Source organism: Gopherus evgoodei, chromosome 10, assembly GCF_007399415.2.
Source record: "Gopherus evgoodei ecotype Sinaloan lineage chromosome 10, rGopEvg1_v1.p, whole genome shotgun sequence".
Lineage (NCBI taxonomy): Eukaryota > Metazoa > Chordata > Testudines > Testudinidae > Gopherus > Gopherus evgoodei.
The window spans coordinates 32,107,159-32,251,337 of NC_044331.1; positions in this window are offsets into that span (position 1 = coordinate 32,107,159).

Below are 144,179 nucleotides of genomic sequence, written 5' to 3' on the forward strand. Positions count from 1 at the left end.
AGTAAAACATCAAATATTGTGAGACTTGCAATACAAATCACAAGAGCTGGCAATTCTGGGGTTGTTTTTCTTCTAAAATCAATGTCTTAGTGATAATGGGCACAGAGAGCAGGCAGCAGAGGTGGTGACAAGCTCCTAAAGCTGAGGTAGGTTAATGACATTAAACCTGACAATCTTAGACCTGATCCATGCTAGAAACTTTAGCCAGTAGAACAATTAGGTCAGGTTTTATTCCACATTCTATACTGGCAAGTGCAGGTGCAGTTATACAGGCAGGAAAGTGCTTCTCTGGTATAGCTTGGGGAACGAATATAAACTATACTGGCAAAAGATACGTCTCCACTAGAAGGGTTTGCCTATAGCTGTATAGCTATAACAGCAAACCTTCTCTAGTACAGAGCTGGCCTTGAGGGCAGGAATCACATAGGTGGGTGCAAGCAATCATTTGCAGACAGCATGAGTAATAACAGGCCAGTGAAGGATTCTCAAGGTAGGCTTTGCTCAGCCTGTTCTGAATCAGATACAGTGAGATTGAACACATCCCATCCCCATTCCACCCCCAGCAGGCAGAAAGTAGGGCTGGAGAAAGGGCTCAGAAACTTCTGTTCTGCCAGGGTATGGTCAGAACTGGACAACACAGCCTGGAAAGTGAGTACGGCCCACCAAGGAGAGGGCAGAACCAGACCACGGAGGAAATTAACTTATTCACTGCATCAGCATCCTAGGGAGACCTGGATGGGTATAAAGCATCCCTTCTCCTCCTCCAACAACCCTACCCGAGAAGCAGTATTACCCCCCATCTGCTGTCCCGGGGGGTGAATCCCTCCAGTGGCACAGCTGTCTTGCTGAACTTTGCATCTGTGGGGGTTGAATGAAGGCCAATAGCTGTTGACTGCATTGCTTGTAAGTTGTTTTAGGATATTGAAAATCCCACTGCCGTATATTTGTTTTGATCAGGCATGCCTTTATGTATCCATTTTGTCTAGATATATTCACGTCACCAGGCTCTGCTGCCGCAGCCCTGCATTTAAGGATTCGTTTTTTTAAAGCCAGAAAACATCCACTATCTTTGCTTGTGTTTTACTAAATCTGTCAGACCCAAGTTACTCTGAAATTCTTCCATGAACTTGAGATCAGTCACCACAGAGGAATCACCAAAGGCACTTACTGAATGTTCAGATAGAGGCACTCTCGGAAACAGGGCTGGATTAAGGCATAAGATAACTAAACTACATCTGAACACCTCGCAATATGAGGGGCCCCCGAAAAAAGAAAAACGGACTCCGATTTTGACAAAATTTGAAATGGTTGATAAAGGAGATATGGGAAAAAAGATTCTCTCTAAATATAGACATTTTCGTTCAAATATGAAAAAATATACATATCTGGCTTCAGAAATACCTTTACGCTACCTTACCCTTCACTAATTATTCATTATTGACAGGTAGGAGGTCAGGGCTGAGAAAAAAAGATAACTGAACTTGTAAAATTAGTATTCCTATGAGTAAGTCTGCTATCAGTCTCCTAATGCAGCATTTTGTTGGCCAGCCACTACTGGTAAAATTCTGACTGTGCCTTCATACCTTATTTAAATAAATAATCTCACTGCTGATAAAACTTGGGAAAAATGTAGGTCAGAGATGGCAGCGTTGTGAAGTAATCCTTCCAAGCTCATACTCGTATCGGACTCGTGCTACAAGTGACGTCATGTATAGTGTCCCCCTTGGCTGGTAATAGCTGGAAGGCCGCCATCTTTTGTTTATAGTCCAGCACACTCAGCAGTTGTATAGTGCCTTCGTTCCTGTTTTTCTTCATTTTCTTGTGTGTTAGTGTGTTCTTCTTCTTTTGATCTGTACATACATACAATTGTGTATTTTAGCGCGCACACCGCTTTCTGGTTCATGTGCTAGCCATGCTTCAATGATTGAGTTTGCAGGTGATTGTCTTATGGACTTGGGTCAAGTGGATCTTGAGGAGGATAAATTTGTGTTGCCTTCCCTCCGTCAGTTTCGGGAACCTTCACAGTAAATATCAGAGAGTGCTGATGAAAAGATAAATGGAGGGTATTTAGAGAAGTGAAGGAAGATATACATATATATCGAAATATTCTGAGTACTTGGTGAGCAAGTTATTTCAAACTATGTGCATATATGATGTTTAGGCTATTAAAGCCTATAACATTCATTATATTTGTTTGAATATAGGCTAGTTTTTCTCACTTTCTCAATGCCTGAATAGAGATTACCAGACTTTTTTCTGGTAAATTCTCTTTTGCACATATTGCCTGTTGTCACTCTGTGTCTAAGGTGTTTACTCGGGATTTATCAGTGGTCCTGGGGGAGACAGAGTGAACACAAAGAGAGATATCTACCTAGAAAATGCTGCAAGAAAAGCTATCTACCCTAAGCATTCTGTGCACTGAAAGTGTTAAACTCTGCAGCTTATCATTTGAGGACATTATCAATGACTTTGCTCTCCAAAAATCACGAAAGAAAATGTTTTAAATCTCAGTGTTAAAATTAATGTGATGTGCAAACAGACATACTGTGGGTTGTACTGCTTCCATTAAGTAAACTGGTCTGTGTAACTAACTGCTTTTGTGTTGCTGTAGATATGAAGTTTTCATATCTACTAATTAAGAAATCATAGATGAACATGTTAATTTGAAACTATTTTAGAATGCAAACAGGCATATTACAAGACATGTTTTAGTTAGATGATTATTCTACTTTCAGAACTTTGCCTTTCTATATATGTAAATATAAAGTTTTTGTGTTTATATATTCAATATCCTTTCTGTGAAAATAATAAATTATTTTTTTTTATGCTTTGGGGCCTCTTGACATAGCTTAGGGCCTCAGAATGTCATAATCCAGCCCTGCTCAGAAAGCAAAATCAGTTCCACCTGTGGCAGTCAAACCATGGTCAGCTTTCTCCAGCTGTGATTTAAGTCTCTGAATTGCACAACAGTGTTTTCTTCCTAAGTGGTCTCAGATATGAATTATAAAACAAAATACATATCAAAAGTGAAAAAGAACTGGTCTGAGCTCTCAGACTAACTGAACTGTCAGATCACAGTGCCCTCCCCAAAACATTACTACAGAAAAAAAAAAACCAGGAGATATACGTGCCTCTTGATTTTTGTGTTAAGGGCCATACATGGGTCTTAAAGAGCTGTTTTCTTGTTCTCAAAATATTAGAAATCTGAGGTTCTCTTTTTTTCTGTAAAATCCTATAACATAAATAGTCCAGAAAATAAGAGACTGTTTCACAGTCAGGCTTGGATTTTCTTTTTTAAAGCAAAGAAACACCTCTCAAGAGAATAGTCTTGGGTTAGTGCCAGTAGGTATTCCTCCATTCCTCAGTCCAAATCAGCTCCTCTGATCCCATTGTATTGGAGCAGGGTGTTGTACTTATGGAGGGGTCATGGCTGAGCAGAGGGCACCAACAGAAGGAGATGAGCACTATCTGCTGCACAATTTCCACTCCAAGCTTTTGAGGATACAGAAATACATGCTAACATTTCTCCTGTCCAAAGGCTTCCTCTTCTGCTTTGGGATCACCCTAAAGGTTGTTAGGGGGTCCTACTGAGATGTGCAAAAGCCCCAGCCCCATGACGGTGACTGAGACCTGTGGGATTTCCCTGGCAATCTCAGGACACCTGAGGTCAAAGTCCCCAACCCCTTATCTGGAAGGGGAGGGGCAAACTATGCAACCGCACCTCTTCCAATAGGAAGACTGGAAGGTAATTGACCTGAAACTTGTTTCCTATAAAGAATACATAAGGATGAGGAAACTAATTAGGGCCATAGAGCACTCTCCACTGTTCATGTCACCTTCTGCCATACTATCTACACTACATATAGTTTCTCGCTTTCTGTTGTAGAATGAGGAATCCTTGCTCCTAATGAATCTTCTTTCATTCTTCCTGAACTGACTCACCCTCCAAAAGGTCCACATGGTCAGAGCTGTCTGTTGCTGACCCACATTAATTGTGTGGAGGCGACTCCCCAATATAGCCATTTTGACCAGAAATAGATGGGTTAAGCAAACAGTAAACTGCTTAGCAAAACATTCAAGTCCTTCATAAGCTCCTACCTAGACCAAGAGAATGTGGGCTTGTTTCAAGTCATGCAGGACAAGACTGTCAAACAGAGGTGCATGTATACTGTTGCATGCTGTGAAATTACACATGCAAATATCCAATACATGCATACAAAGTGGCATGCACATAACTTAGTCACAATCAACTGGGCTTGAAAAATGTGGCCTTAAAATGTATCCTTTTTTTGCTTGTTTGTTTTCCAAATAAACTTGCACTTCTGAGTCCCCTTAGATGATTCTGATCTCTAGGCAAGGGTGACATCTACCTACTTGTATTTTGGAAGTCTCCAAGCTATTGCCAATACAAAGTTGTCAACTGTAGACATGTCTTGATTGTGTAAAACAAATGACAGAGACTTATCCTTGGCTGCTGTAACCTCATCTTTTGCTTGTTAAATTCACTGTGTAATGGTTTATACCCAGTGTTGGAAATCAACTCACAATATTGCTGTAAAGGTTCTTTTCAAAGTACTGCAGCTGAAGTCTGACATACTGAAGACATCAAATTCTGTTAGCATGAGATCTCTCATTGTCTTCAGTGGGAACAGTATGAGGCCTTAATTTTACAAGTTCAAAGGTTCCATTAACGGAGATAAAGTTAGATGAGCATCTCCGGTGAGATCTTCAAAACTGTTCAACATTGTTCTGACTCTGCACTCTCATTTAAGTTAATGGTAAAACTCCCACTGATTTCAGTGAGAGCAGAGTTAGCTAACAAGGAGAACTACTGACCAACCCCACTCCAACTTTTTAGTGGTTTAATTCAAATAAACATTCAAACTTTCTAACATCTGGCTATTACCAAGTCTAAGGCTTGCCTAGCACATATTCAAACTGAGCCCAGGGAGGTTTCTCAATCTCATTGCTACCTTTAAGCCATTCTTGTAAACCTATGCTTAGGAAAAATAGACTTTTTGGCCGGGGATGGATCTCAGTGGTGTGGGTTTTTTAAAATGTTTTGTTTCTTTGGCTCATTCTTTGTCATAACTTCTTTGGATTCTCTATTTTAATAATAGCACATTAATAATACATCTCACAAGGAAGCACAAAATGAATTTTCATTAGTGCTAATAACTTGGCTATGGTCTTACAATGTGAAAATACTGCAAGTGATACAAAGTGAAGGTTGACTTTGATGCCAAATCTTGGACTTACTACATATGAAATCATTTTGTTCAAAGACACCGTCAAAGTTCCATTTGTTAGTGATTAATCAAACATACTAAAATGATGCAGCAAATCATCTCCTTCCTTTTAGTGTACATGCAATCTCTTTGGGACTGGCCTATTTACAACTGCTATGATGTTTCACAGGCTTTGAGAAGAACATGGAATTCCCCTCCCACCCCCCAAAAAACCCCAAGTCTTCAGGGCTTTTTTTGGGGGGGGTGTTATGTTTTAATTACTCTTTGCCAACATTTTTCATCTCAAGCTCTTCATCTATTTTTCTTTTTATCTAAATTTAGACAGAGCTCTTCAAGATCTAGCTGGTAACAAAGAAACAGCTTTAACTCCTGTAAGATTCCTCATGGGTTATGGCAACCCATTTAACATGAATCTGGGCTTCTGTGTAAAACCAAGTCCTTATCACGCCCCCTCCACACCCCATCATCCTATCTTTGCACGTCCACAGCTATTGCGGACTTTGTAAGGCCAACAGACTATAGCTTCACCCACACTCCTAAATTCCCTCATTTGGAGGAAAGTCACTCGTTTTAATCCCACACAAATTTGCTGTCAACTCACTTTTATAACTGAAAATGGTTTATATTAGAGAGAGCCATGAAACTGAGAGCTTGTCTATATGAGTTATTGTACCGCAAGCCAGGGTGTCCACCTACAGCATACTAGCTGGCCGCACAGTAGCATCCCATGTGGATAGTGCTGCAGCACAGCAAAAGTCCTGGAAGCCACACTTTGGGACTTTGGCAGTGTCCACACTGTCTGTTCCTGTGCCACAAGCTGGTGCACTGTAGTTTCATACCCCTGGCTTGCAACACAATAACTTGTGGTGTTGATAGGTCCCGAGTGTCACAGGGTAAGGTGCCCTTTAAGAGAGTTGGGCTCAGCTCTCATCTATGACTAATTAGCTGCCTCCTATCTGGTCAGATAAAGGCCAACAACACTTATGGGGGAGAGACTACAGGGTATCAGAGACTCTCCCAAGAGGCCCTGGCTTTTTCCAAGGGGTGCAGTTACTGTTCAAACACAAACACAGCTCAAAATCAATCAAGACAAGTAAGCCAGGATAAAGCCTTTCCCTCAGAAGATTTGGCTGGAGATACATGCTGTGTAGGCAGCAGAAGCCCTCTGGAGCTTACCTGTCTTGATCAATGTTGAACCATGTGTGTGTTAGAACACTAAATGTATCCGTTGGAGAAAGGAAAGCAATAGTGACACAATGACTTGGCCAGCTGGCTTACACAAGGGGGATAACCTACAGCAGAGGAAGGGTCTGAGGAGATCTTATTACATTGCAGTTACAGAAAGTGTTATTTATACAAGAGGAATGAATCCCACAGCAGTTTAAGATTCCTATGTGATTTTTTCTTGTCTCCCTCATTTTGGGTCTTTGTCACACAGGCCTTGTCTACAGTACTGCGGTAAGTCGACCTAAGTTAAGCTTCTCCAGCTACGTGAATAATGTAACTGGAGTCGATGTAGCTTAGGTTGACTTACTGAGCTGTCTACACCATGCTGTGTCAATGGGATATGCTCTCCCATCAACTTAACTTGCTGTAAGGCTGTATTTTAAAGAAGACTTATTGACGGCACAAGAACAAACTATCCCGATGTGCAGAAAGAATAGCAAATATGGCAGGCGAACAGCTTGGCTTAACAGTGAAATCTTCAGTGAGTTTAAACTCAAAAAGGAAGCTTACAAGAAGTGGAAATTTGGACAGACGACTAGGGAGAAGTATAAAATTATTGCTAGGCCATGCAGCAGTGTAATCAGGAAGGCCAAGGCACAATTGGAGTTGCAGCTAGCAAGGGATGTGTAAAGAAATAAGAAGCGTTTTTACAGGTATGTTAGCAACAAGAAGAAGGTCGGGGAAAGTGTGGGACCCTTACTGAATGGGGAAGGCAACCTAGTGACAGATGATGTGGAAAAAGCTGAAGTACTTAATGCTTTTTTTGCCCCGGTCTTCACACACAAGGTCAGCTCCCAGGCTACTGCCCTGGGCAACACAGTATGGGGAGGAGGTAAGCAGCCCTCAGTAGTGAAAGAGCAGGTTAAGGACTATTTAGAAAAGCTGGACATATACAAGTCCATGGGTCCAGATCTAATACATCCAAGGGTGCTGAGGGAGTTGGCTGATGTGATTGCAGAGCCATTGGCCATTATCTTTGAAAATTCGTGGCAATCAGGGGAGGTCCCAGATGATTGGAAAAAGGCAAATATAGTGCCCATATTTTAAAAAAAGGGAAGAAAGAGAACCTGGGGAGCTACAGACCGGTCAGCCTCACTTCAGTGCCCAGAAAAATCATGGAGGAAGTCCTGAAGGAAACCATTTTGAAGCACTTGGAGGAAAGGAAGGTGATCAGGAACAGTCAACATGGATTCACCAAGGGCAAGTCATGCCTGACCAACCTGATTGCCTTCTATGATGAGATAACTGACTCTGTGGATATGGGGAAAGTGGTGGATGTGATATATCTTGACTTTAGCAAAGCTTTTGATATGGTCTCCACAATATTCTTGCCAGCAAGTTAAAGACGTATGGATTGGATGAACGGACTGTAAGGTGGATAGAAAGCTGGCTAGATTGTCGGGCTCAATGGGTAGTGACCAATGGCTCAATGTCTAGTTCTCAGCCCATATCAAGTGAAGTGTCCCAGGGGTCAGTCCTAGGGCTGGTTTTGTTCAACATCTTTATTAATGATCTGGATGATGGGATTGATTGCACCCTCAGCAAGTTCACAAATGACATTAAGCTATGAGGAGAGGTAGATAGCTAGAGGGTAGGGATAGGATCCAGAGTGATCTAGACAAATTGGAGGATTGGGCCAAAAGAAATCTGATGAGGTTCCATGTATCACTACAGGCTAGGGAAATCTGATGAGAATCCCATGCACTGTAACAGGCTGGGGACCGACTGGCTAAGTGGCAGTTCTGCAGAAAAGGACCTGGGGATTACAATGGACGAGAAGCTGGATCTAAGTAAGCAGTGTGCCCTTGTTGCCAAGAGGGCCAATGGCATACTGCGCTGTATAAGTAGGAACATTGCCAGCAGATTGAGCGAAGTGATTATTCCCCTCTATTCAGCACTGTTGAGGCCACACCTGGAGTACTGTGTCCAGTTTTGGTTCCCCCACTACAAAAGGGATGTGGACAAATTGGAGAGAGTCCAGCAGAGGGCAATGAAAATGATTAGGGGGCTGGGGCACATGACTTATGAGGAGAGGCTGAGGGAACTGGGCTTATTTAGTCTGCAGAAGAGAAGAGTGAGGGGGGATTTGATAGCAGCCTTCAACTACCTTAAGAGGCGCTCCAAAGAGGATGGAGCTAGGCTGTTCTCAGTGGTGGCAGATGACAGAACAAGGAGTAATGGTCTCAAATTGCAGTGGGGGAGATCTAGGTTGGTTATTAGAAAACACTATTTCACTAGGTGGGTGGTGAAACACTTGAATGGGTTATCTAGGGAGGTGGTGGAATCTCCATCCTTTATTGGTTTTTAAGGCCTGGCTTGACAAAGCCCTGGCTGGGATGATTTCATTCAGGGGTTCTCAAACTGGGGGTCAGGACCCCTCAGGGGGTCGTGAGGTTATTACATGGTGGAGTCGCAAGCTGTCAGCCTCCACCCCAAACCCTGCTTTGCATCCAGCATTTATAATGGTATTAAATATATTAAAAAGTGTTTTTGATTTATAAAGGGGAGTCACACTCAGAGGCTTGCTATTTGAAAGAGGTCACCAGTACAAAAGTTTGAGAACCACTGATTTAGTTGGCGTTGGTTCTGCTTTGAGCAGGGGATTGGACTAGAGTCTCCTGAGTCTCTTCCAACCCTAATATTCTATGATTCTTCTCATTCTGGTGGAGTACTGGAGCCAACCGAAGAGCACTCTGCAGTCTATTTAGTGGGTCTTCATCAAACTCACTAAATCGACCCCTGCTGCATTGATCACAGCAACACTGATCTCCAGTAAGTGTAGACATGGCCATAGAGTGTCCTACATTTGGCCCTTGGAAAGCTGAGAATATTCAGATAAACAGGAGAGAAATGTGAGCTTAACAACTGGTGCGCAAGTAACCCCCTAGTCAGTGTGTGTTACACCTCCCCCTCTGCACCTGATCCACAAAGGATAGGACTCTGTTGCAGCTCCCAGCTACAGAGGCTAGCTCTTTAGTTCAAGCTGTATAGACTTGTGCTTTTAGTTCAGGAGGTCCCGAGTTCCATGCCAGGTACTAGCCAACTGGCAGCCACCACACAGGGATTCCCTGTGGTCACAATGAATCACATGATAAATAGGAATGAACTTTGCACGGGTGCACAGGAAGATGGGTGATTGTTCCGCATCCATGTAAAATACACTATGGGACATGTTTATCAAGCAGTCAGAAAAAGAGGTTTCAAAAGATTAAACCTGCCTGCAAAACTAGGTGGATTTTTCACAAAGGAAAGTGTAGAGGGAAATCCTCTTCAACTGGTTCAATGTGATATAAGAAACTAAATAAGAGAATCATAGCCAAAGTCTTTGGAATGGATTCTAAAGTGTCTAAGACACAAATGTTCTGAATATTTATGACACCAAATATTAGTTATATTTGATGTCTAACGAAGACTTGAGTGTTTCAGTGGAAATAGCTTTCTTATTTTGTCATGAATCTAGATCTAACCTTATTAATAAAACAAAATATCACAAAGGAAAACAAAATAGAGACAGAATGTCCTGCCATTTCTTTCAGGGTTTGTGTTCTGCCATCTTTTGTACTTATTATTGATGCTCTTCCCTTAAATTATGAGTTTTGGGAAAGAGAAGGAAAAAAACTTGAGTGTCAAGTTTAAACCAATACAAATAAGAGATATTTGAAGCTGGATTGCCTGGTTTTAGTACTTCTATGGATATGAAAAAAAAATCCCAACAAATTAAGCTACTATACAACACATTTTAAGGTCATACATACTTGATTCATGTGTACAACTTCCAGGGTATCACTCTTAATAAGGATGGATCCTGTTTATTCCATGATGTGTGGTTGAGGAATTTCAAATGGCATCTGCCACTTGGCAACCCTTTGCCACAGAACTATGCTCCAGAATCTAAGATTTCTCTCCTTTCTCCCACCCCCAACCAACTTATGTTTCTAGAGATGACGGTTACAAAAAAGGATGGTGCAGAAGGTAAGGTACCACAGACCTCCTGTGTGACCTTGTGCCTTAGTTCCCCATCTGAAAAATAGTAGTACTTTCCTACCTCACATGGGTGTTGTGAGGATAGAAGATTAAAGACTGTGAAGTGCTCAGACACTACAGTAACATGGGCCGTACAAATACATACAATTACAAAGGTAACTTCTGCAAGCAGCCTGAAACAATAGCATAGAATCATAGGATTGGAAGGGACATTGAGAGGTCATCTAGTCCACTCCCCTGCACTCAAGGTAGGTCTAAGTATTATCTAGACCATCCCTGGTGTTTGTCTAACCTGCTCTTAAAAATATTCAATGACAGAAATTGCACAGCCTCCCAATTTATTCCAGTGCTTAACTACTCTGACAGGAAGTTTTTCCTAATGTCCAACTTAAACCTTCCTTGCTGCAACTTAAGTCCAGTGCTTCCTGTCCTATCCTCAGGAGTTAATGAAAATAATTTGTCCCCCTCCTTCTTGTAACAACCTTTTACATACTTGAAAACTGTGATGTCCCCTCTCAGTCTTCTCTTCTCCAGACTAAACAAACTCATTTGTTTCAATCTTCCCTCACAGGTCATGTTTTCTAGACCTTTAATCAGGTTTGTTGCTCTCCTCTGGACTTTCTCCAATTTGTCCACGTCTTTTTGGAAATATGGAACCGAGAACTAGGCAAAATACTCCAGTAGAGGTTTAAACAGCACAGAGTAGAGCAGAAGAATTCTTTCACATCTTGCTTACAACACTCCTGTTATATCTCAGAATGATGTTTGCTTTTTCTGCAACATTGTTACACTGTTGACTCATATTTAGCTTGTGGTCCACTATGACCCCCAGATCCCTTCCTGCAGTACTCCTTCCTAGGCAGTCATTTCCCATTTTGTATGTGTGCAACTGATTGTTTCTTACTAAGTGGAGTACTTTGCGTTTGTCCTTATTGAATTTTATCCTATTTACTTTACTTCAGACCATTTGTCCAGATTATTTTGAATTTTAATTCTAACCTCCAAAGCACTTGCAACCCAGCCCAGCTTCATATTGCCCACAAACTTGATAAAATGTACTCTTTATGCCATTGTCTAAACCATTGATGAAGACATTGAACAGAACCAGAACTGATCACTGCTAGACCCCACTTGATATGCCCTTCCAGCTTGACTGTGAACCACTGATAACTACTCCCTGGGAACGGCTTTCCAACCAGTTATGCACCCAACGTATAGTAGCTCCATCTAGGTTATATTTCCCTAGTTTGTTTATGAGAAGGCCATGGCAAGACAGTATTAAAAACCTTACTAAAGTCAAGATATACCACATCCACTGCTTCCCCCATCTACAAGGTTTGTTACCATGTCAAAGAAAGCTATTAGGTTGGTTTGATGCTATTTTTTCTTGACAAATCCATGCTGACTGTTACTTATCACCTTATTATCTTCAAGATGTTTGCAAATTGATTGCTTAATTATTTGCTCCATTATCTTTCTGGATACAAAGTTAAGCTGACTGGTCTGTAAACTCCCTGGATTGTCCTTATTTCCCCTTTTTATAGATTGGCATTATATTTTCCCCTTTTCCAGTCCTCTGGAATCTCTCTCACTTCCATCACTTTTCAAAGATAATCGCTAATGGCTCAGATAGCACCTCAGTCAGTTCCTTGAGTATTCTAGGATTTATTTAATCAGACCCTGGTGAAATAAAGGATGTGGACTGCTCTATGCATCTTAATGTGATCTCAACACGGAAACCTAAACACGAATATTTAAATGTTAACTCTTTCATGACTGAAATATCAGAAACATGCATGATTGTTTGGGGAATCTTTCTACATACAATGTATGAATGCTGATTGACTTACTTGACAGATAACTGTAACCCTCAGCATGTACTGAATCAACTAGTTGCTAACAGAGACTGTGTCACATATCACACACCCTATTTCTGGGAGAAGCTATAGGACAATCAAGGAAGCAGTTAACACGGAATGACTTTGCCCTCGTAGACCAATGAATAGTTTAGGACTCCATCCACTTTTAAAGGGACTGGGCATATTAGTTGGATGTCTGGGCTGTCTTTGGGCCATGCTGGATAGATATATATACCTACATAAAATGGTCCAGGTATGCCTAGATTGTAGGGGAATGTTAGTGATTCATTAGGGCTGCAGTTCATTTTCTCTTCTGTGTCTCTCTCTCAAGCGCCATTTCCTCCATTCCCCTTAAACACTCTCTAAAATACCCTTGTATCTGAAAATTGTAATTAGTTCCTACTAGCAAGGGAAGATCATTATTATTTATCTGTATTAGCATAGCACCTACCAGCCCTAGATTAGGACTCCACTTTGCTAGGCATTGTACAAACAGAGAACAACAAACAAACAAACAATCCCTGCCTCAAAGAGCTTACATTTTAAGTATAAGACAAGAAACAGATGGCTACAGAGAGAATAGGGAGAACAAGGGAACAATGAGACAATATTGATTTGTGTGTGTGCATGAAGAACATGTGAGGCTGTGATCAGACACATGGGACTTCAAAATCAAAGATCTTTTCCACTTCTAGAAAAGTCTAAGGAAAAAAGAAAATGAAGCCATAAAGGCAGAGGTGCTTGTGATTCCCATAAGCTAAGAAATGCCTGTTTACAGAACTTACAAACATTTAGAGGAAATCCACTGCAGTGCAGAGGGCCTGAGCAAGGATCTATGTACCACATAAGCCCAAGAAAAGGCTCAGTTCTCACCTTGAGTCAAACCCGGAGAGATGAGCTAAAACGGGGGAGGATGGGAAGGCACTATGCTCATGGAGCAGTTCTGCAGAGGTTATTTCAGAAGAGTAGCCTTGTGCTCCCCTACTACAACCTCACCACTGAAGGTTAAACCAGGAAGATCCTCTAGTACCAATCACACTGGATCCACCACTGTATATCATCATCTTAGGAACCCACCCAGCACCAGGCTCTCTGCTGCACAGTTGGTATATTATTATTCATGTATTATTAGTATTACAGTAGTTCCTAAAGGTCCCCAAATGAGATCAAGGCTTCTTGTGCAAACACAGAGTAAGAGAAGATTGCAGGTGGAGCTGGGAAAAATACCCTTGTGCAGCCTTCTCCCATCCAGAACAGTTATTTCTGTGCTATGACTGAGGCATAGAATTATTATTGCACGTATTTTATATCTTTTTACTGTGTGTGCAGAGATTTTTTTTATAGGCACACTTATTTATTTACTCCAATTTACATAGAGAGCTTATTTAATTATCCAGGCACAAAAGAAGCATGACAGTTGTTTTATAAGTCATTTTATGAATGAAGAGAAATTCCGGTAACAAAATGTCACACTTGCCATCTACTTACAGTACACTTAGGCTGATGACTTCACTAAGAGTTTATTATCCATTATCTATATTATAGTCCTTAAAACATACATAACTGGCCAGTTACATAATGATGGCCCAGTTGTACAAACAGAACACATCTAGCTCCTGAGGCCAAATGACAATTTGTTGAGGCAGAGAATGGTATGTTATAGGCCACCCTTTTGTACCTGAATTTTCTGTGCATTTTCATAACTATGGGCTTGATTCTGACACATTGGGCAAAATTCACTCCCTTGGGCAGAGGCCACAAAGGCCTATGTGCCACTTAAGAATTCTTTTGAGGGTTCATGAGGAACTTCAGTGAGGCACAGCCTTGCGTAGATTCTCTGCCTGGGAGTAAATTTCACCCTGTAGAAATAAGATGAGGTTGGAGGTGGGAAGAATCAGGTACTATTGTTTTTAATGATTACAGATTATGGGCATGACAATGTAGTTTCATCCCAAAACTCTTCCCATTTTGTTTGTGAGAATTTACAGGAAATCCTGTGGTATTTCCTCCCGTTGCAGAAACCCCTGCGGAAATCTGCTGTTAAGTATAACTGATTGGCAGGAATCATTAGAAGATACCCTAATGTATATGAAACTCTACATGTACTAACAGAGCTACAGAGTAATATTCAGTATGAATATGGTAAATTTCTTTAATGTAATGTCTGTTTTCATCTTTGGACTGCTAGAGTTATCTGGGAAGTTATGATTTATTTATTTATTAGAGGACTGATCTAAAACAACTTGCTGGGTTTCTTGATTTTGACAGTGCAGAATTCTTACCCCCACAAACACACACAAAGAGAAGAAAATCACAGAGAAGAGATTAAGGCCAGATTTTAGTCAGAAGATTCTGAACCCCCATTGCTCCTACTGACCTCAAAAGGAGATTCTAGTGCAGACCACATCTGAAAATTGAGCCCCTAATAGCCTGACCTTACATTCCTGGCACACCAAAAACTCCACTCACTGGGAGGGTTCACAGATACAGCCAAGATAAATGGAGCAAACCCAAGCAATCTACATAATCAATAGTATGCAGGGCTACAGACAAGGACTCAGTTGTCAGAACTAGCTGCAGAAGCCTACTGTCTGAGACATGAGCCACAAGAGAGTTGGAGCTTTGAGGTTTGCAGGGGAACAAGCCTGTGTAGCTCAGGCCCAGCAGGTGGTTCCTACAAGCATTCGCAAGCCTTCCTCCCTTGATGATGGTTCAGTACACTCGCATCTCACTTTGATCATTAAAAGAAAAAAACAAAACACATTTTCAGTACAAATCAGAACAAATTTATCACAAATACAGAATTAAAGCAGGAGAATGTTTGTCAAATGGAAGTGGTCACTGGGATAAGTTACACTAAGGGGTTTTTATTGTGAAAATTAGTTCTCTAACCGAGGAGAAAGAGCTTTGGGTCATGTTGTGGACATGCATATCATAATGATGCCAGTGATGGGGAAATCAGAAGCTGCTCCAGTGATGTCTTAAGCACCTCTAGTACTAGAAAATGCACAGGACTAAGTCCTACTTTGTGATGTTCTGTACCTCACGGGAACACCCAGCACCCCCATGTTCATCCTTATAATATGATTGTGTGGTATCTAATGCAAAGTTTGTCATGTCAGGTGTCTTTGGAAGGCTCATGATGCACTGAGCATTGTTGTTATAGCTTTTTTATAGTACTGTTATAGGTTGTAATTTCATGTATTTAGTTATGAGGCTGAAAATGTGTCCTCCTGGCCTAAAGCAAGCCCAGGCAAAAACTCTCTAGAAGCAGAGGGACAGTTCACACCTCATCAGGGCATGTATGGGATAAACCCAGCTCATCCTCACATGAACTGGCCTAGGCAACAACAAAGGATCTGTTGGACTCTCGAGTGAGTCACCTTCCTTTGGTCAGTTTGGGACTGTGATGAGGTAATGCTCACCTGACTATAAAGGGTGGGGGGGGAGCCAAGAGGGAAGAGAGGACATGATAAAAAGAAGAGACATTTGCCATGCTCTTCCTCTCTCTTCCACTTCTATCTACAGACATCACCACCAAGCAACTGAAGTGCTGATCAAAGGGGAGAGCCTGGCTGAAGGGAAACCAGCCAATCTGTGGTGAGTAGCACTAAGTTTGTAAGGGCACTGAAAGTGTTAAGATCAGCTTAGAATGTGTTTTGCTTTTATTTCATTTGACAAAATCCGACTTGCTGTGCTTTGACTTTAATCACTTAAAATCTATCTTTGTAGTTAATAAATCTGTTTTTTTATTCTACCTGAAGCAGTGTGTTCAGTTTGAAGCATGCCAGAGACTCCCCTTGGGATAACAAGCCTGGTACATATCAATTTCTTTGTTAAATTGATGAACTCATATAAGATTGCAGCAACCAGTGGGCATAACTGGACACTGCCAGGCAGAGGTTCCTAAGGTTGTGTCTGGGACCAGAGAGATTGGCTAGTGCCATTCAGTTGCAAAATCCAAGGAGCATCTTACATGCCAGATGCTGTGTGTGAACAGCCCAGGAGAGGTGGTTCTCACAGCAGAGCAGGGTAAGGCAGGCTCCCAGAGTCAGGGATTGGAGTGACCTAGCAGATCACCGGTCCTGATAACAGCAGAGGAGAACATCATATACTCCCAACAAAATCAATGGGAATTTTTCATTAACTTTGATGGTGCTATTATTTGTTGCTGTCATGGTATAATTCCCCACTCTGAACCTTAGCGTCTAAAAGATGGGGTACCAGCATGAATTCCTCTAAGCTCAATTACAGGCTTAGTACTTGTAGCGCTGCCACCAACCAGGAATTCCAGTGCCTGGTACACTCTGGTCCCCCCAAAACCTTGCCCGGGGACCCCCAAGACCCAGACCCTCTGGATCTTAACACAAGGAAAGTAAACCCTTTCCCCCACCGTTGCCTCTCCCAGGCTTCCCCTCCCTGGGTTACCTTGGAAGATCACTGTGATTCAAACTCCTTGAATCTTTAAACAGAGAGGAAAATTCACCATCCCCCTCCTTCTCTCTCCCCCTCCCAGATTCTCCCTAAGAGAGAAAGTAATCCTGACACAGAGAGAAATTAACCTTTCTCCCCACCAATTCCCTGGTGAATCCAGACCCCGTCCCCTGGGGTCTCACACCAGAATAAAAAAACAATCAGGTTCTTAAACAAGAAAAGCTTTTAATTAAAGAAAGAGAAAACAGTAAAAATTATCTTTGTAAATTTAAGATGGAATATGTTACAGGGTCTTTCAGCTATAGACACTTGGAATACCCTCCCAGCCTAAGTATACAAGTACAAATTAAAACCCTTTCAGCAAAATATAAATTTGAACTCCTTCCAGCCAAATACACATTTGCAAATAAAGAAAACAAACATAAGCTTAGCTCGCCTTATCTACCCAGTACTCACTATTTTAAACTTATAAGAGCCTGTATCGGAGAGATTGGAGATAAACCTGGTTGCATGTCCGGTCCCTTTGAGCCCCCAGAGTGAACCACCACCAAAAACTAATAGCACACACACAAACTTCCCTCCCTCAAGATTTGAAAGTATCCTGTCCCCTGATTGGTCCTCTGGTCAGGTGACAGCCAGGCTCACTGTTCTTGTTAACCCTTTCCAGGCAAAAGAGATATGAAGCACTTTTGTTCTATTAACTCTTACTTATCTATTTATGACAGTTGCACAGGAAATAAGCTGCGCCTAAAGCTGTGTCAGAGCTAAGAAGAGTTAACTAGTATTTGTCTACCTAGATCAGAGTAGCTAGGACTGAGGTTTCTTTTAATTATGCATTCAAGAGGAAATTCGCTCCTCCTCACAATAACCTCTGGCACTGGGCACAGTGAATTTGGAAGGTCCTCAGCACAACAGCCACATCTACACATGGAGCTTTTGTGAGCCTTCTGCATCTGAGTGAACCGCTCCATCACGGCTGAAGACATGGACTGAAAGGTACCACAAATGGACCTGATCCTACCTTTGCTGGGATGAAGACAGTCTTGAGCAATGCCCGTAGGATGCAAAATAAAATCAGAATTAGGCACTTGCAATTTGTTTTGGTTTTATACTGGAAAAATAACTCCCACACTGAATCAATTTAAAATAGAACACTGGATGTGACTGTATCTTTCTTGTGCATTTGACCAATCAAAACGATAATGTAGACAAACTGTGGACTGCAAACTGCAGTATCCAGCAATATCTTATTACTATGCAAAAAATCATATTCACAGCAACTGTCTCATCTATTTATTGTTTGGTTACTCATCTGGAAATTTTAATACTTTCTTCAGGGGCAGGATCTGGCAATAAAAAAAATGGACCTATATATCAAACCTTTAACTTCCAGCCATTATTGTGTGCCATAATACAGATGGAGTAGCTATCAGCTCTCTTTACTGTGTTGGTTTATTTACTTCAACAGAGGATATAGATTTAAAGAGGATAAAGTACCAAAGTCTACTTTAAAGCTACAGTTTCCCATTCCAAAGTCCAATTTATTGCAAAAATGGATGGCACATACTGATAAGTGTGTCTAATATATAACTAGTTAATTCACAAAGATTAAAACACAGTATTACCAATCAAGTGTAAAGATATTTTACTCTCTGATCCAGCAAAGCACTTAAGCAGTGTAGTCCCATGGAAGTTTTCAATAGGAAAACGTGTGTGGTTAAAGTTAGACATGTGGTTATGTGGATTGATGCCTCAATGTTGTGACTAGGATGAGTTTGATATCTAGGAATGTGAAATATTTTAGTTCTGTCTACATCCAACTTTATTCTCATCATTGCTGCCATGAGCTTCAGCTCTTCACTGGTGACAATAATGGTAAGGCGGCAAGTGTAGACAGGCCTCCGAGCAGCCACTGGCATTTTAACCACCGTCATCTGCCTGTTTTATGTACCAGGTGCTGCTGGATAATAAATAACATAAGAGGAGGACTCCATGTTTCTAAAACTAAATAGTCTCTTTATTAAGAGAACTATTGACAGCAATACTGCAGCTAGCATTCCAGTCACGTGCACAAACACTGACTTCCTGGTGCCTACTCCTAATTCTTCCCTCCTGCAACCTTAGCTCCTCCCTCCAAGTTCCAAACAGGTTGCTACGGATACTGAGACTTACACAAAGCATGGAGCAGGTCCCCAGAGCCCTCAGCACAGTAACTGTGTGCCATACAATGATACACAGGGACTGAAGAGCTCCTATGGATGTCTTGACTCTCAAGGCACCTGCACCTCATTTTTCATGGTGCAGCTAAATCAGATGTGCACACATAGATGTGTAATTTTCCTTAGTTGCACACTTTATGCACATATGGCCCCAATCCTGCAAACAGCTCAATACAGACAGATCCCTGCATTCAAACAGAGGCAGACTGACTTCAGTAGGCCTCTATGCAGTCTCAGAGAGTTTCCCCTGCATGGAGCTCTTTGCAGGATTGGAGTCTTAGTGAGAAACTAAACGCAGTATCCACTGCCCGAGCACTGCACACAATTTCCGAAGGCTCCTAAGGCAGCAAAATCAAAATATTTTTACCAGCACACACAATCACTTTTCCTTGGTGAGGGCTAATTCTTGGCAGGGTGACCAGGCAGCAAGTGTGAAAAATAGGGACAAGGAATGGGGGGTAATAGGCGCCTATAGAAGAAAGAGCCCCAGATATCGGGACTCTCCCTATAAAATAGGGACACCTGGTCACCCTAGTTCCCGCATACAGATCAACTTTCTATGCTAAAGCCAATCTGACAACAGAGATGTTAAAAAATAAAGTTACGAGAATGCTTTTTTTTACAATGGGCAGTGAGAATATTTTCCCCCAGATCAGCTCATACTCTAACGCAGCTTAAACATTTTGACTCAAATTTTCAGAAAACAAAAAACAAACACAAACAATCACGTTTTGGCAAAAATAAAGCATGGAAAGTTCAAATGTGAAAAGCAAACATTTCAGAAAGTCATAAGCAAATGAAGATAGAGAGTTACAATGGAAACTGTTATGCAGCCTTAACTTCAGAAGATGCTACTGCTCATTTAGCTGCAGCGGTAGAGGCCTGTATGTAAGAAACACAAGGCCCTATGTTCTGTTCCCCAAGCTACACATGTATGGTTTAAAATGAACACTGTGTAGTGTTTGCATAGATGCTACCACAAGTCTTCACAACCCTCAGAAACACTCACTCTAATTTTATTGCAGTAGCATTTTAGAATGGCCACGTGACCAATGGATAATTTGAAATTTTATAAGCAGTCTTGGAAGATTTCATTTTTTTTACATGACATTCAACAGATAGGAATGTAGTTTCACATAATTCATTTATCAGATTAAATTTTTCTACAAATATAAAACAAGAAAAGAAGCTCCTAATTGTTATCTACTCAAAAGTTACTGACTGTAGAAATTGAAATTTGTATAAGATTCAGAAATAAAATCAAATTCACAGCATTTTATAAAATTAAGTGCTTGATCCAGGCACCTGCAAGTTATGCCATATAAGATTATTCCTGTGTCCACACAGAGCCCCAGTGACATGAACAAGACTCCATGCAGGTACAAGTGTTTGCTGGCATAGAGTAACTTGCAGGACTGGGGCCATAGTTTTTAAACTCTGAAGCAGGGTCCATGTCCTCCTCTGTAGTTGGAAGATAGCTAGCACATTTTGGATGCTACTGCAATGTAAATCAGTAATAATTTCTAGGCATAATTAGCAGCACAGAATATTAAATTCCTTGCTAGAGAGTCTCTCTCTCTCTCTGTCTCTCACACACACATACTACCTCCAAGCAATTAAGAAAAAAAACTTTCACTTTCTGCAATATCCATTAATAATAAACCAGACAATCACTACACTCTCAAATGAACTTACACAGAAAAATGATAAAAGAGAAAAACATTCTATCACCCATGGGTGAACACTTTTCACAAAATGATCACTCCACATTGACTTCTCTGTCCTTGATCAGCACAACACCTTCATGAGATGAGCCTGAGAGCTTAAATTCATAACTTTGCTAGAAACTAAAAATCATGGTCTCAATAGAGATACTGGTTTTATGTCTCATTATGACAATTTAAAACACACTAACCCTTCTTTGTCCTATGACTACAGAGGTGTTAATTGCCCACTTCAATTTAATTGGTCTCTTGCAATATGTGGTAACCATTTTGACTTAATCTGTTCCACCTTGTATTGATCTGTGACACTCTGGCTATGTCTGCGCTACAGCATAATTTATGTTGGTTAGAGATGTGACTAAACCACACCCGGGCGATGTAAGTTACACTGACATAAGTGCCAGCATGGACAGCATTATGTTGTCAGAAGAGCTTCTCCTACCAATAAAGCTACTGCCACTCACGCAGATGATTTTATTATTGCCAACAGGAGAGCTGAAGTGCTGTATGTGTAGACATGCCCTCTGAGTACCTTTCCCAGACCTGAAGAGGAGTTCCGTGGAGCTCAAACGCTTGTCTCTCTCACTGACAGAAGTTGGTTCAATAAAAAAAGGTATTACCTCATCCACCTTCTCTCTCAATTAATAATAAAGGTACTTTCAGTTTTTAGATGGAGACAAGTCAATGATTACTGATATTTATTAATTAAAATCAAATGCCTTTCAAGCCCATGTGCATATATCCTGCTTATATATTCTGGATGCTGTACTCTAAGAGTAATAGAAGGAAAAAAGAAACCTGCCTTGAGTGAGTCATCCAGGCTGGTGGCTTGGGGTCTGGAAAAGTAGTTGTGTCTCTTTAAAAGAAATGAGATGGCACTGGTTGAGGATCACCAAGTGATTGATTGGGTTATCATCTTGTGCCACTTCTGTTTACCCCCAAATTCATCTCAGGTGTAGTTATTTTGAAATTAATTGTTGATATTCATTACCCTTTATCCCTATGGATGTATCTGGAGAACAAGAACAGCTCCTTTAGTTCAGATTCCAGTGAAAGATATTAATTTCCTGATTTTCTGCTCCTAATTACTCCCCAATGCATCCCACCTGTACAGGTTAATTCAACATGCCCAGGAAGTGTTAATTTTTACAGAAAGGAAAGAATGGACTCCATACAAATGTGCCATATTACCCAGTGTAAATTCCCCTCATCAGGAACCCTTACTATTCCAATGCAATATTCAGACCATGAAGATAATTTAGACCCTTATTGAGTAAAGTACCTAAGCATTCCTATTCAGCAAAGCACATAAAACAAGTGCTTACATGCTTTACTGAATCAGGGCTTTAACCAGGAGCCAGTTTGACTATCAAGTGGTACTTCCAATACCAGCATGAGGAGTAGAAAGAGAACTGAAGTTATATAGTTCTCCTCATCTCAGAGTCCTAGCTTTTATACATATCCATGTCAATTGGGGTCATTATACTTGATATTCTGGTAAATATTGAATGCATGTTATATTCTTAGATTTGAGTGTGGGTTTTTTTGGCTTAATAAGTTTAAAAATAACTAAGGTGCTTGTATGTGAGAAGAATGGGAACAGAGGTCTTAAGTTGTCCACACATTTTTAAATTTTGCTGATGGATGACTATTGAGCTATTACTCTTATGCGATTTTCATGTGGAACTTTCTACAAGCTGGTGACATGTCATCAAGACCTTTCCATCTAGATAAGACTATGCCACCTTCCTCAAAAGTGGTCTCATAAGTCCACTTTTTGATTATTTTTGGGGCAGCGGGGGATCAGCCTTACAGACTCTGGGGTATGTAAAATACTGGATATTTTGTAAGTTGTTGATTTAAATAGGACTTCCCCAAAATTGGCATTGGCTAAGGATGACCTTATTCGAACCTGACTGGACCAAGTTGCATGGCTCCAAGATAAGCCTCACACCTGGCTTCTCAGAAGATCCCAGAGGGAGGCATTGCAAGTTTGAATAAGCTAGTTCACAAACCATAAGAATCAAGGATAAAGCCAAGAAGCCTTTGCTTCTTGGGTCCAGAAGCCACTGTGGGGAAGACTGACATTCTGGATTCTCCAAGACCTGGTCACTTTGGGGAGAAGAGATCAGTCAAGACACCAACAAAACAGGCTACACCACCAGCCTTTGACCAGTTTCACTCCACCTGAAGAAGATCCCCTGGCGAGAAGGAATGGGCCAGAACATCACAATCATCTGGCGCCTCAACTACAGTTCCAGCTCCTATTCCACTAGACTCAGAGCTCACGAGTTCACAAATTCCCCATTATCTTATTTTTCCTTTTATCTATTTTTGTCTTTTGCTTTGTATTAGCTGGGATACATCCCAGTCTTTTCATATTCTCTCATTTGGGGGTGTGTAGTGGGGTGGTCACCCGCTACTGCCTTAAAAGGCTTAAAACAGCCTGGGGAGAGGGCTATGGCAAGGAAGGAAAAGCGGGGCTGACTGGGGAAAGCAGTCTCAGCTGGGGGCCATGCCCCAATCAGGCCGAGGCTGCCTTAATGAGGGCCCAGCTGACCCTTATAAGTGGTTTGGGGCCAGAGATGGAGTCTCTCTCTAGTGGTAGAGAGGGAAGGGCCTGGCTGCCTGGAAGCTGAGAGGGTACCAAGACTGGAGCTGGGCTGGGGAAAGGCCCGAGGAGCTGGGGAGCTCCAACCTAGAAACCCCCAAGGCTGCAGACCTTGCTAAAGGCCAGAAGAAGGTACTATGGGGCAGGGCTGGGGGAAGGCCTAAGGAGCTGGGGAGCTCCAGCCTAGAAACCCCAAGGCCAAAGAAGGTACTGGGGTTGCAGAGGGGAGCCCAAGGGTAGGCAGAGGCAGCAGGTCCAAAACTTCCCTTGCCGGTGATGAGTGGCACTTCATTGCAGTCTGCCCCAGGGAACGGGGGCTAGGTGATGACTGGCAGTGGTGATAGACTGAGGCAAGTTGGAGATAGAGGGTGGGGATTCCCCAGGGAGGGGAGACCCAGATCTGTGGGGGTACTGCCAGGGGGCAGCACCCCAACCTTAAAGGGGCACTGGGGTCCAGGAGGGACTCGGGCCCAGCGGCAAGCAGGATACCGGAGAGCACTCCGGAGCTGGAAATGCTAATTCCCTAGATGATCAGCAGGAGGCGCCACAGAAGTGAGTCCCGCACTGTTACAGGGTGTCAACATGTGGCTGTGCACATGCCTGCATGTGAGAGCACCCATAAAGTCCACACAGGGAAGGCACCAGAAAAAGTTCCTTAGATTTAAACAACCGTAAATATTGTCTCACAAGGATATTAATTCAAGTGTGTTCTGTTTTTAAAAGCACCGAGATTTGAAACTGTCACCAGCAGGTCCTGGGAGTGGGAGACTTCTGCTTGCCATGAATGTTCTGTTCACATCTGTATAAATCTATGTTGAAGGTGAGGGGAAAGGAAAGGATTAGCCATCACACAAGAAAGATTTATAATTGGCTCTGAAGTTGTGGTTCAGATACCAGAAAGTAATTTGGTTTTGGTACTAAAATATTTAATCAGCTCCAAATTATAGATTTGGTTGACTTTGGTACAATTCTTTAGCGGGATTTATAGCCAAGTGGACAGCCACCTCCTTGTCTCGCTTCTTAGAATTTATACGGATCAACATTTTTTGGTGTTAATCTGATGATTTAAGTAATTTGATTATTTAACAATGGACTCTAAGGGTTAATAGAGCCCTAAGGAGGCTGCACAGGAGGCAGCCAATCAAAGAAGGACTGAAGGGAGCAGTCAATCAGGGCCAAGTAGGCCCATATAAAAAAGGAGCCGTAGGGCAGAGGAAGGCAGTTATCTGCTGTGAGCCCAGGGAGGAAGGACTGTGTCTCTGGAGGGCTGAGAGAACTGCCAGCACCCTGGACAGAGCAGTGCTGCTAGCGGGAACTACGGTGAGGGGCGGAGGAGGGGGTGAGACACCTCCTGGCTGGCGCTGGGGTTTGTAGGCTGAGGCCCTGAGACCAGGGCAAAGAGGATGCTGGGGCCACGAGGAAACGGTCAGACAATTCCCTGCAGTAGCCACTAAGGGAAGTGGCTGAACAGCAGACTGCAGGTCCCCTAGAATGGGGGGAGCACAGTTTGTGGCACAGCTGGAGGACACTGAAGAGGACACTGCGGTCCTTTTAGAGCCATGGGTCCTAGAGCAGGAGTGATGGCGGCAAGACACCACCTGAAGAGGATGCACGAACATGCAGAGCCAATTCCCCCCGACAGCCAGCATGAGGTGCCAAAGTGGTGAGTTAGAAACGCCGATCTAATATTGAGACTAACTTGTTGATTTATTGATTTGATCTTGCTTTGATTGTTGTATCGCTTTACTTTTAGTAATATTAGTTTTGGCTGTATGTTAGCTAATAGCTATATTGACGAATGGCTAATGGCCATATTAGCTAAGATGATCTGTAGTCTTGATTTTTTTTTTAAATAATTGTAATACAATTTACAAGGAAAAAAATACTGAGTCACATTTATTTCAATGTGAGTTCAGAATCCGTAAGATCTGGGGTAAATACCAGCCCATCAACTGAAAGAGCCTGAGAAGGTCCCCTTAATTAGGGCATAAGAACGACCATACTGGGTCTGACAAATGGTCCATTTAGCCCATCACTCTGTCTTCGGACAGCAGCCAATGCCAGGTGCTTCAGAAGGAATTAACAGAAAAGAGTAATTTATCAAGTGATCCATCCTATTGTCCAGTCTCAGCTTCTAGGAGTCAGAGGTCCACCCAAAGTATGGGGTTGCAGCCTTATCTTGGCTTATAGCCATTAACGGATCTATCCCCCCCATGTACTTATCTAGTTCTTTTGTGAACCCAGTAATATTTGTGGCCTTCACAACATGCTCTGGCAATGAGTTCCACAGGCTGACTGAGCATTGTATGAAGTAGTACTTCCTTTTGTGTGTTTTAAACCTGCTGCCTATTAATTTTATTGGGTGACCCCTGGTATGTGTGTTATGTGAAGGTGTAAAATAACACTTCGCTATTCACTTTCTCCACACCATTCATGATTTTATAAACCTCTTTTATATCCCTTCTTAGTTGTCCCTCTTCCAAGCTTAACTGTCTCAGTCTTTTTAACCTCTCCTCAAATGGAAGCTGTTCCATACCCCTAATCATCTTTGTAGCTCTTCTTTGTATTTTTTCCAATTCTAATCTATCTTTTTTGAGATTGAGTGACCAGAACTGTACATGGTATTCAAGGTGTAGACATACCATGGATTTATATAGAGGCATTATGATATTTTTTGTCTGATTTTTCTACCCATTCCCTAATGGTTCCTAACATTCTCTTAGTTTTTTGACTGCTGCTGCACACTGAGTGGATGTTTTTCAGAGAACTATTCATGATGACTCCACAATCTTTTTCTTGAATGGTAACATTTAATTTAGACCTCACCATTTTGTATGTATAGTTGGAATTATGTTTTCCAATGTGCAGCACTTCGCATTTGTCAACACTGAATTTCATCTGCCATTTTCTTGCCCAGTCACCCAGTTTTGCGAGAATTACCCTTTGGCTCTCACACATGCCACCATATCCTTGTATTTCATAGCATTATTATTCCAAGGACACGTGGACACACGTTCTACCACATCTCGCATTAGCCTCTTGTAAAGTCTGCTTAGCACCAGTGAACACAGCACCACCAGTAGGCTGACTGCACATGGTCAAACTATGTCCTGGCATTTCTTCTCCTTCTACCACAGAGATGCTCATCCACATCCATGTCTATGAAGAAGGGGTAGCAGCAGAAGCAACAGAAAGCCATCTGCACACTCATATTTGGCGTTCAGTGGCCACATGTGAATATTTCCTCAGCTGACAAATGTGCCAGAGCCACAATAACAGAACCAGAGGGCTGCTCTCTGGACACATGGAGCTAGACATTGATCAGTGCTATAACAAAGTGCATCAGGTTTGGTTGAACAAAATCCTATTCTCTATTTCACTTGGGTAAATGTGGAGTAACTATTGAGGCCAGTGGAGTTGCTCTGTCTTTACCCAGGCAACTGGCAGAATGGCTTCCATTTGTAAAACAAGACAGGTTCTCTCAGATCCCTCATGTGTGTTCCCATGCACATGCTAATTAGAAGGCTTGGGGGAGTGTGTGTGTATGTGCGTGTATTCTTGTTTTCATTTTTCGCTAGCTAGTGATTTCAGTAAGTTGAAAGAAGAGAACTGCAGAGTCTGAGCTATGGAATAAGCATGCTGTGAATTAGAAATTCTGCTCCCAGATGCACATGTGTAACTGTCATGGAAGCTATAGGGCCAAATTCAGATGTGGGCCGTTTGTAGGGTGGTGGAAGTTACATGCTGAGAAGGAAGTCCAAGCTGGTGTAACTTACGCACAGAAGAGAGGGAAGAAGTGGAGGGGACTATTTCAAACCACACACTCACTCACCTTCCTATGAGCTGCTCTTCCTGCTACACACTTCCCGTCTGCCCCTTCAATCTGTAAATTACACCAGCCTAGTCCAATTTACACTCATTTACTGACAGGCAACTTCCACTGCCTCGTATCACATTTGACCATGGCTCACAGGAACAGCACACAACTGTTTGAGCGGTGTCTCTTCAGGCACAGGCCGCAGCCCTGCCAAGCCCTGTGCCTGACTGAGGCCACAGCCGCTACACTTTCTGCAGTCTTCTTGGGATTCAGGAGGGTGATAGGGCTGGAGAAATGGGGCCATTGTCTTACCCCCACCTTGCCACCTCTGGGGAAACTTTGAATGTTATTTAATAGATTCCAGCTGTGTCTGAGTCCACCAAAGGGTGGGGGAAAGTCTCTCATAGCCTATTCCCCTGACTTCATTCACACTCCTGAAGACATAGGCAGTGCTGGATACCACTGCACTCCAACTCTTTCTTCATTTTATATAGTCTGTCAGGTTTTATTTTTCTTTAAAATGCATTTCTAAAAATACATCCCTTCCTTTGAACAGACCAGTCCTTTTCCTTCTGTTACTGATTACAGAATCCTATCTCTGGGATCTTAGCACCTATTTTGTCAACTTTTAGACAATTTTCTTAGCCATATCTGCCAGGCCTTCTAAAGAGAGCAAAAAAGGGGAAAAAGAACAGGAGTACTTGTGGCATCTTAGAGACTAACACATTTATTTCAGCATGAGCTTTCATGAGCTGCATTCAAAGAAGTGGGCTGTAGCTCATGAAAGCTCATGCTGAAATAAATTTGTTAGTCTCTAAGGTGCCACAAGTACTCCTGTTCTTTTTGCGGATACAGACTAACACAGCTGCTACTCTGAAACCTGTCAAAAAGGGGGAGTCTCTCTAGCATCATCTGGCTCTTCACCTTCCTAATCCCAGGACTTTCTTTTGGGAATAGTAACTGTGACATACCCCTTTCACCATTAGATGTGTAAGCACAAGACTCTGAGTTGTTTCCATATTCCCTGCTGACAGTCTTGTCTCCAAATAGCTTTGATGTTCATACCGTGTATTGATTCTTGGCTGCCTCACTCAGACCCTTATGTTAGCATGGCATCATGCCCAGTCAGGAGGGACTAAGCCAGTTTCACTTGGTCCCATGTACCAAATGGGCACCAACATCATATGTACTGAACACTTCAGCAGGAAGTCCCCCTCCTCTGACAGTTATGGCACATTGGGTCCACATGCTTCTTTACACTTAATCACACCTGTTAACACCCATCCACTACAACAAGAATCCCTGACCCAGAGAGAAAGACAGAAAAAGGGTTTGAGGGCACTTGTAGCTGCCAGAAAGGTAGGTTGTAATGCAGCAGCCACTTGGGAAACCTATTAAGACCAGATGGTGTGTCAAAACATATGTTACATAAGAGCATAGCCTGAAGACACTCTGTGTAAAGCAAGCCCACAGCAGACAATGGGAATAAGGAACCAGCTCAGATCACAGAGGAATCAAAGTGATGCAGCCCAAAACATAAGTTGTGGATTCACCAAGGGAACATGCATATTTGATTAACATGCAAATAGGAAATATACATACATGCAATATTTACATGCCTACAAAACATATTTTGTTCTATTCCAATCTGGCTTTCTCTGTATGGGATGACACTAATTATATTTTTTAAATTAAATCACTTCAGCTCCTTTCACAGTACCATAGGACCTAATTCTGTTGTCTCTCTCAATTGCGCTACTCAGTGGAAGTGCACAGGGAAAACTAAGGACAGAATTTGGCCCTTAAAAGTAGTTTGATGCTAAATCCATATTATATTGAACCAATTTTGTTTATGGTATTTACAGGATTTAAGAGTGTATTTTACATATCTGTATAACCTAGTTGGAAAAATACATGGGAACATTCTTGTTTCCTTATTGCATGGTCTTTCACAGCGGTAGTTCTCTATGCAATTACTGTAGAAGTTGTATTGTGGAAGAATTTGAAAGAGAAGGGAGTGCATTGGGGACTTATTTGGGGAGAGTGTTCCATTATAAGCAGTGACGTTGAAGAAATCACAAAGGTGTTTGTGGGAGAAGCAGACAAACTGACGGCGGAGTGGAGGACATATGTGGTGATGGTGCACAATGTAAACACTCCCAATGACTTAAATGGACTTTGGATCAGGCTCCAACTGCAGAAAAGTAAGGGGGTGCCAAGCTGTGAATGGCTTTGGAGATAAGCACAAGAAGTCTGTATTTGGTTTAGTGGAGAAAGGTTTCAGGTGTGGTAACCTGGCCAGAACAATTGACCAGGAAGATGGTCCCAGCAGTAGTTTTTGCATGGGCCTAAGGGGCAGGTGAGGTGGGCATCAAGAAAGTCAGAGAAGGCAGCATCAGAACTCAGGATGGGAAACAACAAAATACTTGGTTTAATAAATACTGTAAAATCTATCCATAGGAATCTACGCTGCTCTCCAACTGAGCGACCAACTTGCATGTCAATCTCCAGCTCATGCAATGATTTCAGTTTTTAAAAACTAAAATAATGGGAAACCACAAATGACCTGAAGCTGAAGACAAAAAGGTAGATAAACAGTACAGCAAACTACAGTTGGGCAGTGGGGGTGGGGGAGGAGGAAGTTGAAGAGGATATATTTCCTGGCTGGATGACTGGGGACAGAGATCAGATAGTTGGAAAAAAAGAGAAATTCCACGTCTTTCCTTTATAAAAAGAAAAAAAATCACTGGATCTGTGCTGGTGTTCTGAACTGCAAGTTGTCAATGTTGTTCATAAGGACAGAACCACACCAGTTACAACTGACTTTGATGCATTTGATTTCATGGCCTGATCATTTTTATGGGGACTAAAATCACTTTAAAACATTTATATATTTTAGGAGCCAATTTGTCTACAGTGAAATGTAGAGCAAGCTGCACATCAGATGAGAGGATCCATTTGTATTTGTTTTGAAAATTGACAATATTAAACCATTCTCTAATTTCATCCCTTCTCTAATTTCATCCCCTGCCTCCTCCCTCCCTTTTTCTATGCATTGCCCTTTGCTTTCCTGGCAGAATCATAACTTTTCATTGAAACATCTCATTTCTTAGAGTTGCAACAGAACAGAAACATTTTTCAAATTTCCCAGTGATAGCGAAGGAGGGCTGCTCTATGTATATACTTAAATGAATTAAACCAAGTTGAATGTGTGATCTCCCCAGACAAAGATGAAGGTTAACATAGTTTATGGATGAAATATAGACCATCCTGTGCAAAACCACTGTGTTGCAGTTTAATTAAAAGAATTCATTAAAGTGGTGCCCCATCCAAGGTAATTAGTATGCGTAATTTATGCTTTGCCTAATACACAAGGGCAGTAGCCTGAATAATAAACTCAAGTTAACCTTAAGTGGAAGAGATTGAATGGTCAGATGTTTATTTAGCTCAGGTTTGCTCAAGAGCTAAGGTTAAAGAGGTGAAATTCAGTTACAGTTAATTAATTTCTTTTTTCTTCATAGAAGTGCTGCCTGCTCAATGGGGTAAAAGACTTTTTGAAGATACAAATCTCTCTCTTTTCCCCTTATTGGTTTATCAGGAGACAGTCCACGGTGATGCATGTGCAGTTTGCAGTGAGTAAATACGGGTTTGATTTAAAGGGGGTGACGGTTTCTTTGTGGGGGGAGGGGGCATGTGGCAAACATATAAGAGGTTCTACAAGAACATTCAGTTCAATCCATTCCACCAAGCAAGCAGCCCGAACAAACATGTCTAGCTCAAAAGAGCTAACAGAACCAGCTTTTAAAAAACAACCAGTCAGATTACGAAGCTGGAGCTACCCTTTTGCACATCTTCTGCAGTACCAGCCCCTCCCCGGCCTCGTGGGACTTCCTGCATGACACCTTCTCAGTGATATTCATGTATCAAAGCAGAATTTGTAATGCCAGGGTCAGTCCTACGGTTGTGGGTGCTGTGAAAAAACATGTGCATGGATGTCAGGCAGACTTGCACTAAGAGGACCTCAGTTGCATTTGTGTGGAGTGGCAGGAGGAGAATTTGATACCTGGTGGAGGAGAATCTTTGGAGGGATGTGTTACCTGGGAGGGGGAATCATTATGTAGACAGGGTGAGAAGGCCAAAGAGCTTCAGGGAGGATTTGGTTATCAAGGAAAGGGGCAGTTGGAACCCAGGATCAGTGTGTTTGCGTCTGCAATAGGCTGGATCCTGAGTTACTCTTTAAGGTATAGAGCAGGAGTTCTCAAACTTTTTTTCTGCGGACCACTTGAAAATTGCTGAGTCTCAGTGGATCACTTAATGATCTTTCCAAATGTTGTTTATACCATTAGCTAACTATTGTAAAGCACTTTGGATAAAATCTATTAAAAAAAACCTTAATAATTAACATTTTTTGTTCTACAAATAAATGCACACAACTCATATTTTAATATCAGTAGTCTTACCTTTCTAATGCAATGGATGCGCCTTCTCTCTGCCACCGCAGCAGCCCCTGAACTACGGCTAGGAAGGAGGGGGGTGTCTCTCTCCCACCACAGCAGCCACAGAGCTGAGGCTGGGAACGAGGGTCATCTCTCCCCCAGGGCCAGCTCCAGGCACCAGCATTCCAAGCTGGTGCTTGGGGTGGCAATCTGTAAGGGGCGGCAGTCCCTGTTGTTTTGCCTCCAAGCAGCGCGCTGAATTGCCGCCGCGGACGGCGGGGGCAGTCTGTGTGCTCTTAGGGCAGCACGCACGTTTCCACGGTGGCGGCAATTCGGCGGCAGCTTCTACGTTTAGCTGTCAGCGGCAGCTTCAGCTAAATATAGAAGCTGCTGCCACCGCGGAAACACACCTGCCACCCTAAGGGCACATGGACTGCCCCCGCTGTCCGCGGAGGCAATTGGTGCGCTGCTTGGGGCAATGAAAACTGTAGAGCCGGCCCTGCTCTCCCCAGCAGCCACAGCCCTGGAGCTGGGGAAAGTCACCTCTTTCTCTGGCCGCCACAGCCCTGCACATCTCAAATTCCCCCATCCCCCTTCTCACCCTACTGCCCCCTCCCACCTATCCCCCCCCCAAGGTCACCACCTCACCTTACATGTGTCTTCTCCAGGGTCCAGGCACCTAATTAATGGAGCTAACCCTGATTCAAGTCCTGGGCTGGTTTTTCCCCCCTCATGGCTTTATTTCTAAGTGTAAGACAGGCATGTTGGCTACAGCTCCATCATCAACCCCCCCACAAACCTAGCACTATGCCTCTACATCACAGAACACCACAGACAGCAGTAGGACCCACAGGCAAGAATGGAGATTTCACATAGGAACACTGGGTCCCCCTTTCATCACCACTTGTTACTTGCTGCCATATGGGACCATTACCTCACAGCTTTTTGTCCTAGTGGATGTGCCCCTCCTAACAGCTGCATGACTCCTTGATTCCCCAGCCCTCCACCAAGGCTCCAAAGTCTCCTTCATTCCCATTCTAGGAACGTGCTGTGGGTTACTTTATTACCGCAGCTAAGGGCTGATCTCAAGCCAATTGAAGTCAATGGAAAGACTCTCTCTGAATTTTGTGGGCTTTGGATCAGGCCTTAATGCAGGATGTTGGACTGTCCGCCATCTTTTGTCTTTGTCCACACTTGAAACACTGCGGCAGTGCTGCTGTAGTGCTTCAGCAAAGACACTACCTATGTCAATGGGAGAGTTTCTGCCATCGACATACGTAATCCACCATCCGAAGAGGTAGTAGCTAGGTCGATGTGTGATTCTCCTGTTGACCTAGTGCTGTCTACACCGAGAGTTAAGTCCATTTAATTGCGTCATTCAAGGGTGTGGATTTTTCCTGCATGATGCAGTTAATATGGACCTAATTTCCTAGTGTAGACCAGGTCTCAAATTTCTTTTCTTACTGTTTTCTCTTTTCTGAAACCTCTGTTGCCATTGCTCTACATGCTTACATGGCCTCTGTCACCATAGTATCCGAACACCTCACAAACATTATTTAACCCTCAAACCCCTGTGAGACAGGCAAGTTTTGCTATCTCCATTTTACAGAATGGGCACAGAAAAAGTAAATGACTTATCCACAGTCACACAGGGAGTCTGTGGCAGAGCTAGGAAGTGAATCCCAGTCTCCTGAGTCCCAGGCCAGTGTCTTAACCACACACCATCCTTCCTCTCAAATATACATATGTGAAAACTCAATTCAGTATTCTTAACACACTGATGGCAGCACACACAGCTCTGTACCATTTCTTTCTGGCATGCAACATATAAAGCTACTCTGAGGCATTATATTCAGGGACATCTTCCCTCTCCCGCTTCTGCACAGAAGATCCACAGAAAAGCTGTCAAATGCAGTGAGAGTATTCAATTAAATGCACTGTATCAAGCCTATGACTCTTTAGTCACTTGTCTTACTAGAGCATCTTTACCATTTTCTGTTTTATTTAAACATCACACCAAATAAGCCATCTTCCTCTAAAAAGTGAGTTAACTATTGTTCAGGGAACCCAGCTCTAAATGACAATCCAAATGTAAAATCAATTAACTTCAGCTTCTGCATTCACACTGGGAAGGAGATGAATTAATAAGACACAATTTGTAGAACTAATTGATGTAATATAGAAGGCCAGGGCTCAATCTTACTGAAAGGCTATATTTTGCTCTTAAAGAAATTGAATCTATGTTGATTGAAGTGAGTTCATTAGAGCCAAGAAAAATCTCTTGCCTGCTTTTGGATCTGAATACCCAGTTTACATGGGAGTCATCCAGCTTCTGCTAATATCACTCAGCATCAGCCAGTGTTTGGTCGAATAATCCTCAAGCAGAGAAGAGCTCAGAGCTCTGTGGGTCTATAGGCTCTTTATATTCCTTTGGATATTAGTGCAAGAGAAAACTGCTACCTACTAAAGCATAGCAAATAAATAAAAAAAAAGCTTGCCATGTTCATTGTCTTGCCCTTTTATGTGTGGTAACAGAGTTTGGTCCCATGAATGTTAGCATCATGTGACTTGTAACCAATCAACTACTTGATATTAGAAACACAGGATGAATACTTGGGTATTACTTCATGAAGTTAAAATAATGCTGGGGGGAAAACTGTTACATGATTTGAACAAGTACATTCATAGAAATATTCCATGACAAAGAAAAGTAGCTACAGGTTATTGAACAAATTATTCATAGTGAACTCTTCACTCATCTATACTACTAACATTAAACTGAAATCCTGCTCAGTATTTCAGAAGCTACAGAGATCGGTGCATTAGAGATAAAAATTTATCTCACTAGGCTTAATAAATAGTTTCTGCTAGACTGTTTTGTAAGCCACAAATGTCTCAATTCCATAAAAGATCTGTTATCAGTGCAAGTTGAATAATTCAAATAATTTTGCCTCTTCTTTTCACAAAATATTAAATGAAAGTAAACGTTGACTTGCATATTCAATAGTAATAGCTGACATTCAACATTTGCACTATGGTCCTGATAAAAAACCCACTGATTTCAACGGGCTTTGCAGCAGGCCCTAAATTGTTAGTTGCAAAAACCATTTGACCAGTGCAGCATGGAGTTCATAGTTTTCATATTGAATCTTCACAACTGTTTGCAAAAGCAGCAAAGAGTCCTGTGGCACCTTATAGACTAACAGACGTATTGGAGCATGCGCTTTTATGGGTGAATACAAGTAAATCTGATGCATCCGACGAAGTGAGTATTCACCCACGAAAGCTCATATTCCAATACATCTGTTAGTCTATAAGGTGCCACAGGACTCTTTGCTGCTTTTACAGATCCAGACTACCCCTCTGATACTTGAACTGTTTGCAAGATACTTACATGGGAGAAAGGAAATGCTGTAAAAGATAAAAATCAAACCTTTGTATAATAAATAGATTTTACAATTTTGTGCTCTGCCCTTGATCATTTGAGCTTACATTTTGTGTGAGAGAGTAAAGATAATTCAAGCACAGTGAACTCACAAGGAGCTCAAGTATGACTGCATGGTGAATAATTTTTTAAATTAAAGGACTATTTGCAGAATCTCTCCTTGTGCCCCCTTTCCCTCACTATTAAGCTCCATTAGTTACTGTTTCTTGATCATAAAGACCAAAATTGGATTAGGAAGTGGTCATCCAAACATACTTACTATGCTCATGTTTATTTGTATGACTCATATAACTTTTTGTCCATGAAATGTCCATATTGTTCAACTGGCTGGCAAAAGCAGATGCATGCTTATTACAACACAAGGCACTCTTAATAATGTTTCTGGACTTGGGGTGGGGACAGATTTACTTGTGTAAACCAGCACACTCTCACTGCCTTCAATGGAGCTATGCCAATTTACAACAGCTGAAAATCTAGCCCCTTCCTCTTTTTTTACTTTTAAATGCATTCTTAAAAACATTTTTCAGCTGTATTAACTCAAAAAACCCTGGCCCTTGCGAAGCGCTGAGCTTCTCGTCTCTAGCAGTCCCCTAGCAATGACATCTAGTTCATTATTTTTAATAATGTGGCATGTGTCCAAAGCTTTTATCAGTGTCACTTCACTGGGCTTTAGTGTGTCAGAAGGTGCTCAGTGTATTAAGCCATATATTTCTACCTCTTTCTTGGAATCTATTTTTAAGTTTAATTAAAAAGGATGCACAAATAGAGGTCTCTATGTATATTCTGTTTAACCAACACATTAATTGTTTCGAGGTAATGAAATAGTAACTGATACAGCTTCATTAACATTGTAGAAGTGTACTTCATCCTCTAAGCACAATCCATAGTATCAAACAAACCTCATCCTGAAAACACCTATGCACATGCTTAACCTCAAGCATGTGAGCAGTCTCACTGAATTCAATATTTAGAGACAAGCACACATGTATGTTTTTCCAGGATCAGGGCCAAATTTATTTACAAACCCTGCACAATGTGAATACGGGAGAAATTCACAACAATTCCATTCACACTAGATAGTGTCATATTTACCCATATATTTAGCATTCAGTAATATAGAGTTGAGCTGATTTGAGAAACTTTAGAATAAATATTGATATATTATAGCAGTCTATTACTCATTTTCTAAGTAAACCATGGATTTTAATTTACTTACAATTTTGCAGTAGCTTCAGTCCACAGAGAAAATTAGATTTTTATACATCATAGCAAATCACAAAGCCAAAATGTCAACTTCATATGTCAGGCAATTACTTGTACTGTTTATTTTGGGGGGAAATTTCTACATATATTTACTCAGAAAACCACCCAGGTCCCACCAAAATAAATAGGGGCTATAATTCTTGCCAAAAAAATCCACAGTTCCAGAGATCTGCTCATCAATTTCCTGCAGCATTAATGAGGAAAGGCGCTGAGATAGTCATTCATACTGTCTTTATGATAAGACTAACCTACAGGGCAGATCAAGATTAAGGACAAAGGGAAGACAAATGGACGGGAAGCATATCTAGTTCTGTTTTAATCCATCACTTGAAATTTTTATTTAGCATCTTAAGTTTGAATGCTATGCTCAAAGTACATATAGAAATTAGATAAGCTCTTCAGGCAAGAAGCTATATAAAAAGGATTGTGGAAAGTTTTTGCAGTCCCAGGATTTTTAGATCTTTAACATACAGATTTTATTTGGTCTGCACAAAGGAAGTTTACTGGGCAGTCAAAAATAATGATTCTCATTTTATCTGATTTACAATGAAGGTTCTCAGGGAAATCTTCTGAATTTGTAAATACAAAGTAATTGGATCAACTGTTGGACTTGTTAGTTGTTAATACACTTTTACATGATTAGGATGGGACTTCATCCCCAGGCAGTGTGGTCATGAGGGGACAGAGATACCTCCAGATAGGGAAAGATTTCCCTTGTTTTGAGTAAGGTATGGATTTTGCTACTAAGCCATGATTTACAGTCATTTCTAAAAATACGTTGCCATTTATGACTTGCAAGTAATTAATGTTACTAAGTATAGAGAATATCAGACTAACAGTAATTGCGTCACAGCAGTAAATAGCAACATTTTAATGGTGAAACCTGAACATATGTAATATCCTGGAAAAATCCTTCACAAGTTTCTGACTAGAACTTCTGAGAGACCAAAGAAGAGATCACTCCCAACTAATACATCTGAGGTTTTACCCAGGACATGCTGAATAAAAATGAGAGTATTCTAACATCCATATTTGGATGATACTTATACTCAGAGGTCTATTATTTAGAAATTTGGATCTGAAGAGAAAAAGTATGGTGCTAAGAGGAATAAAATGCAGGTTGTGATGGATAGGGCCACGAGGACGCAGCAGCACAGCTCTCTATGTACGCATTATATGGCCCCAACCTCCTGTACCTGAGCATGCCTCAAGACTTGGAAATCTCCCTCTAAGCAAATATCTGCACACATACCCCCGACTATATGACAACCTAAACATCTTCTGTTGGATATTCTGTTGACTGACCAACATACATGCTTTTTGGGAAATTTATTATCCGGCTCACCTATCCCTAATGTACATGCAGGTCTTGGGGAGTAGACATGCTTAATAAAGCTGACTGATATTTATCTTGGTCTCAGTTCTGCTCAATACAACCCTGTTGGCATTAAGGTTTGGGTAAAATTTAGCCCTTTATTATACTCTCTCTCTGCTATTTCTGAGATAGTCATCACCCTGGTACCTAGGCATGACTCTACTAAGTCTCATGAAATTTGAGATGTCACAATTTGTCCTTTACCCCACTGGGTGCCTTCACCCAGACAAATAGCTTCCCCATTCCTAGAGAAGATGTTTCAACATTAGACAAATACCTTTTTGCTGGACATACAGTGTAGCTTCCAATCTCATCCCCACTAAGAGGAGCTACTTCTAGATGCAAGGTTGACTGGTGTTTGCTGACAGATGTTCCCGAGATTATACAGGTAGACTGATATTACACACTGCTCTATGCTTGGGGTTTGTTTTCTGTGGCAATACCAGTAATGATACTTTTTACTTCTATTATAATAACACACTTTACAAACCCTAAGGAATTAATCTAACTTTCTGGTAAGGCAGGTAATTATTTTCCATATAATAAATATATGGAAGCTGAGGCATGGAGAGGTTATGTGAATTACCCAAGGTAACATAGGATGTCTGTGGGAAGACTGGGAATAAACCCCATCTAGCATCTACATCCCAGTCCTGTATTTTAACCACAAGACAATCCATTCCCTCTTTAAGAGGGAATTACCCTGCTTAAGTGCCTTGTCAGTGGTTTCTTTTGCCTTCTGCCTCCTCTGCTCCATTGTCAAATAGCTCTCATCCTGTCTACCTGGCAGTACAGTGGAAATTTCTAGCAAATAATAAAATTAGTCACTAAGCCCCTCTAAATGTAGTATTAAGCCCTTCAAGTCCTTACTGATTTAACAGATTGGCCCAACTGATAACATTTCCTAATCCACACATTGCACATTTGACTCAATGGAATAATCACCATTGAAAAACATTTAGAACATACTTAATTTGATTTTCAGGTTTCACTTGCTCTAACCCTGTTCCCAGGATAGATGTCTTGACTCTTTCTCTTGTGCGCGTGCCCACACAAGACACCAGTACGAGACTTTACACCACTTTACAGAAAAGCCGCCTGCTGAGCTATCCACTTGTGCCAACTCAGCAATATAGCAACACTGCATTTAAAAAATAAATAAATAAAACAATACTCTCCTTTCTTAGTATTCCTTATTCCAAACAGGTGGAAATCCTTTAATTACAACCACTTTGGGTTTTTATTTTTATTTATTTATTTACTCATTTATTTAATTTCAGGTTCTGAAACCTCACTGCTAATTATTTTGGTTGCAGTTTGGTGATCCACCTGCCAGCACTGAGAGCTACACAGCAGATTGCCAACTGATGTAAGGCTTCTATGAGCGATGCTAGCCCTCTAGCTCAATCATCCCTCTGCCAGCTTCTCATTATCCAAAAACAAAAAGCAAAACAAAAAAAATCTTCCTTCCAGCCCTCTTCAACTTCTGGCCTAACCAGATGGCAAAGGAAGGGAGGGGGACGGGAAGGGAGACAGAGAAGCAAAAGCAAAAACCTGCCTGTTCTTGCTTAGTAAAATGAGAATAAAATTTACTGCCACTAAGAGAGTGGGAAGGAGAGTCTAGATATATGGTAACATTTTATACCTGCCAACTTTGAGACACAGAAATATGAGGTATACCATTAATCCAGCCCAGGCTCCTGGAGTTCTGCCTGTGGATGGTAGGGAAGGCTCCTTGGATATTCTGAGTGCAATCAGGGGGAGGGATTTTTTGTTTCCTTGGGTGAAGGAAGGCCTAAGGGCAACCTGGGAGCCTTTCCAAAACACATGGGAGCCCAGGAGAAACAGGAAAGTTGACATCTGCATCATTCTGCAGCATAATAGTAGCAAACAGGAACTTCGTTTACTTCCTCCAGATAAAGTTCACGTGGGGGTTGGATGTACTTATAGCCTGACTATTGATCCTCCTGATTATGCTGTATCACTGGCAGACGAGGTGCTAGCTCACAGCAAGGCCCCTTGGCCTCACTGAACACTGACAACTGCACAGCCGGGAACGAGTCTGGTTCACCTGTGTGTTAACATTGTTACAATAGATGTGTTACAAAAAATGTGTTTCGGGTTTATGAAATGCTTGTAAGTTGCTGCATGCAGCTCTTTCATTTATGATATCTGTATCCCAGGTTATAAGGTAATATTTAAGTGCTTGTTTTGAAATTGGAAGCCCCCACAGTCAAGAGAGAAGCATTACCAACTTTGAAATACAAATTTATCACAGAAGATGTAAAAGAAAGTCCATAGATACCAGACAAATCATTGCAGAACATCAGAGGACAAAAGACTTTTGATTTATCCCCCTACACCCATGAAGAGGAGACATGCATGGGGATTTGACCCATCAGCTTGAACTCTGGGAGAAGGGAATAAAAATCCCCAACAGGAAGAAACCATATCTCTATGCTGCTTAGACTTGGAGACCAAGATTTCTAGGTATAAGCAAGAGATCTCCAGCTCCTTAGCCTGGGTTAGTCCTAAGAGGACATATAGAGCTTGCATATTACAGCAACCTCTATTACCGTTTGGAACTGAACTCATTTATGTATGTATGTTTACCTGCTTTAACCTTGTAAATAACTCATTTCTTTTCTTAGTTAATAAATCTTTAGTTCATTTATTATAGGATTGGCTCCAAGCCTTGTCTTTGGTGTAGGATCTAAGGTGCAATTGACCTAGGGTAAGTGACTGTCCTTTGGGACTGGGAGTAACCTGAATATTATTGTGATTTTTGGAGTAAGGGAGCACCTATCACAAAGGCAAGCTTATGGGGGTGGCAAAATAGATTGGAGTACCCAAGCAGACTGTCTGTGACTCCATGTTTAGGCTGTTATAGTGCCTGAGGAGTTAACACTTGATACTTGGCTGGTAAAGTTTATATATAGCGCTCACAGCCAATTTGGGGTATGTGCCCTGCATCTTAATCGTCTGCCCTGAGGGTAAAACTCATGCTCCTGAGCCACTCCAGATGCTTGGCAGATGCATGAGGCAGAATAGAATTCAGCTCTTATGCCCAAAGTTGTGCAGCATTAACAAACAGAACCATGGCTTGGCCATTAAAGTAAGCTAGCAGATATCATCCACCCCGACTGTCCCATTCAGAGGACCCACCCTAGTTTTTGGGCACATCACTTCCCATTTTTCCACTCTGGAAAGTTCTCTTTACTCAGTGTATTTCAATGACTCAATAGGTTAAAACCTATTTGTCTTGCTTATTTAAAGCAGACCAACCCTGGCAGTTGTGGCTCAAACACACAAGGACCTACATTTTCAAAAGAGATTTGTGAGTTTGGGTGCCTCAGTTGAGACACTTTAAGGTGCAGGGCAGATTTTCAGAGGGCAGGTGCTCAGCACTTTTTGGGGAAAAGATGTTTAAGCTGTTTCAAGCTGGGCTCCCCAAAAATGGAGGTAACCCAAAGACCAGTTCCTTTTCTAAACAGAGGTCAAGGAGCATGTATGTTAAGTAAGAAGATGCCTTTCTTTGTTTTTAGACATAATTCCTTTTGTGAGATCCACACTAAGGATTATACATAACTGTGCAGCAGTCAAGCAGTCTCACATCAAGCCAGCAAAATCCATAGGAACCCCAGTAGTGGCAGCTGCTATCAGGAGTTAAATCAGTGCAGCCCCCCCAGTCACTCTGACCGTGCCACTCTCTAGCTACCCAATTTTTGCACCGTATTGGTTTCTCTGGCCTTTTGTGAGGGGTAACGCCATTTTTGAGGAGCCCAACTTGAAACAGTTTAAAAGTGTCTGTGTTTCCCCAAAAGTGCTGAGCACTTGCCCTCTGAAAACCTGCTCCCACCTTAAACATGGGTATAGTTTGGGGAGGAGGTGGCATTGCCTGCTCAAACTGCAAGCCTCAGGCAGGCATGGAATTTGCCCTCCCCATGTGACCCCATTGGCTTGACTGGAGCTGCCCTCCGCCCCCAAGTATAGAAGTCAAACTAAGCCTATGCCCTTAAAAGGATTTTTGTTACTTTTCGTGGAAACAAAAAAAAGACAGCCTCCAAGGAAACCTGCCATTTCACTCTGAAAGGGTGTTCTGCAAGTGAAAATGAAGATCTTTCTGGGAAAAATGGTAAAAATTTGTGTTTGGCTAAAGTCAGAGAAATCCATGGTTTGGTGCTCTGCAAGATTTTAACAATGTTCATAATGAAAAGCTGGGTTTTACTGATGGAAATATTCCTTTATCTAGTATATACTCAAGAAAGCCTCAGGATTACATGTGAGTATTTTGCAAAATGAGAAGTAGTAGTTTGACTGAGATTTATTAATAAGATGAAAGTAGCTGTGGGCCAAACTTTGAACTACTTAAGAAAGACAGGTTACTGTAAAATGAAGCCAGGAAAACTGGACTGCTAATGGAATGGAAAGCCTACACATCTTGAAAGTTGCCCAGGTGAATAATGACCATGTATCATTCCACCATCTGATGGCAGTTTGGTAGCCTTTACTTAAGTCTAATGGCCCCTCTCCAGTTCCTGGCAGACGGGTGTCCACATAACAAGTCTATAAGCTATTGTTTGCAGTAGTTGGTTTCAGCAGAGTGGTCCAAGACTGGATGGACACGGATACCGAACTGTCATTTCACCATTTGAGGTGGTTGCTTTGGGTCAGAGCTGAGGTGCATTAGTGAGGCAGAATAAGATATTTTCACTAATGTTATCCAGGCTGTATTTGTTATATAGATAAATAGAAGTCTTTAGTTTCTAGGACCAGAGCCAAAACAACTAATCCAGCCCTAATTTCACTGTAAAACATTTTTATAGAAATGCTCAGATAAAAAGTATTAAAACAGTTTTGAAAGCAAGACTATTCTGTGCAGTGATTAACAAAAAAATCTTGAGGTAAAGTTGTCTCTAGAAACCACATTTATGCTGCCTCAGAAACAGTCTTTTTAAATACTTTTCTTCCAGCACTTCAATTTAGCTCAATGGTACAGCCACTTCTGGGATTTATGATTTGCTAGGGGGAAAATAAAGGGCAGTATACCTTTAAATAGTCCCAAGTACTCTTGAAAGAAGGTAGCAACTTCCTCTTTAGGCTGTTGTGAAAACGCCTTGTCTCCCTGATTTACACAGGTACGGAGTGAATGGTTCAGAAGCTGAGGCCTGCTCAGCCAAACACCCATGTGTGCATGAAATTAGAATGTCAACATTTGATTCATGCTGCCAGGCTGTGACTGTGAAACAAATTATGTCAGTGGGTGGCAATTGCAATATTAGTCTAAGCAGATAACATTTAGCTAAAAGGAGGAGCTCGGTCTGCAGTCTTCTCCCTACCAATATGTCAACATCATTAGACCTAGAAGGCTGGGAATATTCTCAAAATGGATAAAATACAGAGGCAAACAAAGATGTTATAGGTTAAGAAAAGGTTTACCATAAAGCACAAAACAGTGCAATTCTAATAAAGGCCAGGACTTTCATTACAATTCCTTCTCCCCACTGCACTCTCTGCACACACTAGAAAGTCTCTACACTTCTTCAAAACAAAATGAAGGTGTTGTTTTTAAAAAAATTCTTGATTTAACACACACTTGAGTGTAAACTTACAACAGTATCACCTCTAGAAGTAAAAAAAATGTCTGCAGGGCAGGAAAAGTGCAATTTACTAATTAAATTTTTATAAAGAAAGCCGTGGAAATGTTTGGCTTGAGATATCAAACTTTTTAAATAGAAAGAAAAAGCTAAATTTGGCTTCTTTTCAATGAAAAAGATACAAATTAATCTTTGGAAGAGAGAGAAAAAACAAAGTTTTCACAAGTTGCTTCTGGCATTTTCAGCCCAAGTCATTTCACTCCCCAGAGATCAACAGTGATGTCTGAAAGACATGAAGTCAATATTTTCTAATAAGTTAAATCTTAAAAACCCAGCCACATTTGAAACTAGTTTTGGAGATATAATACTAGTTGTTCATTTTCCTGGTTTAAAACAACAACAACAAAAAACGGAAAAACTCCACTCTGAGAAGCCAAGCCAGAGTTTCACATGAAACAAAGGTCATTTTCTTCCAACTTTCTCAATTAATCCATAACAGGCCTTTAATTATAAATGAGAATTTTACCATGAAATCGGTCATATATCTAGCTCCATTTTATTGTCTCACTTCTTTTAACTAGCAATATGGCAAAACATCAATTTAAAGTTTTATTCCATTCCAAACACTCATGTTGTTAAAGTTAATGCTGTGAAAAATCTAACTTGTAACAGTGAAATGTTTATGGAAGCAGCCATTCATTTAGCTGTAGAACTAGGCAACAGCCATCAGCCACATAGTTAATGTTCAGAAAGACAGTATTTTTAGATGATTCTGCTGAAACCTAAATCTATCAGTTTTACCTTCCAGAGTATAAAAAAATTAGCTTTACTTTAGGATATGTGAAAGCCCCTTGAAGGGAAATGGCTTGCATGCTCCTCCCCTGCTTGTTAGCCAATACTGTAGATAACACAGGTATTTATACACCTTCACCAGCACTCTTCTTCACTTTATTTTGATAGTAACCTTTATTCCTATTTGGGGAACACTTAAGGCTCAATGTTGCTCCTGCTAAAGACAATGAGTTTTATCACTGGATCAAATGCTAATCACCCTTACTCACTTGAGACATTCCATTGACCTTAACAGGCTAAATTAATCACTTGTGTAACTTGAGTAAGGATGAATTTGGTCGAATGGGAGAATAGGGCTGGGTGCGCTCACTTTGATGGGGAAAGATAGAGAACGTAAAGATAAATTCAAATTATTTACTCTTTATGCTTTGCAAGGATTGATTTCATTTGATTTCAGAACACACATTGTAGTTAGGCAGGCAGGTAGGTAGGGGTGTGTGCGGTCGGGGGCCTAACTTCCAGGGCACAACCCAAACATACTTAAGTTGGGCTGCAAATGTAGCGATGACATGTTGTTATAAAGTGCCCTTTAAAGCTTCAGGGTCAAATCTTGCTTGCCTTACTCATGTGAGTAACCCTTCTGAAATCAATGGGCTTGTTCATGTGTATGTAGTGTGCAAGATTTGGCCTTCAGGATCCTGCTGAATATAAATAGCTCTAATAGCTCTCATAGTATGGCTTAGATTTGCCACTTAGTTGAGACAGGTGATTCAATATGGCCTTTAGAAATAAAGATAATCTCCAAAATATTCAGATGTAAAAAATTCAGGATAGCAGATTGCAATACTTTACCTTCTGCAGGGTAGGCTTTTTTGGAATCTTTTCAAACTAAAGGGTTTTTTTCCTTCCAACTCTCTCAGATGGAGTAAAAAGAATTTAAAAAAACCCCACAAGACTATTAAAATACTCTATTAAATTTCCAAAGCTCTAGCAAAAACACTAATTCACATAGAGAATTAAAAGTTACAGATTTGTCAGAAGTTAATGAAAAGGTCTTTCTTCAGCTCTATGAAACCACCACCACAAACATATGAGAAGCAAAAATTGTGATTTAGAACATAATTTTCTTGTATTTGGACAACTCTATTAATAGCCCAAAAAAAAAAGCAACAAAAAACCACACCCTCTTGGGAGAATCCCACAGCTTAAAGAACTTTATTCAAATGTTTTAAAAGCTCAACTTTTTAACACTCCATAAAAAATAATTGTATAAGCCATCTAAAGCTTTTCAGAAGGTTATTTGGTGATATTGTTTACAAAGAGGAAAGGGGAAAAAAGACTGTGCTAAGACTGCACTAAGACTGCAGGAAAGGTTCTTCCTTTATGGAGTAGTGACAGCCTTGTAACTTCTTCATTATGATGAAAACCATAGCATAAAGATTGCATTATCATCTATGGTTAACTGTCAAATGCATTTTAATGCTTTATCTGGGAGAGCTAAGTTTAAAAAAAAAAAAGCAACCCTCTTCCTCCTAATCTACCTACCTTTGAGAAAGTAAATACAGCTCATACTTGTGGGTCAGAATGTTGGGAGTTAACTGTACTCTTTCAGCTTCATGTAAATTCCTGAAGATCAGAGAGCTAAGTAAACAATATTTTGATGTAAACAGATTATCAACATGAGAGGAATGACCGTCTGGTCACCCGTAGGGGTTTATTCACTTAACACTTCCACCCCATAAAGACAATTGTGTGCAATCAATGCATATAGGGCCTTTCATGGAGTTGCTAAGTGACATGTAGTGTCAACAGAAAAATGCATGATGTACAGAGAGACTGCTCAAGAGCCAAGAGAAAACAACACACATAGATGATATTTTAAACTTAATTCAGTTCGTTATGAAGATTGTGACAGGCACAGTGGCTGACCAGAAAGCCATTCGCACTTCAAAAATTTGACTTTATAAAGTTCGATTTCCCATGTGTGTAAAGAGTTTAATTTGGTAACAAGTGAATCATGGTACAGAACAGGAGCTGGTTCAAATAGGAAAAGCCAACTCAGCAGGGAAGCACTGAATATTCATTCAATGGAAGGCACAGCAGTCATTTTACAATCCAGGCTTCAATATATGAGCAGCTCATTTATCTAGATTGTATATGCATTCTCTTATTTTCCTCATCTCTGGAAACTATTTTAGTAAAAGACAAGAAGCTGTTTTCAACAGTTGCTTCAGAATTTCTAAAGAAAGGAAAGAAACTTGAAGGGCATCACATTGCCCCATACAACCATGAAAACCCATTTTGTGGGACATTCTTGAAACCAACCCAGAAAGAAACCCTTAAGAGGTTTTGTATTTATTTACCCATTCTTTCCCCAACAACCACTTGATGGGCTTTATATTCAAATGCAAAATATTTCTGCCCTTGTTCTAAGGATTCACTGTGATTTTTGTTAGATTCACAGAATAATCTTGAGAAATCCAACCTGTTGCCAAATTTTATTTTAAAATAACTTCATGCAAAATACAGAGAAGCTACAATCCCTAAAGCCCCCCCGACCACTTTCGGCTCTATTTCCACTTAGTACTATATTCTTTGATTTCTAAAAGCCTATGCGGGCTTGATCAAATATATTGCTCATTGGTCAACCATAGTATTTTCTAGAGACCAAACTTCCTAAACTTGTAAAATGTTTTCCCCTAACACGATGCTGCCCTGTTCTGCATTCCCCAAAGGTTGCTCTTGACAATTTATGGGCATGCAAGGCTTTGTAGTAGCACACTAGGCAGGATGAGACTGAGTGTCTTGACCACAAACTTAGTCAATTGTATCAGACAAGCTTAGCTAAGGTTGCAAAACCCCCAAGACTCAATGGGGCAGATTTTTATTGCATCATTTTTAAATGGTTGTTTTTAAAAGCATCTTGCAATTTGATATTGTATAACCAGGATTTTAAATGAGAATTAGATTTAGATGAAGGGGTGGGGGAAAACTGTTTGAAGGCTTAATTCCCGGCCACTGGATTCATGGATTCAATTTTATGGGGCTGTTATTATGGTTTCTAAATTACAGGTAGTCAAACTCTGAGCTGTGTGGGAGACAAAGCTTCGTAACAGGATTTGTAGGCCCAGAGCCTGCAAACATATATGAGTTTAACTTTAAGCATGCAAGGTAGTTCTACTAAATTAAATGGGACAAGGTGAGTCGATTATCATTCTGATGATGCTTAGCGGCCAACCAAGAATGGGATGCGATTCTACTAGACACTACAAACACAAGATAAGACTGTCTCTGTCTCAAGGAGCTTACAATCTAAATAGACAAGACAGACAAAAAGGATAGGAGAGAAGGATACAATAAGCAGTGAGCTCTCAGGATCAGGGAATCTGTCACCATTTCCTTAATAAAACAAAGGTAAGTCTTTCCTTAAGGTGTCATAAAAATATTGACACGAAAATAAAGACTCAAACTATTGAGCAAAGATAGATAATTAGGTCTGGGACCTTTACACTCAGTTGGCCGACAATAGTTATATACTGAATTTCTGCAAATCTGAACCACGAAGAGTCAATTTGGAACTGTTTGCAAAAGGTATCCGGACACTTCTGTGTTTTGAAGGTGGTAAAATCCAGGTTCCCAAACCTTTGACCTGCACTGATACTAGACGTATTACCAAATGTCTAAATAGGTGCCATGGATATCTTTGGATTAATAGGTCAGATCTGATCCCTGACTGAATTTTATTCTCATCCCTGAAGTGAGCTCAAAATGAATACTCTGCGCTAATAACCTGTAGGGGACAGGTAATCCTACTTGTAAGAATTGACTGCAGGAGTCACGGCTGGTCATTTATCAAAAAGCATCAGAGGAGAGGTTTGGTTTCCACACAGGGATCTCCTAGTGATGTCAAAGGGAGTTTTGTGTGAAGAGTGAGGTTAGAATATCCTTCATGTATTTTTTAAACAATATGCTTTGCTGGTTTTCTACAACAATAAATATGAACAGCTAACAGAAAAAAATGACAGACACAATAGTGCGAGCTCCAAAGCCCCTGAGGACTTGCCCTCCCTCAGTCAGTTTTATTCACATTTCTACTGATAAAGTTACATATATGCAAACACTTCACAGGCTGACAGCTACAGAAGTTCTTCTAAAGAGACTTTAAATACATACTTATTTTAGAGATGACTGAACAGTGTAAAATATTAGGCTAGATTTTCCCTGTTCCATCCCTCTTTCGCTGCTTGGTTTGGGGCGCACGTCAGGGAAGGGGATCTCAAAGGGCATATCATCCCTTATAAGCAATAAACAGTTGTCCTAAATTGGAGTCTGCTCTAGATTACATTAGGGCAAGGGCAGTTTGAATTTGAGGGAGATATAACCCAACTCTCTGTTGGTCCCTGCACCCCACCTCCTGCTCCAAACATATCTGCAGGGATAAGGTTGTTTTCCTCAAGTAAATAAAGTTCCTTCTCAGTATTAAAAGACAGCAACTTTCTGTGCTTCTTTAGTATGGTCACACAACACCTGTCAGTCATTCAGAGTATCTGAGCTTGGGAAAGGTTGTATCTAGGGACTGGTGACTGGGCAAATATTCAGTTGCCTGGTAGCACTCTGAACTTCAATATTGAACTTTCGATATTTTAAAGGGACAATCTATCCCAGGAGTAGGCAACCTATGGCATGTGTGCCGAAGGTGGCCCGCAAGCTGATTTTCAGCGGCACTCACACTGCCCGGGTCCTGGCCACCGATCCGGGGGGGCTCTGCATTTTCATTTAATTTTAAATGAAACTTCTTAAACATTTTAAAAACCTAATTTACTTTACATACAACAATAGTCTAGACTTATAGAAAGAGACCTTCTAAAAACGTTAGAATGTATTACTGCCGCATGAAACCTTAAATTAGAGTGAATAAATGAAGACTCGGCACAGCACTTCTGAAAGGTTGCTGACCCCTGATCTAACCAAAATGTAGTCAGCTTATAATAAAAAAAAACAGTTATAGGCAGTTTCAGGCTCTACTTATGCCTATGTATCTAAGTTCCCAGTTCATTTTGGCAGTTTAATAACCATATCTTCCAGTCCTTAAAAATATTTTTCTCCTCCTTCTTACCATGTGAAAGATCCATTCAAACAACAGGTGGAAATGTTCAATTCGGCACTGGGATCCAGAGCCCTTCAGCTCCCTGACAGCATGACTCCTACACAACTGTGCTCTGACGTTACCTCTGTGATGCCCCAGAACCCCTAATAAGTGACTCTAACCAGTGCAGGGGGGAGGCAGATAACCTATCTCCAATAGGGCATGGTGATTGGAGGGAAAGGGGAAATATGTTTATATAACGTGTTCACCTAGTCTCAGACTCACAGCCCAAACCTCATGGTCAGAGAGGTTCTAGGTAACCAGCAGAAGGGGTAAAAGATACTATGGAGGTGGCACTTGTCAGTCAGAACTAGGGCTGGTCAATAGTTTTTGTTTGAAATGTTTTTGATGACAAAATTCAGGGTGGGGTTCAAAAAATGAAAGCAATATACACACAAAAACTATTTTAACTGAAAAATATATATTTTTTAAATCAAAACCCAAACATTTTTCAGTTTTTATTTCTTCTGCCATTTCCACCTTTTTACTCCAAGCAAAGGGAAGAGTGGAGGGGGGGAGGGAGGGAAAGAGAGTGCGTGCATAGACCCGAAACAGAAAAACTTTCAGCAGAAAAACTTTTGAAAAAAATATTTTTGAAATTTTTCATGAAATATATTGGCCATTTTTCATTCAGCTATAACCAGAGCCACAAGGCAACAGCTGCTTTGCACACAGGATTGGTTTCAATTGTGAGACTACATGGTATTATCCAAGGTAATCTTTGCAACACATTATATTCTTCATTTAAAATATCAGTATTGAAGAAAACAAAAGAAAAGCATTTAGATATTCTCTTTAGAGGCTCAACATAAGTAGCCTGTTGAACTTTGATATGGTCTCAGCGATTCAAGACAAAGAGCAAAACTTAATCCACTGTGACTGCCAAAGGACTTGCTTTCCTGAAAACATTGACAGGACCAGCAATTTGACACTGCAGCAACTCCTGCTCCACATTCTATACGTGAAGAAGGCCAGACTGGCAGCAGGATCCACTGTGGTTTCACTTCATTTCAGAGGCATTCGTTACCAAAAGCCCAGGTAAGAGATCTCCTTGTTCTATGGAGTACAATTTTGTGGAAATTCTCAGCACCACTGTGCTAAGGGAAGTTCCAAGTGCAGATGGCACTGTAAGGCTACAGTACAACACCATCCCTTCCCATTGCTTCTCTGTCATCCCGCCCTACACACACACACACACACACACACACACACACACAGTACAGGATGTAGGGAAGAAAGTTACTGAAGCTCTGAGGATCAGCTCTTCTGCCCAGCAAATGATTCTGTTCCACAACCCTATGGACCTTTCCTGCCCACATAGTCAGGCTGTGCACTGTCTCCCTTTAGTCATGTCTAGAGAAGACTTGCCTGAACAAGGGCTGGAGGATTTGACCCACTTATCTAAAGGGGACTTAGCAATAAAATAATACTGAGAGTAAAAATCACCAGTGGAATTAAATTCAGGCTGAATGAAATACCTGACTGAATCCAAAGGCCATCCCACAAATACAGAGCAATGTATTCTAATCTGAAATACACCTGGGTGTACTTTGAAAAACCCACCTATAGCAGAGTTTGGAAGCATTAACTCCCGGATGCCATGCACCTAGGGTGACCATACATCCCATTTTGGCCAGGACAGATAGTGCCCTTTTTAAGTCCTGTCCCAGACATCCTGTCTTTTATTGTTTTTGTTTGTTTGTTTTTGGCAAAAATGGGCATTTGTGATCATCAGTTGGCAAGAGCAAACGGAACAAATGACTAGTTTTGAAAAAAAGGGGGTGTGCTCTCCTGGGGGAGACAGAGAGGAAAGTTTGGGGGGGCAGGTGGCAACACTAGGTGTGGAGCGGCACGGGGCTCGGGTGGTCAGTCCCGGGCAGCACCGGGCTCAGGTGAGCTGCAATGCCAGGTGACTTGGGCCAGCCCCTCACACCGGGCAGTGGGGAGGGAGGGTGCTGATGAAGGAGTAGGCTCAGGCGAGCAGCAACACCAAGTGGTGTCCTGTTTTTACTTTGGGAAGTATGGTGACCCAACACTGCCACTCAGAATCTGGCCATTACAGCCCAACTCTGCCCATTTCATAGGGGTCAGTTCCAACAAGACTGCAGACAGTGGTGCCCAAGTCATTTACTCCTCTGTCCTAGGATGCACTACAGAAGATGTTAAATCAACAGGAAACAAAAGAAAGGTGGAAGTTTTTAGCAAACCTATGTCTACAGATGGGGGGGGGGCACCACAAGCATAGGCGCCACCTCTACTTAAGAGCTTTAAAAGTGTAAAAAGTAGCCAATTTACTGTTATGGTTACACTTAAGTCAATTAAAATGTTTTATTAGCAAGAATCGGAATCTCTTACCTTCATTAACATTTAACAGTATATGAGAGAAAAAAGGTAAATAAAATATTATCTGGCTTTTTAAAGGTCATTCCAGACTGAGCATTATAAAAAGCTAGCAGGGAACACAGAATATGGCCCTTTGTATAGGTATTACACCACTAGCCAGTGCAAAATATTAGTAGGAGAAAGACAGCAAATGAACATTCAGTGGCAGGTGAGTCTAAACTGCTAGCGTTTAGAATATGCTTTATTGTGGCCATCTTTTTTTTTTAATCTGACTTGGGATAAGATCCCCTCCCCCTTGCAGTTAAATCTTACATTATAAATCATTCTGGCCATACAGCACTTTAACTGATGCTCCTGTTCTCAGCACCTGCTTTTAAACAACCCTAGGCTAATTTCATCAGTTTGGATTACTACAGACCTAATAGTTTGCATGCCTTTACCAAAGGAATATTTAGGCTCTTTCTGGAATCTGCGCCCTAGCTAGGCTAGAGGGTGCTTCAGGGGCAACCTCCCACTTATAATTAGAAAGCTATTTCTGGTTGCCGCATAAAGCCTACTAGCACCACTATAGTTAAGGGTTTGTCAACATTTCTATTTATAAAAATAAAAACATTAAAGGATACCAATACAAATAATTCTGAGATGAATTTCATTTTACAAGAATTTTGATTAGACATTTTTATTTTTAAGTGATTTTATTTCAAAAAGTAGCCATAAAACTGAAGATGGAAGTCTACAAAGTGGTTTTAATTTAGAATTCACCATGGCCTAAAGAAATATAGAATGTTTCATATTAATGTATATTAAAATATTAAGTTTATATTTAAAATACAGCTTTCCTTTACCCCTTTAAAATAGTGCTTTCCTAGCTTCTAAGATTAAAGGGATAATTAAAAAATAAAATGTGAACCACAGAATTACCATAGCAAAATTACATATAATAAACCATCAATCAGCCCCCTCATACATATAAAAGTACTTAGTACACCATCCTCTGCATTATAAACCTATGAATAAAAGCACAGAGTAAATCAGTTCTTCATCAAACTCAAAGCTTCACATACTATACATTGCAAAACTACATTATCAAAGGGCATGGAAAACCAACTTCAGTAGAGAGGAGGGATAGCTTGGTGGTTTGAGCATTGGCCTGATAAACCCAGCGTTGTGAGTTCAATCCTTGAGGGTGCCATTTGGGGAACTGGGGTAAAAATCTGGCGATTGGTCCTGCTTTGAGCAGGGGGTTGGACTAGATGACCTCCTGAGGTCCCTTCCAACCCTGATATTCTATGATTCTATGAAAAGAGATAGCTTGGGAACCTTACAGGTATGAAATTTGATTGAGATAAGCATTCACATAACATGTTATGTGAATATGTGTCACACGTGACCCAAATCATGTGATGTAATCTAAAGAACTGCTTGAAGCTAAAACACAAACTAAACTAACCATTTTAAACTAATACACAAAATTGTGTTCTGAAATTTCCATGGCCATTCAGATTGGGCAGTTAGTTTTCTTCCCATAAATTTTCACTGCTACAAACCCTTTAATAGAAATTGCAACATTTTCATGGAAGCTCAAACCCAGAAAATTTGAAGAGTTTTCAAATTTGCAATGGATATTTCATGCAGCTCTTCCCCTAGCTATGCAAGCTTTATAATATATCTACATATTGCTTGAATGTGTATAACCATCTTTAAAAAATAATTAAAATAATAAGAAAGTTTTCAGTATTTTACCATTTGTTTATTTCTCATCATTTTAATAGAACCTGGTATTTATGGTAAGGATATATAAGCTAATGCACCAGCAAAGTGAATGATATATGTTTTCATTGACTAGTAAAGCACTATAGTGGCATCAATAAAAGTGATGAACCTAGAAACAGTGGCTTTATTTTAAAGATGCTGGTATTCTAACAGTGGCTTATATTATCAAGCACTCTGTAAAATAAAGCTACTATTTCTCAGTTCATCACTTTCAGTGATGAAACAGAAGTACTATGGGATAAATATTTCTATACTGACTAGCTGGATGTCTTGGTCAAGTGAGTTGTTACAAAGGGCACCCCTATGAGTTCTGTGCTCTCGCTCTGTTGCTACAGGTAACTAGGAAAGGCTCCACTCCTGTAAACTAAGAGGGATCAATGCGGATGCTCCAGTCCACTCATGTTCATTTCCTTTCAAGAACAGGGACAGAGTCGGTAAGTAAATACCATAAAGCTAATGCTCTCCAACGCATTTTAATGAGAAATCTGGAGTTTTCTATTGGCTTAAGTTTTGAAGGGGAGGGCAGGTACTGTGATCTGACAGTCCATTAGACAAATTTCTAATGTAGTGGTTCTTTGCATACAACAGTTTTATTATGCTTGAAATCAGTGCTAAGTTTTCAGTTTTTCAAAATTGTTTGGTTATGTTTCTATTAAGTAAATAATTGCATGCATTGTACAAGTGCATTGAACTCTCCAGTCTTGCAAAGCAAATGCTTCTCTCACACAGATTCAGTAAAATAAATTAAATATAAATAAATATGGTTAATCAGCAGCATTTGCATAGTGGCTAAAAAGTACAGCTATGTAAATATGAAAACCAAGATAAGGGAAAAAATAGGTATTTCCACATAGATCTAGAAACTATACATCTAGGATGAAATTCTGGCCTCACTGAACCCTATAGGGCTAGGATTTCACTGCCAGTGTATGTTCTGAAGAAAAAGAAAGTATTCTATTGCTTTAAATATTAGGAGGCACTACTCAGGGAGCCCCCGGTACCACACCAATTAGCAGCTGCAGAACAAGCTCTACCATTTTGTCCATTTCTTAAAATCTACTGACAGCTACCTTTTTTTGGATTTTTTTTAAACGGTTTTTTCCAGCCGAAACAATCTGATGAATTTGTGAAATGTTTCAGTCAGCACGAATCTACATTTTGTGGTTGGGAAAAAGTTTTGGCCAAAAAATTTTGACCAGCTCTACTCAGAACACCTGTAGAGATGGAGAGGTGGGTAAATATTATCCACATTTTACAGATGGGGAGACAGAGGGAGAAAGGTGCAGTGACTCGTGGAAGACCACAGAGTAAGTCATTGGCAGAGCCAGGATCAGGATGGAGGAGATCTGTGCAATCCCTTAACCCTTCAGTCAAACCTGAAGTCTTCCTATCATTCTTAGCTGTTAGTGCTAGTGCTAGTCCATTAGTAGTGGTAATACAAATAATCTGTATTGTTCCGTAAATGTAGAGCGCAAAATACATATACTATAGGATTTAAATCACCATTACTATATCTAGGCAAGAGGCTGAAACACCCATGTTTTCAGACTCATCTCCTGAACAGTGGCCAATGCCTCAGAAGATATATCTGGGGTAATTAAATGAAAATTCTATCACAACTCACTGGCTGTCGGTTGAAACATACAGGATTAGTTCTCACTATGTTTCAAAGGACAGGGGCACAGAATATGTAAGGAAACAGCAAAGCAGGGAAAGAGAATGCTGCATAATTTTAAGAGCAGATGTTCTAGGCAGAACGAAATTAATATGAAACACCAGTTTCTACATCAGATGACCTCATTTTGAATTTCATAATTATGTTACATTGCAGCTCCTTAATTGCTGCGAGAAAAAGCCTCATGCAGTAGTTTCTGCCTGCTGAGACAGCATGACAGAGTGGCCGACTCTCATGAAAAATGGGCACCTGCAGAAGGAACCCGTCAGCATGCATGTATAACTGGTATCAAGTGCTAGGTTAGAGACAAACCACAAAGGATTTGCCTCAATGTAATTAGAAGGTTTTAACAGAGCAGGAGCTGACCTGAACATCTCAGTAATTTCATTTCTTCCCCCCTAAAAACTAGTATAAAATGCAATAAGTAGGCAAAATAAAAAATGAATACCTTATCAGCTGGCTAACAAGTTAGGGGTATTAAAGATTTTATCTGGTTCAACATATTCAGTGCACATATGTATGTACCTGCACCCCACCACAGCAAGTACTCTAATGAACAAATATGCAACTTTGAGGGCAAATGAGTTTACTGGCCAATAAACAACACTCAGAAGCAGGTCATACTAAATGTTATTTACCCAACAATAGGCTAGAAAATTTTGGAGCCAAGCACCCTCTTACAACTGCTTTCTCAGATTGTGGCTTATCTCAGATACAATGAATCCTTTGCAAGTGAGATCACAGGTAAAATTACTGCAGTTGCATCCTGTCGCTTATGATCACAGTATAAAAAAACAGATCTTAAATCTGAGAGCAAGAATTTAATAGGAGGTTTAGGAAAGCTGATTAATATGGCCAAAATAAAATAGAAGTAGCATAAAACAGAGTGCTGGACTTGGATCATTCTCAATGGCAATACCAGATTAGCAGAAGCAGGTAATTAAAAAATATATATATATTATTATTGGTAGTGCCTAGAAGTCCTAGTCATGGCCCAGGACCCCAAAGAGCTTACACTGTCACTGTAAGACTAGAGACAACAAATGAATACAGACAGAGAGGGAGCACAGGGAAACTGCAGCTTGCTTCAATGGGAGTTCCATGCCCATCATGGCAGAAAATAGGATCCTGTAATAGGAGAGCTCTTGGCTACGGGAGGAAAAAAATATATTTAGAGCAAAGTTTGGGTATATTCTACTTTCACCTCCAAACAAATGCTGGCTGTTGCTACTTTCACACCATTAATTTACCCTTATGTTCTGACCAACCACAAGCCCCGTCACAGCTACCTGAAAGAAACTGAATATGAGATGCATGCGCTGTAGCTTCAGGTGGGCTTTAAGGCCCATGAGCACCTCACAGTGCGACATCTGATAAAGCTCCCCTTAGCTCAATTTGTAGAGGGCCTCTGGTGTATCAGTTCTGTGGGCCTGGGTGTGTGTGTGCTGGAAGGGGAGTCAGGATCATGGTACAAGAAATGAATCTTACAGGTATTTTTCCCTGTTCTGTAGAGTGGAAAAGCCAGACAGAATTTGGCCCAATATGAAGTTTACATTGTTTAACAATGTTATTCTTCTAATAATCTCATAAAGAGACAGAGAGAGAGAGAGAGAGAGATGCAGCCCTGGATTATACCAGCTTCTTATGGCAAGCTCCTCCCCTCCATGAAGGGGTGGGGGGGTTCTTAGCCAGTCAGTACAGGCCTTAAAATTTGGGCAAGCCCTGGCCAGGGATTTCAGCCCAACCCCGCAGCTGTTTCCACCAGTGGAGCTCTCCAGTAGTGTCTTCCCTCAGCATAATGCCAGAGACAGGGCAGCACTGAAAATATCGTTGCAGACCCCTGGGGGTGAAGAAAATAGTGAGTCATCCAATCAAGAATCAGAATCAATAGCACATGACTGACTTGGCCAATTGGACAGCATATATATCAAATTCTTGACGCACCAATGACAGCAAATAGTTTGCAAGCAATCCATAGGCTGGAGTGTTAGCCTAGGACAGTCAAGTAATCTTGAGTATCCAGCAAATTAGTAAAAATTGCACCCCATTGGTCGATAAATGGCAAATAGAAAGAAAGGTTAAAATAGATGGATTCCGTATTCACTACAAAGAGTTCACCTAGCTCTACACTCTACTGTACTGAATTGGTCCCCCAATCCCATTACATGCCACGAACTTACAGGACTGACAGACCTCAGGCCCTCCACAAATGGACCTAAGAGGAGCTTTATTAGATATACATTTTCCATTTAGCAGCATTTTTATATGCAGCTTGTAGAAGCAGGAAGAATAGACAGGACACCAGACTGGGACACAAGAGTTCTGGATTCACTTTCTGGCTCAGTCACAGACTTCCTGTGTGACCTTGAGCCAGTCATTTGATCTACTCTATGTCTCATCTATAAAATGGGGTAGTACTACTTCTCCACCTTACTGAAGTGTTGTTAGGATAAAAATCTATTAATGATTGGATACTACAGCAATGAGGGCCTTATAGGGAGATAGCTCATTCCTCTAGATTTCTCAGTAATTCAAAGTCTATAGATATTTGGTCTATTTACATTGAACCCATCACCACAGTATGCGAACACTTAGTTTTGTACCATATAGTAAGACTATGTGGATTGATCCACTGCCTGTTATCTCTCTGTACATTATGTTTCCATAGAGAAGACACTGGTTCTCTCAGGTATTAGTAAGGAACTTACTATCTTTGGAAACAAGGTCTCTTTATGACCCTGTATCTAGGCAGCAGGAAGACTGACAGCCTTAAACTAACATCTTGGAGATATGATACTCAAACCCTCCCTTCATGGGGAGGAAGAACTAAGAGGACTAGTCCTCCATGTTTAATATTCCAGTATAAGCATATTTATATCTAATATAAGACAGCCTTTGGACCCAGTTCAGTCCAGTTTCATAAATGAATGACATTATTAATGAGTGAAAATGGGAGTTGCACTAGGTTACACCACACTTTAATTTGGGTCCTATTGTGCATTGGTAAGCTCTTGAATACACAAAGAAATTTGGGTAGAAGAACTATTTAAAAAGTATTATTTGAGTCACACCTATATTCACCAGCCATCAGTGGTCCACTCAAATGTTGTCATAAAGACAAACTTATAGCTGGATACAAACTTTCTAGGTCTGTTTGAACAGCCAGGACCATCCTGAGACTGAGAGTTCAAACCATACATACTGGGGTAAAGACTCCAGGGGTCAACCTGCAGGATGTTTTTCTGTTACTGCCGTTAGTCCTATTTTCCATTCTAATAAACCCTCAGAAATGAAAATGTGACATCCCCATATGTGAACCCAAACAGAGGTGTGCAAACCTGAATCTTACTTAGGGGTTTGTGGCGAGAGCTAAACCATTAGAAAACCAGCCTCATCTGAGCCCAAATCTTTCTGAACCTCAGGCTCTACAGAAGTTCAAGAAAAACAATTCCGGCTTAGAGAGATTTGCAAGCCTGTTTCACACTCAGCTTCGGAGGGTTTCTACTCTAATTTGAGGGAACTCATTCTCAGGAGCTCAGGTGTTATAGGAACCAATTCCTCACTCTCATGTGTGATGTCTTTAACAAGCTGGACCTAATCAAGTCTTCAAAAACACATGAAAGTTCAAAGACTAAACCTGGATTAAACCAAGGTTCACCAAACCACGCAATAAGTGTCTGGCATGTACTGACCTGGCTATTTTGCTTCAGTAGCTCAGTAGTTTCATTATTACTAACATTTATCATGCAAATAGCTGGACGGAATGATAGGACTCCTCTACTTTTTAACAAAAATATTGACAAACAGCAACACCACCTGACCTGACCTCAGTTTTACCTTCTGAATACCTGCAGCAATCAGCAAGATCAAAGAGAGTAGCAGCAATTTCTTTCAAAATTAAACCTATCATTAGTGCACAGTAAATGTGATGGAGAACAATTTTAGGTTAAAAACCTCTAACAGGTCGCTGACAATTTAACACAATTTAGCAGAGCCATATGGCTCCCTTGATGAAATCAGCTTTAAAGTGCTTTACGAACATTCATTAAGCCTTTCAGTATTCCTCTAGGTTTGTTTTGTTATTGGGCCCACTTCATTGATAGTTATGCCCAAACCTGTGTCTAAGAAAGGTTAAATGAATTGAAAAGAAAGTTGGAGGCCTGATTCACAAGTTTCTGCTCTAACTAGTAGACTACCCTATTTCCCCCCCAAAAAGTGACTTTTCATAATCTGATATAGTTTAAATATACTACACATTTTTCTTTATTCTATCATTTCTGTGTCTGTGTTTAAGAAGCAGTTCCAAAGGATTGATGGTACACAGACTATATATAATTATCGTTTTACTTCTATTTAAAGAAAAAAACAACAACAAATGATCACATTAAACCTGAGGTGAAATAATCCCAGAGACACAATACAGAATCCCAGCTGATATCTTGACTAGGGAGGAATATTTCACTATGAGGAACTGTCAGAGCTTTGTACTTCTCCATCATATTACAGTTTTGTTTGCAAGACTGAAATCTATTTTTCTCTCATACCTACTGCACCTCTTGCAAATAACACTAAGTCCATCTCATCAGTTTTCAAAAGAGGACTTCAGTTGAGCTTCATTTTTTTCACACCTTTACAATTCATCACCATAGAACATCAATGTTTCATTGTGAATATGGGATTTTATTAAGAAATCCTCTACCGTTTGCCGTGGCACCCCAACCTTAATACAATGCAAGAAACACAATTTTCCTTTGTCCTGCTTATCTGTATTACATACGTCCTCAGCCAGATTTCCAGGGAAGTTCACAAACTATCTCACTATTTTGGTTTGAAATATGACCAGTTATATTCATATATATGCAGGAACTCCACTGGACTAGCATGCTTGTCTCAGGGTTTTGAAGTGGTATTCAATGGAATTACTAAAGCATAGTGGAACAGGTTCTCCTGTCATACTGGTGTAAATAAGGAGTAATTCTAGTACAGTCAGTGGAGGAAAAAAGCAGTGCAAGTGAAAGGAGAATCAGACCTGTGTTCTTGATATCCTTCTGTATGCTACATAATCAGGAACTCTCTTGAACCTTCTTTTTACTATGATGGCTGTTTGTAGAGGGTCCTCACAAGAACACAGGTAAGTTTTTGTTGTTATTGTTTTTAAATAAAGTAAAAGTTCTTCTGAGGCTTGGCTATCACACACAATGGATGAAATGTACACCATCAGATTCTAGTATTAATAGTTCTCTATTATTTATCTCTGTGAAAAGATCATTGATTTAACATAGTTACAAAACATGGATCCAGATGGGACACCCCAAAATTCATAGTCTGGGGCTTTGATTCTGCCCATTGTACTCATCACAGTCAACTGCAAAATTTGTATCTAGAATTGCTACACTTACATCTGGGGTTGTGTGTCAGGGTCCATTATGCAGGTCAGTCAAGAAGGACAGACTTTCCCGGAGGCCCTTATGGGAAACAAGATGTAATCTTCTACTGATCTAATAAAAACCAAGATCTGTTTCATTTGAGAAATGTAGTGTGGAAAATAGAATGATCTAATTCACTTTAACAGAACAGCCATGCCATAGGACCCACAGTAAAGCACAGGGAGGAAAGAGAACTTTTTACATCTGCAACATCCTATCCCTGTTTCTACAAGGAGATGAAGCATCGAGAGTTATATGGAGTTGAAGAGCTGCTCTCCTGGCTAAGCTAGATAGCTGGACCAATTGGGTCTCATTAGCTCTCAGAGATAAAAGGTTGATAATCTCTTGGAAGAGAAAATCTAGAGGCAGAAGCAAAAGCTTCTGTTGATTCAAGAGTTAACAAAACAATTTACTGGGTTTTTCAGCTTCATCTCTTATCTCTCCCATCTAAGCCAGGCTATATAGTATGTATTAGGTAGTTCTCTCTCCCACTTAGATTATGAGCTTCTAACAGAGTTCAGGCTACTCAAGGCAAGGATTGCACTTTTTTCTATATTTTGTACATCACTGACGACAACCTGAGTGATCAGCAATTTAATAAGATAAAGAGTGTTTTGTTTAAGCAAAATGCATTCGAGACAAAGACCACCACAAAAAAGAAGTGTGACAGCAAATGATTTGGCAACCCCATTCATAGCTCTTTTCAGGACCTTGTGAGCCTTCCCAGGAGGAAACAAGCATTTCAATATGTGCCTCATTAATGTCTTTTGTATTTTGTTTACACCGCCCCAGTCTAACCCCCTCTAATGATACAGGGTCCCATGACGCTCTAAAATAGTTTGTCTTTCTGCAGATAAAACAAAGTTACCACTTCATCCCACATGCTGAACTATACAATTGCATAACCATTTGTTAGGTCCTGCCTTAAAGCAATTTTCAAACCTTTTCTATGATCTCTTTTCAGAAGTGTCAAAATCCTAGCAGTCGAACTTTTCCAATTTCTTTTAACAATGTATTCTGCCATCTATAGCAAACTCCACTATAACTATCCACAGGTTATAAGATCCTATGCTCCTCAAATGTACTGTACCTGACCTGCTAATTATCTGTCAAAATATGGATAAAGCACAAATCAAACTGGCAAAGAGAATTTGATCTAATCTTTTATTTTTCAATTTCTCAGTGTGTGTGTGACATACATCAAGATGTATCTCGTTCTGGGACATCACAGCATGTTGGCACATAGCAGCAATTCAAGGCAATGCATCAGAAAGGCTTTAAAAGGCTTTTTATACTGGACAGCCGCCCACTAGCCAAAGAGTAAAAATAATTCAGTCTCAGTTTATCGGTGCAGATGTACACAGTGTTTTCACAGATTGCCTGGTATGCCTGGGCTGGTGATTATCCAGCTATCTCTCAGGTTCAACATTTTTCATTCCAACTTTTTCTCTTAATTTCTCTTAAGATTTATTAGAAAGATTCAAAATATTATTCATTGCAGCAGTGCCAGAGGCCTCCATGAGAATGGAGCTGCATTATATAGACATATAGCAACTGATTCAAAGGGAGTTAGGTGTCTAGGTGCTTTTGAAAATCCCATTAGGTGCTCATGTGCATTTTTAGGTGCCTTAATACCTTTACAAATCTGACTTTGTCTCAAGGGAGGAATTGTCTCCACTACAGCCACCAGTAGAGTTGCTCCAATCTAACCCCTAGCATAGACAAAGATGTAGCAATACCAATGGCTATAATTTGGGGCAAATCCCCAGTTTAAACCAGGCCTAAGAATAACAATTTACAGCTCATCAGAAAATGCACCTCCCCCACAGAAAAAGTTTCTGTTTTTTAGCAAAAAAAATCAAAAGCCAAGACTATTTCATACAAAAGCTTCCAACTGAAAACTTCAATTTGGAAGTGCCACTGTCGTGCTTTACAGGCAGGGCCGGCTCTGGCATTTGGGCCGGCTCTGGCATTTTTGCCACCCCAAGCAATGAAAAAAAAAAAAAGCTGCAGTCGGCGGCAGCTCTACCACTGCCGCTTCATTCTTCAGCAGCAATTCGGTGGCAGGTCCTTCCATCTGAGCAGGACTGAGGAACCCGCTGCTGAATTGCTGCCAAAGAGTCGGATGTGCTGCCCCAAGCAGCTGCTTGCTGCACTGGTGCCTGGAGCTGGCCCTGTTTATGGGAGTTCTAATTTGGGCGACTCATGCTCTCATTCTCCAGTATATGTTGGACTCCCTGACCAGACTACATATCCTCTGAAGCATCCCGGTTTACCCTCTTGCTGAAGAACAGTGGTGCACCATGACAGTTCCTGGTCAATCACGGTGTATCATGTGAGATGTAGTCTGGCTGAGGAATCTGGTTCATAGAGAAGACAGGGTACGAGGCAACTGAACGGCAACTCCCACGAGCTGCAGCATTTCCGAAAGTTTCTGGTGTTTGGTTTTTTCTGAATGGAAGTCAATCTTTTCCAAGGAAAGCAGACACTTTTCAAGGAAATCTGTCTTTATTTGAAAACCAAAATTTCCCTCAAAACCCAGTGTTGGTGGAACAAACCTCACCACTTTCCTGTCCAAATGCAGGACTCACTTTTCAACCCTTTCCCCCGCACACCAACAGTATTAAGAGAGTGAATTTGATTTTATAATAGGAACCTTATTTTTGTGAAATCCTGAAGTCTCCCTGAGAACCCCACTCCAACTGTGAAGCAGCTCTGTCCCATTTCTTCACTGAGCCAAATAATCCTCAGGATATGTTGAATTTATGCAGAGCCAAGACATACCCTTACTCTCCTGTTCTATTTCGCCTCCAAACCGCTTACTGCTGTGTATGAGGGTTTGGCCTCTGGCATTTTCACAAACACTAAAGCTTATCTTTAAAAAGAAGGAACTAAAAAGGATTTAGATGTTATAGAAAACAACTACATTCTCTCATTTCCTGTGGCTTCAAAATATGAATTACCATCTGGATCTGTTACTATGTGCATTTCTACACCAGTGCTGAGAATTTACTACAGCTCCACTTCATATTATGTTCCCAGGAGAGAGTATGCACAAGGAATTTTAAACCCTAACCTATTTCATGCTGCCATCAAGGAATCTGCTAATGTATAATTTTGGCCAATTATTTGCCATGCTAGAAATGTGTTAGGATAATCACACACTGAAGGATTTCAATGCATTACAATTTACCCAGAAGCCTTTGTCTAACAAGGTAATTTATGACCTGCTCTGGAATCCAGTCTTTACAAAACAATAAATTCACACTTGTACTCAACTTCAAAGCAACCATTATCAGGAAAGGTGGCAGAAGGCATCAGGCTGCTGAGAGCTAGATCAACAGATAAGTGAGACTTTAATGATTTTCTCCTCTAGGTCTGCTAACAGGACAAAGGCACCTCAGCTGCAGCTGCAGTTCAGCATTTGGCCCTGTTAATTGCAAAAGTTCACTACTGAATGTGCTACATCCCCTTTTGTGATGTGATGAAGGCTTTACTCACTCCGCTGCAAAAAATCACAGCATTAACCAAGCTTTGAAAGCTATATCAACAACATATCAATGCCCATTAAACGGCTAACACTTTTCTCTGGAAACACTGATATGTAAAAAACGATTGGTATCTGTGTCCCAGAAAAGAAATCCAGCAGAGCAGCAACTGTTTCAATTTTAAAAGCAGTTCACCACTGTAAAATTTATCTAGATTTTTGTATTTGTCACCCATCACTGCTGCATTCGAATGAACAAAAAGTAAGCTTGACCATCAACCAAATTCTGCCTAACTCCTTCCCCCTGGGTGTAAAAAGGCAGCCAGATTTATTCCTGCTGCCTTTCAAATAAAATCCTTGATATTTGATTTGAAATATTGATTCTGGCCACCATGGGAATTCGCAGCCTGGCATGATTGGCATTTTTCAAATGATGGCAATTTACTGGAGCAATAGGGGGGAGGGGAGAAGCAGGAAGCTGTCCTAGGGTGATTAACGGTTTTGGATATCACCAATCTACCTGATTAGCCACCCGGACAGCCTGGGTTAGATCAGTAGCTGCTGACAAAGGGCAGTTCCTCAGACGTGCTCCCTTGATGACAGTTAAGAGCTCCCTACCAAGCCTTCCATCTCCTTTGGATTAATTAGTTAATGTTTGCACAGTGCTTTGAAGATTTAAAGTGCTGAGTGTGATCATGGCTGCAATGGGCGTGGCCTAGATTTTGTGAATATTTCCATTTAGGACATACATGGCACTAGTATGGAAGGATGAGAGTACAGTTGAGTTTATAAAGTGATCATGTCCCACCTTTCCATCAGCAGTAATGCCTCATAGCAGAGGAATGGGGGCGAGTTTCAAAACTGGTCAAGGTCTTGGAAAGAGATTAGGAAAAAGACAGGTGCTCCTGGACGCAGGTATGTGCACTGGAGGGCAGAGCACCATGTTGGTTCATTAGACTCTGAATGTTATTGTGGACATCCTATGTTGAGGCTGTGGTAGAAGTAAAGAAAGGTCTTGTCTCTTGCATCAAAACATCTGCATAACCTCAACTAGCAGGTGATTTGAAACATTTAGGCTGCTTTAACTCAGGAGCAGTATTGAATGTTTTCCCTTGTGAGGAACTGACAATCTGCTTTGCAGACAAAATCAATCGGATTCATATCAGACTGACTTCCTCCATAATGGCAGAACCACCATCTAGGGGAGAAATACAATTCTCTTCTAGGTTGAGTTTTGAGGAGTCTTGCTCCCTGAAGTTCTCTTTGTGTGAAGGGAAATGTAGACTGCTAGCAGCATATTGGACTCCTAGCCCCAGTGGACAATAAAATCCAGCAGAAGATATTGAGTCTGTCTTCTGAAATTATTGATGAGTCCCTCATTGACAGGCTGGGTGTCAGGTTCAACCATATGAGCATTTGTTATATCCCTGCTCAAGAAATCATCTCTTGACACTCAATTATTGCCCTCATTGCAACCTTCCCTTTTGGGGTAAGGATCTAAGGTAGTTTTTAGTAGAAATGAATGAATAATGGATGTTTTGTTCCAGGGGCCAAACTGAAAAAAAGTTTCCATTTGCACCAAAACTGATTAATTTTTCATTTCAGTGAAAACAAACAAACAATATTGTTTCAAGTTGAACTAAATGTTTGGTTTGACTAACCAAAATTTGTTCCATTTTGTTTGTTTGTTGGGGGGGAGGGGTTGTTTTCCCCTTTTAAAAATATTTTTGCAACAAAATTTTGAAACAATTAAATTTCTAAAAAAATACTTGTTTTGTTTTGGAAATGTCAAAATGTTTCAATATTTCCAATTTTTCTCTCTTTCCATCTGAAACGATTTGCTAAATTCAACCCAAATTAATGAGTAGTTTCAGTGACCCAAAAAATGCATTTTTCTGGGAACTTGCTATTTACTAGAATTTCTTTGTCTAGTTCTAATTTGCAGCAAAGCAATTCTGGTGTCACTTGGAGACCTCAAACATCCTTCATGGCCTGGGTAGGTGAGAGAACTTCATGGTCTTTGTTCATGGATGAAGTCTAGAGGTAGAATCCTGGCCTTGTGGAAGTCAATGGGAGTTTTGCCATTGACTTCAGTGAGGCTAGGACTTTACCTTATGTGTCTATGCTAATTCTTCATGAAAAACATCTCCTGTTTTTCAGAGTTGCTCTGCCTGTGCTGGAAAGAAATCAAAATACCACAAGAAAGGAGAGATGCCAACATCATGACTCTCTATAAAAACAAAGATGACAGGAGTGACTGTAACAACTATTGTGGTATTACCCTTCCAAGTATTATGGGAAAAGCCTTTGCACGAGTTGTCCTGAACAGACTTGAGATCCTTGCAGACAGAATCTATCTTGAATCACAGTGCAGCTTCAGAGCTGAAAGGTCTATTATTGACATGATATTGTAGCTGAGACAACTAAAAGAGAAATTAAGAGAACAAATAAAAGACCCTTTACATAGCCTTTGTCGATCTCCCAAAGGCTTTTGACTTTGTCAGTGCGCAAGAGATTGGACGTTCCTCCAAGCTCTTAAGCATGGTTTGATCCTCCCATGAAAACATGTACAGCACAGTTCAATACAATGGCTCAGTCTCTTAGGCTTTCCAGATTCGTAGCAGAGTTAAGCAAGGTTATATACTTGCCCCAACTCTGTGATCTTCTTCTCCCTGCTACTGAAACAAACTTTGGTTCCTAACTATGGGAATCTACTTGCATACAAGATGGAAAGCTATTCAATCTTGCAAGACTCAGATCTAAAACCAAGACTCCGGAAGCCCTTATCCAACAGCCCTTATTCTTTGCCAATGATGCAGCAGTGACAACCCACACAGAAGCTCATCTTCAAAGCCTAATGGACAGTTTTTCCAAAGCCTGCCAAGGCTTCGGGCTTACCATAAGCCTAAAAAAGACCAACAATTTGCCAACAAGTTGAGGAAGCACCCTCCATCATGATCAACAACTATGAACTTGAATGGCGAACGAGTTAATATAACTGGGGTCCACTATCACAGTCAATCTTTCACTTGAAACGGAACTCAACATCCACATTGGAAAAGCTGCCACAATAATGTCTAGACTGAGCAAGAGAGTATGGCAAAACAACAAACTGACAGAACACACAAAGATCTGTGTGTATCGTGCATGTATTATCAGCACACTTTTCTATGGGAGCGAGACATGGACCTTATAACTCTCATCAGGAAAAGAGGCTCAACAGCTTTCATATGCTTTGCCTTCATCAAATCTTTGGAATATCCTGGAGGGACAGAGTCAACGACACTGAGGTGCACAAGCAGGCCAGTATACCCAGCATGCAAACACTCCTCAATCAAAGACGCCTCCGCTGGCTTGGGCATGTGTGCTGAATGAATGATGGATGCATCCCAAAGACATCCTGTATGGTGAATTGGCATCTGGAAAAAAACCCCAAAGGATGCACAAAATTGCATTTGAAGAATGTGTGCAAGCAAGACCTCAAAGAAATGGGCATGGATATGGACAACTGGCAAGATCACACTCAAGACCACAGCCTTTGTAAACAAGAGCTTAACAAAGGTCTCTGAAGTTACGAGAGGAAGCCACCCAGCCTAGCAGAGGAGAAAAGAACTCACAGGAGGCAGAGCCCAGGGGTCAAAACATCACCTTTAAATGTGACAGATGCGGCAGAGATTGTCTCTCTCTCTCTCAAATGGTTCTCTTCAGCCACAGACGCGGCTGCCATAAAACCAACTGAATCAATTCTTTACCTCTCAGGGCAGATACCGCTGGTCTCTCAAGACTGAAGGATGCCTACTATGCGAATTCTGTAGATCTGTCACCACCTTTCATACCACTAAGCACAACGTTTTGTTCATTCACCTGAGACCCTGGTAAGGGCTACTAATACTGAATGTCACAAGGGATACTGTACTTCACGGAGTGACATCACATAACCAGTTAGTGGTAAATGACTGCTTGCAGTGATATCATTAAATGAAATATGATGCCACATGAAAAAATGATGGCTCCAATGTCTGATATCACTCTTAGGTGAGAAGTACACTGGAAAAATGCACAGGTGCAGCAAGTAGGTGGGGGTCTGGCATTTCAGTCACAGCTCATCTCATAGAGCACAGCTGTATGTGAAGTTAAGGCTTAAAACGGCGCATCAGCACAGCTATACAATGCAGCTGTGCCACTGTAGTGCTTAAGTGAAGACACTCCTACACCAACATGAGAGTTTCTCCCATCAGTGTAGTAAACCCATCTTCCTGAGAGGCAGTGGCCTTGTGAACGGGAGAAGTTCTCCCGCTGATATAGCACTGTCTACATGAGGGGTGAGGTCTGTATAACTACGTCACACAGAAGTGTGGATTTTTTACACCTCTGAGCAAAGTAATTATACCAGTATAGGTCTATAGTGTAGATCTGGCCTTACTCTTTCCCACAACTTAGTTGCAGTTTTTCCTTTTTATAGTTTAATAAATAAATAATAAATAATGCAGGTGTGCTGTAAGTGACCTAGGCACCCTATGCCCCTAGGAAAAATACAAGGCATGGCCAGATGTGAATAATAGAGAGCACCAGTAATCCACCAATAACAAACAGCTTTCTGCATCACAAATGCCTTTTAGTTTGAGTAGCTCCCTTTGCTTCTACCCATGGCTAAATGACATACAATTCAAGAGGAAATGGCTGCTGTGATTTGGAACAAAACCTGCAGCAAGCAAGAGGCTGCAACACTTGCTAGAGTGCTGAAACAGACATGCCAAGGTGATTTGGCCAATGATCTCCACTTTGCAAGAGTCAGCTCTGCTACATTCAAGTCGGGAATAATTGTTTTTTATATCCAAACAACAAAAAGACCACGATGAGATGCAACAAGTCAGGCTCAAAAATCACAGACCAGTTGGTTGTTCCTTGGGCGTCATTCGGACTATTTAGGCCCAAGAGATAAGATATGCTGCTATTATTTACACTCATCATGGCCTAATAACAATGTAACTTAGAATAAGACTATGGAATCACAGAAGTTACAGACTGGACAGAGCTACTTGATCATAATACCAACAAATACAAGCCAGCAGATGATTATTCCCTATATCATATTTCTCCGGTTTGATTCAATTGATTCGCTTCACATCACCTATGCCCTCCCATTTTTAAAGTTTTTGTTTTCTTTTGTATACTATTTTGACACAAAGATTTGAGCTGGTCAAAACGGGAAGAATTTCATTAAATTAAAAAAATCTCTTATTTGAAATTAATATTTTGACTAGTTGGATGAAAAGGGGAACTTGGGGAAAGGGGAGGATATTTGATTTAAAAAATTGAAATTTGTACCTTTTATTGAATTATTAATTTTTTCACCAGCTTTAATAAGTACATTTCACAATTAGCTTCATACACTGAAGACCACATGCTATCTCATTTTGAAACAGGTGACAAAGCTAATTCCCATGATCATCCCCATAAAGGTCATAGTTCAGTTCTCTTTCGACTGGCAGAAAGTTGTTTGAACTTCTTAAAATCCACTTTTTTCCTAGCCTTTGTAAAATAGTTGGATCAGTTTCACACCAGGCCTAGAACATGTTTCAGTATCTTCTCTTATCAGCTCTTTTACAAAATATTACATTTAGTTTAGACAAAGTATTAATTATCAGACAGAAAAGGTTAGGCCCTGTCCTAGCAACAGCAAAATTCTCATTGATTTCCGTGGGAGCAGTATTGAACCCAACGTTCATAAGTTACAATGTGAATTTTAACTATTCACCAAGTCTGTCTCTATTAGTGCCCCTTGCCACAGTTTTAGAAGAGTACGCACCATAGATTTTTTTTGGGGGGAGGGGTGGCGGAGCTTAGAAAAGAAGCCATTATAACTAACAATGTTGCTGCAACTTTCACAATCTTCATTTGTTTTCCTTTGGATAATGTGTACATTGCAATGACTTACACCTATCTTATTTACAGACTTTCAAATCTGTATTTACCATACTCTATCACATATCTTGTTTTTCTTACTGTTGTGCTTTGCTTATTAGGGTGGGGAGAGGAAAGGCAGCAGATAGGGAACAGAAGAAGCTGAGGTTTTTGATCTCTTCATGAGAGTTCAATGGGGGCCGAGGGCCAGGTCCTGTAAGTTTTGTATATAATTATACTACACTTTTAAATATGCAACTACTGCCTTATCCAAAGCACAATTTTCCCATTGACTTCAGTGCACTTGGATTAGGCCCATACATTAGAGATGGGCCAAAAAATGGAAGGCCAAACCCCCTCCCCCACAAACTTTGGGAGAGTTCAATCTGGAACCAGATCCAGTCTGGGTAGGTTAGGGCCAGTAATGATGCACGGATGCATTTACCATATGAGTGGAGATTTTGGTCCCTGTGGCTATCCCCTTTTTCCCCTCATAAATTTTTTTTTTAATATTTGTATATTTGACATGTTCACAGATTTGTAGGTTATAAGGCCACAAGGGACAATTATGATCGTCCGGCCTCCTGCATGACGCAGGTCATAGAACTACACCTATAAGCTGTCCTCAAAGTGCTAAGTTAGCGAAAGCTGGGGGGCGGGGGGGAGAAAACTGTCCAGCTACCGGTCCATTTTGAACTATTACAGCCCTCTTCAGCATAAAAAGCCCTCCCCAGACTCTGTCCTGCGCAAACCTGCTGCACATGCTGTTTTATTTATTTACTTTGCTGAACTGGGACCCTGATGCTGTCTCCAAGCTGCCCCTCTGCACATCCTGTCAGTTTCTGAAGTCTTTCAGGAGAAGGAAACAGCAGTGTTAACACTCATAAAATGAATGAATGAGTAAGCGAGTAGGCCTGAAAATTGCGAAGCAACATAAAAATCACAGGAACTGATAATTTATTGTTTGTCATTTTCCAGTGGCCCAGGCATGTGATATGAATATAATTAATTTTACTAAGCTTGCATTTCAAAATGAAACTCCCGCTGTAGGCAATCCACTTTCAAGGGTGTTCTAAGGATAGGTGGAGGGGATAAGCCGTATATTCCTACCAAGGCTACCATAGTTCTAGAAGAACCATGAACTGTAGTCTAGCTAAATACTATAAATGTCATAATAAAAGGGAATGTTGTCTAGTTAAATTCAGTTAAACGCATATATATTTTTCCCCATCCCTTGTAGTTTTATATCAAAGGCTTCTTTTTATTTTCATTCCTGCACTGTTTGTGCCTGAAGTCTCAAGCTGGGATCGAAGTTTATTGGCAGTTTTAAAACATGATTTTCTATTTATAGAAATAAAAAGACATTTTACCAGTTTTGGTTTTTTGTATTTGTGAAACCCAAACAACAGTGTTATAAATAGCTCTTGATGTGCAAATTTTTGTTTGGTTTGGTTGGTTTTTTTGGTGGAGGGAATCACTCGGAGATTTTAGCCTTTACTAAACCGCAGTTTTACAAATGATCCTGTCCAGTCCTGCCCTTCTCAATGAGGCAAAACTTCCTTTTCATGTCAACTGGAGTTTTGCTTGTGTCAAGGATGGAAGACTAAGACCATAGGGAGTAACTATTTGCCACAAGGGCTGCCAGGCGTAATTTTTTGTTAGAATAATGCACAGACAATAGGAACATAGGAACTGCCAGACTGAATCAGATCCTTTGGTTCATTTAGTCCAGTATCTTGTCTCTGACAGTGGCCAGTCCAGACACTTCAGAGAAAAGTGCAAGAAACCAGGCAACAGGTAGAAGTGGGAAAATCTGGTCCTGTCAAAAAGGTCTCATCCTAACCCTTAATAGGCTATGTCTACATATGGAGCTAGGGGTGTGATTCCCAGCTCATGTAGATTTACTCATGCTACCGCTCATCTGACCTTGCACCCTAAAAATCATGTAACCATAGTAGGATGAGCAGCAGTGGCACTGTGCTAGCCACCCCGAATACAAATTCGCCTGAACCCACAGCTACAGTGGCTGCACTTCTGTTCTTAATGTGCTACATCAGATGAGAGCTAGCAAAAGTGTGCCTATGTGAGCTGGAAATCACACCTCTAGCCCATAGTGTCGATGTAGGCTTAGTCAGACATTGATTTAAGTCCTGAAGCATGGAGGAGATTTTTTGTTTGGTTGATTTTACCATTAACAGTATATGCAGATTTGTTCTAGTTAAAGTGTGTCAAGTTACATACAAGTATAAGTGTGTTCAGGGGTCTATAGGCCCAAACCTGCAAATTCATACAAATGGGCAAAACCCCATGCCCAGGCAAAGCTGGCTGAAATCAATTGGCTTCTGTGCAGGAACAGGGATCCTAAACTTGTACTTATTACACAAAAGTATCTCACTAACAAGCCTTTGGAAAATCTATGTAGACATTCACCCACAAAAGTAGAATGGCTCCACAAAAGCTATTGTCATATGGCACTACATATTTTAAAAAAAAAAAAAAAAAAAAGAAAGAAATCTGTGAACCCAAATTTATCCAAGTCATAAGATTAACCACCCTTGAAACATTTCCTGTCCTCATAAAATAATGCACATTTTACCCTCATTCAGGAAAAAGGATTCTTTTTTTAAAAAGAAAAAGGCCCGTAAATTGTTTTTAACGTTGAAATAAGTGAGCAAATCCCAGAACAATTCAATTGCAACAAAACTTCAGACAACTTTAAGCCATTGTGCCCTTTCTTTTCACAAAGCCACGAGTTAAGGTATGGAAGAGCTGTCACCCTTAATATGACATTTCCTTTGGCTGGTTTCACATTTTAAAAAAATCATTTAAATGATACTGAAATTTAGTGATATAATTATTTCATCCTGGTCTGCACAAAGCAAAATGTATTAATAAAACGTAATAGCGGTAACTGCCTGGAATTTTTTTTTAAATCCCCTTTAAAAATAACCAATTTTACTCTAAAAACTGCCAAGGATGTAAGAGGGAAACAGATTATCAAAAATTCCCAGGCTATGGGTTCGTGTCCAGCTATAGCACATAGAGCAAAAAACGTAATATACAAAGCTATACAAACTCACAAAGTGTAAGTTCTAAATGCCAAGAGCCGGCATTCAAAGGGTATTAATGAGAAAAAAGGACCCGAGTAGCGCTGTTCTCCTAAAAGAAGTGGGGAAGTTAAGTCTGTTTTTCATGGTTAAAGAGAAAGAAGTTAGGCCTTTCCTCTGGGAGCAGCTGTGATCTGATCACCACCAACAGTTATAATACCAACATCCACAGAATCCCCATTAACATGCCAATGCATCAGTGCTTCCCACATCTTGTCTGTTAGCTTACTGAGACAGGGGATGCACGTTAAGTGCGTGAGTGCCACAAATCACAAGCTAAAATAGTCTTGCCTCTTCAAAGGGGAAGGAAGAAGATGATGGGGGTAGAGGGGGTAAGAGGGAGGAGAAATGCTTGAAGTGATTTACGACCCCCCTTTGAGAACAAGCCAGACATGGGCAAAGCTTTTTGCACCTGGGCCATTATGAGGCAACAAGGATGATCTCTCAAGGAGCAAAAGACGATTCAAATGTACAAGTGGAAGATTAGGATGATTCAATCTTCCCTGGGATCAGTCAAGTTTTAATCAAAGAGAGAGAGAAAAAAAATTGTGTGTGTGTGAGAGAGAGAGATCTCTATTTCAAAAGAGCGAAAGGGAATGAAGATTAGAAAAAAAGATCTTGTGTATTCAAAGTGCTAATTCAGAACTTTTCTCTCTAATACACTCATTAAACATTTTAATTGTCTGACTTGCATTCAAAAGCCTTGTTTGCAACTCTTAATTGCAGGCAGCTTTGAACAAATAATTGAAATGCATGACTTGTGGGGCCTGCTTAAACAATTATAATGTGCTTTGCCAATAGATGCTGGGTCCCACTACCCTATCCTCCTCTTTTTCATAATGAAAAGGAGCTAGCATGATATTTGGAGCCGAGTTAAAACCTTGCTAATTTGCAGTGCTGAGATCTGGGACTGTGACAGTGGCCTTACCTATATTACTGCTTGCATCAGCAAAACATGGCTGTAATAGTTCATCTGAATGTTAAGAAGACCTTTTCATTTTCTGCTGAGAGCATCCCTCTGGGAGATTCTTTTCTAAATACAAATCCTTCATATGTCTGTTAGTTTTGCATCTGCATAAGATTTATGGAGCTGTTTTCCTGTAAATTTCCTTTGTATGATTTTAACAGAGTCTTTCATTAATATATACACTCTTCCCCAGTACACTTGGAATAAGAATTTCAATGAAACGATATAATTTTCAAACACACTAAAGAAGTCTCTGTGTTGACAAAAATCTAGTGGGCAACGTACTCTATTTTTAAATTGGTAGTAATCTGCGAAGATGTGAGGTCTGTTTTTGGTAAGGAGGGACTGGGGGGAGGGACTAGGACCAAATTGGCAAACTCACGTAAGTGTGCACATGCATATGCCTAATGTTTACAGTATACTAGTAAGCCAAGCAGATTAATTCAGGTTCCCTTTGTTACGAGGCACAACTAGAATAATTGCTATGTTTGACAGTATCTTTTCCATTTATTGCTGGATGTGAGATAGGAGTTACATTTTGACCCTGACTACACTGAGCCCTAAAGTTTAAACCATGTTTAAGAACAGAGGCTAAACTCATTTTAAATATTGCTCTACATAAACTGCTTTTTGATGATCAGTCTAGACTGGGCCAAATCATTTACAAAAAAATCTGTGCTTAGATTCCTACTTCTGCTGCAACACTAGGCAATATCACAGTTAGCAGTACAGGCCACTTCATTCACGGCAAAAAGCAAAAAGATTTGGAAACCTTTAGTTTTCGGGAAATATTCATCTTTAAGAGCCTCGAATCTAATGTTATACGAATTAGAACTGGCCTTTCTATCTGAACACCTGCAACAGTGAAAGTTGTAATGAATGCCAGAGTTTTAAAAGCTATGCAGATATGTAGCATCCAGCCCTCTGCCATTCCCAAGCTACTGCAAGATAAAGACAAAACTTCGAGGCCATCCTACTAAGAACTTTGGCAAGATGTTCCTTATGAGCCCAATTCTGATTTCCTTTCTCTAGGCTTGATTCTGCAAGATTCAGACTGTCCTCATTTCCCATGAGCTTTGACAGGGATCCACCATCTTGCAGGAATGAACCCTTAAACTATTTACACATGCAAATCTCACTGACTTCAACAAAAGGGCTACCTTGGTCAGGGCATTAGTACTGGGATCACTGTATGCCCAATGTGAGATGCTGAGAACCTTTACACGTCTAGCTTAGTATATTTTCATGCCAAACTCACATGGTTGAGCTAGCCAGGAACTTATCTCTAGTAAGATCACCCAGAAGTTCTGTATTTAGACTGGAACATCTTGGTGTAGGGAACTTGTGCTATCTATGGAAAACAGATGTAACTTTATTCACGTGAATAGTCTCTTCGACTGCAATGGGACTACTCACACAAGGAAAGTTAGACACAAGTATTTCAGGATTGGGGCCTCAGTTTGTAACTCATCATGTACATTTATGAAGCTGCATAAAGATTTTATAATAAATGCAATCACGGTCAGGAGATTAATAACTTGTTCTGAAAATATTGCCCATATTCACTATACGCTTCAGTGACTACTCCCATTAGTGACCTCCTGTTACCTAAGAACAAGGACAGCCAAGCAACCAAGATACTTGAAAGGCTGTTGAGATGATCAAACTATTAAATCAGATTAGTGTCTGAGAATGAAAACAGAAAATTACACACCTGGAACCCTTTCTCATAACAAAGAGGGTAACAGAACAAAACTACACCACAGTTACTCACTTCTGAGGTTCTTTCAATGTGTCATGCAGTATGTGCCTGTCAGGGTTGCATTTCATTTGTGGCTTAATCAGCCAACATGGAGCACTCTCAGAACAAAGTGGCTATCATCTCCCTCCCCAATAAGTATTGTAATTGCATCATTTCCATAACAAACTCATCCTTCACCAGCAGGGAACCTGGGAACTTGAGTTCACTCTCAAATTCAGAGCCAGATCTTTGAGCCAGCTATGTTTAATGCAAAACCTTGCAGTGGGTTGAAAAGGGACACTTTCATGAGATTTTGGGATTATTCACTGGACAAAGGACTATAAATATTAATTTGAAAATTTTTGCAATGTAACTCACATCAGTCAGTGAAATTTACCATTCAGAACTGAAAACTCAAAACTTAATAAATAAGATGTAACACATTCTTTAGCATAGAAACTGGGGGTCAAATTCTCAGCTGGCATAACTCTAATGAGGTAAATGGAGTTAATGCCAGCAGACATCTTATCTGTCTCTTTAGTTACAAACAGCTCACTTTCTTTCTATACCGTCTATATTTTAATACATCACACTAGGGTAATCTTCAGTGGCAAAATAAAACTGGGATGTTCTGGCATCTAAACCCCATGACACTAACACATGAGAATATCTGTGTTACAAAACTGTAGCAGTGAACAGGAGAAAGAGATATCATATACGTGTGACGGAGAACTACTGTGTTGGAATATTCTATATAGATGCAAGCAATTACCTCCTAGTCAATATTCTCATGTTGCTTTCAGAGTTCAGTTCATGGCCCTCTTGGTGGCTTCCTACACCCTAATACACACATCTGCTCTAGCTGTAGATTCAGAATTATACACAAGCAGTTGGGGGGTTTCACTTAAAAACTTTTTTTTTTCCAAATTTTAGGCTGGCTAAATTTATTAAGATGAAAGCATTAAAGGATTACCATATGAATTACTTGGTATATACTCAAATTTTCAGAATTGTTTGCACCCAATTTCATGTGAAATTACATGTCTGAACATAGTTCATTTACCGCATGCAGTTATGTCCATGCATTCAATTCTGAACATTTGGGCCTCCCATTCCATCTTCACCTTCCCCAGCTCTGAGCCCCCTCCTGCACCCCAACCCCCTCATCCCTGGCTGCACCCTGCCCTCACCCCCATACCCTAACCCTCTGCCCCAGCCCTGAGCCCCTACCAACCCCAAAACCCTCATCCCCAGCTCCACTGGGTCGCAGGCATCAACAATTTTATTCAACTGGGTCACCAGAAATTTTTTTTGAAGACCACTGCTCTACACCGTCTAGAACAGGGGTGAGCAAACTATGGCCAGTGGGATTGCCACCCTGTCGCACCGCAGGCCCCGCACCACTCCCGGAAGTGTCCGGCACCACGTTCCTGTGGCCCCTGGGGCGGGGTGAGGGTGCAGAGGGCTCCATGCACTGCCCTCACCTGCAGTCACTGCCTCTCCCCCCCACAGCTCCCATTGGCCAGGAACAGGGAACCGCAGACAATGGGCACTTTGGGGGAGCACACAGAGTCCTCAGGGTCACAGGGACGTGGTTTTGGCCACTTCTGGGAGTAGAGCAGAACAGTGCAGGGCCGGGGCCAGCAGGCAGCCTGTCTTAGCCCCGCTGCACACAGCTGCCACCTGGGAGCCGCTCCAGGTAAAGATTTGTTGGGGATTGGAGATGTGAGAGTGGACAAAGGAGGAGAGGAAGAATTGCTTGGTCAGGGACAGAACTGAAGGAAGATAGCATGAGCTTCCAGACTCTAATAAGAGGTTTATGATATCTTGCAGAGACATGATATAGTCTATGTTAGAATCCCCTTTATAAAGTGCTTTGTAGCAAATTTTTACAACTTCACCACCTAAGTTCATATTATTTGCTGATACCTCTCCAGGATTCTAACCCAATTTGTTAGGAAAGAAGCAATGTAAGTTATTACTATAAATAAATATTTAGATACTATTGTAAAAATGCACAAAGATTTACAAAACAAATAAGGCAAGTTCCTGCCCCAAAGAGCTTTATTAATTATTAAAGTACTCATACTTATTATTCACATTAAAATAAATTAAGTTTTTTAAAAAACTTTGAGATCAAAGCGGAACACGGAAAGAAAGAAAAAATGACTGAGAAACACCTACCAAAATATCCTAAGTGAAATCAGAGAGTGTATTGTTCTGATAATGTGGTCTCCAACAGTATTTTTTTGTGACGATACATACATATTTTATTGAGGTCACAGTTCAGAACATCCTGGCAAGATCTAGAGTGCATTTCACTGTGCTTGTGTGTTCTATTCCTTTCCCTCACCCCGTATCTGTCTTGTCTATTTAGACTGTAAGCTCTTTCGGGCAGGGAGTGTCTGCTACTGTTTTTGTACAGTGCCTAGCACAATTGGGCACCCTTCTTGATTGATCCTTGGGCACTACCATAATAAACATGGTTAATAACAAAACAGCTGAAATGACAGTCTTTAATTACATCATCACATACCAAGACTATCATAATGCATACGCACAAGATGATGAAATTAATTTTAGCATTTCCTAACTTTTGAGCACTTGACTTTGCAATCTTAACAATGCTGTTTTACGTGCATGACAATCAGGAATACTGAATTATGAGACAAAAAGGCCTTGCACAAACAATGGAACCAAGAACTGAATCTGTATATGGAATCTGACCATGGGGCATAAAGATGAGAAGATGAAGGTAAAAAGATTGTGTGTAATTACATACAAAATGGTTCCAAAACCTATGTCTTGCTAATCACACTCCTTTTCACTCATATGACACTCTTCCTTCCTTCCCTTACCCCCTCCCTGCCCCCTGGCTAGGTAAGAACATGAAAAGTATTGATAAGAACCTGTAGGATAAGAAAAGATCATCTAGCCTCACCAACCTTTCCCTGCCTTGTCACTGTTCTTTAAACCTTCTCCTGTCAATATTTTTCCTCCATAAAATAGTGAGCTGTCTCAATCTCATTTAGACTAATTGCTTCTCTGGTTTTATGGGGCACCTTATTTCCAATGTTTATTACTCTTTACATTAAATAGTTCTGCCTGAATCCCCTGTATAACTCTCTACATTGTCCTCTCCCCCTTTATTTTTAACGACAACCCAAATTTTGAACTCTCAGCCAACATGAACAGCATCTCATCTACCTTCATCAAGCTCCCAAATCTACAGTCCTATCATTCAGAGACAAAAGAGATCGACCCCTATTATTCAGCAATGTTCCACTAAAAATAAAAATAAATAAAAAACCCACGCCTAAACAACAAGGGAAGTGGCAGAAGGCATGTTAAGTGTTGTGAGGCACCCACAACAAGGCACAAAGCAGGTTTTGTTTGTTTCTCATTTTTAGTCAATAATACCTTAAATGAACCAAAGAAATATAGCATGCTAATTATCAAGGGCAGCATCAAGCCAATGATAGAAATATCATTTAAGAACAAATCCTTCTTTCCTCTTTTCTAGCTTGTGGCTGCCAAGTGTATCACCTTGCATGGAACTTGGAATGAGGAGCACAGGTTGCAGGAGGGAAGAGTTTGGAACAGGCAGTAGGAAGTCAGTCTGTATGTACAGGGCTTGGATGATAGCTGCAGTTGAAGCACCTTTGTAAATAGTTCTCTTTCTAAAGATCCAGTTCAGTTTTAAAGGCAGAGACTTTTAGTAAAAGTCATGGGTTTACTGACTGTTCCATAAATTGAAAATACCTTCACAAAATAAGGGGCACCAACCACCCACAGCAGCATACAGTGCCCTGGCACCACAACTCTAATCCTGGCTTGGATGCAGATGGGAGACAGTGGGTGGGGGGGCCGCTAGCCTCACTCACCTTGGTCAGTGGCAGATTATGTGTCCCCGGGGACTGGACCCTATAATAGAGAGTAAGCCTGCCCCACACTCATCTCAGGCAGCAGTGGCTCCTGTGTTTCCCAGGATTGAGACCCCGCCCTGCCCTCACCTTGGGAAGCAGGAGCTCCTGCGTCCCATGGGGCTCCTCTGGGTGTTACGACATTGGCTTGCTGGATTGCTGTGCTGCTCAGGTCTGGTGCCCCCCATCCACCCATCATGACGAAGGGGCAGCTGGGCCAAACCTGAGTGGCATTATGACCTAGGGTTGCCAACGTTCTATTCACACAAAACTGAACACTCTAGCCCTGTCTCTTCCCTGAGGCTCCACCCCCGCCCCCTGCTCACTACCTTCCCCTCCCTGGGTAGCTCGCTCTCCCCAACCCTCATTCACTTTCACTGGGCTGGAGCAGGGGGTGAGAGCTCTGGGCCGGGCGTGCTGGTTCTGGGGTGGGGCGGCAGAAGAAGAGTTTGAGGTGCAGGAGGGGGCTCCAGGTTGGGGGGTGGGGCCGAGGGATTTGGAGTGTGGGAGGGGAGTGAAGGTTGAGGCAGGGGGTTGGGGTGCGGGAGGGGTTGAGGGATCTTGACTGGGGGTCCTGGCTCTGGAGTGGGGCCAGGAATGAGGGGTTTCGGGTGCACGAGGGAGCTCTGGGTTTGGGGAGGGGCTCAGGGCTGGGGCAGGGGCTTACCTCGGGCAGCTCCCGCTTTGCGCATGCCCCAGAAGCAGCCAGCAGGTCTTGGTCCCAGTTGTGGGGGAGGGCTCCAGAGGCTCCATGCGCCACTCTCGCTTGAAGGCATCACCCCTTCCAGCTCCCATTGGCCAGTTCCTGCAGAAGCCCATGCAGAGCCCTGTGGAGAGCCCGGTGGCCCCCTCACCTAGGAGGTGGACCTGCTGGACCTTCTGGGACACAGCATGATGCCAGCCAGGAGAGGTAGGGACTGGCCTGCCTTAGTGCCACAGCACTGCCAACCGGACTTTTAATTGCCTGGTTGGTGGTGCTGACCGGAGCCACCTGGGTCCCTTTTCGACCAGGTGTTCCAGTCAAAAGTCAGACACCTAGTCACTCTATTATGACCCCACATGCCACATCACAATGCCCAGATCAGGGAGCTGGGCTCAGCCCTGTGGGATAGGAGCCACAGGAGCTGCCGCTGCAGGATGAGTCATGGACACACAACAAAGTCGCAAATGGGAAAAAATAACAAAATCACATCATCCATGAGTTTTTCCTCCCACCATGACAAACCTGCAGCCCCAACAATGACCTGGTCATCTTAAGTATTACATGGCCCCCAAAAGCATAGTATCTAATGGCTTCTCCATCTTTATGTATTTATCTTCACACATCCTGTGAGGTAGGGCAGAGCTACTATGCCATTTGTCAAATGGAGGCACAATATGACAAACGGGTGTCTTGCCCAAGCTCACACAGCAAGGCAGAGCAGGTGATTAAATCTTGGTCTCCCAAGTGCCATGCAAGCACCCTAACCACGGGTCCATTCATCCTCTCCAATGCCCAGCAGCAAGAAGGCAGCAGCTCCCCCTGACGGCAACACTCACCAAGTGTCTGTGCAGCGTGGGGAGGGAGGAAGCTGCAGGGTGGCTGCCTGTGGGCTGGGCTGCCTCCTCCTTGCTCCCACTATATGAGGCTGCTTTTCCTCGCCTGCTGCTGGAGTCCCAGTGCTTCCCACTGCCTGCTTTGCAGGCCCCCTGCTGAGGTGAGTCGGTGGAGGGCATCTTTGAGATCAGGAAGAGGAACTGCAATATGATGCTCATGGCCAGGAAGCTCAGATGGAGCTCCATCCAGCCTGAGAGCCCCAGGGTGAGTGAAAGGAGCAGGCTGTGTGGAGCAAGAGTGGGAAAGGGTGTGTGGGCAGACCCTGCTGCTTCAAAGCACCCCCAGCAGCAGCCTCCAATGTGCCTTCTCAAGGACAAGGTGATTTAGGGGTGTCACATTCCCCCTGCCCAACAAAAAGTGACTGATAATCTTCCAACTTGTTAACTGAGACAATGCAATCCCAAATACCGTCCCATCCTGGTCCCACCCATTCTGAGGTCGCACGAGGGACTGTGCAGCCCAACTGTGTTGTCTCTTCTGTTGGTTTTGTTTTGAACACTTGTTAAATTGATTGAGGATAGTTCAGGCAGGGAGGGATGCCTGCAAACTCTGCAAGGCACTGGGCAGCCGCAGGAGGAGGAGGAGGAGGAGGAGGAAGTTGCTAGTGTGTGTTGTCTACATAATATGAAGTTTCAGAGGGTGGAGCCAGAGGGTTGGTCACATGCCCCTAGAGAACTTCTCAGTTTTGCCCCCCTCCCACTATCCACAGTTACGGGTCACCTCTGCTCAAGTTATTCAACTGCACTTGCACACAATGCTTCAACAATGTAGCCACCAGCAGCAACAATGGGACATGCTGTGGTGAATACAAGGAAGAGAGACATGACCACATGGAGGAAGGAGATTGAGGAAACATGCTACCTTTTTACAGCCTCTTGGAAATCAGGCCTAAGCAATGCAAGTTACTGATGCTGGCTGAGCATTAGTGCACCAGGAGAACCCTTTGGAGTAGGTGAAAATTGAACCATCAAGGACAAGAGCAGCAACAGTGTCAGTGGTGTTGGGAAGCGGGGGGAAGGCCATGTCAACTCTACAATCACAAGTCCCATCTCTCAGAGCACATCTACACAACAAAATTATGTCCACCTAAATTTACATCAGCATACAGCCACTGCAGTAGTTAAATCACTTTTACATGTCCACACTACATGCCTCATGTCAGCGGCGTGTCTCCTCACAAGGAGCACTTGTATCGATTGTCCTGTCAGCGTGGAGCACTGTGGGATGGCTTCTGAAAGCCAGTAATGGTCAACGTAAGCAGCACAGCTGACACTCCATCAACACTGATTCTATTTCTCTGGTGTAGAAGGAGTTATAAAGTCAGTGTAGCGGGGCAGTTACATCGGTGTGATGCAGTAGGTACTGTCTGTGTGGGGAGTGGGAGAGCAGAGGAGGACTTTAGGGGATGGACGATGCCAGGGCCTGTAACCTGAGCTAGGTAAGGGAGGGGAAAGGTCAACACCTTTGCCCGGGAAGGGGACAAAGGAAGGGAGTGGCAGGAGGGAAGCAGTTTGAGTTTGGGCTTGGGGCTGTGTGGGTGGAATTCAGGGTATCCTAGCTAGGATCCAAGCACCCTGAAAGCCCAGAAGGACTCGGTGGAGGGGTCCTGACTGTGCCTGCAAGCTGTGCTGTAACCTGTGTTCCTGTTGTCCAATAAACCTTCTGTTTTACTGGCTGGCTAAGAGTCACTGTGGGGCCCAGGAAGAGGGGTGCAGGGCCGGACTCCCCCACACTCCGTGACAACTGGTGGCAGGAATGGGATATACTGCACCCCGTGGACGGCGCTTCCTGCAGTAAGTGACTGGGGAGCAGTAAAACGAAGGGGTGGTTAACCCCTGGGAGTGTGTGCCCAGTGAGAAGGACTTTGCAGTAACAGGGTCCTCCGGGGGATTGCAGCGAGCGGTCCCAGGGGCGGAGGAGTCTGCAGCTCGACCCTGGCAGAGAGGTGGTGACCTCAAGAAGGACTGGTGCACTAGGGGTCCCCCTGGAAACCGTGGGGAGCGGCGAGCACCCCGGCCTGTGAGTGGTCAGCAGGAAGATGTATGCCAAGCGGTGCAAGTGTGACCTGGTGGAGCTGTGTAAGCAGAGGGGGCTGCACCCAGGGAGGCTCAGCAAGGACCAGCTGATTGCCCAGCTGGAGCAGGGAGACTGCATGAATGAATGGAGCCCTGTCTCTGAGGGAAGCAGCCGGGCAGATGCAGCGCAGGCACCAGTGTCTGTCCCCGCTGGGAGTGGTCAGCCGGCGGACGAGGGCTTCCCGAGACCCCCCCTTCCTAGGCCTAGGGGAAGGGCGGGGAGGAGCCCAGTGTATACCGAGGGCACCGTGACACCCCCGGCCAGCAGGGGATCTGCCCGGCGAAGCCCACCCCCCAGCAGGGGATCCTCCCGGCAACGCTCGGCATCCGTGGAGCGGACGCGGCTGGAATATGAAAGGGAGAAGCTCGAGTTAAAGAGGCAAAATCTGGAGGAGAAGGCGAAACAGCGTGAACATGAGCAGGAGAAGAAGGAGAAACAGTGTAAACATGAGCTGGAGCTGGCCCGGCTGGCGAGCAGTGGGGCCCTGGCTGCGGTGAGTGAGGGGGGGCCCAAGCCTACAAAGAGCTTTGATAAGCACTTGCTGCCCCGGCGTAAGGAGGGGGAGGACATAGATACCTTTCTGACGGCCTTTGAGAATGCCTGCGAGCTGCACAGGGTTGACCCTGCAGACAGGATCGCAGTTCTCACCCCCTTACTGGATTCCACAGCCGTGGAGGTGTACAGCCGACTGAAAGGGGCGGAGGCAGGGGACTACGAACTGTTCAAACAGACCCTGCTCCGCGAGTTTGGGCTGACTCCTGAGATGTACCGGAAAAAGTTCCGGAGCCAGCGTAAAACCCGTGAAGTCACATACCTACAACTGGTCAACCGGGCGCAGGGGTATGCCCGCAAGTGGACAGCTGGGGCCCAAACTAAAGAGGACCTGCTTGACCTATTCATACTGGAGCACCTGTACGAGCAGTGCCCGTCCGACTTGAGGCTGTGGTTGATGGACCAGAAGCCGGAGAACCCACAGCACGCAGGCCAGCTGGCCGACCAATTTGTGGACAGTCGGGCAGGGGATGGCAGGGAGGAGTCTCGAAGGAGCAAGCCTGCCTCAACACAGAGAGAGAGTCATCATGGGACCTCCCAGCGGGGTCCTATGGAGAACCCCCCCAAAAGGGGAACATCCAGCGGCAGGTCCCTCCAACCCAATCAAGGGGACCCACGAGACATGGGCTGCTATCGCTGTGGCCAACGAGGTCACATACGGGCCCAGTGCCCCAAGCTCAGGGACAGACCAAGCAGACCCAACCCGCAGAGGGTGGACTGGGTAAAAACCCAATCGGAGGTGGGGCTACATTCCCAGGAAAGGGGGGCTGGCAACATACCACCTGTGGATGCTCCAGGCTCCGGGTTTTTGGTTTACCGGGTGGGCGCGGGGCTGCCCCTCCGGAAGGAGTGCATTGTTTCCCTGGAGGTAGATGGGAGGAAGGTCACTGGGTACTGGGACACGGGCGCAGAAGTGACATTGGCCCGGCCCGAGGTAGTGGCCTCAGATCGGATGGTGCCTGACACCTACCTGACCCTGATGGGCATGGGCGGGACCCCATTCAAGGTGCCCGTGGCAAGGGTACACCTGAAATGGGGGGCCAAGGAGGGCCCCAAGGATGTGGGGGTACACCGATATTTTCCCACTGACGTGTTAATGGGAGGGGACCTCGAGAACTGGCCTAGTAACACCCAGAGTGCCCTGGTCGTGACTCGTAGTCAGAGTCGGCAAAGGGCACTGCACCCCGACAACGGGGAAGGTACTCGACCCGAGGTGCAGCACCCTAACCCAGGGAGCGGGGAACGCCCAGGGGCATGGTGCAGAGAGGCTGCGGCCTCAGACCCAGCCAGCAAGAGAGAGCCGGTCCCCATCCCTGTCCCAGCTGCTGAGTTCCAGGCCGAGTTGCAGAAAGATCCCTCCTTGCGGAAGCACAGGGACCGGGCTGACCTTAGTGCGGTACAGACCATGAGGAGAGGTTGCAAGGAGAGGTTCCTGTGGGAGAAGGGGTTCCTGTACCGAGAATGGGCTCCCCCAGGGGAAGTAGAGTCATGGGGGATCAGGAGGCAGCTGGTGATTCCCCAGAAGTTTCGTCACAAGCTGCTGTACCTGGCCCATGACATCCCTCTCGCAGGGCACCAGGGAATCCGACGCACCAGGCAGAGGCTGCTACAGAACTTTTACTGGCCTGGGGTCTTTACCCATGTCCGACAGTACTGCCAATCCTGTGACCCCTGCCAGAGGGTTGGGAAGACCCGGGACAAGGGGAAAGCGGCTTTGAGGCCTTTACCCATCATAGAAGAACCTTTCCAGAAGGTGGCCATGGACATAGTGGGACCCCTCAGCAAGATGACCCGGTCAGGGAAGAAATACTTCCTGGTGGTGGTGGATTTTGCCACTCGCTACCCTGAAGCGGTGGCCTTGTCCTCTATCGAAGCCGACACAGTGGCAGATGCGCTGCTGACAATTTTCAGCCAGGTGGGGTTCCCCAAGGAGGTCTTAACGGACCAGGGGTCCAACTTCATGTCAGCCCTGCTCCGGTCCTTATGGCAGAAATGTGGGGTCCAGCACAACTGGGCCTCAGCGTATCACCCCCAGTCCAACGGGCTGGTAGAAAGGTTCAACGGGACACTGAAGATGATGCTAAAAACATTTATGAACCAGCACCCGCAGGACTGGGACAAGTACTTACCTCACCTGCTGTTCGCGTACAGGGAGGTGCCCCAGGAATCTACCGGGTTTTCACCTTTCGAACTGTTGTATGGAAGGCGGGTAAGGGGGCCCCTAGACCTGATGAGGGACGAATGGGAGGGGAAGGCCTCTCCCGAGGGAGAGTCAGTGGTGGAGTATGTCCTGACCTTCCGGGAAAGACTGGCCGAGCTCATGGGCCTGGCCAGGGAGAATCTGGCCCAAGCCCAGAGGAGGCAGAAGGTCTAGTATGACCGCACGGCATGGGCCCGTGCCTTCGCCACCGGAGATCAGGTGATGGTTCTCATCCCCGTGAGAAGAAACAAACTCCAGGCCACCTGGGAAGGGCCCTTTAAGGTTATCAAGCAACTGAATGAGGTAAACTATGTGGTGGAGCTGTCAGACCGGGCATATCACCGTCGGGTATACCATGTGAACATGATGAAACCATACTATGACAGGGGGAATGTGGTGTTGCCGTGTGTGGACATTGGGAGGGGCAGGGAGATGACCCCTTAGTAGATCTATTCCCTGGGACCAAAGCTGGTTCCCCCCTGGAGGCGATTCCCCTCTCTGATCAGCTGACCCTGGGCCAGCACGCTGAAGTCAGAGGGGTGCTGCATCTATACCGACAGCTGTTTTCCAACCAGCCTGGACACACTACTTTGACTGTCAACCAGGTGGAGACCGGGTCACATCCCCCTATAAGATGCTCCCCTTTTCGGGTCACTGGTAAAACTGCCCAGGATCTTGAAAGAGAGGTCAGGGACATGCTGGCTTTGGGGGTGATCCAGCCGTCTTCCAGCCCTTGGGCCTCGCCAGTGGTGCTGGCTCCCAAGAAGGATGGGTCAATCCGGTTCTGTGTGGACTATCGAAAGCTCAATGCCATCACCGTATCTGATGCCTACCCTATGCCCAGGCCTGACGAGCTCCTAGACAAGCTGGGAGGTGCTCGGTACCTCACCACTATGGATCTTACCAAAGGCTATTGGCAAGTGCCGCTGGACACAGATGCCAGGCTGAAATCGGCCTTTATCACCCCTCTGGGGCTCTATGAGTTTCTGACCCTGCCCTTCGGCCTCAAGGGAGCACCGGCCACCTTCCAGTGCCTGGTGGATCACCTACTGAGGGGGATGGAGAGTTTTGCCGTGGCGTATATTGACGACATCTGCGTCTTCAGCCAGACCTGGGAGGACCACATGTCCCCGGTTAAACAAGTCCTGGACCGACTCCGAAAGGCTGGGTTAACAGTAAAGGCTGAGAAGTGCAAGGTGGGGATGGCTGAAGTATCTTACCTGGGCCATCAGGTGGGGAGCGGCTGCCTGAAGCCGGAACCAGCCAAGGTGGAGGTAATCAGAGACTGGCCTGCCCCCCAAACCAAAAAGCAGGTCCAGGCCTTTATTGGTATGGTGGGGTACTATCGAAGGTTCGTGCCCCACTTTAGTGCCATAGCCGGCCCCATCACTGAACTGTGCAAAAAGGGGAAGCCAGACAAGGTCATCTGGACTGAGCAGTGCCAGGAGGCTTTCCGGGCGCTGAAGGAGGCTCTGGTTAGTGGCCCGGTTCTGGCAAACCCAGATTTTGACAAACCCTTTATGGTGTTCACCGATGCCTCAGACACGGGACTGGGGGCAGTGTTAATGCAGGAGGATGAAAAGGGGGAGAGACACCCCATCGTGTACCTGAGTAAGAAGCTGCTACCCCGGGAACAAAGCTACGCGGCCATCGAGAAGGAATGCCTGGCCATGGTGTGGGCCCTTAAGAAGCTAGAGCCATATCTCTTTGGGCGACACTTCACCGTGTACACCGACCACTCTGCCCTGACCTGGCTGCACCAGATGAGAGGAGCCAAGGCCAAGCTCCTGAGGTGGAGCCTGCTCCTGCAGGACTATGACATGGACGTGGTCCATGTGAAGGGAAGTGCCAACCTGACAGCGGATGCGTTGTCCCGGAGAGGGGACCCTGAACTTCCCCAGGTCACTGGGCAGAGTGACCCCGCTCAGTTCAGTCTCGAAGGGGGGAGAGATGTGATGCAATAGGTACTGTCTGTGTGGGGAGAGGGAGAGCAGGGGAGGACTTTAGGGGATGGATGATGCCAGGGCCTGTAACCTGAGCTAGGTAAGGGAGGGGAAAGGTCAACACCTTTGCCCGGGAAGGGGACAAAGGAAGGGAGTGGCAGGAGGGAAGCAGTTTGAGTTTGGGCTTGGGGCTGTGTGGGCGGAATTCAGGGTATCCTAACTAGGATCCAAGCACCCTGAAAGCCCAGAAGGACTCGGTGGAGGGGTCCTGACTGTGCCTGCAAGCTGTGCTGTAACCTGTGTTCCTGTTGTCCAATAAACCTTCTGTTTTACTGGCTGGCTAAGAGTCACTGTGGGGCCCAGGAAGAGGGGTGCAGGGCTGGACTCCCCCACACTCCGTGACAGTCGGCAGGAGCAAAATTTTAGTGTAGACACTTACACAGGTAGGTCGACGCAAGATGCCTTGCATTGATCTGACTCTGTAGTGTAGACCCAGCCTCAGAGGGGAGCAGAGTGGCACAACTAAAGATCTATTGAAGCCAGATATTCTTTCAGGGTAAACCTCCCCATCCAGACCATTTTCTTCAGGAAGAATAAGATGTGCCCAGAGATAGCTCATGTAATTCAGCAACGCTAGTAGTTAGATCACTTAGATATCAGGAGAAGATAATAAAAGCTATTGATTAATCTGGATATAAGTACCATAAATGTATGCCATCCTGAACAGAAAATAGACTAAAACTTTCCCTACCCCCAGGGGCTTATAGTCCAAGGGCCTGATTCAAAGCACATGGAGTCTTTCCATTGCCTTAGTGGGCTTCAGATCAGGTTCTAACAGAAACATAAAAGAAGTCCATAAAGGAATATATCAGCATCAAGTTATAACAGCTACAGCCAATACTATATAAGCTGGTTGAAGAGATACCAGAACCCATTTTGTATTAAAACTGATCATGAAACTAAATGCAGACAAGAGTAACTTTCATATCAGAAGACAAATACCACTGGTATAATAATAATGTAATATTAAAATATTAGAATCAGCTAAACTTAGAAGATAGTTAGATGGCAAAATGAATAATATATGCAAGTACATTCTAGAGTTCTGTTTTATGCATACAAGGGGAATAATTAACTGATCTGGAAACATGTAAATAAGAGCTTAAAAGCATTTTCAAAACAGCACATTCAATTTCAGTTACACACACAGAAGTTGCTAAATTATAATAATTAGATTTTTTAAACAAAAGATGTATTTATTTTGAATAGGAGTATTAAATATTATACTAATTACTGGTTATTTTACTTTGTACCCAGGGAGAAGGAATGAATATTCATTTATTCCTAAAGCTACCAAACCTTAACAGACCAGACAGATTCCAGCATAGCTACTAAGATAAGTATGGAAAACATTTGCTATGAAATCAGACTCACTCCACAGATCACGGCTTTGACTGTTTCACCTGATTAAATGAACTACAAGATACAAACAACAAACTGACCATAACAGTTTTAAATATAAATTCTTTTTATGTAATCCCTTCAGGAAGCACTTTCTATTAGTGTTATTTTGGGGAATACAGTAACTGTCTAAGGCAGGGGTAGGCAACCTATGGCACGTGTGCAGAAGGCGGCACGCGAGCTGATTTTCAGTGGCACTCACTGCCTGGGTCCTGGCCACTGATCCAGGGGGTTCTGCATTTTAATTTAATTTTAAATGAAGCTTCTTGAACATTTTTAAAACCTTATTTACTTTACATACAACAACAGTTTAGTTATATATTATAGACTTATAGAAAGAGACCTTCTAAAAACATTAAAATATATTATAGGCACGCGAAACCTTAAATTAGAGTGAATAAATGAAGACTCGGCACAGCACTTCTGAAAGGTTGCCAACCCCGATCTAAGGGGTCTTGTCTTACTGGCAAGTTTCTGCGCAGTAAAGCAGCTTTTTGCACTCGATTGGAGACGTGTACACACTGCCAAGCCACTTTGTGCGCACAAACTCCTCAGTTGCAGCGCTGAAAAGAAACCCACCTCGACGACAGTCATAAGGCTATTTGCGCAAAGGCTCCTTGATTGCTTTCTGGGCTGTAATTGGCCTCCAGAGCTGTCCCATAATGCCTCAAGTGACCACTCTGCTCACTGTTTTGAACTTGGCTGTCTGGAAGACATGCACCCTTCCCCATTCAAAGCACCATTTCTGACAGCGGTTGGGTGCTGTGCTGATCTGCTCTGGGACACAAAGCAAACCATTAATGTGGAATGCTCGCGCTGCTGAACACAGAGGCAGGTGATGAGAGAGAGAGAGTGTCTTGCAGAGAGCCCAGGGATGAGGCAGGAGCTGATGTCAGGGTTTCCCCCTCCCCCAGGACTGGTTGCTTCCTGCCGCTGTCTGAACTTACAAGACAGCGTGCTGACACGCTCTCTGTCCCCCAAATAGGGTGACCAGATGTTCCGATTTATAGGGACAGTCCCGATTTTTGGGTCTTTTTGTTATATAGGCTCCTATTACCCCCCACCCCCTGTCCTGATTTTTCACACTTGCTGTCTGGTCACCCTACCCCCAAAACACACCATCTCTCTCCTCACCCCCCTTCCATACACACACACACACTCCCTGTCACATACTGTCCCCACTTCCAGGGCCAAATTAAGGCGTGGCTTTAGGGCTGTAGCCCAGGGCCCCGGCTCAAGGGAGGCCTCGAAAAAATAAATCACAGGCAGTGATCTCCAACTCCAGGCCACTAAAAGTCCCGCAGTGGAGCGGGGCACTCAGGCAGGCTGCCTGAATGCCATGGCCCCATGCCACTCCGAGAAGCAGCCAGCTGCTAGCACCTCTCTGCGGCCCCTGGCTGGGGGCAGAAATGGCTCCGCATGCTGCCCCTGCCCCCAGCACCATCCCCACAGCTCCTATTGGCTGAGAACTGAGCAATGTGAGCTACGGGGGTGGCGCTTGCAGGCAAGGGCACATGGAGAGATGCTGTCCCACTCCCTCCAGGGGCCACAGAGACATTCTAGAAGCCAGCTGCTTCTGGGAGCAGCATGGGGCCATGGCATACAGGCAGCCTGACTGAGCCCTGCTGCGATGCTGGTCTGGAGTTGCCTGTGTAAGCGCCTCCTGGCCGGAACCTGCAACTTGCACCTCCTGCTCCACCCCAGCCCTCTGCCCCAGATCAGAATCCCCCTCTCGCACCCAAACTCTCTCTCAGACCCCACAACCCCTCCTGCACCCCAATCCTCTGCCCCAGCCACTTCCTGCACCAAACTCCCTCCCAAGAAAAAGAAGTGTATACAGGGGCCCCACAAAATCTTATAGCCCCAGGCCCACAGGAAAGTTAAGCTGGCCCTACCCATTGCAGCTGAAGAGCAGCTGCCAGTGTAGTAGGATGCCCATGGAGCAATGGGATTGGGAAACCTGCATCATGTGATGCTGTGCCTGCCCCATGAAGCATTGCAAACCCTTCCCAAAGCACCCTGCAGCCAGCTGCACAGTGGGATAGCTACCACAATGCACTGCTCTCTTTGCCGTTGCAAGAGCTGCTAACGTGGATGTGCTCCAGCTTCACAAGGAGCACAGTGTGGACATGCAACAGCGGTTTAATTCCAGCGTTTTAATAAAAGTGGCACAGAAATTTCCAGTGTAGGCATACCCCAACTATAGTACCAAAAGGTAAAATTTCAGCATCAGATCCAGCCTTATGGGTGGGCAATGGTCTGGGCAGGTGCCATGGTAAAGAAGCAAGGAGTGGAGTGGGCCTAGGGTACAAGGGTAATGCGGGGGAGAGAGACACAGCGGGGGCCAGGGAGGATAGGGAAGTAGCAGGGACCAGGGGCAAGGGGGGGTGGGACGGGTAGGGAGCCCGGGGAGTCGGGGAAGCATCGGGGGCTGGGGCCCCAAAATACAAGTTTGCCCAATGTGTCATTTTCTCTAAGGCTAACCCTGTTCAGTATATCCTGGAGATAAGTAACAATCAAAACATCTTTCATTCATTCATTCATCCATCCATCAGCTTTGGACTGCACCCTCTAGTATTTATGCAGGCAAACCCTCCATTGGCTTCCCATTATCCTAGCAACAACAGGGAAACATTTTTCTTTCTCATAAACATAATGGCACATTGCACTCAAAACACAATCATTTTTCAGGAATCTTTCCACTTAACTTTCTATCCCAAAAACCAGGAACTCATCCAGTCTATGCTTTATTTTTGGTTAGTTACTTGTTAAATCTGATGAGAGAATTGAGGCCAAGATTTTCAGAAGTGACAAGTCATTTTTGGGTGCCCGTGTTGTGGGACCCCAATCTGAGATACAATAGAAGAGATTGATTTTTTTCAGAGGATAGGTACCCAACAATTTCTGAACATTGGGTTCATTTAAGGCACTTCAAACTGTGCAGCCAAAATCACTAATCCCTTTTGAAATTCTTGGCTTTAATGTTCAGGAAAGTAACTGACTACCAGCTTTGGCTAGAGTCTCAGCAAGGCAGATGCTTATACAAGCTCTGTCCTCCTGTTCCTCATTTCTGCAATGCAACTGACCCCTACCGCCTCTGCGATGGTCATCACCTGAACAGAAACTAAAGGTATGGCTTCACTACCAGCCAGATCGGCGGGCAGCGATCGATCCAGTTGGGATCAATTTATCACATCTAGTCTAGGCATGATAAATTGACCCCCCGAGCACTCTCCCATTGACCCTGTATTCCAGCTCTGTAAGAGGGGAATGCAGAGTCAATGGGGGAGTGGCAGCAGTCGACTCACCATGGTGAAGACACCATGGTAAGTCAATCTAAGTACGTCGACTTCAGCTACATTATTCACGTAGCTGAAGTTGCGTAACTTAGATCGATTCCCCTTCCCTCCCCTCCCCCCAGTGTAGACCAGAGCTAACCCTCCTTGACATATGCCACATTTTGTGGTGATTTTGTGATGGGAACAAACCAAGTCTTAATACTGTGGAACAAAAAAAGGTGTTTTCAAATTAGAAATTACCAGAGCTGGTGGTACTGCTGCAATACTGTCTCATGCTGCTCTGCAAGAGGTGCAGATTTCTTAAGTGTGACATATAAACAGACAGTTTAACAAACTGTGGAATTAATTCTTTCACTAATGCTTGGAAGCTTGATGGGGTGATCCCCAATGCTAACATGGCAAATTCCCATCTAACAGAATCATACAGTGGATGGTAGTGTTCATAGTTGTTGTGACCTTATTTACTGAGAACTCCTTAAATCAAGGTAATTAAATTTGATAGCCAGTTACATAGCACTTGTATCCCATCTGTGATAGGAGTGTCCTCAAAGTATTGACTAAGAAAGATCCCAAAGTCCTTACTCTGTGTTAGTATCGCACTTAGTACAATGAGATCTTGATTCATGACCAGGGCTCCAAATGCTACAATAATACAAATAAATAAAATTCATCTGGGTCAGTATAGATGGATTCTCTAGGACACTTTGGCCATTTTTGAGAGAAGTGAATTATTTAATTCATTGCATCCTATTTTGTTTACTTAATGTTTCTTTATATTTTACTTATTGGGCAGAGTGTCTTTATAATAATATGTTTTAATTTTTATGTTCTTAGAGGCTTCCAGGCATGAGAAACTAGAAATTAAATTTCATTACTATTGAAATATTATTAGGTACATTCGAGCGAAGGTGCTGTGTGGTATATGTAGCTATGCAACTTATGATTTTGTCCTGTGTGTGTTACATTTTTAAATTGGAGTATACCCATAGGTGGATGGATAGTTCATTCCAGGCTCATTTCTAGATGCCAATCTGCCCACAGTCTCAGGATAGCCTAAAACAGGTAAGCAACAGAGTGAAAATCTCTGACTAAACAAATGATTTCATTTGATGATGGTGTGGCATTTCACTCTAATTTTCTGTTTGATTAGGTACAACAGTATCTTGAACTAGGCTACCAATTTCCCAAAGTAACAGTTGGAATTTCTTGTAAGTAGTTTGTAGCCACTGTCTCTATAGTCAAAGTTATTAAGGTCATCTCTTCTTTAATGAAAAGTACACGGCTCTGTGCCTTAGTTTGTATATCTTCTATTACCCCAAGTAACCACCAATTCTTCCACTTTTCATTGTAAATCAGCGTTATTTTAGAGTCATGTATGGATTCTAACTACATTTGGGTAAAAAGAGTCCACATCTTTAATTCCTATATTTTGTTAATTAAAATGTCGTTAGGCCATAAAGAAAACCTCAGCATGAATTTGTCTCAATACATTTCTAACTTAGGCCAGATTTTACCAAGAAAAGTCACAACCAAAGTTATTACCCCACTCTAAATAATAATTTACACTCTGAAACCAGACTATTCACTCAGTTTTCTTATTTGGATGCATTCAGAAGATGTTGACAGCCCTCATTTGGGCACTCAAACTGACAGACACACAAAAAGCCCATTTTATGCACCTAAACACTGATCTACACATCCAAATTCAGATTGTAAATTGATTTGTGGAATGTTTAGCTGTGTAACTAAAGCACCTTTGTTTTTTATGCTCTGGATCTTTAAATCCCCAGTTTTATACACAAGCAGCCACTGTTTTCATTTCAGTGCACTGTCAGAAGAGAAACACACACACACACAACACAGCACTCTCTCGCAGAGACTTAATATTTACTCCTCCTCACAGCTCTTAATCTAAAATAGTGTTTCTTCAAACCGAACTTTCACAGTTGCCGCTCCTTGTGTATGGCTAAAACATAATTACAGTGCCCAGCATTTGAAAATTGATCCCCATATGACCTACTGAACAATTAAGTTTAATTGCAAGTTGTTTCCGAAATTCTGTAGTGAAAGTGCATTAAGGAAAAACAAAAGAATCCAATTCCTTACAGCTACTCCCAGAAAGAACCTAGGTATTTATGTACAAAAGATACACATTGGCTCAAAACTTACTTCAGCTTCATTGCCTCTACTGAGAATTGCACACGTGTATTCCAAGGTGAAAACTGGGCCAAATTTGATTGTATTAAGATCTTTTTGCATTGTATGGTTGTTATGGCTGGAAACACCAAGAGAATGAATCCTAGGTACCAATCACACATTTTCACATGGAGCTCCAGCCATGTTTGAACCAGTCTTAGTTCAACTCAAAGACTGAACACGTACAGATGCACTATTGTAAATGTTCTAGTGAGTGAAAATTAGTTGGCAACCCATGTACTGGTGTCCCAGAAAAAATAAAGCAGTACCAAATTCTTTATAACACACTATTAAACCACAGAGACAAAAGCCCTGATTCAGGAAAGCTTTCCTAGTCACCACAGCACTTAAATGCACGCTTAAGTTCTTTTGTGAATCTGGGACTAAGTACAGAAGTATACCAAAGTGTCAGACAGTTATTTCTACTTAGTCTTTTAGCAGATTCTGGAAACTTTCCTTCTTCTCTTTATACTGGTGATATGGATTTATGGAGTGTCATGATTGGTAGGAAATTATGACATAAAATGCATCATTAATACTTTTAAACCCTGTATGATTTATATATATGGATAAATAACATAAAAGAAGCTAATTAAACCAAACCCGCTGAGGTGTAAATAGCGTGCAAACTAATTGTTCTGTAAGCTACTGAAATCAACTAATAATTAAGATATTTGCCATAAGTCTAAAGCAATACAGGTAGGATTGGGTTAAGTGGGCTCTGTGCATGTGTGTAGGGAACATGGGACAGAATTATTTCCATTACTAATTTGTAAGGATTAATACAAAACATGCACTGAAACCTTTTAAAGAAAAATGTCATTATATTAAATGTTAACTACTTGAGTGGCTGGAGGGAAGGTAATTATTTCAACTCTTACAAGAATGACAGAAAGAGAAAGTCTTGATTCACACACTTCCTAATCGGACTAGGAGGATGTTCAAAATTCATTACAGTACATTAAATTTGCACTGAATAGTTAGCTTCATTGCAAAATAAACAAACAGCCAATTCGCTTTGATCAGCAGAAATTCTGATAAAATCAGCAAAACACCAATTAAAATGTGAAAAATGTCACCCACTGTAGTTATTCTAATGGAACGGGGACATATAGAAAGGAACTGATTCAATGTTTATTTTCATATCAACTATGACATCAAAATGTAAATCATTACAGCTCTTACTTCTATATCTCCTCCACAACCGCAGCATTAATCCTATTGATGAATTTAGTGTTTAGTACTAGAATAGCACTCACCACAACCACCAGGGTAATAAAGGATTTTCAGCATGTGTATTACAAATTCCTATATTTAGGGGGCTACAATTGGCTCAAATATGTGAGCTAGACTGAAAGTTGGTGAGAAAGATTTTAGCCTGAAACTTTTTGGGGGAGTTGCGGGGGGGTAGAAGAAAGGTTAGTAGTGGCAGTTTGTTTAGTTATAAAATTCTGTTTTGACTATTCTTATTCATCAAGTTCGTTAGCTTCCAAAACATTTGTATGCTGTAAGGCTCATATCCTGCAAGCATGCACATGCTTAACTTTACAGATCCTTACACTGGAGCTTAAAGTTAAGCATGTGCTTAAAAGTTTGCAGAATCAGAGCTTTGTATCTACAATATGGGTTCATTTAAAAAAAAATACACCACATTTGTTGGTAGGGCTAGGATGAAATTCTCATCCCCTTGATCTATACTCAAGTTATCTAACAACCTATGTGTACAAAAGGAATGAAATTGGATATAAACTGGACACTAAGAAGTTTAGACTTTAAATTAGATGAAGGTTTCTAACCATTAGAGGAGTGAAGTTCTGGAACAGCCTTCCAAGGGGAGTAGTGGGGGCAAAAGACATATCTGGCTTCAAGACTAAGCTTGATAAGTTTATGGAGGGGATGGTATCATGGGATAGCCTAATTTTGGCAATTAATTGATCTTTGATTATTAGCAGGTAAATATGCCCAATGGCCTGCGATGGGATGTTAGATGGGGTGGGATCTGAGTTACTACAGAGAATTCTTTCCTGGGTGCTGGCTGGTGAGTCTTGCCCACATGCTCAGCGTTTAATTGGTCGCCTATTTGGGGTCAGGAAGGAATTTTCCTCCAGGGAAGATTGGCAGAGGCCCTGGAGGTTTTTTGCCTTCTGCAATGTGGAGCATGGGTCACTTGCTGGAGGATTCTCTGCACCTTGAGGTCTTTAAACCATGATTTGAGGACTTCAGTAACTCAGATATAGGTTACGGGTTTGTTATAGGAGTGGGTGGGTAAGATTCTGTGGCCTGCATTGTGCAGGAGGTCAGACTAGATAATCATAACGGTCCCTTCTGCCTTGAGTCTATGAGAAATTCTCCTTCACCTGAAAGTCAGCTAGGTGGCTAGCGTTGTTGTTTTGTACAGATGTTCTTTGTCTGGGACAGCTGCTGAGTTTTGGTTTAAGTTGAGACAGTTTGCATCAATCAGCTCAACTTTTGAGCATTTAGACTGAACTTTTTGAGTTTGGCCCACCACTCATTTGAAGTATCAGAGGGGTAGCCGTGTTAGTCTGGATCTGTAAAAGCAGCAAAGAATCCTGTGGCACCTTATAGACTAACAGACGTTTTGGAGCATGAGCTTTCGTGGGTGAATACCCACTTGCATCCGACGAAGTGGGTATTCACCCACGAAAGCTCATGCTCCAAAACGTCTGTTAGTCTATAAGATGCCACAGGATTCTTCGCTGCTTTTACACTCATTTGAAATACTTCATACCATCTGCCAGTCCTGGAAGTCCTTATGGATGTCACCACAGACATCAGCACTGAAAAAACATCCTTATAGGCTAAATGATCCCATTCACCCAGTTGTTAGGGATGGAAGATTGCAGAACATGAAGGAAAACTCTGTGGTACATCAGGTTAAGAGAGGATTAATAGATATTCCCTGGATGGGTTTTCTTTGCCCAAATATTTACTGTGTGTGTACAAGGATGGGGGTTGGCCCTACTATGTGCTACTTATTGTTGGGCCAAATCCTGAAGAGCTTTAATAAGTCCTTTAATCAAGAAAATCTCATATTGACTCAAACAGAAACTGAGTGAGAACCTCAAGATTTGGCTCATTATTCATCTATTTATTGATTACCATCAGTGGTGCTCAGCACCATACAAAGAGGGGAAGACATGGAGTTACAACCTAAAGTGGACACAGTACAGTTCTGAAACAATGCCCCAGGTAGTTATGGATTGGACAGTTCGGCCTCAATTAGATGAAGATACCTCTCTCTGAAATATCCTGTGATAGATTAGCATTGGCTGGTTTTGTAGCACACACTTGTAAAACAAGAGGGATTTGAATGAAAAGAAACCAAGCATCTAGAACACAAAGGAATCCTATCACAGACCAAGAAGTCAGCATAGAGAAGAGAAGGACAGTTGGGGTAGGCAGCATGGGAAAAGCGAAGGGAATGATATAGGGAGGAAGTAGCAGAGCTGTGAGGACTTTATCGTCAAGGATAAGAAACTGAAACTTGGAGAAAACTTGTGAGAGAGTCAGTGAAGGGATGCAGACACACACAGGCTTTGGCACAAGGCTCTTTTTTCCCTGCCCAACTGAAGCAGTTGTGACTGATTGAACCGTGAGTGAAGTCTAGGATTCTTTTCTGCAGACTGATCGGGAAATATAGTGAAGACCTACCTAACATAAGTGTCCCTGTTGGTTTATTAATAGAAATGCAGTATCTGGATGCCTTAAACCCTGTAGGAGGTAGCAGAAAGTCACCCTAATGTAAATCCAGCAGACAACTTTAAAATCCTTCAGCTGGTCTTCTGAAGGATCACTAGTCCAAGAATTGACAGTCAAAACATTTCTGCTGTAATATCCAGTTACTAACTGGAATCAATAGGGAACTTTTTTTTTTTGACCCTAAAGTGGGGTGGGAAGGAAGTAGGGTTGATCTGCACAGTCCCTTACAAGATGCCACAGTATGTCAGAGTAATCCTCACAGTGGCCTAGGTTCTAGGTGAATGCCATCAATGCAAATGCATTAGTTCTGTAAAGGTAGCAATAACATTTGCCTGTTTTCCATCTGGTGCCCATCTCCATACATTGAACGGCTCATTACTGCCCAGAGATACTGCCACTGTAGGATCAGTAATATTATCCACTCCAAAACTGTAACCAACACCAATCCCTCACCCCATTACAGAATGCTTCTTTGTGGCTTCTGTTGCAGAAGGCCCGTGAAGCTGTTTCTCTACAGGGTGGAAAAACTTACATCTTATATAATGTTGGGGGGGTGGTCTATCAACATCTAACATCAGCAGCTATACAATGCAACCTCTCAGCAACCCAACTCAATCTTTTTTGTGCCGGGTGTGCAACCGCTTGTGGACCCTCCCCCTTCCAAACTAAGCTCTGTATATGCTTCTTTGCTGGCATGCAGCATTGTAGCCAGAAACCCTGACTTCCTAATGTGCCAGGGGTGAGCCCCGCCCCTACTCCACCCCTTTCCCCAAGGCTCCACCCCCACCCTGGAGCACCCATGGAGTCAGCACCTATGGTTGTATCTGTGTTGCTCCCAGGATATTAGAGAGGCAACATGTGTGAGGCAATATCTTTTATGGGACCAATTTCTGCCTGGGAGAGAAAGACAAGCTTTCAAACTCCCCAGAGCTCTTAACTCAGGCTTTGTGTACACTGCCACTTTACAGCGCTGAAACTTTCTCACTCAGGGGTGTGAAAAAACACACCCCTGAGCACTGCAAGTTTCAGCGCTGTAAAGTGACCATGTAGGCTGTGCTCCCAGTGCTGGTAGCTACTCCCCTTGTGGGGGTGACTTTTTTACAGCTCTCCCAGCTACATTAAAGCACTGTTGCGGCAGCACTTTAAAGTTGGTAGTGAAGACATACCCTCAGTGTCACAGCTAAATACAAGATGGAACAGATTGTTCAGCATAAGCAGTTAACACATATTTCAAGGTGAAGTGGTCTGTTAACACCCCTTCAGACACAGGGAGGAAAGGAAGAAGGGGGAGGAAGCCCCAGGGGAGGATGCTAGTAAGTTACATATCATTGTAATAAACCATAATTCCAGCATCTTTATTCAGTCCATGATTTTTAGTATCTAGCAAAAATTTATGAATTTAAGCCCCCAGGCTCATCTTTTGAATGTGCTGTGCAGGCTTCCTTTGAGGTTGAGGACTAATAGGTCAGATGTAGAGTGATTGCTTTGTGAAAAGTGTTCACTCACAGGTGACAGGGTGTTTTTGTCTTTTATCATTTTTCTGTGCAAGTTCATTCAAGAGTGTAGTGATTGTACAGTTTCACCCCCAGAATTGCTATTCATCCTGAAAGAAATCTTTCCTGAATCCCCTCTTCTGGCCTTCAAACAAACAACTCCCCAACCTCTCCAAGCTCATCATCAGAAGCAACCTCGCCACAGAAAAACAAAGCAGCACCATAACCTGACAGAACAACAGATGCCAAACCTGCAGACATATCTCCACTGCTGCAATGATCAACATCCTCCACAGCACACCTTTCGAGCTCCATGGGTCCTACACATGCCTCTCAACATGCGGCGTACCTCATCCAATGCTCTAAATGCCCCAATAGCAACGAGTCTGGAAACTTAAATTCATAATTTTGCTAGACAATAAAAATAATGGGCTGACTAGAGACACTGGATTTATGGCCTATTACAACAATCTATAACTGACTAACAACACCTCCCTCCACCCCACAGCTTTCCCCCTTCTTCCCTTCCCCCCATCCCCACTATGACTTAATGGGCCACTTTGCCTTGAATTGTCCCTTGAAACATGTGTTAACTACTTATGCTAAAAGAAACTGTTCCACCTTGTATTTAGCTGTGACACTCTGAAGTTTCTCTGACCTGAAGAAGAGCTCTGTATATGCTCAAAAGCTTCTCTCTCACCAACAGAAGTTGGTTCAATTTAAAAAAGAGAGAGAGAGAGAGATTACCTCACCCACCTTGTCTCTCTTTTCTGGGAGTCATCTGTAAAGAGCACAAGATGACTTCTCTCCCTCCTTCCTCCCCTTCCCCCATCAGTTCTTCCAGGAAATTCTTAATTATGTTAAAAAACAATAAAGAAGGAAACTCATCCAGTTTGTCTTAATACACATAAAAGCCATCACACTCTGAGGGGAGGCTAAAATTCGGGGTCAGATCCTTAACTTGTGTATATTGTCACAACTCAGTTAGTTTAAGTCACCGGTGCTTTGACAATTTACACAAGCTGAGGATCTGGTCCATCATCTTCTACCAACTCTCCATTGCACATCAAGAAAAATCTCTCTACAGAGGTTCAATCTCATGGTTTGGATCATGGTATCCAGATACGTGGTGAAATTAGGGTGACCAGACAGCAAGTGTAAAAAATCAGTACAGGGAGTGGGAGGTAATAGACACCTATATAAGACAAAGACCCAAATATTGTGACTGTCCCTATAAAATTAGGACATCTGGTCACCCTAGGTGAAATAGATAGGCACAACAGCCAGCAATTATGGACAGAATCTCAGGTTTAACATTGAATATCCTTGGGTTTATGTCAGCTCTGTAACATTATTTCAAAGGTGCTTTTGTGGTTTAATAATTCATATAAGATGCCATTGTTTACAACACTGCCAGCTTCCGAGACATTCTTACTCAACTAATTCTGTATTTTCTACCAGTCAGGAAAAAAGAAAGTATTCAAAATGCAATGTTATTTTGAAGTTCTGTAATTTGGATGGAAAGGAGCAGATAAATTGGCAATAGCAAATGGTCTGAAATTTGAATGATTTTTCCACTCCAATTAAGTATACTGAGGAGTACACTCAAATAATTAAAAAGTGCTGAAAATAAGCAGTATTTGGAATTAATGGAAGCTATATATTCATCTTGTTGCATTTATTATTTTTAAATTATAGTTCCCACACATGAAGAAATGCAGTGAAGTTAAAATGAAGCAGTTTTGTTGCTAAATATTGTCATTTAGATTAAAATATATGTGTCTATTGAATCCAAAAGCCAAATGCTGCTGCTGGTTTTACTATTTGTAAAATCTAAAACAAACTGCCAACAAGTAATGAGCAACAACAGGGAAAATAATGAAGTAAAAGATAGCAAGAGCCACAATTTTTCACACACCCCCAATAAACATTTCATTTTCCTGGTGTGGAAAATACTTCCTACAAAATAGAGTATGAACATGGCAAGAGAAATGGACAAGATTAGAAGGTGATGCCTTATATTAAGTGTACATTTGTAAATAGTCCATAAAGGTTAATAAATGATTGATAGGTGTATTAATAAATTGTTAACTACCATAATTGTTAGAAAGACCAAAAGGTAAATAAGTTGCTTATAGTCATCTATAACACCTTCTACCAATGTGCTAATTACCATCTGTATCACTTAATGAGAGTCTAACACGTTTATAACACTTGCTGATAATTTATTAACCTTTTATAAATGGATCCATAAAATAAAATATGACTGATGACAAGTTACCCATTAAAGGAAGACAATCGTTCTTATCCTGTAGCGAGCTCCATGGGAGCAGAAACTTGTGTACGCGCATACAGGCCGTGGCAGGACTGGGGCCTAAGGAGACCCTCTGAAAACCATGTCAAAATCTGCATTGATTTGATGGGAACAAAATTGGGCCCACTATTTAATCCAATAAATAAAGGGAAATAGAACTTACTGTGAGCAGACAAACTCCTGGACAATTCTTATGGCCCAATTCTCTGAGAAGCTAAACACTATTTGCAAGGTGTAAAGTGCTCTCAACGTCTTTTCTTTAATAGCAACTGTGGGTTCCGAGTAACATACAGAATCAGACCCCTATTGCAGAATGCATCATAGCTCCTAATCAGTGCCCAAAAGAATGATCTTGGATGGGAATATTAATAGTGTTAATGACATGAAGAAAAATAAGTCCTCACTCTGGATGCTCAAGAGATTCAGATAATTCAGATAAGCCTGCAGATGCTTATGCCAGACAAACTTCAGGACATGGTGAGGGTTGCACATCATCACTAGCAGGGAAATTCTGTTTTATGCTGAGCTGATAAAGGAGTGTTTTCCAAAAGCATTAAAACTTCCTTCTAAAAATCCTAGCACTTCACAACATGTAGTAAAGTTTAACTGTGACCAGCATCATTTCCTTCACATTCTGGATAATTCAAGAATCTATTTTATATATTTACATAGGCTTTTACATTTTTCTTCACAATTATATATGAATTCTTATGGGCATGTCAACCACCATTTTTTCTCATCTTTTCATGGTGTTATCCAGACCTTCTCTGGCTTTTTAATGGTTTTAGCTTGAGGGGCTCTCTTATTAAATCAAAGAGTCACCATATTTTTCATGTATTTAAACATATTGACTAGGATAGCCTTCTTTTTTATTTTTCCAACGGGTCGCCATTGAGTCACCTTTGCTAGCATTTAGCTCTCTTATTTTCATATCTTGGCACTTCCCTCATTTGGCCCAGAACTGGAAGGACCAAAATACCATAAGAAAGACAGTTCTTATATGATGTTGATAACCCAAAAGCAAATACGAGGTTGCAGAAATCCCACAGGAATGCCTGTTGTAAGGTGTCCTCCGGTAGAACAGACTAGATGTCGAAATAGTTTAGGCATGAATTTGGAGCACTTACCTGAATCAAGACTTCTAGGATTTGACCATTGCTGTAGTCAGCATTCCATTTCCATGTCACTGTCCGCTGTTATTGGTTGTTCTGATAGCAGCAGCTCCACAACAATATGCTGTTAGGTAAAAAGTATAAAACAGTGAAATAACATTTAAAGAAGAACCCAGGAAAATCAGTGCTAGCTACCCTTTTCATAAAGGGAAAGGACTCGCTGAAACAGCTTACAAAAAAAAGCATCAATAATTCTTCAGCAAGTCCATATACATGAACACTGAGAAAAATCTTTAAAGATATATAATTCATAAGTCAAGAAACAAGGAGTTTTCTTTTGATGCTATTCAGTTATCTTGCTTATTTCCTAATAGTTCTACATCCATAAAAGGCCAAAGGACTCTGACCTTGGCAAACTAACTAAGCAGGAAAAGGCAATCATGTGTACAAGGTTGTCACCTACCCCACAAATTATGATAAAATATGTCTCAGCATTGGAAAAAATAGCTGTATGTCTTCAGTGACATCCACTGTAGTACATTTAAGGATTTGAATAGGACAGCAATTTATTTTGCACTAAAATGTTTTATGGTTATCATAAAGCATTATGTCTTCAGAGACTGAAAGGTGATGTTTTTATGGACTCCTGCTTCTTGTTGCATTATCTTCACAGCTCAGAAATCATCTCTTTTTTAAAAAAGCCCCACCATACCCCCTGCTAATAAAGGATGTCACACAATGGTTCAATTTAATAAAAGGAAACTCTTTGTTAAACAAAGGGTACAAGGAACATATTTCTAACACAGAAGAGTTTCACAATGAATGATTATCTGGCTAATTAGTGAAATAAATAATAATAATTGGCTGTCCCTCCTCATTAGAGTCTTTGAAAGAAAACAGAGCCCCAGAGCAGACTTCTAGCACTCTTTTGATTTGAAAAATTGGACATTGGTAATTACATTATTACTTTGCCAGAAGGCTAATCTTCCTGCATAACGTGAGGGTTGGAGAAGAACAGACAGAACGGCTGGGTATGTAGGTCCCCTGTTCTTTTACTATAGATTGTTTAGGTAAATTGAATAATTAGACCTGGTTGTTTAGTTGTTCATTTATCCCTGCTGTAGTGTCTGAACTATTAGGAAGTGTTAGGTACTCTGCTAATCTGAAGGGTTTCAAGTCTAAGTAAAATGTCAAAGCCCCCTTCCCTTCCAGCACATGTTCTTCTGGCTTTGCCCAACATCACTCTTGCACAGGGCTTCCATTGCTTTCTGATTGCACTATTCTAATTCACTGTTTGCCAGGAATCCCTTAGAACTCCATCTTTAGCACAGAATTTAGAGTGGTTGCCAACGCCAGCGCATCCAAATGTATTACCTGATGCTGAAGGAATTTCATTGGCTTCTAATGAGGCAGTGAATTAGCCTTAAGGGATCTAGTGTCAATTTGATGCGTGCATTAAATGGAGTTACGCATGCACGTCACAGAGTTAATCGATTTATCTAGGCATTTATATCGCTCTCGTCACAGGAGCATCCGAGCACTTTAGAACAGATCCACAGAGGCCTTTGGAGGAGCACCATGGAGAACAGGCCCTGAAAGGTATGTCTACACTGCAGTTAAAAACCCATGGCTTTCCAGTGCCAGCTGACTCAGGCCCACAGGGCATGGGATAACAGGCTATTTAATTGTAGTGCAGACATTCAGGCTCGGGCTGGAGCCTGGGCTCTAGGACCCTGCGAGGTGGGAGGGTCCCGGAGCTTGGGCTGCAGTCTGAGCCTGAACATCTGTACAGCAATTACACAGCCCCTTAGTCCAAGCCCAAGTGTGCTGGCACAAGCCAGCAGGTGTCTAATGCAGTGTAGATATACACTAAGAATCTTCTGTTCAGTAAGGTGACACTGCACATTTTTTTCCTCCGAAGTACTTGCAATATCACTTCCCCCAAGCTCGAGGATGCATGCTATAACACTGCCACAGCAGAAGATAAAGATGGCCCTACCCAGTACAGAAGATTTGGCACAAAAGGCCACTATAAGAGACAACAGGGTTTTAAAAAACAAAATCCAAGTGTTTATAATAAACAACACAACCTGCTACTGCCCCCAAAAATGTAGTGTACAAAATCTAAAATGATGTACCCCAAAGATATACCCGAAACGAAAGAGTACCACTTTCACTTGCCAATATACAGCTGGCCTTTGGATTCTCAAAGCTATCACCTGGAGAATTAATCTGTAGAGATTTCTCCGTGCTCTCCTATATAAATGCCTGCCCACTGGCCCTCCTCTTCTGCTGCCTTCCCTGTTCTCTCTCACTACTGGAATGTGTAAAAACAGCAAAGAGTCCTGTGGCACCTTATAGACTAACAGATGTTTTGGTGAGTATATATTAAAAAGCTCTTGGCTTCTCCCCTTTTGCCGGCATGCTCAACACTTTGTTATGAGTCAGAGCAAGGCTTTTTGTCCCCCTCCATGGATATAAGAGCAGCTCAGACAAACTCTGAGGCTATGTCGGCACTACCACTTTTGTCATGCAGGAATGTGAATAAACCACCCCCCAAAGCAACATAAGCTACACAAACATAAGCACTGGTATTGACAGTTTCTCCTGCCAACATAGCTACTACCGCTTGTTGAGGGGTGGATTAATTAAGTCGACGAGAGAGCAGACTTATATTGTAGATCTTGTTTATATGCTAAAGTTGCACTGGTTTAATTTAAATCGGTTTTTAAACCAATTCAGTGAAAAAGTGCAAAAACCTGTGTGGACACTTATTTTGGTTGTAGCGTGGCTTATTGCAGTTTAACTCTGTTCCCAGTCAACTTAAACTAAACTGAAATAAGCCTGATTCAGACTGAAATAAGAGTGTGTCCACATAGCCTTTTGTACAGGTTTAACTAAACTTGACTAAAATCACACTAATTAAACTGATGCAACTTTCTCACATACGCAAGCCTATTGCCCAGATTGCTGTTTTTCTACATTGCATCCCTAAAATTAATGGTAAACTTTTGGATCTTTCTTCTTCTCAGGCCACAGTATGTTTAGACTTATGACAGCATCTGAATTAATTTAAGGTATGCAATGTAGAAATTGCAAGCACAGTTTTCTCTATATTTTATCACTGCCATATTTGACACAATATGACAAAACTGTCTAACGTTTTAACATTTTAACTTCTCTGGATTAGTCAAAGAATCACTTTAGGCAGGAAGTATCATATGAGCATCTAGAAAGGTAGGATCAATACAGCCCTCCTTCAGTAAGCAGCAAGATAATGGTGCATGGCTTCTTGAATTACAAGAAGCTTAAAAAAAACCCAAAACTCTTTATAACATCAGTCTTGCTCCATCATCAAGCTGTGTTTCCTACTGTAAAACTCAAAGGTTATTTTGCAAGCTTTCCTTGTATCGTGCTTACTTTTGAGCTGCACCCTAAATTTGCCACACACTACTGTTAATTCACAGATGTGTCAGGGAGCTCTCACTTGCTCTCTATGGGTGTTGCTGGTGAGCCTTCCTTAACAGAGAGGAAATCATGATTCTTCATTTTTGTATATAATGCAGAGAAGTATCTTCAGCGATGACTCAACAGTACTATCATCAATATTTGCTTGTGCTTTCTAGCACCTTTGTTTCCTACATCTGTGATTCTGTATTTACCTGTAGCTTTCCTCTCTGTTCATGGTGTAGGTGTTCTCTTGTCATCATAAAGTACTGACTCAGGGCATCAAATCCCAAAGAAAACCACACTGAAATTTTAAGCCCTTATTTCCCAAAGAAATGTTGCCTCTTTTTTTAGGATCTTTTTCCCCCATTCCTTGCCTATTCACAAGAGTAAATATGCTTTCAAATTAAATATCCAAGTCTGTGTTTCAGCAACATGTGCTCCCATCAACCGTCTTTTTAGAACTATCAAGCTTCCTTCCTCAGTATCCAGCCAATATGCCCAGTTGGGTAGCTGTAGGTTGCAATACCTGGACTGCCCAGCAAAAAAAGAGAGCCCACCCTCCCTCACAGATACTGCAGAACCCAAGCAAACCCTATGAAAGATCTTCTAGACTAGAATCAAAGGAGACTGCTGCTGCAGAATACAGATGACAGGAGGTAGAAGTCTAATGACACAATTGCACCTACAAATCAGATCGCAAAATGTTTAGAGCCCATCTGTTTTTGAGGAAGAAAAACAGTTCTCACTGAAAATGTACTTGTTAATGTGTCCAAGTTCTAATCCTATTTGTATCCTATTAGCCCTAGTCTGAAGGGATAGGAATTAAACCAAAATCACAGATTCTGATGCCAAGGGACTTAATCTGTGTTTTACAAATAGCCCTTCACTTTATAAAAGCCTTATCTAGAATTCAGCTCCAACCACCTCCCCATGAACTCTGAGGTGTTCAGAAGCCTGTTGGTATATCCATGCCACAGCTGTTGAGTTTGGCTTCATTTCTAATCCAAGGTAGTGATATCAAACTGAGCTGAATGTGCCTGTTTGCCATTTTAATGTCCAATTAATTCCAGCTTCCCATTCCATGACAGTATAATGCAATTTGAAGTAAGTGGATGATCACATCATAGTGCCATGGAGGGCTAATATATTTATGTTTTAATAGTGAGAACTTTTGATTTCTCTTTAAATTCATGACTATTTTCTCTAAAGTACTCCTGCTTCTTTCTACCATCCAAGTGGCAAGAATCAAGAGAAACACATATATACACATACATGACATCTCTCAAGAACATAAACATCTTGTGGTTATCTATAGATAAAGTAGTAATAAAGAATTCATGTACATTTAAGAAACCACACAGTAAATGAAGGATCTCTAAAATTCCTCAGTAATGGGGAAAGTTTGGGGTGGGTGGGTGTTTTTTCTTTTTTAAACACAGAGATGCAGTAGACATGTGACAATAGTAATTTCTATCCTCCCTTAACAATTTTGAGTTTAGTTGAAGTTACCAGCCAATGAGTTATGCAAGTTCTGCGTGGGCTAGAACACCATCTTCATGGTAGGGCAACTCTGTAGCACCTTTGCAGCTTCTACTCCATCTCTTAGCTCAAATAAAGAGTTGAAAATCCTGTGCACCACCTACATGGGGTTTAGGTCCACTTACCCACTGAAACTGACTACAAACCCCTGCCTCTCTCTTGACCCAACTTCAGGGTCTTGTTGCATCTGATATGGCACCAGAGGTTCTCCTACTTTAGGAACCTTCTATCGACTTGACCATGGTGGTGAGTTTCACCTTTTATTATAGCGTGGTACGAATTAATCACGGTAATGATTTTTATGCAGTGTATGTGTGGGAGAAAGAGACCAAACAATATGTTTCTTTCACAATCTTTCCCCAGATATGTACTTTGGAATATAGTATGTCTCCTAACACATCACATAGCCTGGCCTGGCTCACATGAATTACATTTCCAAACAGTTTGAAGTCAGAGTTGTTTGTGATCCTTCTTTTCCCGACTACAATGTCATCTTAAGTCATAACCTGACACTCTGAAGTATTCCTATCCTGACTGAAAGCATAAATGCAGAGGACACAGAATACACTTGCATTTAATACACCTTTACATTTAATACGGATTCACTTCTTACAAATATACTTTTCTACTTCATCTAGCATACAAACAAAACAAAGAAAGCTCTCTCTAAATCAATAAATCTTCATTATTGATCTGACTGGATGCTGCTTTGGGAATTCTTGGCAGAAAAAGAGAGACAAAAGTACTATATTATGTCTTAAAATGGGCACCTCTCAAGTTGAACCCCACAATGAGATCAGATGCTTGCATAAAAAGTTGACAGCAGCAAATAAACCCTTTAACACTTGGGCATGACAGGTCCAGTGTGCCACAGTTGGGTATAAAGACCAACACGCAGCCTTAAGAGTATAAAATAACCAATACAAGGCCCTTATCCTGGATGGGCCCAACTTCAGTGGCAGAATCAGGGCCTAGCTGGAGGCCTGAGTGTTGAAAAAGGTTAGGAAAAAAGCTAGAGTCCAGCAAGGACTGAGTTAGTAAAGTGAAAACACATGACTTGGACTGGGATTCTTTGGTGCCAGGCTAGGCCCAGGGCAAAAGACTTATCCCAAGTTCAAATAATTCAAAAATAGGGCTTATTTGAGCCAGTGTTAAGACAAACAAAGCCAATTGCTGGAGTCCCCAGATCACACTCCTTTTATGGTGACTTTTAGATTCAATAACAGCTTAGTTCAGTCGCACATCCTGCATGGTTCAACTATCTGGCAACCTCTGCATTCAGGACAGGCAGTCATGGCAATCTATTTACCGACTGCTAGAACAGACCTAGCTCCTTCTCTCACCCTCCAGCCACAGCTTGCACACTCTGCAGCACAGAGGATTGAGAACAAAGACGCAAGCTGCCTCTCCACATCCCAGCATGTTCTCTTCAGAGAGGAAATATGAATACACAAAACGCTGTATGTAATTACTGTATTAGAGGTCAATCCAAAGCCCATTGAAATCACTGGGAGTCTTTCCACAGAGTTCAGTAGAGTTTATATTAGCCTCTTATAGAGGAAATGCCTGTTACGTAAGCAAGCCAGAATAAAACAACCTAAAGAGAAGCGGGTCAGAAGTGGAAATCTTCATATCTGACAAGTATCAAGGGGTAGTTGTGTTAGTCTGTATCTACAAAAACAACAAGGAATCCAGTGGCATCTTAAAGACTAACAGATTTATTTGGGCATAAGCTTTCGTGGGTAAAAAAAACCACGGTATCTGAAGAAGTGGGCTTTTTTACCCACAAAAGCTTATGCCCACATAAATCTGTTAATCTTTAAGGTGCCACCGGACTCCTTGTTGTCCTCATATCTGTGTAGCAAACAGGAATTTCTTCATGGGTACTGACAGCCTGGTCCCATTTTTAAGCACATTTATTAATATAAATGAAAACATTAGTACCTGCATTGATATATTGTGTGTCACTGCTTGTAAGTGCTCAAATTTAAACACTGAAAAAAAACAAAAAATAGTTTAAAACCCAGTTTAATTTGAGAGCAGGGCAGCTATTGATCTGCTTTTCAAAGTGAGAGGAAGCAAACACCCCACCAAAAATTAACTATTTCAAAAAATCTCATTAAATGGTTTCACTGTTTGCACTGATTATTATGTAGTGGCAATATATCTGTATGCCTATAAATCTGACTGAATTAGGTTTTCAGGCCTTTATTCCAGATAATTTCTTCTACCTTTGTGGACTTTCCCAGGAAATGAGATTTAATGAGTCATAGTCCTCACTGATAATCACAGGAGAGCTCATTAGCTTTTTGTCAGATTTGTACCTACTATCTGCCCTCAATATGCCTGTGACTTATTTGAGTTAAATATGACATTACAGAGAGGGTATGTATGCACTGTGGAAGCAACAGAGTGGATTTGAGACACCAGAGATACATATTTCCACTTACATTTACAGCCCATTGAGATCTGATAGGAGAAAACCCCTCTGCTATTGATGGCATCATTGTCTGGATGACACACATCATTAGAAACAAATAAGAATGACATTTAGATTTCCTAGGCTCAGGCAGACTGCTCAGCAGAGAACGGGTCCAAAATAGTTCCTGATTCATGGCTATGGTCACTAGAATACATTCATGCTCTAGAGTAGAAAGCTACAGTTTACTAACACTTTGCAGATGCTTTGGGGGCACTGAGATCGCCTAACCACTGAGACAGGCCTACTATCCTACTCTATTGAGGATCTGACCCCACATTCATCACTGTGGCATTGAGTGCCCTCCAGTAGTGCATTATGGGCTTGGCTCTGAATTGATCTATGCACCTGCAAAGGTGAGTAAAGAGCCCCTTAACTCCCCATCCTTCTGCAGCCACAGTGTTGCGGAGGAGCAGCTACTAATGGGCTGTCCCATGCAGGCGGGTGGGAAGCAGATAGGCAGAACTTTTTTTCTGCCATCCCCACAATGCACCAGCCAGCACAGCTGAGCTGATGCATTAGGGAGAGTAAGCTGTGTCAATGCTTTTCCTGGCATACCTCACCTCTCCCAGGAAGCAAGGACTAAATTGTGACTCAAAGTTTTCACACTGTCTCCTACATAAGAATGGCCATACTGGGTCACATCAAAGATCCATCTAGGCCTGTATCTGGTCTTGCGACAGTGGTCAATGCCAGGTACTTCAGAGGGAATGAACAGAACAGGTAATCATCAAGTGATCCACCCCAGCATGGCAAACAGAGGCTAGGGACACCATCCCTGCCCATCTGGCTAATAGTCATTGATAGATCTATCCTCCATGAATTTATCTCCCATGTCTCCTGGGGCAGCACAGTTATGTACTGCCTTTTACACTGGGAAGACTGTAAGGTGCCAGTCGAGCCCTGAATGTTGTGACTAGCATCTGCCAGGTGTCCTTTCCTTCTGTCTCTCTGTTATTCCACATCTTATCTTACCGGAAGATGAAAACTTTTACTCCATTAACAGAATAATAGGGACCTTCACAAACTCCCATAACTTGCCAGTGTATGCCATTCATAGATTCATAGACTCTAGGACTGGAAGGGACCTCGAGAGGTCATCGAGTCCAGTCCCCTGCCCTCATGGCAGGACCAAATACTGTCTAGACCATCCCTGATAGACATTTATCTAACCTACTCTTAAATATCTCCAGAGATGGAGATTCCACAACCTCCCTAGGCAATCTATTCCAGTGTTTAACTACCCTGACAGTTAGGAACTTTTTCCTAATGTCCAACCTAAATCTCCCTTGCTGCAGTTTAAGCCCATTGCTTCTTGTTCTATCATTAGAGGCTAAGGTGAACACGTTTTCTCCCTCCTCCTGATGACACCCTTTTAGATACCTGAAAACTGCTATCATGTCCCCTCTCAGTCTTCTCTTTTCCAAACTAAATAAACCCAATTCTTTCAGCCTTCCTTCACAGGTCATGTTCTCAAGACCTTTAATCATTCTTGTTGCTCTTCTCTGGACCCTCTCCAATTTCTCCACATCTTTCTTGAAATGCGGTGCCCAGAACTGGACACTATACTCCAGTTGAGGCCCAACCAGCGCAGAGTAGAGCGGAAGAATGACTTCTCGTGTCTTGTTTAGAACACACCTGTTAATGCATCCCAGAATCACGTTTGCTTTTTTTGCAACAGTATCACACTGTTGACTCATATTTAGCTTGTGGTCCACTATGACCCCTAGATCTCTTTCTGCCATTCTCCTTCCTAGACAATCTCTTCCCATTCTGTATGTGTGAAACTGATTGTTCCTTCCTAAGTGGAGCACTTTGCATTTATCTTTATTGAACTTCATCCTGTTTACCTCAGACCATTTCTCCAATTTGTCCAGATCATTTTGAATTTTGACCCTGTCCTCCAAAGCAGTTGCAATCCCTCCCGGTTTGGTATCATCTGCAAACTTAATAAGCGTACTTTCTATGCCAACATCTAAGTCGTTGATGAAGATATTGAACAGAGCCGGTCCCAGAACAGACCCCTGAGGAACCCCACTTGTTATACTTTTCCAGCAGGATTGGAAGCCATTAATAACTACTCTCTGAGTACGGTTATCCAGCCAGTTATATATCCACCTTATAGTAGCCCCATCTAAATTGTATTTGCCTAGTTTATTGATAAGGATATCATGCGACACCGTATCAAATGCCGTACTAAAGTCTAGGTATACCGCATCCACCGCTTCTCCCTTATCTACAAGACTCGTTATCCTATCAAAGAAAGCTATCAGATTGGTTTGACACGATTTGTTCTTTACAAATCCATGCTGGCTATTCCCTATCACCTTACCACCTTCCAAGTGTTTGCAGATGATTTCTTTAATTACTTCCTCCATTATCTTCCCCAGCACAGAAGTTAAATTAACTGGCCTGTAGTTTCCTGGATTGTTTTTATTTCCCTTTTTATAGATGGGCACTTTATTTGCCCTTTTCCAGTCTTCTGGAATCTCTCCCGTCTCCTATGACTTTCCAAAGATAATAGCTAGAGGCTCAGATACCTCCTCTATTAACTCCTTGAGTATTCTAGGATGCATTTCATCAGGCCCTGGTGACTTACAGGCATCTAACTTTTCTAAGTGATTTTTAACTTGCTCTTTTTTTTTTTTTTTCAATTCCTCCTCTGTTAGCCTGCAACATGGCTACCTCAATAGAAAGGTGCCAAATCCAGGAGGAAAGGAGAGGTTACTGCTATTAACTGAACATTAGCGTGTGCTGAGGCAGAAAATGTGCTGTGCTGTACATTGTGTTAGCCAGTCCCTTTTCTCGGTACTCTAGGGAAAGATCCTTCCCCCACTGCTTCTGCTTCCCTATGCATGGGGCATGATTTCACCCAATTAATGTAAATAGCTGAATATATTTCCAAAATTAAATCCAGTCATATTGTTTCCACAGTGTGTTGCTGTAAAAAGCCGTGATTCTATATTAAGCGTGAGAAGGGAAATGGCAGGATTTGTTATTTTTCCTACTAACTGCAGCTTGGATATAAATACCTCAGGGGCATTAAAAATTGCTTTCTTCGGTCTATCCTCCCAACCAGCCTGGAGACCCAAGGACTCATCCAGCGTGGTGGGTTTTTGGAGCCATCTTGGAGCTGGACATTAAAAAGTTGGTATCATGCAGCTTGTACAGCTTTACTTTATTTCTGCAGCCACCAGGGGAGTGGGGGAAGGGAAAAGGAGAAAAGATACATTATTTGGTACATTACACATGATTTTATTCTCTGCAAAAAATTATATGTGCAATTTTTTTATTAATTCAAATTAAATACCTTTCCATTTGGCAAGTGGAGAATTCTCCAGCATTTGGCAGCAAGGCAGCTTGTACTCTGCCATCTATTTCTAAAGATACTGGATGCAGATTTCTGGAAAAAAACTTTTCTGAGTATGAAGGTATTCCCAGTAGAGACAGGCCTAAGAGGTGGTGTCCAGGATATGATCAGGTTCAGGCATGAGGCCTATTAGGGGGTTCAGGCTTGAGTGGGGATTTGACAGTGCCAGAATATTGCAGGCTTCTCTTGAAAGATTTCAACCCTACTTTGTGCAAGGTCAGCTGGTTCCAGATTTCCACTCTCTTGGGCCCAATCTTTGTGAGAAAAGCCATCTCAGCCAAATCTGAATTGAAATACAAACAAAATAGGCCTCCTCTAATTTGGGATCTGACGAGGTACCACACCCATTCATGCAGATTTGGATCCAGGAGTCTCCATTTAAACATTGCTCAATTTCAGAGTGACTCACATCCCAGCACTAGCTGCTCCGTTTAGTTTAAAATCTACATCATACCATGACATAGCAGGGAAGGAGAGGCGGCACTGATAGGTGGGGCCCATCAGCAGGCAGGAGGTGCTGGAGGAGGGGAAGGGTCAGATAAGGGGGCTGAGCACCCACAATTTTTTAGCCATGGGTGCTCCAACCCCAGAGCACCCCCAGAGTTGGCACCTATGCTCTCAAATGAGCTTATACAGGAAAACGATTCTAGACAAACACCCTATCACCCGAGGGTGAACACTTTTCACAAAGTGATCACTATATCGCTGACCTATCATCCTCAACAGAAATCTGCACAACACATTCAAAAGACAAGCCCAGGAGCTTAAATCATAACTTCACTAGACACTAAAAATCATGGATTGAAGAGACACTGGATTTATGGTTTATTACAACAATCTATAACCCACTAACACACACACACCCCTCCAGCTACTTCCCGCCCCCCTCCTTTCCTCCTTGTGACTGCAGGGGTGTTAACGGGCCACTTCACCTTGAATGGTCCCTTGAAATATGTGTTTACGACTTATGCTAAACAATCTGTTCCATGTCGTATTTAGCTGTGACACTCTGATTAAGATTACCAGACCTGAAGAAGAGCTCTGTGTAAACTGAAAAGCTTGTCTCTCTTTCATCAGTAGGAGTTGGTCCCAAACAAGATATTACCTCTCCCACTTTGTCTCTAATATCCTGGGACCAACAGGACTACAACAACATTGTGTACAACAATCTCAAGGATGCTGTGCACCTTTGGGAGCCACAGTTCTATTTACTGAGAGAGAAATTGAAGCCGGGCCTAGCAAGAATTGAGAAATATTTTTATGTTGCTTTTGCTGTTTCTAAATGCATTACATTTCTAACAGAGACAAAGCAGAATTTGACACTTTTTTATAACCAAGAGCCCCTTTTGGTAAGTTATCATTAGGGCAAGCTATATATATTTTTAAAAAGTGTATAAAGTTATGCACTTAAATAATGGGCACTCCTCTCTCCTCTGCCCTCACGCCATGTTTTTTGTTGTTGTTGTTTTGGGTTTTTTCTTTTGCTTGTTTGTTTGTTTTTTACGTATAATTCAGGACAACTGATACACCAAAGACTAGCACAGTGGTGCTGTTCAAGGTCCTGATGTGTCCAGTCCCCACTAGGGTAACTTTATAGCAGGGAAATGAGTTACCATCTTATCTGTATTTTAAAGGGGAGAAAGGGTATGAGGATGGAGTAGCCTTATATCCCAGATAAACATTTATATAAAATCCAGAAGATCCTTTATATTCTGGATTTTAATTTTGCTGTGTTCTCGATATTTACAATATATAGGACAACAACCCATGAAACTTGCATTTACTGGCCTTTTAACTGCAGATATGTTCAAAAGAAAGACTCATAGACTCATAGACTCCAGGACTGGAAGGGACCTCGAGAGGTCATCGAGTCCAGTCCCCTGCCCTCATGGCAGGACCAAATATTGTCTAGACCATCCCTAATAGACATTTATCTAACCTACTCTTAAATATCTCCAGAGATGGAGATTCCACAACCTCCCTAGGCAATCTATTCCAGAGTTTAACTACCCTGACAGTTAGGAACTTTTTCCTAATGTCCAACCTAAATCTCCCTTGCTGCAGTTTAAGCCCATTGCTTCTTGTTCTATCATTAGAGGCTAAGGTGAACACGTTTTCTCCCTCCTCCTGATGACACCCTTTTAGATACCTGAAAACTGCTATCATGTCCCCTCTCAGTCTTCTCTTTTCCAAACTAAATAAACCCAATTCTTTCAGCCTTCCTTCATAGGTCATGTTCTCAAGACCTTTAATCATTCTTGTTGCTCTTCTCTGGACCCTCTCCAATTTCTCCACATCTTTCTTGAAATGCGGTGACCAGAACTGGACACAATACTCCAGCTGAGGCCTGACCAGCGCAGAGTAAAGCGGAAGAATGACTTCTTGTGTCTTGTTTAGAACACACCTGTTAATGCATCCCAGAATCACGTTTGCTTTTTTTTGCAACAGTATCACACTGTTGACTCATATTAAGCTTGTGGTCCACTATGACCCCTAGATCTCTTTCTGCCATACTCCTTCCTAGACAGTCTCTTCCCATTCTGTATGTGTGAAACTGATTGTTCCTTCCTAAGTGGAGCACTTCGCATTTATCTTTATTGAACTTCATCCTGTTTACCTCAGACCATTTCTCCAATTTGTCCAGATCATTTTGAATTTTGACCCTGTCCTCCAAAGCAGTTGCAATCCCTCCCAGTTTGGTATCGTCCGCAAACTTAATAAGCGTACTTTCTATGCCAACATCTAAATCGTTGATGAAGATATTGAACAGATCCGGTCCCAAAACAGACCCCTGCGGGACCCCACTTGTTATACCTTTCCAGCAGGATTGGAAGCCATTAATAACTACTCTCTGAGTACGGTTATCCAGCCAGTTATGCACCCACCTTATAGTAGCCCCATCTAAATTGTACTTTCCTAGTTTATCTATAAGAATATCATGTGAGACCATATCAAATGCCTTACTAAAGTCTTCTCCCTTATCCACAAGGCTCGTTATCCTATCAAACATACAATGCTTCATAGCACCTTTCATCTTTCAAGACTCCCAAAGGGCTTGTATTAAATATTTTGTATAGTTATACTACATGTATACATAAAAAAATGTATTCTACACACAAACGTACTTTACATACCCTATACACATGCATGCTGAAATGCTGCTACCCTAGGAGAAGGTGGAGTGGGCAGCAAACCAACCAGTAATATTAGTTCAGATTCAAACACTAACTGGATTGACCTCATTCACAAGGGATTGATTTGGATGGCAGTCGACCTACAACGAGGCTATGTCCCTTTGGGATTTTCCATAACAAAGATTATTGTTTTGTGTTCCCTTTCCAGAAGCTTTAGAGTAATATCCAACGAATTACTGGGGAGAGCCTGTTATGCTCAAATTCTATGGTTATTTATAGCATTCAAAATGTGTATTGATTTGTTACATAAGTCAATCCAGTCAGAGAACAGAAACAGTATTATATACCAAACCAAACACAGAACATTGTTCAAATATCAAATATTTGAACGAGTTGTTTGCAAGAAGCTATTCAAACAGGAAACCATTTTTAAAATAAAAAAGGCAAATTTCAAATCAATTTTAGAATTTCACTAACTGTTTATAAACAGAAAGGTGATAATATAATTAACTCTTCAGATAATTTACTGTGCTATCAACCTCTATGTTTTATTATGTTGGTGTTAGTTCTTTAATTTATTGACAGATCTACTGAGACAAAGGAATGACTTCAGTGGAGTTCCAGAGGGATACGTTTGGCCCATAACATTTTAATTTATTTATTTCAGCGCCTTCCCTAATGCTCCAGACTGAAGATATACCAAACTGTTTTCCATCAGCTCAGATGAAAGCGTATGGGATCCAGACTCCATTGTGTAATGTTTCAGATCTTAGCCATTTATTTCCCCAACATATTTCTGATTACCTGTTTATTCTCTAAGAAGGGTAGGGCTGCCAATACAATGCCAGATCATCAAGTAGTATCAAACACTGCAGTATCAAGAAGTACACATGGCCAGTAGGAAGAAGTAAGGAGAAGGGTAAGATACTAGAACTCGCATCTTTCTCATCTGAGGCCTGATTGTCAGATCCAGCCTTGGATTTTGCCCACTCACTTTTGCCTGTGCAATTTATTGCACCTACCAACATGAGCACACACTCATTTTGTGCTCACCAAAACAAACACAACCCATATTTGAGCACTCTCAACCATCAGTTGGGCTAGCTTTGTATTAGCAAAATTGGTGCATAACAAATCACACCAGCAAAACTGGGTGAGGAATATTTGAGTATGAAAAACCAGCAGCTGCCTTAAAAGAGGATAAAATTCCCTGGTGGTCTGAAAATCTAAGGTTCTCATACAAACTCCTTTACGGTGACATCCAAGCATCTCCCAATCTTCAAGGAATTTATCTTCACAACACCCCTGTGAATAGGGAAAACCTATTACATCACTGGACAGATGGGGAATAGAGACGCCAGCACTCTAACCAGTGGAACATCCTTTTTTCCTAAAAGGCTCACCTAGCCTTTGAAATGAAATTGAATATGAAAAAACATTTTCCCTACAGAACTTGCATGCATAATGATCAGGTCATTTGAGCTGAGTGCAGCCCCACTCCCTTTGCCTTCATCAATACCTTAAAGACATTAATGGCTTACAGTACGACCTTGCATTCCTAGAACTACAGTGGAACCAAAGAGCTTAAAAAAATAATACTATCCAAACCCCAGTATGTCTCAGACCTCATGGCTATCGGAACTGAATCTAATTTCTCTGAAGCTGGGAACCCTTTGGATCAAAATGTAAATAACTTTTAGTTAGATATACACCCATATTTGGCTTCTCCAAGGAACATGCCCAGGCAGCAGTGTGGATTGATGGTTGGAGCAACAGACAAATCAACTAGATTCTGCCATGCATTCATTGTGTAGCCTTGGGCAAGTCACAATCTCTGTCTCCCAGTTTCCCTACCGGGGGAAATACTACCTCTGAGAGGGACTAAGATCATCAGATGAAAAGTCTACTATTATTGTTACATACTGTGAGGAGATGACAGAACTAAACTGTGTTTGGGGGGGGTGGGAGGCAGTCCTATAGATCCCTCCTTGTCTACCTCTTTGTGTCTCCCTTCTCCCAAAAACACCTCAGATCTCAGCGACTTTTCTTCTGACAAAGAAGTTTGCAGCCCAATAAAAGCATCTTTTACTTAGCCAGCAGAGGGTGCTAGAGGGTGACATGAGATCTTTTTTCCCCAAGCTATGAGCTCCTTGACCCACAGCCTCCAGTTATGATCTCCACATGTTGTGCTGTCACTACACTTCTAGGCAACCCATAAAATTCTTTCTAATCTTCAGCCCCATTTACACATCTTTGTGTTGCTCACCTTTCTACTGCCCTGTCACCTCCACAGTAATAGAAGTGGAAGTCAACAGACTTGTGATGCCTCTTTCAAAGTAAGTTCATAGTATTAGTTTAAGACCTATTGAACTAAGGATACAAGAGAAGCACCAGCCTCATTCACTACCACTTCAGGGTTCCAGTGTCAGTCATTAATCACCTGAACTGCACTTTCTGGGTTTATGATTTTGACAAAACCCCTCCATCTGAATTATGGCCTTGTGTGCAGCAGTAGGCCATGTATTATACTATATATAATTTTTAAATACAAAGACAAACAGCATGAAATAATTAAAATCTATGACTTAAAAGTCTAGCCCTCTTACGGCATACGCGAACATAATGCTCTTCACTTTAACCTATGGGTTCCACTTCATATGTGGTGTATTTTTCATACATCAAGCTTTTTATAAATGTGCTATATAAAGCACCAGAGCTACTTTGCCAGCAAAATATAGGGAAAACAAATATGTCAGGGTAATGATGCCAGGACTCTTCCTTATTGAAAAAAAGCAGTTTATTAATACCTTATTGCTACAAGCTAGATCTTATTATCATCTTGGGTCATTTAGAATCTTATTAGGTATTCTAATGGTGGATGAATAATCCTGTGATAAATTCTTTGCCATGTCCTTCACAGTTGTCATAGCAGGATCATAAACAGCATTTATAACAATCTAGCCTAGAGGAAAAGGCTTACAAAGGTCTGTTTAGCATGCAGAAAATATTCAGATTGGCCATGTCTGGTTAAACTTGAAGCCCACAGGAGAGATACCAAAGTTAAATGTAGCATGGGCTTCGCTGAAGATTAGTTTAAAGAAAGGTATTGGGTCAGGTACGTGAGGACTAATGCCAGTCATGTTGCCACAAACAGAGTCTCTTACAAATGCAGTAGCCAGCGTGGAGAAAATGTAGTTACAAGCTTGGTCCTTAGATGAGCCAATAATTAAGCAGCACAGCTCATATTATTCACAACTGTATGGTTTGCAGTTCAATAATGTATTTCAAAAACTGTTACATGAAAGGAAATGTGCACACAAATGGTGGTGATATCCATGTAATAAATTGCAAAGCCACTTGATTATTTACATATATCATAAACTTTGGAAGCCTCACCTGCATTCTAGCTGCTTAACTCCCTCCTTCAAGTTTACTAACATTCTAACCTCATTTCTAGTTATGATGGGTCACACGGGATCAAATCTTAAACTATCTTTGATTCAGGACTGAATGCTTCTGTAATGTTAGCATTGGAGATGGATTAGTGGATAAAGTGAGGAGATCATAAGTGCATGAAAAATACAATTTCGTAACGACTTTAAAATGGCTAGTAAACATTGCATGTGATTTTCTCTATCTACATATGCATATGCACACACACACACACACACCCCTTCTAGCACCATATAATAAATTACTCATGCATGTTGTTTCTTTTGTTTTTAGAGATATTACCAGTTCTGGCACTAGTCCCTATTTCTTAAGGGCAGAGAATTTATCTGAAACCAGCAGACTCTTTCCAAACAAAAGAAGAAACTTATACTGCAAACACCCCTATAAATGCTTAAAAGGTCAAACAAAATTTATTTTATTGGAAATGCTAGGCATACATTCAGGTAGTTGTATTAAAACTACGATGGCCTACTGGAGGGGATGCTTTCGGCTGTATGTATAGATACACATTTCCTGAGGCAAGTCATTTTCTTGCATTTGCACAAGCACAGGGATTGTGAAAAGTACCAAACTAAATTTGCTTTGCTGAAATTGATTCATATTTTCTTCCCACATATGTCAGTTTCATCAAATAAACTAGTTCTGCAGGTCCATTCTCCATGAACCTCCAAGCAATTGAGTTCTGCTGACATAAACGCTCCCAGAAATTTTAAATTTGCATGCATGAGTATTCAATGCTGAAAATGCAAAGGACACTCATCCAGCCAACAAATGGAAACTATATCGTCATGAGACTAGTCTGAATCCAAACCAACAAACACAGTCACTGATCCTGAAGACGCTTATGCATGGGCTCAATTTTACTAGCAGGAGTAGCCCCACTGATATCAAGGAGACTACATGTGGCAGTCAAGGTAAACATGTGCATGAGGTTTGGAGGATCAATCAAGGCCATAGCCTGAATATCAAATATTCACAGTCAATTATTTGTGATCAGGTCTCAGGTTTGAGGTTGTTGTTTTTTTAAACTGCTGAATACTTGTGCACAACAAATAAATGTGGGAATGGCAGGGCTGGCTCCAGGCACCAGCGAAGGAAGCACGTGCCTGGGCTGGCACATGCTAAGGGGCGGCATAGTCCGGGTGGCTTTTTTTTTTTTTGCTTGGGGCAGCAAAAATGGTAGAGCCTGCCCTGGGGAATGGCCATCTACCCTGACATACTGGAGGAGCAGAAAGAGAAACTACATTAGCCTCAATCGATTAAGCTCCTTTAAATGCTGTGTTATGCCCCTTTCCTCTAACCTTTGATCAGCTGTTTGTGAATTCTTTTGGCCAGGCCTGTGCCTCCTTTTATGTTTCTACAGTGCCCAGCACATGGGTGCACTACTGGGTACAATAAATAGGAATAATTATTATAATTATGGAGATTAGAAGGATCACTGACAATACTAAGCTTTGAATTATGCTATTCAGAGCACAAATAGGAGAAAAAAGATCAGATTTTCTAATTCAGAATGGAGAAATCAGAAAAAATGACACACAAAAGTGTTTAAAATTCAAAAGGAAATGGGATTTCAAAAACTTTTCAAGTAGCTGATTTAGTTTGTTTCAAATGGGTTCTTGACCTGTTTTGTGGAAAAAGAATGGTTCTCCTCTAGCAATAACACACCATAAATGCTTATTACCAGACTACAGAGACACACCTGAGCCACAATCATCGCAACAAACTGTCATATCATGCAGCAAACAGTGACTAGCATATTGGAGCACCCAACAAGCTCAACAGAAGTGTCACTGATTTTTTTTTAAATCAGATGCAGTTCTGTCCTGAGACTTCTCTAAAAAACACCTTTATCCTATATGTAGGGAGCAACAGATTTAAATAACATGCTCCTGCATTTTCCACTAGTGATCAGCCTATGATGTTGCTGTCAGCAATCTACCCATGAAAGACAAGATTTTGAAAATCACCATTTACAAGAAACAAAATATCATCCCTATTTCTATAGCAAAACCCCGTCTGAATTTACTGAACAGCTGTAAAAAGAAGGAGTACTACATCTGAAAATGTCTCTTGTTTCAGGAGGATACTCCTCAGACCAATACTTTCAAACTGTACTAAAACAGACTGAAAAAGGAGAAATATTAGTGCTGTTAAGATCTCAAGTTATGTTCCTCCAACGCTGGCTTGCCTAATACAGTCACCTAGGTGTATTAATTTATAGAAAGCTCTCTGCTATTAATACACTTTAAATCCCAGCCTATGTGGTTCTTAGTCCTGTGAGTTAGTTTTGTACTAAAAACTGGAATATAAATGCAGAAAATATCTGCTCTGCAAGTTAGAGTTTTCTTAATTCAAAAAATGAGAAAACATGTTCTTGCCTTAAATTAAGATTGCTTCAGTGCTATCAGATCACATTTAGCAAGATACTTCAGGCTGAAGCAGAAGTCAGCATTATGAGGTCAGCTCTGTATGAGACATTATCTCAAATTAATCAGACATACAAGATGAAAACCTTCCCCCTCAACGTCAATGAGATTTTTGCCATTGAGTTCAATGGGGCCAGGATTTTACACATGGGTCTCAGTCTGACCTAATGTAAATCAACCAGTTTCACACCAATGTAACCCACTGGCTTCATTGGTAATTCCTGATTTACACCTGTACGCAATCAGACACAGCCCAGTCACACCACATGTGGTTCATACAAAGCATGTTTTTCAACATAGATTAGAATGAAGTGATTACTATAGATATGCCTTGAGCTAAAAACTTTATATGACTAATGTCATCATATTGTTACTGCATTGTACCCAGCACAATCCAGGGTTACTGGCCTTTAAACTCCTAATTCACACACTCTTTGGATTTGTATTTATACCAGTTGATGAAGTTTTTCTTTCAGCACTTAGAGATGTTCAGATTTGTTCTGCAAAATACTTATCTGGGAACACACTGAAGGTGCTCAACAGCTTTCAGGATCAGGCACTAATATCTCTTGATTCCAGGGTCAAAGGTCATATCTGAAATCTTGTTGTAAACCTGGGAAATTACTTTTCGAACATTTCAGCTTTTACTGCCTGAGTTCCAATGAGGAGGAGTTCATTCAGAATTCTCTACATTGTTTAGGAAAGGACACACATGTATCATTCATTATCACAAGAAAGGTAGGAACCAAAGTATACTTATCAAAGAAAGTAGCTAAATAATGTCTTTATACAAGTTAATACAACATTGTCCATTAGCAACAATGAATCAAATTAGTGGCTCCCCAGATGGGATGATTTAATACTAGTAAATTATGGTAGTGCCCAAGGGTAAGAGTGAGATGTGAAAAACTCTATGTCTCTTACACCAATGATGAAATGCCTGTGGAGGGTTGAGTCTGCCTTCAATCATTCTGCTGAAAGCAAACCAAGTAACAAACAGTAGGGGAATCCTAACAGTCACTTTCCTCTTTGCTGTGTGTGAATATTGAGGATCTCATGGCACTGACAGATGCTCCAATGTTCTTGACCAAAATTTACACTGACTCCCCATGGTTGGGCAGCATACTGTGCAGCTTCAACCTGGATACTGAACTGGCCCCCAGATTATTTGGGGGGTGAGGTCTGCATAGGGTTTGTGAATTCTTTTTTAATTTGTTAATTATTTTTAGGATGGAAGATATTAACATACAAAATAATGAAAATCATGCACATCAATAATGCCAAAGGTAACAGTTTTACAAATGTTTCCAGCTGTGACTTTGTTCCTCCATGCACCAATGTACATTAGACAAGGTCAGTGGATTTGTCTGCAGTGGATTTGTCATGCCCCACGATTCAATTGCATAAAACATACAAGAAACATTGCAAATAGAAATAAGTCCCAGTCATTCCAAAGAAGCTCACTTGAAACTCCGAATGCAATATGTCACTCATTTTCTTCAGCCATGTATTTCAAGTACTGAGTGTTTATTTCTTTTTCACAAAACATTTCAAATTAGAATATACAGTATTAAGTATTGAACACATTTTATTAATCTTCTACTGCAAGCAAGATGTCCAATTGCCAGACATGCAGCTTTTACATTTTACTAGGCATTTGTAAATACACTAAAATGGGGATGGGCAAACTATGGCCCATGGGCTGGATCTGGCCCATGAACTGCTTTAAGCCGGCCTGCAAGCCACACCACGTGGCTCAGCCCTGCACCAGCCGGGGGCACTGGGCCAGGGGCCACACCACGTGGCTCCCAGAAGCCACGGCATGGCCTTGCTACAGCTTCTACATGCTCCAATGGGAGATGCAGGGGCTATGCCTGCGGATGGGGCAGAGTGCAGAACCGCCTGGCCACACCTCCACATAGGAGCCAGAGAAGGGACATGCCGCTACTTCCGGAAGCCATTTGAAGTAAGTGCCGCTTGGAGCCTGCACCCCCTGAGCCTCTCCCCATCCTCCACTCTCCTGCCCCAGTCCTGATCCCCCTCCTGCTCTCCAAATCCCTGGATCCCAGCCTGGAACACCTTCCTGTATCCCAAACCTCTCATTCCAACCCCAGAGCCTGCACCCCCAGCCAGAACCTGTATCCCTTCCCACACCCCTGATCCCCCTGGTCATAGCCCAGAGCACCCTCCTACACCCCAAACTCCTCATCCCCAGCCCACACCCCATCCCCAATTTTGTGAGCATCCATGGCCTGCCATACAATTTCTATTCCCTGATATGGCCTTTGGGCCAAAAATTTGCCCACCCCTGCACTAAAGCAATTGTCCTTTTGTATCAATACCACTCAGCTATAAGTAAATGATCTGGTCAATGGTTTGCCCACTGGAAAGATCAATTGCTTCCACAATTCCCAATGAGTGATTGTTATATTCCCTCACTGTCTGATTTTACAGTGCTCAATTAGAGCTTAAATGTCTAATTCACAGAAGAGTTCGGCGTAAACTTGAAAGCTTGTCGCTTGCAACAACAGAAGTTGATCCAGTAAAAGATATTTCCTCACCACCTTGTCTCTGTAATTCACAAGAAATAGATAGAGCCCACCATTGTTGACTTTGGAGGACTATGACTTCACATTCCATTATCTGCCATTAACTCTACCTGCACACCACAGTTAGATCAAATGCATGTGTGACTGAGGCAGGGTGGCACATAAAATGCAAATACTGCCTGGGATGAAATTCCTCTGTTGTATCTTCATTTCTAAAAGTGTGGCCTCTACTAGAACATACAAACAACAGTAAGGACGAGTCAATTATATTTGTATCCATTTATATTTTTTGCTACAGCAATAATCTACTGATTACATTGCTGTGATGCAGCTGCACCTGGAATTACTGCATCCATGCCTGGGCAGCCAAGTACCAGTAATTATTTCATCATGACAAATCTCCACACCTAGGTTCTACAATTTACTCCTGCACCCACAGGAAGGCCCACTAATGTTAATTGCACTTGCGTTTAACAGGTATTAACTTCACTGTAAATGATGAAACACAAGCCTTCCTGGATATTTCCCTTTATAACACCACCACACACAGTAAGCAATATTGATACTCTAGCCTCAAGAAAAGAGATGGAAGAAAGAGCTGAATAACAGGCTTTCTGACCAACAGCTACTGGATCCCATTGAGAATATGAATATTTCACCAATACAGATTACATGTGATTCAGATCAGCTTTAGCACCTTTAGCTAAACAGCTGCAAATATCTTGATCATGAAATGCAACAGCATTACTCTGCTATGCAAATCAATTTTTATTTCTTGTGTAAGATTAGACCACACAACTGCCCAAAGCTACAGAAATAAATACAGTTTGGTGCTATCTAAGGTAGAAATCTGCTGAGAAAGGTGTTTGAAACTGGCAATGGATGCATGCTCTGCAAATACTTTTTCTGCATAGATGTATGATGCACCAGAGACCAGATCTTATCATAAAAACTACAGTAGCAGATGCTACTGAGATAATATAAGTAACGACATGGACATTCTACAAAAGTCAATGAGAAAAATATCTTTTTAAGTATACATGTATGTTGTTAATCATAATTAAGGCAGGTAGGACAGCTTCTTGGCAACAGATACCGAGGTCCCTTTCCTGACACACAAATCCTGCAGGAATGTTCTCTCTTTCATTTTTATTCTTTACAGCAGTGTTTCCCAAACTTGGGATGCCGCTTGTGTAAGGAAAGCCCCTGGCGGGCCAGGCCGGTTGTTTACCTGCCACGTCCACAGGTCTGGCCGATCGCGGCTCCCACTCGCTGCAGTTTGCTGCTCCAGGCCAATGGGGACTGCCCCAGGGCCAGGCACTCGGGCAGTCCGCTCCACAGGGGGGTGGGAGGAGGACTGCGGGAGCAGAAGCTGTGAGAAGCAGGAGAGTAGGGAGAGAGGCTCACCTGCAGCCTCAGAGGAGCAGGCAGAGGTATGGGTGGTGGCAAGTGCCACGAATGCAGGCCAGAGGATGCAGGAGGAGCACAGGGCAGCCGCACAACCAGCCGGAGAGAAGAGGCACTTTGAAGGGGACACTGCCTTTTCTCTCAGGCTGCCGGCTGCATGGCTGCCCTCTGCTCCTTCCGAGTCCTCCGGCCTGCATTTGTGGCACTCGCCTCTGCCTGGAGAGCAGTGGCTGGGCACAGCCACAGTGGGGAGGGGGCGTCCAGGGATGGGGCTGGCTGCTGGAACTGGCACAGAGCCAGGGAGGGGCAGCCAAGGGAGGCAAGCAGAGATGAGCACGCGGAGACAGCAGGGTGCTCAGGTGGCCACCAATGGAACTGTGCCCCTCACCACCACCTTCAGGTGGGTGTTCGGCCCATGTGGTTCTCTGCCCGCTTCTCCGGGCCAGCCAGTGCAGGGCCACCTCAAATTCTTTAAAATCGCATGCAAAGATGGAAGCAAAATCCTTAGCAGAAAAGTTTGAAAAGTACAATATTGCTGTTTTTACTCTTTTGTGGAACTATTTACTTCAAAGAATTAATGCCGTCAGCAAATGGCTGCAAAAATTTGATACAAATTTGTTGAATGCTGCACAGTTTGTTAGCCTGAGTTATAAGTTTTGTCATGGAAGTTCGAAATGACTATAGCTCGGTGGAAGCAGAGGCACTAACATTAACAATAAATATAGATTTCTCTGATATATCTGATGAGAAGCATAAAAAAGGAAGTTATTTTTTGATGAAACTAGAGACAATGAAATCAATTTAAAAGGGAAAGAGAAGATAGTCGTTGACACAGTCAGTGTTACTTGTGATACAATAATAGTGCATTTGCAGAGTAGAGATGAATCTCTAAAGAAAACTGTTGATTTATTTTGTGTGGTTTTTGACAGATGTATGGATGAAAATGCTAAAAGCCACTACAGTAAGAAATTAAGTGAATTCTACTGAGAGGACAGACATAAACCTTTTTGAGGATGAAGTGAAACATTTCATTCATTTTATCAAAAATGATGAGGTCTGTGCTTTGAGATCACCAGTTGATTTGTATAGACTTGTATGTGACAGTTTGCAGGCAACCTTTCCAAATCTAGAAATGATTCTGAAAATATTTTTAATACCACCTGTCCCAAATGCTTCTGGTGAACGTTCTTTTTCTGTACTGAAATGAGTAAAAAATTATCTGCGAAATACGATGAGCCAGGAACATTTGACAAGTTCAGTAATATTGACAAATGAAAGTGCCTTTTTACAAAATATTACTTATGACGACTTAACTGATGATTTTGTAAAGAAAAAGTGTAGAAAAAAGCTATCTGAATCAATATTTGTTTTCAAAATGAATACGTTTCTTCAGAGGAAGTTAACTTTTATTTTTCCATTCATGCATCATCTATACTTTTTATTTTTGTATATTTTTCACGTTAGCGTAATGCAAATACAAGCTTTCATCTAGACCAGAAATTCTCAAACTGTGATGCGAGAACTCCATTCAGGTGGACTGAGGAAAGGTTGTCATTTTTTTTCTATAAAGCGCTCTTAGTCAAAGCACTTTACATTAGTTAGCTAATGGTAAAAACAATATTTGGAAAGATCATTAAGTGGTCCACTGAGACCCTCAACAGTTTTCAAGTGGTCTGTGGGAAAAAAAGTTAGGCTACAAAAACAATCAAGGTACCTCACTTTATTTTCATTTACTTCCTATTACTTATAATATAGGAGGAGGAGGAAATAAAAAAGAATGAAAAACGGAGAGCAGGGGAAATAAGAGAGAATGTTCTTTTTCTTGGTTTCTTGGCTGGGTCCTGGGGGGCCAGGAACAAAAATGAAGCTGAGCATAGGGCCCCACTAACTCTAAATCTGCCACTGCCTGTAAATATTTCTATAAAATACAATTAAGCAATTTAATGTATGAAAAATACCAATTAACTAACAGATTTTAACTTTTAAGCACATTAAAAAAATTGGGAAGCAAACTCAGATACTATGGTTATGGGAATCATGATAGATTAGACAGTTTTTTCAGTTGTTTTACACTTATTTTCTCCACAGTGGTTATGCACAATCAGGCATGTTGCCACAAGTGAAATGAGACTCCTTCAACACCTGTGACTTTACGGAGTCAGTGAGGAATAGGCAAAATTTTAGTAAGACGGAAGAAAGGCAAAGAAAAAATAAAAGTGGGTTTGTGAATATCTTTATGCTGTCAAGATGGGAAAAATCTCCAGGATCAAAACATCCCAGGGGTTATGTTCGCTAGGGGCAAGATGATAAAGTGTATGCACCACTAGGTGAGCATTCTTGAAAGTATATCAATGAACTAACAGCACCTTTGTCTACATTTCTCCATCTTCCATTTTTCCTGCAGAAATTTTGCCTTTTTTGTTGAAGTATTTGAAGCCAACTCCTCACAGATAACTAGCAGAAAAATAACTCAGTGCCTCATTTGACTTCCACCATCATCCTACCAGTCTCATCTGAGAACTTATATTCTTTCCCCATCTTCCAAGCCTGTTAATTACTTTCTCTTACTATTTAACTCTATATCTGTTATTAAATTCTGAAAGGCAATTTTAAGTACATATTGAAAGATGTCATATAAAAGAAAGGCGTATTGCATTTATTCTTTTTTTCAGGTTAGTCAAGTTTTTAGCTAAGACTTAATGCATATGTGAAATGCAACAATATGTCTGGAGAAGGGTTCATGAAATTCCAATGCACTCTGGCAGCAATAAATAAATAAGAAAGCCAAAGCTACTTTCAGTTAATTACTACATCAACCCTAATTACTACATTCAAATCCGAATTCACAAGACAAAAACTGCTGATTAGGGAATGACAAAATATTTGAAGAACTATGTAAATACAGATCCACATATACAGATATAGAGTTTAGCTGAGCGGTGACTAAGTTGGGGCATGTTAACAGTCTGAAAATGGTGTAATGGCCAAAGACAAAAAGGAAATGCAGTGTAGTATACAGGGATAGAACTGCCAGTAGAGAGACCAAGTTATAAAAGAGGAAATTAAGGTGGAACACCAGCAAAAGCTCCTGCCAATGAGATGTACCATGGGGTGGAATTTTCTCATTAGAGAGGCATGTGGAAGCTACATCATGGGAAAATATAAAAATAGAGGGGAAAATACATTCACAGTGTGCTGCGGGGACACTTCTGCACTGGCAGAGAGATGGACTGGTCTTTTTCCATGTCCAATCACTACAGTACAAGTCTAGAAATGTGTTTTAAAGCATCCCCTTTGCTGACTTTTGATTCTGTTGTTTATTCCTGGCTGTATCTCATGTTAGTGAGATCCCATAGGGTTTAGCAATTAGCAGGAGGAAAGCAGTATGATAATCAGAAGAAATTAATGGTTTAAAAACATAATCTCACGTTTCCCCTGAGACCTGTTCCATGCAACTGGATACTTAAAAAAAACCCCGAACAGGTAATTGATTCTTATTAAGAGAATTATCTGCCACAGAATGCTATTCACATAGAAGGGACTTTAAATTAAGATGCTCTCAGGGCCAGCTAGAACTAGTCCCTGATAGTGTATCCAAGGGAGAGGCGCTTCTGACCTCTCCTCCACTTCCCTTTCGCTCCTACACAGAGGGCTGAACATAAGGGGAGTCTTTGTGAGCAAGGACCCAACCTTTGCAAAGTGGGCAGGGAGTGATAAGGAAGTGGCAATGCTATTTCTTCCTCAGTCTCTGCCTGCAATAGTCAGCAAGTTAGCCAGCTACAGACGGGAGCACACACTGCACTCTCTTGAAAATCCTCCATAACTAACACAACAGCTTGTTCAAAAAATACTATCAGCAGCCTTTGTTCATCAGGAGCTGCATTACATATAACTAAGTTAAACGATAAGGGTTCTTATGTTCTGGAATAGGCCTCTAGAGTTTTTAAGAATAGGTTGGACAAACACCCATCAGGGATTGTCTAGGTATACTTGGTCCTGCCTCAATGCAGGGGGCTGGACTTGACCTCTGAAGGTCCCTAGCAGCCGTAGATTTCTGTGGTTCTAAAAGTGCAGAACACACCTTTCTTTTATAATCTTTTGAAAAGACAGATGCAGTTCTTTTAAGGCCAGAAGGGACCATTAGAACTTCAAGTCAAACTGCCTGCATAATGCAGGCCATAGAATTCCGCCCAGTTACCCATGTACTGAACCAAATGACTTGTGTTTGTCCAAAGCATATCTTCCCAAAAAGCATCCAGTCTTTATCTGGACACATCAAGAGATGGAGAATCTACCCCTTCCTGGGCAATGCTTAGTGACTTGAAAGCAAAGCAAACTTGAAAATAAACATTAATTTCTTGGAAATCTATTCCCATATTGACAAGTGTGGGAAAGATGGAGATTGTGAATAGATCCCTTAGGAACAAATATCTTCAAAACTTTCCCCCCTTTTTTCCAATTAAAAAAATTAGACAAATTTTTACTAGCCCTATCCAGGATATTACAAGAGGGACTGAATGGGCCAAAGACCACCCCTTCTGAAAGCAATGCTATTTTAGGACCCCTAATCTCAAGACAGAATTTGGTCTATGTTCCTTTTTCCAGCATGTTCAGACACCAGTATGCCTACTGGTAGCTAATATCTGGGACTTTGCAGGTCAGCTTTCCCGTGGAAGAGAATTCAGTGATGTAAAGGTATATTCTAAGTGTAATTACACACATACTCCAGTCCTGAAGCAGAAAGGGTCAAACAACCTTCAGCGTCTTTCTGTTAGGAATCTAAGCCCCATCACCAGTAACCAGTTCGCACAGAACAATTCTGCCTAAAGAATTGACTAATTAGAGATCAAGGCAGACAGCAAACTCCTGCTGCTCACACATCTCCCTCTCAAAGGACAAATGCCTCTATAAAGAACCTTGCTTAACAAAATTTAACAACAACATTTCATGTCTTCTCAATATTGAATATGTTAGCACACTAGGAAAAGAACATGGAACACTATGTGTAACAGCGCCACCTAGTGCTGCTTGCCATGACTATACTATACATTTGAATGTGCAGGTCTTTCTTTTTCTTCCCTTCCCCCAACCATATAAATAAGAGGGTGGGGGAGGAAACCTCGGTTCTACAGTTGAGAATTTAAATTAAAACTCAACAAGTTCATAACGGAAGGTTCCCATCACAATATTAATGTTGCCATGCTACAGTCAAAATACTAAGGTACAACTTTGAAGAGCAGGAAGAGTATCTGAAAGTCATACATAAGGCTGAGTTAATATTAGTCTTGGAATCTTATCTTTCTAATTTCTTGACTTCTGTGATTGAGGTTTGGAAGAAGTGTTGTGTATTTAGCCATGCAACTTCTACTAAAATGAATGGGCTAAATTCCCTCCACTGTTTTGAAAATCCCCACCTGTTTGTTTTGTTTACAATCTTATCATGAACACTGCATGAAGCAGTATGTCCCTTTCTAGAGCTTCCTTATTTTTGCTTCTCAACCATATGGGATTCCCCTACCTCTTTCCCATTCCCTCCCCCTCCAAGTGCTAGAATATGGCCCCAGACTCCCTCAGCCATAAACCCTGCCTCCATACTCAGATAGGCTTCTGGCTCCATACTCCATCTCCCTTTTTCTTTCTGGTTCCTAGACATAGCAAAACAGTAGGATTTGGCATCGGGGTAAACAGGTCATGTCACAAGCTGTGGCCAGAAAGAGAAGGGAATGTGCATTCTGGTATGGAGGAAGCAGGCCACCTCAGGAGGGTGGGCTAGGAGACGTGAGGTGGATAGATAGTGAAAGCCAATTTCAACTTGCTCAGCCTAAGAGTCCCAACCTACTCTGCCTTTGAGTGGGTAGAAAACTTCCCTATTCACAGTGAAGAGGGAACCAAAGGGACATCTTCCAGTGGGAGACCAGGACTGGCTAGAACTGCTTCAGGAGACCATCACAGCCATTCCATGCTTAGGGCAATGGTGGGAGAGGGCAAGAGAGTCTGAGCACAACAGGGCCAGAACTTGAAATAGGTTTCCCAGGAGAACGATCTTGCCTCACACTGTGTTTCTTCCATATATTTTCCTGTGTCTTATGGATCTGGCAGCCCTACAATCATGGAAAGTCTTCTCATTTCATCCCTGATCCTGAAAGCAACTACATACTTAACATCATGAACACACACAGTCCCATAGGCTTCAGTAAGACTACTCCATTGCTTAGAGAGTTAGGCACATGCTTAAGTGCTTTGCAGGATCAAGCCCTCAAATAAAAATGCTTAATTTCTGCTATCAGTCAAAGAACAGGCACCTGCTCAATCACAGAAATATTGCATTAATATCAAATGAGGTCAGAGCAGTCTTTCCCCCTCATACAACGCCTGGCTGTCCTACTGTTTTTGTCATTCCTACAGTACCAATGCTATTAGGATGTATTTTGTCAAACGATAAATTGTATGCTTAAAATGGCTCCTGAGGTCTCAAAGTCCACACTTAACCATTTCATATTCATAATGGTAAACATCAATATATCTACATCAAGAAAAACTACCATTGCATACAATTTAACAAGTAGCAAGCCTCTTATTAATAAGTTAGCTGTATTCTGGTAGCATACCCATGGCATTTTCTCTTTTAAACCTAACAATACTTGGTACAAAAATTATGGGTGGATGTGCAGGTTTAACATTTTTGCAGACTCTACTACACAAACCAATGTTATTAGGACCATCAGAGAAATGTACCTAATATTCACAAATGAGTTTTCATTAATAGCTCCTCTTTAACACTTCAAAACACTGACCATCCAAGACCACGAAAAGCACATATTGGTTTTACCCATAAATACTTTGGATTTGTTGATATTTTGCAACTCCTGACCTCACAACCTTACCTCCCAGTGGGAAAAGCCACCGATTCAACCATTATTTTTTCCCTCAACAAAGCTGCTCAACATGGAATTCAACATGCTTGAAAATAAACCTGCCATATTCCAAAATGCAAACTGTCAAATGTTCTGACATCTTTTGTATTCAGGTAGAAAGCCCTTTAAAAGTTGTTCAGCACTGGATCCTTGTAATGTTGTTCACTTACATTCTGTTATTAAGAAGTTATCTATGGAACTTTAGTTATCGGATGCAAATTGTCACAGTTTGTATGATTTTGGCAGTGAACAGTGTATTCAATAAAGGATAAATTACTCATATGCCAGGAAGGAAATAAATTACGGTAGGTTATGGAGAACCAGTCACTTTAGGAGGATCTTGCGGGTGCTACTATTCTTGCAGAAAGCATTTAGAAACCAGAAGCATAAATGGACACAAAACTACAGTGATATTGGAAACAAAGATGACCATGTGGTCCATACATGATGGAGATAAAGAACGGAACAGGCACAGATAGGGAAATGTGTTCAGCTGTTTGTTGTATGGAGTCCAATTTTTTAATCTTTGAATTATAAAGATCATTATGTTTAAAAATACTCCTATTTCATACAGTATGCTCTATTTATTAGACATCCCAGACTAATGCTGCTCAAATAACACTTTGTTTAAAAAGAGTTAAAGGCTAAAAGTGCATTTCCACTGCAGCCAGCTAACACTTAAAATCAATATTACCTTTACTTTACAAAAGCAAAGTACAGATCTACACATTTTAGAAAAGGTAAGCATTGGAGAGTATTGAAGTAAATGGCTTAAGTTACATCCATTTCCTCACTTCCATATAAACTGCCATCTCATCTCCTCCCCCCTACTTCTCCTTACTAAAGGCAACACGAAAAGCTCTGGAATTAGTGGACCAAGTCACTTAGCCCTGGTCTACACTATGAGTTTAGGTCAAATTTAGCAGCATTAGATCAATTTAAACCTGCACCCATCCGCATGACAAAGTCATTTTTGTCCACTTAAAGGGTTCTTAAAATCTATTTCTGCACTCCTCCCCGATGAGAGGATTAGCACTGAAATTGACCCTGCTGGGTCAAATTTGGAGTAGTGTGCATGCAATTCGACAGTACTGGCCTACAGGAGCTATCCCAGAGTGCTCTATTGTGATTGCTCTGGACAGAACTCTCAACTCAGATGCACTGGCCAGGTGGACAGGAAAAGCCCTGTGAGCTTTTGAATTTCATTTCCTGTTTGGCCAGTGAGGCAAGCTGATCAGCATAGGTGACCATGGAGTCCCAGAATCGAAAAAGAGCTCAAGCATGGACAGAACGGAAGGTACTGCATCTGATCACTGTATGGGGAGATGAATCCATGCTATCCAAACTCCGTTCCAAAAGACAAAATGCTGGAATGTTTGAAAAAATCTAAGAGCATGAAGGACAGAGGTTATAACAGGGACTCGCAGCAGTACAGCATGAAGCCTACCAGAGAGGCAAACGGCTGCTCCGGGTCAGAGCCCCAGACATGCCATTCTAGGGGGTGCCCCTACAACTACCCCACCCTGTGCTTCCCTCCTCCCTCACTCCTCCCGGGCTACATTGGCAATTATCCCCTCATTTGTGTGACGAATTCATAAAGAATGCATGAATTTGAAACAAAGATTTTATTGCCTCTGCAAGCAGAGATCAAAAGGGGGAGGGGGAGGGCAGTTGGCTTACAGGAAAGTAGAGTGAATGGGTTTTCATCAAAGAGAAACAAACAGAACTTTCACACCGTAGCCTGACCAGTCGTGAAACTGGTTTTCAAAGCTTCTGTGATGCACAGCGCGGCCTGCTGTACTCTTCTAACCGCCCCGCTGTCTGGCTGTGCATAATCAGCAGCGAGGCGATTTGCCTCAGCCTCCCACCCCACCATAAACATCTCCCCCTTACTCACAGATATTGTGCAGCACACAGCAAGCAGTAATAACCATGGGACTATTGGTTTCGCTGAGGTCTAACCAAGTCAGTAAACTGTGCCAACGGGCTTTTAAACGTCTAAAGGCATATTCTACCACCATTCTGCACTTGCTTAGCCCACAATTGAACTGCTCCTTACTACTGTCCAGGCTTCATGAGCCATGGGAGCAAGGGGTAGGTTGGGGTAGGTGTGACTGTGTGGTGCTGCCAACTGGGAGAGCAGCCTGAGGCTGAAGCCTCCAGTTGGCATGATATTCCAGGCATGACTGAATCTCCATTAGATGAAACTTAAAGAAAAGAATGACCTGGAGTCATTCCTATTTTTGTCCAGGCACCCCCAACCAACCTCACTGAGGATGGCCAGGAGCACCCATGTCTGCCCAGATGCCCCTGACCAACCTGAGGTCATCCAGAAGCACCCATGGGATGATGATGGCTAGCAGTGGTATTGTACCTCTGCCGTCTGCAAGGCAAGGCAAGGGGATGCTGCTGTGTAGCAATGCAATACCGCGTCTGCCAGCAGCACCCAGGAGACATACGGTGAAAGTGATCTTGGGCTCCATGCTTGCCGTGGTACGTCAGCTGCATGGGTAACCCAGGAAAAAAGGCAAGAAATGATTTTTTGCCATTGCTCAACCCAGAATTCCAATGGGCAGTGGAGACTGCGAGAACTGTGGAATAGTACCACTGTGCAACGCTCCAAAAGTCGACGCTAGCCTCTGTACTGTGGATGCACACCACCAACTTACTACACTTAGTGGGGACCCACACAATCGACTGTATCAAATCGATTTCTAAAAAATCGACTTCTATTAAATCGACCTAATTTTGTAGTGTAGACATACCCTTAGGGCACAAGTAAAGTTAGGAAACACTTTAGAGTCAACAATCAAGACATTTTTAAAACATCATGGACAAGGTTTTCAAAACTGAGTAGTGGCTTTGAGTATGGAACTTGAGATACCGTAACAGGACTTTATTTTCAGGGAGCACGAGCTCAGCACTTCCTGAAAAATCAGGCCACTAAGTTGTCAAGTTGGGTTTGTTAAACTGTATCAACTGACAATCCTCAGTAACTTTTAAAAATATTGGCCCATAAGTTTAAAATGTCTTCCCTGTTTCCCTCCTCCCCCCAAAACTTTAAAGAAAAATGCTATCACGAGAAGAGAGGTGACACATGGAACTTCAGAGGGACTGGAGGCTTAGCTAGGATGTATGTGTATGGAAAATCAGATTTACAATAGAGTCATCTTCAGCCATAGCTGCAGAGCATATACCACTGCTTCAAAAAGCCAATATTACTCAACCACACAGGACAGTGTTTCCCAAACTTGGGACGCTGGTTGTGTAGGGTACTGGCCGCCACTTCCAGTAGCTCCCATTGGCCTGGAGCAGCAAACCACGGCCAGTGGGAGCCGTGATCAAATGAACCTGTGGACACAGCAGGTAAGCAAATTGGCCCAGCCCACTAGGGGTTTTCCCTACACAAGCAGCATCCCAAGTTTGGGAAACATTGACATAGGATATTAGCTTCAGGCAGTTTGATATTTATTGCTAACACTCCTATTTGGATCTTTCCAAATGGTACCAAGTGTAAGCAGCAATTTCAAGGGATTAGAGACACATCACTGAACACTGCCTTTGCCCAATGTCTTCTATATCAGATGTTATCTAGTTTGGATTTTTAAAGTGAATATGGTATTTAATTAGCAATTTTCTAATCTGCTGCAATTGTGAAATACTGATTAATCTAAATGATCACATAATTACAACAAAATCAGATGCACTGCTGATTAAATACAGGCACAATCTGAAGACAGTGATAGACTTTTTAAAAGATGTTGCTCTTGCAATAATAATGCTGAACTGGAAAACATTCTTAATGTTAATTTTAAAACTAGCTTTAATGTATAAATATAAATATGAACACATACTTCTTTAGAAAAACATAAGAATATTTTAGACAAATGATTCTATTAGTTCTTCTTCCTCGATAGCATCTCATGCATGAGGGAAAACCAGTTCATTGCAGGATTTTTCACTAATAAGTATTTTGTTTAGTTCACTTAGTTTTCATATAACTCAAACACTGTAGCTCTTTCACCTCCTCCTGAAATTGCTTGGTTTTTTCCGATCTTGGTAAAGGAAATTTGTTTCTTACAATGCAGTTTTGCTAACTCGCAAGCCTTCAAAAATCATGAGACAGCCTCACAAAAATCAGAAGATTAGCTTTAAAATCCTGGGATTTAAAAGAAAGAAGTGTGTGTGTGTGTCAGGGTGGGGAGAAGTGGGTGGAATTGCCTTCTGGTTTTTGAAGCAGTAGAATTCACATTTCTAAGCTTTTCTCCTCCAATCATGAAAGTTTGAAATTTACCCTCTTTTTTTAAAAGTTGAGATTTTTACTTGCTCACATGAATCAAGGAGCTAGGGCTTTAACAAACACACCAAATAACTCATAACACAAACATAAGAGTTGGCAGCACTGTAATGTCAATTTTCAAAGAGAAATTAATGTTTTGTACTTTAAAATCAATATTACTCCTGTAATGGGGGGTAGGGAAGAGGCTACTCTGGCACACTGGCCTGGCATCACAGGTAAGCCCCTGCCTCAGTTCCACTTGTGGTATGAGCAAGCCCAAGCAGGCCTTTCTAGTATTAAAAAAGCACCTTCATCAGAAGGTCTGGTTTATTTAACAGAAAAGAACATAAAAACAAAAACTTCTGTCTGCTACTGTACCTGAAACTCTCCAGCCCTGGGTTAATCACTCTTATATTCTGCTCCTCTAACCACAACACATGCAGGCTGAACTCCCTCCCTGGAGTTTGAGCTTCTGATAGTCTTTCACCAGACACCATTCTTCCCCTGACAACAGGTAGCTCTCTGCTGAGCAAGCCCCTAGCAGCTTCACATGAAGCCCCACACCCCCTTTGTTCCCCTGAGTTGCTCTGATCCCTGGCCCGGGAGCACTTTTATCTTGGGGACTGTTTCTCTCTCTAAGCCTCTGTTCCCAAGAAGGCACCACTAGGAGTAGCTTCCTACACAGCTCCCCTGAGAAATCTCTCCCCTCAGAATCTTCCTTGAGTTTGGCTTCCTAAGTCCTCAGAAGCTTTTGTTAGGCCCAGGTGTTCCTTACCTAATTAATTGCCACCCACCTTCTTAAGCAATTAACTATCCACTGCTGTCTCTGGGTTGGCTCATTCTCCTTAGCAGAGCCTGTCTGCAGAGCCTGCAGCCCCTGCCTGACTTCAACCATGGCCAGCCCCTATGACAAGTCCACTTGGGTCTACACATTAGAAACAAGTATTTCATTAGCAAACCTTTTCTTTAAAAATTACTTTGAGATCAAGTTTAACCTCTAAAGATTAACCTGAGAAGCAGAAATGATCAAACAGACTGATCAACTAAGCAGGTGTTTTAAAAACATAGGTATGAGCTCAGAATTTTTAAAATTGAGCTAGAAAGCATATAGCACTCAAAGAAATGTCCACGGATAGTAGTGCTAGTAAAAAACAACTATGCCATGTTTTGGTTCCAAGTTACACTGAACGTTTCATTCTCCCTTCCCCAATCCCTATATTTTTACTCAGGCTGCGTGCAAGATGAGTAAATAAATTCCCGCTACCTACATTTTCATGTTGATTTAATTGGATATGGTATTCCTCTCCACTTCTATCCCTAAAATGCTGAAAGGGTTATTGGCATTATGATGATGGTTGCCACATTCCAGCTACAGGTGACTGAACTGAGATGAGCAAGGGAAAGCAATGCCAGTTATAAATACATGAATAGTTGAGTTACAATGTCCATTCTAACCTCCCTTTTGAGTTGCTCATTAGTTGTAGGCCTTTGGGGCTTACATATTGCATGCTTTGTCTTAACACAGGAGTTTTTAGTTTGTTTTTTTGTTTGCTTGAGGGATTTTTGTTTTGTTTTGTTTTCTGATTAACTTAGGTTAAAAAAAAAAAGGATATTTCCCATGTTGGTATTAGCAGTTTTGTAGTTACTTAAAAAAATGACTGAAGCCATTTCAGATTTAGCTTTTTTTATAGGTCTGATTGGATCTGATTGGAAAATTTCAGCTAAGTCATTTTTACATGATGGCTGTTTAAAGTCAGCAGTTATATGCATGGTCATTAGGTGTTTCCTATTCATTTTTTGAAACATAGAACAGTTTATCACACTACCAAAACCACCACAATTATAAGAACTCAGCTAGACAAATACCACTAGTTATTGGATTTACAAGAGATGCAGGCCGTATATCTCCATAGCAAGGAATTTACACAGCAAGTTAAGGATGGCTAAGAAGTTACTGAAAGAAAAGAGTTTTTAAGAGAGAAATATCTCTGGATTCTCTCCTCCAATAAATTGCTGGTCATAGCATTCAAAATCAATAACTGATGTTCTAAATCACACCAGCACCTTCCTTCTTTCTGAGTCTCTGATTTCTCATTTAGAGTTCCTTGTGATCAGATATAGGATCTGAATCCTGATTTCAGTGGATTACACTGAACATTTTCTTTGATTATGTAAAATCATAGTTATCTGAATTCAAACTATTAAAATGTACTATATTAATTTTACTAATCTTTAATAGTTATTATTTGAATTAAGTCTCTAAAGAGGATGGGTGTGTGTGTAAACAGCAAAATGACAATGATTGGTCAAAAATGAAAGCAGACTGCTTAGTCTAATTAGTTCATTAGTTATCTGCATATAACACACATTTTATTTAAAATTGTTTATCTAGAAAAACAAGATTGCCACTAGAAACAAGAAATCCCTTAGCTTTCTTCTTTCCACTGGCAATCTGCTAACAGCAGCAAATTACATTCAAATTACACATCAACTAGTATTAGTATTAATTGTAAACCAACCTTAGTTCACTTAATTGTGGGCATAATGAAGTATTACAATTAGCCATAATATATTATTTAAATAAGAAATATCCATATTATTTAGAGCAGGTGCCAATTATAGCCATGCTGCAAAGATGCATTTCAACTAGAAATTCTGTTTTAGCAATGCCAAAGGTCTCTGTTACTATAGTAAAATGCCTGTGGATACAAGTGAGCACAGCTCCTTTGGAGGGCCTGGGCCAAATTCTGCAACCCCACTGATTTCAAAGGGACTGTATGGGACACGGGAGAGGATTATTGTAGCCAGAATCACAGACTTCTGAAGAATAGAGCCTATAATGCAGTATATAATACATAAATAAATTAGAGACATCGTTATTGATTCAGGCCTGGCATAAACTGGCACAATGTCATTGGGTCCAAATTCAATGCTGACTCGCATCCCACGCTTAGTGATTCACAAGCACAAGTACTTAGCTACTCAAGTCAGGGGCTTTGTTTCATATCTAGTTAACAACCGGCATTTCGTTGAGCTTTACTTTCCTGAAGGATACGGTAGAATAGACAGCTTGGTTTAGCATGTGGTTGGGCAGCAAGGAATTCTAGGGTAAAATCCTGGCCCCATTGGTTTCAGTTGGGTTTCTATTTCCAGCTCTGCCAACAACTCAATGCTTGGTCTTGGGCAAGACACAAATGATTGATCTTTAAAGGTCATAAACACCTAGACATTGACTTTAATGGGAGATGAAGATGCTCAGCACTTTTGAAAATCAGGCTCCTAGTGTCTCTGCACTAGTTTCCTTAGGGGCATAAGAATATTCACTGAGAAGTCTGGGTTTAAACACATGTGTAAAGTATTGTAGTTCATGCATTTGCTATAGTTTAGTTTAGTTTGTGGTAGAACAGTTGTCCCCACTGAGCTGAATCAGACAATGAAGTAACTGGCTGCTGTTATAAAGCAAAATAGGCTAATCAATAAGAATTAACATTGTATTGTAGAAAATTGACCCTGGAGCTGCCAAAATCCAAGTTTTCAGACACTTCATTGCTTGGCATTTCTTATATCAGCCTTTACTATTAAAAGATAAATGTAACTAATGTCAAGTGGTGAAAGGGTGTGAAAACTTTGATAGATTTTAGAGTCCCCAACTTTAAAAGCGCTGAGTGTCCTCGATTCCCGTTAACCTCCTTGCTAGATATACTGAGTGCTTAGTAATTTTTCCCCCTAAAATTGTTAAAGCCGTCCAATGAATGCTTTTTAACAACAATGCTTAGCACTGCTATAGTGGTTTTTATCTTCAAAAGTACTTACAAGCATTAGCCAGCTCCTAATGACACACTCTAGTAATGCAAAGTAAGGAAAAGATTTTGATTAGAGTGAGGAAAAGTTGAAGGGAAGAAACTGCAAGCTGAAATGTGCTGGGAGTGTGCTCAAGTTTCAGCCACAGGCTCACAGTGATAGAACTTTTCTTGCTGTACATTAAGATAATTTCAGCACACTACAATTATGTGCCTAATTAAAATTAAGAAATTAGAACACAGTTAAAAGGAATAATATTTTGCTCACAGCTAATTTCATTAAAGTATTAATGAACAGGACTCATTTTATGGCTAGAGGGCAACTACTTTCTGCAAAGTACTTCCATGGTAGCTAATTTATTCATGCATGAAAAACAATCCAATGAGAAATGTGTGAGCCAGGAACTGCTGGTCCTAATTAAAATATTTAAAACACCATGTCTATTCTGTTCCATCTAGCCAAATACCTAAGCTAGGAGTCAGCATGATGCCAATTAACATGGAACAAGCAAACACACAACACCCACAGATTCTGATTAAAGTGCATATTATTGTACCATACGATATATTGTTCTACACATATATGTAAATGTTTAATTAACCCGTGTCTAAATCTGCAATATTCAGGAATCGATACTTTAATCCCTAAACAAGTGGCAATCTGACTGCATGGTGCATTCACTTTTATTTATCACAGTGCTTTATTAGGGAAAAAAAATTGGAGCCATCCTGCAATCCACTTGTTAAAGTGTTTCTGAAGGAGGGGAACTGGGGGATGAGGGGAAAGCAGGAAAAAGATTTTCACTTTCACTCTTCAGTCAGTGACAAGATTGCTGGGTGCCAAAGGCTTGTAAGAGGAACGCAGTGTTGGGTTAGCCTCAGGTAATACAATATTTTTTATTAATAATTGGAAGGAGAACCTGGGACTAAACCCATTTGTCAGTCTTGGACAGCAGCAACAAAAACAAAATAGAAATGCTTCCTTTATCAGCCAAAGAGCTGTTTGGAATGGAAGAACTCAAGGGATGGCTCCCATTAGAGAACAACACTGAAAAGCTCAGAGGAAAGTTGGAGACTTGTAAACTCAGTACAAAGCAGGATCAGGAAAAAAAAAAACCCTCTAAACTTTAGTTCACATACAGATGAGAAAAACTGGAGTTCAAGGAGACTTGGAGAAGTTGAGATTTTCCTCAATTTGCACCAACACAGGGTCTTTCTTTTGGAAAAGTTGCTTTTTTTAATTTCATCTTCAAGCAATTCATGAAAAATCTAGTTCCCTACAGAGGTTTTTCTCCATTCTTCCCCCATAGTTTCATTACCAAGTGCAGCAGAGGAAGGAAATTGCCTGCCCCTTGGTTTTTGGCTGAGTGGGCAGGCTTTTTTCCAGCCTCCTTAACTGAATACAGCTTATAATATGATGGCTGAAATGTCAAAATTTAAAGGACCTTTCTTGCCAGAAATCCCACTGGAACAAGTTTCATGAAAATTTCCCATTAACAAACCATGGAGATCAGTTAGCACTCTGTACTCATTCAAATTAACATGGGATCAAGCCTCACGCACTGGTCACAGAGAGGCAAGTTTGTAAGAGATGAGAGTGCTTTTTTTCTGGCTCCTTTGAATTCCTCTGTGTTCATTGCCCTGGACTCAGTCAATGCTTTTGGCACCTTCTTCACACTCATCTGATTCCAGAGAAGATACTGAAAGCTCTTATCCTCCTGAGAGCTGGGGAAGCAGAGATATATGGCCAGAAGAAACAGACAAAAAGAGCTCAGAGAGACAGACTGGGGGATTTGAAAGTCAGATGAAGGAGCTGAAAACCTAGGACAGGGGAAACTTGAGTGGCTGTAAGGAGCTCCTAGGAAGAGGTATCGGCCAGGGGAAATGAA